The sequence below is a fragment of the Crocodylus siamensis genome, chromosome 8 (genome assembly GCF_052110815.1).
Source record: "Crocodylus siamensis isolate JL-2025a chromosome 8, ASM5211081v1, whole genome shotgun sequence".
Taxonomy (NCBI): Eukaryota; Metazoa; Chordata; order Crocodylia; family Crocodylidae; genus Crocodylus; species Crocodylus siamensis.
Genome location: NC_143402.1, coordinates 56,080,335 through 56,202,230, shown reverse-complemented (window position 1 = coordinate 56,202,230; position 121,896 = coordinate 56,080,335). Strand labels below are relative to the sequence as shown.

General features: G+C 52.2%; 3 protein-coding genes across 7 annotated transcripts; 2 read left to right on the top strand and 1 right to left on the bottom strand.

Annotated features, from left to right (window-relative positions):
- Positions 1–279: 279 nt before the first annotated feature.
- On the top strand, positions 280–33,711 carry TRIP10 (thyroid hormone receptor interactor 10). Of its 3 annotated transcripts, none has more exons than XM_090059142.1 (15): positions 280–413; positions 16,095–16,210; positions 17,098–17,154; positions 18,090–18,237; positions 19,777–19,839; positions 20,303–20,407; positions 20,653–20,781; positions 21,224–21,370; positions 21,912–22,115; positions 25,603–25,770; positions 26,951–27,060; positions 30,357–30,489; positions 31,001–31,125; positions 31,839–31,969; positions 32,423–33,711. In XM_090059142.1, the coding sequence occupies exons 1-15, from the start codon at positions 390–392 to the stop codon at positions 32,569–32,571; spliced, it is 1,809 nt and encodes a 602-aa protein (XP_089915268.1). In that variant the 5' UTR covers positions 280–389; the 3' UTR covers positions 32,572–33,711. The 3 variants fall into 3 exon arrangements, with proteins under 3 accessions (XP_089915268.1, XP_089915266.1, XP_089915267.1); XM_090059140.1 differs by lacking the exon at positions 280–413 and adding an exon at positions 8,284–8,559; XM_090059141.1 differs by lacking the exons at positions 280–413; positions 25,603–25,770 and adding an exon at positions 8,284–8,559.
- Positions 33,712–34,481: 770 nt separating this feature from the next.
- Positions 34,482–44,322, bottom strand: SH2D3A (SH2 domain containing 3A). Of its 3 annotated transcripts, none has more exons than XM_090059143.1 (10): positions 44,223–44,322; positions 42,676–42,750; positions 42,075–42,187; positions 41,460–41,557; positions 40,637–41,052; positions 40,028–40,143; positions 38,928–39,099; positions 37,806–37,917; positions 36,807–36,992; positions 34,482–35,641 (listed from the first exon to the last, which is right to left on the bottom strand). In XM_090059143.1, exons 2-10 carry the CDS (start codon positions 42,727–42,729, stop codon positions 35,469–35,471), a joined length of 1,440 nt encoding a protein of 479 aa, XP_089915269.1. In that variant the 5' UTR covers positions 42,730–42,750; positions 44,223–44,322; the 3' UTR covers positions 34,482–35,468. The 3 variants fall into 3 exon arrangements, with proteins under 3 accessions (XP_089915269.1, XP_089915270.1, XP_089915271.1); XM_090059144.1 differs by lacking the exon at positions 44,223–44,322 and adding an exon at positions 43,546–43,821; XM_090059145.1 differs by lacking the exon at positions 44,223–44,322 and adding an exon at positions 43,272–43,312.
- Positions 44,323–50,700: 6,378 nt separating this feature from the next.
- VAV1 (vav guanine nucleotide exchange factor 1) lies at positions 50,701–108,797 on the top strand. Its single transcript, XM_090060510.1, has 27 exons — positions 50,701–50,963; positions 62,475–62,591; positions 73,403–73,461; positions 74,473–74,538; positions 80,630–80,738; positions 81,784–81,879; positions 82,190–82,258; positions 84,067–84,170; positions 84,736–84,835; positions 85,725–85,820; positions 86,727–86,795; positions 87,561–87,647; positions 88,851–88,936; positions 91,035–91,167; positions 91,893–92,002; positions 93,089–93,190; positions 94,974–95,071; positions 95,919–95,941; positions 96,409–96,454; positions 97,501–97,637; positions 98,999–99,064; positions 100,909–100,940; positions 101,476–101,592; positions 103,374–103,461; positions 104,168–104,282; positions 107,142–107,293; positions 108,200–108,797. Exons 1-27 carry the CDS (start codon positions 50,760–50,762, stop codon positions 108,251–108,253), a joined length of 2,535 nt encoding a protein of 844 aa, XP_089916636.1. The 5' UTR covers positions 50,701–50,759; the 3' UTR covers positions 108,254–108,797.
- The last annotated feature ends 13,099 nt before the right edge of the window (positions 108,798–121,896 follow it).

The following is a 121,896-nucleotide window of genomic DNA, read 5'->3' as shown; positions in this document are numbered from 1 at the left end:
GGCCCACGTCTGTCCTGACAGGGCCTACATCTCCCTCTATAGGGGCAGTGTGTGGGCAGCAGTGTCCCTTTCTATAGGAACAATGTCTTCATGTCTGTAGGTGCAATGGAGGGGCATTTGTCTCCCTAAAGGGCCTATGGGCGGCTTGGGGGCGCGGGTGTCCCCCCCTATAGGGCCCACAGGGAAGCGGCCGTGCCTCCATAGGGCAGCGGGGGGAGGGGGTGTCACACTGGGGCGGGGGTCGCCCGTGCCCCTCCCCTTCGGGCCCGCAAGGGGCGCCCGTGCAGGGCCCGCGCGGCGCCCATAGGGCCCGGCTGGCCCCGCCCCGGGCGCGGGGGGCGGCGGCGGCGGCGCAGGCGGGTCGGGCCGGGCCGGGCCGGGGCCGCAGCATGGACTGGGGCGCGGAGCTGTGGGTGAGCGGCCGGGATCGGGGCCCCGGGACTCCCCCCGCCTGGGATTTGGCCCTTATTTGTGCCCCCCCCCTCCGTCCCAGCAGCCGGGAACTGCCCCCTCCTGTTCTCAGCCTCCCCTGTTCTGCCCCTCTAAGCCGAGGACCGCCCCCCCATCTGAGAATTTGCCCCCTCTTCCACTTTTGCCCCCCACCTGGATTCATCCCCCTGCCCCCTTCTTTAATACCCCACCAGCCTTGCCCTGCCTCCACCCCCCACCTGGGCTTATTGCCCTCTCCCCACCTTCCCCCCTAAGGCTGGTGGGGGGCAGATCTCGGGGTGGGGGGGACAAACAGTCGGGGTGGGGTTCGGCTGATCAGGGGAGCCGGGGGCTGGCTGCGGGGGCAGAGCTTGGTGTAGGAGGGCATCAGTTTTCACACCTCCCCCCACCCCCTGGGCAGTTTTGAGGGAGGGAATTTTCATGCAGGGAGGGGGATATCTTGTGCCTCTTTGCTGGGAAATAGAGTCCTTAAAGGTGCCTAAATCTGGCAGGTTTTGCTGCAAGTGGTTTAGGAGCCTGGTTGGGGTCAATTGCAGGGTGAGTACTGGGGATCCTAGGGGCTGTAGATCCTGGGATCTCTCACGGGCAGGGTGAAGGGAGCAGCCAGCGGGGTGGGGGGGCAGTTACAGCAGGCCGACGGGTTTCCCCTAGCCAGGATGCCCGGGTTCTCGCCCCAGCTCCCTGCGGTAGTGTGCCTGGCTGTATGTGTGGAGGTGCAGGGGGTTACTCCTAGACAGGACGCCTGGGTTTTCTTCCCAGCCGTGGGACCAAGCATATCCAGTGATTAGCGCCAGGGAGGGGGTGGGGGCGTTTCCCCCTAGCCAGGATGCCTGGCTTCTCCCCCCAGCTTCGGGAGGCAGCGAGCACCCTTGTGCAGTTTGCAGGCAGCCGGGGCTCCTGGGTTCTTCGCCCCATAGATACGCCCTGCATCCCAGCTTTTGGAGCTGGGTAGGGATGAGATCAGAGCTTCAGCTGGGACCCTCCTCTCCCCCCCAGGCTTGCAAGGCAAGAAGGCTCCATCTCTGGCAGTGGCTCTGTACAGACAGGCAGTTTTGGGGCGAGAGTATCCTGATCGTGGGGCACCCCCTGCCCTGCTTCTGCCTGAGAAACCAGCTACACTTGGCGACACTTGCTAGTAATCACAGTCTTATCAGCCAAGCTTGGACTTATCTCCCTAGGGCTGTCTGGGAGGTTAGAGAAGGCCCTGCTGCCTTTCTCCTTGCTTGTGAGTCACCCTGCTTTGGGCTGGGGGTGGAGGGAGAAAGGACAGGGACTGAATCTGGGTGGGATCTGGGATCCCGGATGAATCTGGGTGGGATTGTGAATGGATCTGGGGCTGCAAACAAATCCACAGCGGGATCTGGCATTGTGGATGAATCTGGGTGGGAGGTGGATGAATCGGGGTGGGATCTAAGGCTCTGGATGAACCTGAGTGAGATCTGGGACCATGGATGAATTGGGGTGGGATTGTGGATGAATCTTGGAGGGGGATCTGAGATTATGAATGAATCTGTTTGAGAGCATGAATGAATCCAGGTGGGATCTGGGATTGGTAACAAATCCAGAGTGGGTCTGGGGTCATGGATGAATCTGAGTGGGATCTGGGATAATGAATGAATCTGGATGGGTTCATGAAGAAATTGGGTTGGGATCTGGAATTGTGAGTGAAGCTGGGATCATGGGTGAATCCAGATGGGATCCAGTGTATCCACCATTTCCAACCCCTTATATAAGGGTCTTTCATGTCCCTGACCTCATACTTTCATCATGCCCTAAGGGCCTAAGCACAGCTGGTAATAAGGTACTTTCTCACCTTCCTCCAAAAAGTCCCCACAGCTTGCTTTTTGGGGAAGGCAGAATGAAGGGGGCAGGGGGGAGATATTTCCAGAGGTATGACTATGTAGAGCAGAGATGGAGCCTTATCTTTAGCTCATTCTCCCTCCCTTCCCTGTTGAACTGAAGCTGAAACCCTAGCTGCTGATGCAGCTTCTTCTAGGGTGGATCTAGGATTTTGAAGAGCCAAAAACAGCCTGCAGGGCTGGAGGAGAAGAGGGACTGGCTAGCAGACAGCGGCATAACCAAAGGAAAGGCTAGCTCAATTAGCAGCACATCAAGAGTCCTAAAAAGAGGGTGGATAACACCTCTGGAGTGATAAACCATGAGTCCTGAAGTCTACTCACTTCCTCAGGAGGCTCGGGTGTAGAGCTGACATCTGTGCTCTGTGGGTGGAAAATCAGTTTCCTGGTTTAAGGCACAGGGCCTAATTTGAGGGGGACTGATTTTTGTGGGGTAAAGCTGTGAGTGGTAGCCAGGTAAGTACGGTATTCCTGCTTTCCCCTGCTTTCTTTTTTGTAATGAGATCCCTGCTTGGGATCCAGCAGGCTGGATTAGAGAGGAATCCTAGTTTTCCTCCCCCTGCAATCACACAGCCAGCTTCAAGGATCCTCAGGTGACTGAAACCAGGTGGCAGATACCCCTCTGCCTGGGCTGGGAGCACATCAAGAACCAGATTGCTGGTGATGGTGGAGGTGGAGGGGGATGGCTGCATGTATGGGTCCTAGGTGTGGGGCTGTGTTTGTCCCTAGGTTACAGAGCTGAGCAGAGGAGGGAGTCTGATCCAGGCGTCTGGTGGCCACATGGAGCTGGGAAGGAATTATCCCCTCTTCCTGTTGCTGTGGTATTGGCGGGGAGGGGTATTCCACCCCACCCCGATCTTTCCCAGCAGCCCTGGCTATGCTGCCTGAGGCTTGGAGCCAACCCCATAGACTCAGCTGGATGCCATCCTGGGGATCAGGCCCCCCTGGATCAGATGAGCCCTGAATAAGGGTAGGGCTTCTGCCAGGCATGGCAGGGGGTGAGGGTGGGATTTGAACTCGCATCTTCCTGGGCAGGGCCCCTGGAACAGATCAAGGGGGTGCTGGGCCTGGGAGTGTAGATAGGAGGCATCTGTGTCCAGGCTGGGCCAGGCCTGGGCTGGATATGACCCCATCCATAAGCCTCTGGAGTGGCTTTTTTTCAATCCCAAAAGCTTCTGTGGGACAATTTCCCCTTGGATGGTTGGAAACCTCCTAGAGAGGCAGGCTGTGGCATTTTTATTGCTGCCTGCTCCTTCCTTGTTGTGGGGGAGCTTTCCTTGGCTGCAATGGGTTTCATATCCCTCTTGGGACAGTCCAGAGGATCTGGGGTAGGGCAGAGGGGAAATCCTAGGTGCTGGATTTCCCCTCTCCATGGCCTGAAGCCAGCGGGGATCCTTGAGGCTGCAATGAGATGGCTGAGCTAGGAGCTTTGAGCTGGGGGCTGTGGCACATGCAGGAACCATGGGAGGGGGCATTTCTTAGGGCAGTGGTTCTTAACCTTTTTTTGTACCGGGACTCATTAAACATCAATGGCCAGTCCTGACCCAGTGTGCCTCACTTCCAACCTGCTGACCCCTGTCCCCAGGCCCCAGCCCCCCAGTGTGTGGGGCATGGGGGCAAGCAGCCCCTTGCAGGCTGCAACTCTTCCAGCCTGCAAGGGAAAAGGAACAGTTTCCCACCTTTTTCTTCTTTAAAGGAGAATCCATTTTTAAAGTTTGTTGATCCATTTTTTTTTGCAACCCTTTCGTATGTTCTGGCAACCCACTTTGGGGTTGCAACCCATGAGTTGAGAAACACTGTCTTAGAGGACCTACAGGTCTCTGAGTGGGGGCAGATCCCTGGAGTGAAACTGAGAAGGCTTCAGAGAGAAACTCCCAGGAGTCCCAGATTCCAGGTGCTGGGTGAGACCAGGAGTCTCCCAGGAAAGGGTCCAGGAGTTTGCCCCACTTTCCCCATTCAGCAGGGCAGAACTGGGAGATGCCAGGTCACTAGTGGGGAGGGGCTGCAGGTATGGGGGGGTGGTAGAGGCCTCTGTGAAACCCCACTGCATTAAAAGTGGTAGATCCCAGGGGATGGGGTCCCTGTGTCCTGGCAGGGGGCTGGCTGTTCATCCTGCCTGGCCCTGCTGAGTGGGCTGCCAAGGGGCAGGGCTTCCAGTCCATCTGCCAAGGGCATACGTGCTTCCTGCCCCTGCTCCAACTCGCAGTCCCCACTCCCCTCCCAGAGCGGGGAGAGAGCCCCGGTGTCCAGCCCTTATACCCCCCTTATACCATTCGCTTTCCAGAGCCGAGCGGGAACCCAGGTGGCTGAGCTCCCAGGCCCCGCTGGGGAGAGAACCCAGGCATCCAGCCCCTTCCCCACGCCGGCCTCTGCCAGGGGGACCCTGGGAGCTGGGGGTTACCATGGAAACTGACTCACACTTGTTCAAGAGGGAAAGGGCGGGTTGGAATTGCTGCAGCTGGGATGGAGGGACCTGGACGGCGCCTGGGCGTGGGCGGAGGGGGGCGGGCAGGACTTTGGAGCCCCCTGGGCTTCATCATCTGGGCCAGGACTGGCTGCTCAACTGATCCTGGTGGCTGGAGGATCTGCTAGAAGCCAGTCAGCCTCTTTACTAGGACCTGAGTCAGTCAGGGGGGCATTTGAAACCAGGCTGGTAGCTGCCATGGCTTTGCCTTGTACAATAGAAATTGCAGGGTGTGGGAAACTGAGGCATAGGGTTGGCAGCCAGGAAGTGACAGGGGTGGGATTAGAACTGGCATCCCCTGGGTCACCCCCAGTGCTGGGGGGAGGAGTGGTCCTGGGACTGGGGCTCCAAAGAGGCTGCCTAGGTGTTAGCTTCATGCAGCTCCACCCCTCCGCCCCGCAGCTTGTGTTGGTGGGGTGGGGGGACCCCACGTGTTCTTGGGAGCCCGGATGCCTGGTTGTACCCCCAGCACCTGTGGGGGGGCTGGTGGCTCCAGCACAGGTGAATGACTGCCCCCCCATTCCCTCCCAGCCAGGAGTGGCTCTGTGCCCCCATCTCAGTGCATGGCAGTAGTGTGGGGCACATTGCCATGGCAGTTTACCAAAGATCTGACCTCATGGGCGCCCCCCTCTGTGATCCATTTCAAGCCCCACCCTGATCAATTTCAGGGGTCTCCCAGTGATCTGCCTCAAGGCCCCAGCAAGCCTCCCTATGGTGGATTTCAAGGTCCCCCTTGATTGGTTTCAGTGGGGGGAAATGATCCATTTCACACCCCCACCATTGCAGCTCCCTAGTGATCTCTCCTCTTCCCACAAGCCCCCTGAACCCAGGGTCCCTCTTCCAGGGGATCTCTGTCTGAACCCTGCTGCCCTTTTAGCCTCTTCCCCAGCCCTACACAACCTAGCCCTGGTGCCAGGTCAGCCTGGCAGGGCAGCACTCTGCTGCCATGTGTCGTATGGTTGTTTTTAGTTCACCCGGCTCCCTTCCTTCCCTCCGCTGCTTTCAGTTCTTCAATTCAGCTGCCCTGGATTTCCCCAGATCTTGTGGGGTGGGGGACATTGAAAACTCCTGGCTTTTCCTTAGGGGCAGGAACTGGAGGAGCAGGATTAGATGGGGGTCTTTGCTGGGCTGGTTTCCCCCGTAAATGCCCCTCCCCCACCTTCCCAGTGAGGCAGAGTCTCAACAGAGGGAAACTGAGGCATGACCCTGCCCCTCCCCAAGCCAGGCCTGAGAGACTGTGGAGGGGAGCCAGGGGCTGGATCTCATGGAAGAGAAACCGAATCTGATGCCTTACCCATGAGGCTTTGAAAGGAACCTCTTCCGACCTGGCTTGTCCCTCCCCCTCCCCCTCCCCCCCTCATGGGGCACTTCAGTGGGTAAGGGTGCTGGCTGGCACCCTCCAGGCCTTGGGAAGGGAGGTTGTATCTTATCTGGACAGCTGGGGATCTGGGATCCTTGTGGATCCCACTGTTGGCTCCCCTTGGGGCATGAGATCTGCTGGCTGCTGGATCCCAAGCTAGAAAAGCAGGGATCCACATCCAGTCAAAGGGCTTGTGGTGGGGGGGTCAGCTGGCAAGATCCTGTCCTGTCCTCTGATCAATCTCAAGACCCAGAGGCTGATGTGGGGGGGTGGGAAGGCCCCTGCTGTGTGGGAACCGCCCTGACTGAAGAGAGGGCCCCCCCCCCGTACAGCTGCCCCCAGCTGGGGTAGACTCCCCTGGGGTAGCTGGACCCCTGCTGTGCTCACTGCTATACAAAACACCCCATCAAAGATAAAAAGGTTGTGGGGAGGGGAAATGGGCATGACTAGCCCCTTGCTAGTCCATGGCACCCATAGGGCCCATGCTGCAGCCAGCCACTTAGCCCTGCTGCTGGCAGATGGATGGACTGGCAATCTGCAACTGGTTTCTAATCTGCACCAGTATGGGTAGATAAAGTGACTGGGGGGTGGTCACAGAGCCTGAAGCCCCTGCTGTTATGTCATACTTGCCCTTTTAAGCTAATAAAAGTCACTTGGATCTCCACCCCCATCTGGCTTTCTTACAGTGTTATGGGACCTACATGTCACCTCTGGGGCTTCCTGCCTCAGTTTCCCCACCTTGACCTGGTCCCTGCCTTGCTCTGCAGCTGGGATGTCTTGTATCTGGCCAATAATATTGTACTTTCTCGCATATACATGCACTCCCCTCCAAAAAGCTGCTGGGCTGCTCTCTTCATGATGGCAGTACCATATTTTCTCACATATTATAGATTCCCCCACACCAAAAGCTTCTGGGCCGTCTCTTAGTTGTCTCCAGATGTATAATAACATATTTTCTCACATATTCATGCTCTTTCCCCCCTCTCCCCCCCTCCCCACTCCTCAAAAAAAGCTGCTGGGCTGAGTTTTTCATTGTACCCCCTGGCAGATAATACCATATTTTCTTGCATATACATACATTTTCCCCCCCAAAAAACGGCTGCTAGAAATTGGAGTGTGTTTATTTATGTGAGCAATACCATAAGAGCTGTTTCTGCTGGGTAGAGGGGGCATTACAATGAGCAGGCTGGGGCTCCCTTCCTGAAGCTACCAGGAGAGATCTTTTTTCTTTGATTCAGCCTTTCACAGATGAGTTGCATGTTATATTCCAGGGGCAAATATGGTAAAGCTGTGCAGACAATGGGCCTGATTGCTGTTGTGAGGAGGGAGGGAGCAGATGAATCTGGGAACAAAGGTGTTATCTGGGCAAGATAAAGGGCAGGGAGGGATGGGCAGCCAACAGTGGGGCTGGGCTGGGTGGGGCTGTGCAGGCCTGGGTGGGGGTTGATTTTAGTCTTCAGTAGGGTTTTTTAGGTGCCAGGTGGTGCCTGCCCTAGGTTCACAGACTGCCTAGACAAAAGGCAAATAGGCACAGAGAAAAGAAGTCTGGGGTCCCAGCCCTCTGGGATCTGGTGGTTTGAGCATATTTCTCCTCCCAGTGCTGCAGAGGAAACCCAGGTGTGCAGACTCCCAGCCCTCTGTGCTCAAACCCCTAACCCCCACTTGCCCACCCTGTGCTAGGAGTAGAAACCAGATGTCTGGTTCCCTATTCTCTGCAGTTTTGTGGCTGGAGTGTATTTCTTCCAGAGCTGCAAAGAGAACCCAGGCATCCGGGCTCTCCCAGCCCTTCGTTTTCAAATCCCCTCGGCTGTACTTTCTCCCAGAGCTTGGGAGAGAACCCAGGCATCTGGGCGCCCCAGAACAGAGCCGTACTCTGCCTCCTCCTTTCTTGGCGCTGTGTAGAAGCTGCCAGCTCTGGCCAGTACCCGAGCATCTGGGCTGTGGGTTCAACCCTCCCTCTGCCTCTCCCCGGGGGTGGGGAGCTTGGATGCCTGTGTCCTACTTCCTGCTCTTGGCAAAGCCGGAATAAACACAGGCAGGAAGTGGAAATAGAGACCAGATGTGGGACCCCGGCGCTTGGAAGCCGCCCCTCTCCTGGCCTCCCAGACTCCTGGGTTCATTTCCTGCCTCAGCTGGAGTCAGCTTGAGCCTTGCCTCAGTTTCCCTCCATGCTGTACTGGGAAGGGGAAGTGTTGTGGGGACTGGCATTTGGACTTGGGGGGTGGGGGAAGTGGAGCGAAGCAAAGTCTCAGGATTCCTGGGCTCCTTGTGTCCCGGCTCAGCTGGAGTCAGGTGGAGCTGTGCCTCACTTTCCCTCTGTCCCAGGAGGCTCCCTCCCTTGCTGGGAAGGGAGATTAGGGCAGGGGGAACCTGGGTGCAGTGCAGCCTCAGGACTTCTGGGTTCCTTCCATGTGCTCAGCTGGAGTCAGGTAAGGAACCATGCCTCAGTTTCCCTCCACTGGGAAGGTAGGGGAGAGGCATTTAAGAGGGTTCAGACAGGCCTGATCCTGCCTGGAGTTATGGGGCTGGACTGGATGTGACTGTCAGCTTGCAAAGAGGATTTCAGCTGGAATGGCCTGTCTCTGGGCCGGCTGCCAAGGGCAGGTGGTTCTTCCCCAGCCTCCTGGGGGTGCTGAGTCCATCTGCCGGGTTCTTCTCTGGGGGTATGGAGGAGAAAGGCTTTGGGAGCAACTTGGGCAATGTGCCAAGGCTTGTGATCAAGAGCACAGCACCCCTGATCTCTCCTCCCCTGATTCATACTGGAGTTAGGTCTATTGTGGAAGGTGGGGATTACCATATTATCTTGCATAAAACATGCTTGGGGTGGGGACTAATTATGCCTCTCAGGTAGGGGGTTGGACTAGATGTGACCTCTGGAGGTCCCTTATAGTCCCACTTTTCTGACTATGACTTTATGACAACCAGCTGCTGCAAGTGGGACCATGCGTTAAATGTGAGAAAATACAGTAATGGCCTTGTCTTCTGCTTCGAGTGAAAGCATCCTGCCCTGAGCAGTGAGCAGCCTTGTTTGCTACACAGCTCCTGCCATGAGAAAGTACTGTCACAGGCACCTCTGTCTATGGGCGTCTCTTGAGACGGGGCAGCTCGTTACATGTGTGTGCACATCCCCCATTCCCTGATCCCAAGAGGAGAAGCTGGGAGGAGGGTGGGTTTTCTGGTGAGGCCTGGGTTTGGATTTGTCTACATGGCCTTTGGCCTGGGATACTGGTGCTGGGCTGACAGGGGCAAGTGGTCAATCAGTCAATCAACCCTAGTGGCATTTGTAGCCCTGGGACCTGAGGCTAAGGCAGGAACTGATTGGATGGCCCGGGGCAGGGGGCAGGTTTTTCCCGAGATCCTTGTCTCTCTAGCAGATGTCTGTGATGGCCGAAGAGTGTAGGGCTCTCTGGGGTGAAGTCCCTGCCTCTGGTTCTCCCATTGTCTTGGCCCCCTTGCCTTGCCTGTCTGAGCTGTAGCTTGTGGCTGTTAAGGGGCACTGACTGGTGGGCAGGTGTCTGGGTGGCACATCAGCCATGCCCAGGTTAGCCTTAGAGCCTGGACAGTGCCTGGTACAGAGGTTGGTGTGGGGGCTGATCTCTGCAGGTTTGTACAGCTTCTGGCACAGTGTGTGATCTTGGTCCCTACAGGCCTGTGCAGCACCTGGCATTGTGAGGAGAGTGCCTTAATGTCTGGAGCCTGCCCAGCGCTTGGCAGTGAGGTGGGGAGCTTGGTCTCTGTGGATCTGTCCAGCACCTGGTGCCGGGGGGATTGGGTGGGGGGGTGTCGGGGTCCTGATAGCTGTGACTCTGTACAGCACCTGGGCCATGGGTCATCTTGGTCTCTGCTGGCCTGTCCAGTGCCTGCCACTGTGAGGGGAGTGCCTTGGTGTCTGGAGCCAGTACAGCACTTGGTGTGGTGGGGAGAGTGCCTTGGTCTCTGGGGCTGTACAGCACCTGGCATGGAGGTGGGTCAGCTTGGTCTCTATGGATCTGTAAGGCACCTGGCACAGCAGTGTGTGGCCTGATCTCTATGACCTTGTGCTGAGCCTAGTGTAGTTAGGGAGTGCCCTGATCTCTGTAGGCCTGTACGGTGCCTGGTGCAGAGGTGTGGGATCCTGATCTCTGTGGACTTGTACGGTGCCTGGGTTATCTTGGTTTCCATAGGTCTGTACAGCACCTGGCGCATGGGTGGGAGAAGCAACCTGACCTCTGGGGCTTGTCTAGTGCCTGTCTCTGTAGGCTTGTCCAGCACCAGAGGGAGACTGCCCTGCTCTCTGAAGCCTGTACAGCACCTGGTGCAGAGATATGGGGTTTAGTCTCTGGGTCTGTACAGCGCCTGGCACAGGGGTCCTCTTGATCTCTGCAGGTCTGTCTAGCACCTGGTGCTATGAGGGGAGTACCTTGGTTTCTGGGGCTTGTACAGTGCCTTGTGGGTCTGTCTAGCATGTGGCATGAAGGTGGGAGGTCTGATCTCTCCAAGCTTGTACAGCTCCTGGCACAGTGGACAGATCCCCCTGGTCTCTGGGGCTCATACAGCACCTGGTCCCATGGGTCATCTTGGTCTTTGCAGGTCTGTGGAGTGCCTGGCACGGTGCAGGGAGCACCCTGCTCTCTCTCACTTGTCCAGTGCCTGGTGCATGAGCCATCTTGGTCTCTGGAGGCCAGTTCAGTGCCTGGTGCAGGCGCATGGCGTTCTGACCTCTGCAAGTCTGTCCAGCGCCTGGCACGCTGGCAGGATTCTCCTGGTTCTGGAACTCGTACCGAGCCGAGCGTGGTGGGTCACTTTGGTATCTATAGGCCTGTGCAGCACCTGGTATCACAAGGGGAGTGCCTTGATGTATGGAGTCTGGACAGCACCTGGTGCAGGGGTGGGGGGTGTGATCTCTGTGGACTTGCACCTGTCGTGGTGGTGTTGTGCTTGCAATCTCTGCAGGCTTGTACAGCACCTGGCACTGGGTCATCTTGGTCTCTATAGGTCTGTACAGCACCTGCGTGGTGGTGTGGGACCTGATCTCAGTGGGTGTGTGTAGTGCCTGGCACAGGGACCCAGGGTCCCAATCCCCCTAGGCCAAGCCAGGTGAACCCTCCTTAGCTTTGGTCTGAGCTGGTTTCCCCAAAGAGAAGATTTGGGTCTGCATTGGGAGCCCAGACCCCCGAGTTCTGTTCTGGGGGGAGTTGGGAGTAGTGGTTGGAGCTGGTGCAGGAGGGGACCCGGACTCTTGAGTTCTCTCCTGGCTCTGGGAAGGGAGTGTGGGGTCTTGTGGGAAGTGTAGAGAGACTGGGATTGCAACTGGGGGTCTTGTCTCCTCTTAGAGCTGAGAGGGGAACCCAGGAGTCTGGGCTCCCAGACCCCCTGCACCATGATCAGCAAGTAGGGGAGGGGATTTCCTAGACATCAGGGCTGGAAGGGACCTTGGAAGATCATGTTTTTCCTGTTAGCCCAAATACTGGAGTCTTTCTGTTATTCTCATTGAGTCATGAGGCCTGTTTTCATAGATTTCATAGATTTCATAGACATTAGGGCTGGAAGGGACCTCGGAACATCATTGAGTCCAGCTCTCCGCCGAAAGGGCAGGAAGTCAGCTGGGGTCATAGGATCTCAGCAAGATAAGTATCCATTGTGCTCTTGAAGGTATTCAATGTAGGTGCTTGAACCACCTCCCATGGCAGGCTGTTCCAGGTCTTGGGGGCTCGGACAGTAAAGAAATTCTTCCTTATGTCCAGCCTGAAATGGTCTTGTTGGAGTTTATAACCCAGGACCCAGGGCTGGAAAAGGAACCCAGGGCTCTTGGGAGCAGCTATTTTTAACTCCTTGGTTGCCCCTTCCTGGTGCCTCTGGCAGTCCCCTTGGATCGAACCCCTGCGCGCAGAGCTGTAGGTCGGTGCCTGTTGCTTTCCTGGGTCCATAGGGTCCCCCCACCCACCCCTTTAAGAACGTTAACCCCTTTCCTGCTAACCATTGACTGTTCATTTGCATAGGCAAATGAGCTGATTTGACTGTTCAAATGATGGGCCTGCAGTGCAGAGACAGGTCGGGTGGAGCTAGCAGGGGCAGAAGGGACCCAGGAGTCTCTGGTCGTTAACAGTGGTGTTGAGTGGGGTCTACTGGAAACCAGTGCAGAGAGACTGGGATTGCAGCTTGGGCCCAAAGTTAGGAGGGGAGCCCAGAAATCCAAGCATCCAGCATCTCCCCTCCATCAGCAGAACCATCTCAGCAAATGGAGGGGAGTCCCCATCTGCACTTACCGTATTTTCTCATGTACAATATGCACCTTCCCCCCTCCGCCTTGCAACACTTAGCTGCTGAAAATTGGTTTGCCCACCATGCAAGAAATATGGTAAGAGCTGGTTCTGTTTAAGGCTGGGAATGGAGCTAGTTGCCAACAGGATTCCTGGGTTGCTGCAAGAGCAGGAAGCCTGGGGAGTGGGTGTCCCAACCTGGCTAGGGCCTGGCATTGCCAAGTGCTCCTGGGCCCTAGCAGGGAGTTTTGTGTCCTCCCCAGGGCAGCAGGTTCTAGCCAGGCCCCTTGATCTGCCCCCTTGACCCTGCCTGTAGGGCTGGGCACCCCTATGGGGGGTAGATCTCAGCCCCATGGGGGTCAGGGCTAGCCCATAGATGTCAGGAGGTAAGAGAGGGAGGGCTGTATTATACCCACCACCCCAGGCACAGGATACATGGTGCAGATCCAGGGTGGTGCTGGTGGCATTTCAGTGAAGAGGCAGGGAGGAGCTGCAGGAATGTGGGGGAACCAGTGTGGCCTGGCTCTGTGTGTGTGGGCGTGTGAGAGAGTGAGTGAGTGTGTGTGTATGCGTTGTAGACACCTGGGTTCTTGATTGTGAGAGTGGGTGCAGGGTGTCGGACACCTGGGTTCTGCATGTGTGTGTGCATCTTGGATGCCTTGGTCCTGTGTCTGTGTGTGTGCACATGCATGTATGCAGGTGTGTGTGTCTCAGATGACTATGCTGTGCGTGTAACCCAGACACCTGGGTCCTGTGCATGTATGTATGTGGGATACCTGGGTCCTATGTGTGTGCATGCATGCATATGGATGTGTGTGTCCCGGACACCTGGGTTGTGTTTGCATGTGCATTCGTGTGTGTCCCATCTGCTCTGCAGGAGGTTGGAGGTACAAAGTCTGCTGCTGGAGCAGATCACCCAGCCCCTGCTCCCCATGCCCCAGAGAGGGGTGAAAGGGGCCTAGTCCTTTGACCCCCCTCCCCAGCCATGCCCAGGGTGGTACTGTTATGCCCAAGGTGATTGATACAGTGGAAGGGGCATGACCTGATATTGAAATAATGGGGGGCATAGCCTGGCATTCATGTGGTAGAAGAGGCGTGGCCTGCTATTCATAGGATGGAGGTGTAGCCGGACACTGATGTGATGGCTGGGGCATGTCCTGATATTCATATAATCATAGAAAATGAGGGTTGGACGGGACCTCAGGAGGTCATCTAGTCCAACCCGTGCTCGAAGCAGGACCAGCCCCAACTAGATCATTTCAGGCAAGGCTTTAACTAGCCAGGTCTGAACACTTTCCAAGGATGGAGCTTCTACCACCTCTCTGGGTAACCTGTTCCAGTGCTTCACTGCCCTCCTAGTGCGGTTTTTCCTAATATCCAACCTAAACCTCCCTTGCTGCAACTTGAGACTATCATCTGCCACCACTGAGAACAGCTCCATCCTCTTTTGAACCCCGTTTCAGGTAGCTGAAGGCTGCTATTAAATCCCTTTTCAGTTCTCTTCTCCAGACTAAATAAGCCCAGTTTCTTCAGCCTCTTTTCGTAAATCTTGTCCCCCAGCCCCCTCACCATTTTTGTTGCCCTCTGCTGGACTCTCTCCAACTTGTCTGTATCCTTTCTGTAGTGGGGGAGGCCAAAATTAGACACAGGACTCCAGATGTGGCCTCACCAGTGCTGAATAGAGGGGAAGAATCACTTCCTTCAATCTGCTGGCAACACTCCGACTAATGCAGCCCAGGATGCCATTAGCCTTAGCAGCAAGGGCACACTGCTGGCTCATGTTCAGCTTATTGTCTGATTTAGCCCCCAGGTCCTTTTCCGCAGAGCTGCTGCCCAGCCAGTCAGCCCTTGGCCTGTGCTGGTGCATGGGATTGCTCTGTCTTAAGTGTAGGACTTTGCACTTGTCCTTGTTGAACCTCATGAAATTCCTTTTGACCCAATCCTCCAACTTGTCTAAGTTGTTATGAATCCTAACCTCTCAACTTTGCGTCATCTGCAAACTTCTGAGGGTGTACTTTATGCCATCTTCCATGTTGTGATGAAGATATTGAACAAACTAGCCCCAGGACCAACCTGTGAGGCACTCCACTTGATACCAGCTGCCAGCTGGACATCAAGCCATTGATCCCTACCCATTGAGCCCGACAGTCCAGCCAGCTTTCTGTCCACCTTACAGTCCATCCAACCCATACTTCCTCAGCTTGCTTACAAGAATGCTGTGGGAGATGGTATCAAAAGCCATGCTAAAGTCAGGGTATATCATGTCCACTGCTTTCCCTCCATCCACAGGGTCAGTCATCTCATCATAGAATGCCATCAGTTTGGTCAGGCATGACTTGCCCATGGTGAATCCATGCTGACTGTTTCTAATCACTTCCTTCTCCAAGTGCTTAGAAATGGATTCCTTGAGCATGTACTCCATGATTTTTTCAGTGACTGAGGTGAGGCTGACTGGTCTGTAGTTCCCTGGATCCTCCTCCTTCCCTTTCTTAAAGATGGGCCCTATATTTGTGCTTTTCCAATCATCCAGGATCTCCCTTGATTTCCACAAGTTTTTAAAGATGATGGCCAATGCTGCAATCACATCAGCCAACTCCCTCAGCACCCTCAGGTGCATCCCATCCAGCCCCATGGACTTGTACACGTCTAGCTTTTCTAAGTAGTCCCTAATCTGTTCTTTCAGCACTGAGGACTGCTCACCTCCTCCCCAAACTCTGCTGCCCGGTGCACTAATCTGGGAGCTGACCTTGCCTGTGAAGATCAAGGTAAAAAAGGCATTGAGTATTTCAGCCTCTTCCTCATCCTCTGTCACCAGGTTGCCTCCCCCAGTCAGTAAAGGACACATATGTCCCCTGATCTTCCTCTTGTTGCTGACATACTTGTAGAAACCCTTCTTGTTATGCTTCATGGCCCTTGCTAGCTGCAAATCCAATTGTGCCTTGGCCTTCCTGACTTCATCCTTGCATGCCCGAGCAGTGCTCTTGTATTCCTCCCTGGTCATCTGTCCAAGCTTCCACTCCTTGCCATACTTGCTAGGTTTCCTGCACATCAGGATGGTTCGTTCCTGCGCTCTCAGTTAGGCTTCTTCAAAGTACAGCCAGCTCTCCTGGACTCCTCTCCCCTTCAGACTGGCCTCCCAGGGGATCCTGCCCATGCATTCCCCGAGGGAGTCAAACTTGGCGTTTCTGAAGTTCAGGGTCCTTGACATGATGGGGGCATGGCTTTATGTGGGTTTGATGGAGGGGGTGTGGCCTGACCATCACCTCAGGGGGTGTGTCCTAACATTGACATGATGGGGGCATGGCATCATGGGGATGTAATGGAGGGGGTGTGGCCTGATGGGACAGATCAGGGGGTGTGGTCTGATACTGACAAGATGAGGGCATGGCCTGATGGAGATGTAATGGAGGCAGTGTGGCTTGAGTGCTGTGGGGCATGGCATGATAGTCACATGATGGAGGGGCGTGGCCCACTGCTCATGGGGGGAGCATGGACTGATATTGACATGACAGGAGGTGTGGCCTGATCTGCATATGATAGAGGGCGTGTGGCCTGCCTGTGACAGATTGAGCAAGTTGCCTGATATTGATGGGGGGCATGGCTGTGGGGGGTGACACTGGGAGGGCATAGGGTGGGATTCGGGCCTGCCAGACCTCAGGGCATCGTGGGAAGGGGCTGTGTTGCCCCAGCACTGATGTAGTCCATCTGTCTGTCCATCCCCCCAGGACCAGTTCGACATCATTGAACATCACACCCAGTGGGGTCTCGACCTGGCTGAGAAGTACATCAAGTTTGTCAAGGAGCGGACAGAGATCGAGCAGGCCTACGCCAAGCAGTTGAGGTAGGGGCAGGGGTCGCAACCACTCCTGGACCAGGTTGCCTAGGCTCCTGCCGCCAGTGAGAACAGAGCTACGGGGGCTCAGGATGCCGGTTCTACACCAGCTCTGGGGATGGGTTGGAGCAGGAAAGGTGGGAGCCAGGATGCCTGGGTTCCCTGTCTTGTATTTACGATGAGAGGGGGGCCTCGGGGCCCAGAACTCCTGGGTGGGGTTGGGGTGGGGGTGTGTGTATTAAGACACTCCCCTGTGGCATGTCAGGTTGTGGCCCCATGGAGGGTGGGGGGAACCAGTTGCATCAGAACTGTGGTCCTCGGGTCCTGTTCAATGCCTTGTCACTGGCCTCAGGTATGTCTGTGCCCTAACCCCAGAGAATCCTCCCATAGTAGTATGGGGCCTCTGACACATGTTAGGGTTCTTCTCTCCACTTCCTCCCCTTGGTGGGGGGATGGAGATGGGAGCCTGGATACCTGGGTTCCATCCCAGCTTTGGAAGTGGCGTGGGGAGGTACAGCAAACCCAGACTCTTGCTTTTCTTCTTGGTGGTGTGGAAAGCAAGAGCCCGGGTTTTCTGTGCCTCCCCACCCCACTTCCAGATCTGGGCTGGAAACCAGGTATCCGAGTACCCAGCTCCATCACTGGATAATAGGTTTGAATCCCCTTGTGTTTAGTTCTAGGAGGACAGCAGGGGTCACTGTTACTGTGGGGAGGGGCGGGGAGCCAGGACACCGGGGTTCTGTCCTAGTTTGGAGTGGTGTTTGGCAGGTGAGAGCGGTGGGGGCTGGGAGCCTGGACTCCTGTGTTCTTTTTTAGGCAGGATGGTGTGGGGGAGGGGAGGGGGCTACCTGGGAGTTTCATCTAGGCTGTTTTTAGCTTTGACTTCTCGTTTCCAGGAGCCTGGTGAAAAAATATCTGCCCAAGCGCAATGTGAGAGACGATCTGGAAGCCAAGTAAGTGTCTGCATGTCTTGGGCCGGATGCAGGGACAGACAGGTGGATGGACCCGCCCCAGACTCAGCAGCATTTAAGCAGTCAGGGCCTGGGTCTATGGCAGGGGGTGCAGGGGCTTTTGATCCAGCCTGGAGACCTTGCCTGGACTCACTGAGTTCATATTGGGAGAACTGGGAGTGGGTCTCTGGACAGTGAGAGGGAGGAGGGCAGGCTAAGGGGCTTGGCAGGCCCTGGCTATCTGTGATGACCTCATCACGATGGATTTGCCTCACCCCCCTACCCCGTGATGACCTCATCACAATGGACCTCACCCCCATGGTGATCTCATCATGATGCCCCCCCTTGTCACGACCTCATCCTGATGGACCGCCCCCGTGGTAATCTTATCATGATGGACTCCCCTCTCCCCTGATGACAGCATTTTTATCCTCTGCGCCATTGACCTTATCATAGTGGACCCCCCATGTTGACCTCATCACATATGACCCCCCCATGACACACTCATGATGGATTTCCCTGCCCTGTGACTTCTTCTTGATGACTCCCCCTTGATGATCTCATCACAATAGATCCTCACAGCAAACCCTTCTTCCCACAACCTCATGACAGTGACCCCCCTCTCTTGATGACCTCATCACATTGGCCCCATAGCAAGCCCTCAGTCCTTAACTGGACTCCTGTGGCTGGAGGGTGTCCCCTACTGGCCAGCCAGGGCATTGCATCCAAGCCTCCAACCCTGGTGCAGGAGCAGGTGGGGGAGTGTTTTGGGGCGAGATCAAAGTTTTGTTGCCCCCCAAGCCTCCCCATGGGACTGCAGATCCCCATGTCATGGCTCTTGTGGAATGTGGCTGTTCCCACAAAGGTGGTGGGCTGTGGCTGGGCAACCATGGCTCCTTGAGCTGACCCTTGGCTCTTTTTGCCCCCTCTTCATCCAGGTTCTGCCAATACCAGGCTTTCCTGCAGGTGGTGAAGGAGCTGAATGACCTGGCTGGGCAGAGGGAGGTGGTGGCTGAGAACCTCATGACGTGCATCTGTGTGGAGCTCTCCAAGTACCTCCAGGAGCTCAAGCAGGAGAGGAAAACGGTTAGTGGCTCTTTGGGGCTGGGGGGACAACCCCCTCATCCTTTCCTGGGATCTTAGGGAAGATGTCAGGGGGTGGACACCAAGGGAGGTGGTGGGATTTTCATCATTGGAAGGGCTTGTGGGGAGGTTGGAGAAATGTTGGGTGGGGGGGGACCTGGGGGTAGCCAGGTGTGTGCACTGCTGTGGGTGTCTCTTGGGCTTCTGAGTTTTGGTGGTTGCTTGGATGGAGCACCCTGCCCCCCTCATTGACTTCGCTGTGATCACCCACCTGTGGACCTCATCATGATGACCCCCCAGTGACCTCACCATGATGTCCCCTTTTGCTTTTACCATGATGGACTCCTCCAGTGGCTGTGTCACCATAATGGCCTCCCCTTTAACCTCCTCATGATAGACTCACTGTTGCTTTTACCATGGTGAACCCCCACCCCTTGATGACTTCCTCATGATGATCTCCTTGTTCACCACATTGCATTGAATCCCTAATACCCTTATGATGACCTTCCTGATGACCGTATCATGATAGACACCCTGTTGCTTTTACCCTGATGGACCTGCCCCCATTGGCCTAATCATGTTGATGCCTCTGACCTTATAGTGGTGGAACCCCCTTGACCTCATCATGGTGGATCCCCTCATGATGATCTCATCATAACACAGGAATGAATTTCTCCTCCTCCTGTTGTTACAGGGAATGGGGAAGAGGGGTCTCTGCAGTGCATTGAACCCTCCTGGCATCTTCCGGACCCTTCCAGTCCTCAGCCCTTGACTTCCCCTGGGAGCTCAACACTGGCTGGGAAGTGTGGCAGCGGGGAAGCAGTGGCAATACTGCCACCTCATGCAGCCACCAAAATCCCAAACCCCATGGGGAGAGGGGGTTGGAGTTAGGGCAGGCCCTTTTCCTCTGTCCAGCCAGATCAGGGCATAGCCAGGCCTCTTCCTCCTGTGGGGCTGGTTCATTCCCCTTTCCCCCTGCAGGGCCAGGCTGGGGCTGGGCCAAGTCTTCCCCTCTCCCCTCCCACCCCCCACATGACTGGATTGGGGCCGAACTGCCCCCACTCCACGTGGCCGGATGGGGCCCTACCACGCCCATCCCAGTCGCCAGATTGGGTCAGCTGGTGGGATCAAGCCCATGGAGGGATCAGACCCTGCCCATCCAGTTGAGCTCCGTTGGTGTAGGAAGCTCTGACTGTTTTGAACTGACAACCTGTTGGGTTTCATTTGCTAGGGACCTAGTGCAAAGTGGGAGGAGGTGGGCTGTCTGCTCCTGGCTCTGCCTACATTAGGGCCGATTCTCTGCCTAGGCCCCACCCGCCCTTGGCTACAGCGCTGCCCTCTGTCTTTTGCTGGGGCGGGGTTTGGATGGGGCTGATACAGCTTGGAGCAGGGGGCTGGGCTGGATGGGACCCTGTAGGGCCCAGTGTACTCTGATCCATCTGGGATCCTTTGAGAGGCCCTATGCGAGGCTGGCATGGCTGGTAGCTATGCAGCAGGGAAAAGATGGAGACCTAACTCCCTTCCCGCCAAACCCCCCCACAGCACTTCCAGGAGGGGCGACGGGCCCAGCAGCAGCTGGAGAACTCCTTCAAGCTCTTGGATAATGTGAGTCTCCCGCAAACCCCTGGGATCAGGCCTTTGCCCTTCCCCTTCCCCTTGACCTTCCAACCTTACTCCTGGGAGCCCCTGGCCCTGGCTCAGGGGCTGGGATCCAGCTGTGCTGGGCAGGCTGGGATTTCCTGAACATCTGCTGGAGAGAGAAGGAGGGAAAGGAAAAGCAGAGCCTCGATTCAAAGGGAAGGAGGGGACTTTTTTTTGTCCTCTTCATTGAGGGTGAATCTGGGTAGGGGGCTGTGACTGACACAGGAGAGCCTCTGGGTGCATGGTGCAAGGCAGATTAGGGAGAAAACAGAAAGCAGAGCAGGCAAACGAGGGATGGGGTGTAGAGCAGGGAGTAGAAAGCAGAGTGGCTGATGGGGCAGGGAGCTGAAAGTACAGCAGTGGATGAGGCAGGGCTCAGCCATCCTGTCCCCAGCTTCCCCCACACTCCCTCCTCTTCCCTACCCAGAGCAAGCGGAAGTTTGAGCGTGACTGCCGGGAGGCAGAGAAGGCCCTGCTTACGGCTGAGCGTCTGGACCAGGACATCAATGCCACCAAGGCCGATGTGGAGAAGGTGGGAACCTGCTCTCTCTCCCCACCTGTGGCCCAGGGGGTAGTGGCTGGGGTAGGGGGCACCACAACCCCCCCCCCCCAATGCCCTCAGCAAGGTCCTAGGCATTGCATTGCCATGGGGTGAGCTCTCTGTTCTGCTGGGGGTTTGTACAGCTCCTGGCATGGCCAAGCCAAGCCGGCCAGGTGGGTTGAGGGGGGGAGCTGGGGTCTTTCCAGGCCCCCAAGCTGATTGTGTTGGTCCCACAGGCCAAGCAGCAGGCTCATGTGCGGGGCCACATGGCAGAGGAGAGCAAGAATGAGTACGCTGCCTGCCTGCAGCACTTCAACCAGGACCAGAACCGCTTCTACTTCTTGGAGATGCCCCAGATCTTCAATGTAAGGCCTTGTCCCCCTACTTCAGGCCCCGCCCCCCTTGGCTAAACCCCATCCCCGCCATCTTGATTAGAGCTCTGCCCTGCCCCTTGCTTAGGACCCCATTGATGTCCCAGTGATTAGATCCCAGGCTCACCCCCTTTGGTTAGGCCCTGCCCCCCATAGTTAGAGCACAATTTTCCCTCCCTCTTTTGCTAGGACCCCACACTTTGCTAGGACTCCACTCCCTTGATCAGAGCCCAGTCCTCACCCCTCCTCTTCCAGGTAGTGTCCCAGGCCCCTTTGGGGATAGGGCAGGGGCAGAGAGCAGAAAGCAGAGCATCTGATGGGGCAGGGAGCACAGGAGGTGCAATGAGTTTGGCATGTCTCAGCCTTGCGAGGGGAGTGGGGATGATGGGACCATGGGGGCCTTAGTGGAGCTTTTGGGGTCCCCCCTGCCCCTCAGAAGCTGCAGGAGATGGACGAGCGGCGGACGGCACGGCTGCGTGAGAGCTATGGGCTCTTCTCGGAGACGGAGCGGCAAGTGATGCCCATCGTGGGCAAGTGTCTGGAAGGCATGAAGGTGGCCGCTGAGGCTGTGGACGAGAAGAGCGTGAGTGGGGCGGGGCAGGGGGAGCCCCAGATGTTTGGGTTTGGTCCCTGGCACTGGGAGGGGACACAGGTGGGCCTGGGAGCCTGGAGGCCTGGGTTCACTCCCTGGCACTGTGCGGTGGGGGGGCGAGGCAGTGGGGGTTGGAGCAACTGGAGCTGGAAACCTGGATGCCTGGGTTTGCTCCCCAGCTCTGGGACATGAGGTTAGAGCATAGGAGATTGGAAGCCAGATCTCGTGGGTTCTCTCCTGTTTTGGGGATGGTGGGGGTGCAGGGTTGGATACAACACCTGGGAGCCTGGACCCTTGGTTCTGTCTCAGGTCTGGGAGGGGGGTAGGTCTGATGGTTAGTGAAGGGAAGCCCAGACTCCTGGGTTCTCTTCCTTGTCCTGCTGGGGTGCGGGGCGGTGCAGCCTGTTTTGGGGGCTGGGGTGGGGGGGTGCAGCCTGTTTTGGGGGCATGAAGCCTTCCCTCTAGCAGGGGCAGTTCCAGGGAGGGTGGGGTTGGACATTTCTCTGGGGAACTCTGATCCCATGACCCCTAGGACTCCCAGCTGTTGATTGAGTTGCATAAGTCTGGCTTTGAGCGCCCAGGAGACGTGGAGTTTGAGGACTTCAGCCAGCCCATGAACCGTGCTTCGTCTGACAGCAGCCTGGGCACTCCCCGCGGCCCCCCTGATGTCCGGCTGGACCCCCGCCTGCTAGGCAAGAACAAGGCCAAGCGCTGGCCTTTCAGCAAAAAGAGCAAGGTAAGAGAGGCCAGGGGCTAGGCTACACCCTGCAACCGTGTCTTCCTGGGCTTTCACTTATTCTGGGACCATCTGCTACCCTAGGCCGTGTCTGTGTTATAGCACCCCAAGTCACCAGGTGGTGCTGAAAGCTTGAGTCCTTCCTCCTTCTGCACCCCTCACCCCCCACAGGTACATGGCAGGGAGCAGGGACTTGCCTCTGGTCCCAAGGGTTCCTGGGGCAGCTGCCGATGCACAGCACTTACCCAGTGTAAACCTGCCTCGATTCACTGGGCTTGATTCAAGGCTTGGACTCCCCCTCCCAGCACTGGGGCAGAGAACCCAGGAGTCCGGGATGCCAGCCACTGCAGCACTGAGCCCCGCTCTTCTCCCAGCGCTGGAGAGAAGAACCCAGGAGCCCTGACTCCCTGATGCTGCTCTAACCACTGAGCTCTGCTCCCTTCCCCCAGAGCTGGGCAGAGAACCCAGGCATCCGGGCTCCAGTCATGTTCTAACCACTGGGCCCTGCTCCTTCCCTCTGGAGCTGTGTGGGGAACCCAGGCCTCCTGGCTCCTTGAGGCTGCTCTAACCACCAGACCCTGCTTCCCCCAGACCTGGACAGAGGACACAGGTGCCTGGGCCCCCAGCCCTGCTCTAACCACTGAATACCACACCCTCCAGAGCTGTGTGGGTAACCTAGGCTCCCTGAGGCTGCTCTAACCACTGGACCCCACTTTTCTCAGATCTGGCCTTAACCAACCTAACCCCCCTTTTCTAGGTGGGGGGAAGACCCAGCTGCCCCTCAACCCCTCTCCCCCCCAAATCGGTCTTGGCTGGAGTCATGTATGCCCTGCCCTCTATGCTGCATCGCCTGTCACTCATGGCAGACTCCACCCCCTTCCCTTGGCTGCCTCTGCTGTGCACCCCCCACCCCCTTCCAGCTCCTCATGACTCATGCCCCGGATGCCCCACCCTGTCATCGGCCAATCGGAACAGCCCGTTCCTGGCTCCAGGCTCTCTTGCCAGGTGGCTGCTTTGTATCTCCTTCTCTTGCCTCCTCCTAGAGCAGCAGTTAGGATCTGGGCTGGATTGGAGGTTGGGAAGGGCATGATTTGGGCCTCCTCTTGCCTGGGACTGGGCCAATGGCTCCTTAAGCCAAGGCTGTTCCCAGCATGATGGGCAGGGGTATAATGGGAAATCCCTGCCCCTTCCCTGTGACTTACTCCCTCCCCACACCTGCCGGCCCTGGCCTCTGCCACAATCCCCCCCCGTCTTTTCTGTGCCTCCATCCTATGTGTCTTCTACCTTTGTGTTGCCCCTAGAGATTCTCTGCCCCTACCTTGGGAAACAGCCTGGGTTGGGGCTAGAACTGGTGTTGGGCTGGGAAAGACTGGGTAGGATGGGGCAGGTGAGTGCTGTGGCTAGTTGTAGGTGCCTTGGGACTATCTGGGTTGCCCAGTAGGAAGAAGGAACTCTATGCAGGCCCATTCCCATCCTAACTACTCCAAGAGTACTGTAATTTCAAGTATACACACACCTCCTGAATAAGACCTGTCCCTTGTTTTGGGGCACTGAAAGCAGAAGGAAGGGGGTTTCCAGCCACAAAGGACAGGGGCATGGCTTGCTCCCTGTCCCCACCCCACTTCCTGCTGAGGCAACAGCTAGGATTTTTTTAACCTTTTAATTGCTGAATTAGCAGCAGCTGTGGACAGCTCAGCCAAAAGCTGAAACCCCAGCTGCCGCTTAAGCCTAGATTCCATTTCAGGGGAGGGTGGGACAAAAATTTTGTAAAGAGCTAAAAGCAACAGTGCTGTGATTTAGGGGAGAGACTGGGATTAGCTCATGGAGGACAGTGACATTGCTAGAGAGAGGCTAGCTTGATTAGTAGAACATTAAGGAAGGAGATTGGGTTGTTAGCAGCACTGGAGGAAAGAGCAATTAGCAGGACTCAGCTTTGAATGAGCCATGCAGTCCATTGACTCCCTGAACAGAAATGCCACCAGTGCTTCCTGAGTTAAGCCCCATGTCCCAGTTTTGGAAGGCAATTTTTTGGCGTGTGGTATGTGAGTATATATGGTATATATGTAAACATACATGGCAAATGCAGTCTTTATTTATACAGTCTTATACAGTAGATACAGTATTTTCTACTGGGAGCTGGGGACAATTTGGTGCCCCTTGCTCCCACTCCAGTTGCTGTGGGAGGCCCACAGGGGGCTTGGATGTACCCCCTACCCCTTTTCCCCTCTCCTACCTCAGAGGGGTCTGGCTCACATTGGCTTCCTGCTTTGCTCTGTGCATGAACTAAAACACCTCCTGCTTCCGCGAGTGAGCGTGCCCCTCCCGGCCCTGCAACCTGCTTGGGGGAGGGGTCCGGCCTGGACTGCCAGACCAAACAGAGCTGGGATTCAGGGTGGACCCCTTGTCCCTTTCCCCGTCCCCCATCAGGGCATTTGGAGGGAGGGGTAGCAGTTGCTGGGCAATTTGGGTAAGACTCCCCTGCCTACCATATTATTTTGTCTATAACATGCTCCTGGAGTATACTCCATCTTGTCCTGCTCCCTTGGGCTGCTGCAGCCTCCCTTGGTGAGTGGTGGATGCTGTTCGTACCGTATCTCCTGCATATAATGCACACACCAATTTCCAGCAGCCTTTTTTGGGAGGAAAAACTGCATGTTGCTTGCCAGAAAATATGGTATTGTGGAATAGAGTAGCGAATCCAGCTCCTTCCTCTGGTTGAGCCCCCAGACTCTTTCCCAGAGAAATGTGGGCAATATTTGGAAGAAGGAGAGATGGGAGGGAGGAGTGTAAATGTGGCATTCTCCTCACCTGTGGCCCCCCCCCCAAGCCCCAAAGAGGTGTATGGGAAGAGATTTTGCATTTCCCCCCTGTAGTTTTCTCAGCAGATGGGAGGGGGTAGGGGCCAGGCATACCATTGGGTCCTGGCCAGAGTCTGTGTAGCTCACAGCCTCATGGGACTTGTAGTCCATTGGGGTAATACTCCCTCAGACTTTTCCCATAGGCTGGAACTACTGCTCCCATGAGCCTTTGTGCTCTCCCCTCAATGCACCTCTGGGGATCATCAGGGCTACTGGGAGGGACCAGCAAGGCTCCCACTCGCACCAGGTGGCTCCAGGTGGGACTGGTCCTGTCCAGCGTCCTAGGGGCCATTACACACCCTGGTCCCATTGTCACGGCCCAGTGGTTGGCCCCTGTCGCCCTCTGCTGGCAGGTGACTCCTCTGGCCCCTGTCGTCCCCTGCTGGTGGGTGGTGGTATTGCTGCTTGTTTCCCTCCCCCTGTTTTTTTTGCCCCCTCTCCCCCATTTTTTGCCCCTCCTTCTCTGTTTTTGCCCCCTCCATCCCCAATTTTTGCCCACGCTGGGTGTGGTTTTATTTCTGTGTGCCTCTGTTTCCTGCGTCTCTGCCTTTCTTTGATTTTCTTACAGCAATTTCTTCCCTCTTGTGTGTGTCCATGTGTTTCCCCCACCAATGTCTGTCCTCCACCAGCCCCCACCCCACTCCCTGGCCAGCTCCCTCCCCCCTCCTCTGGCCCCATTGGCTCCCAACGGATCTCGCTCCCCCAAATTCGCCCGCGACCCGCTGTCTTACTGTCTGAACGAGATCAATAAGACAGTGAAGCCCTGCGTCGCCTCCTTGCGCAGCCTCAGGCGGGCGGTAAGTTGGGGAAGGAGGATTTTTGGGGCAAAAAAAGGGGGAAAAGGTGAAAAAATTCCACTTGGAAAACCCAAGTCATCAAGATTTGACACTGTTGCTGCGACGGTTCGTGGGAGGTGTCATTCCTGCTCTTCTCTAGGGGCTGTGAAAATGGTACCTCCCACAATGCCTTGCAAATGTCCAGAGTGATTTTGCCGTGGAACGGGGCAGAGTTTGAGCAGGAAGCCCAGCCCATGGAGCGTGGGGTGGGAGTGGGTGTTGCATGGCTTTCCAGCTCCCATAATGCACTGCTTCCTCCTCCCCCAGTGATAAGTGCCCAGTGTCACAGAGACTGGGACTGGGACATTGTGGGATTGGAGTTGGGCCAGGGAGACCAGCCCTGGGAAGAGAACAGAGCCTTGAGCAAACTAGCTGTCATATCCCCACCGGAGAGGCAGTTGTTTTCGTGTTTATACTCAGCCGCTGACACACTCCACCCCAGAGCTGGCTGAATCCATTATATCTAGCACCGCCCCCAGAGTTGGCCACATCTCTGTTATACCCTGTCTCTGATACACCACCCCAGAGGCAGCTGTATCTCTGTCTGTTGATGCACCGCACCCCAGAAGCAGTCTCATCTCTGTTGCACTCAGCAGCTGATGTTTCCCACCACAGAGCTGGCCATGTCTGTTAGATCCAACCCCTGACACCCCCTGCTTCAGAGGCGGCCACATCTCTTGTTACATCTGGCCTTGACACCCCCCCCCCCACCCCAGAGGCATCTGCATCTGTTATATAGCTGTTAACAAGCTTCACCCCAGGGTTGGCTGCATCTGTTATATCTGGCCCCTGACACTGCACTCCAGGGGCAGCTGTATCTCATACCTGGCCTGACACACTCTACCCCAGAGGCGGCCGGATCTTGTTACAGTTGGCCCCTACACCCCCCACACAAGAAATGGTGCCAGTTCCAACTTGTTCCCTCTCCGTCTGCAGTGGCAGGTCCCATTCCCATGGGTTGGGAGAGGGCAAGGGGTCTGCCCTCAGTGAGATGATCCATCATGTTCTCTCTTGTGCAGGGGGGATTTGTGCTGGGGTAAAACCAGTGCTCCCCACAAAAGCCAGCTACAATCCCGAGCATCCCAGTAGCCTCTAGCCAGTTCCAGGCAGCTGCTCTAACCATTTCCTTATGTCCTGCCAGCCTGTGATCACTGAGGACTTCAGCCACCTGCCCCCAGAGCAGCGGAGGAAGAAGCTGCAGCAGAAGATTGAGGAGAGGAACCGGGAGCTGCAGAAGGAGATTGACCAGAGGTACCTGACCCCCCTCCCCACCCCACAGCCCTGCCATGGACTAGGCTTTATTTCCCAGCATGCACTTCCCTAGGGTGCAGAGCAGGCTGCATGGGGGCAACCAAGGGAGGGGGAATGACTTGCACGCAGCATTTGGTGGGAGGGGACATATATTTTTGCATATAATGTGCCATGGAATAGAAGACGCTCCTCACTTGGGAAAGGCCGGACAAAGGGGGACACAACGGTGGGAATCTACTACAGACCTCCCACTCAAAGTCCTGAGCTTGACCAGGAGTTCGCCCGGGACCTGACTGAGGCCGCTTGCTGCAGGACCTTGGTTGTCATGGGTGACTTCAATTACCTGGACATCTTGTGGGAAGATCACTCAGCAAAATCCGAGCGGTTGCAAAGCTTTCTCTCGTGCGTGGATGACCTCTACCTGACTCAAGAAGTCTATGGGCCAGAGAGGCAAGCGCTGCTCGACCTGGTACTGGCTATGGGGGACAACCTAATTGGCGACCTAGTGATCAATGGGAAGCTGGGTGACAGCGAACATGAGCTGATCACCTTCACCATCCGCCGTAAAGCTGGCAAGTCAGTCAGCAACACAGAAGTCCTTGACTTCAGAAAAGCTGACTTTGACAAGCTCAAGAGGCTTGTCGGTCAGGCCCTCAGGGACCATGACCCCAGGGAGCTGGGAGTTCAAGAAGAGTGGTTGCTTCTCAAGGAAGCGATCCTCAATGCACAAGTTAAATCTATTCCAACACGGAGGAAAGGCAGCAAGAAGGCACAGCAGCCCCCCTGGCTCTCCAGGGACCTAGCGGACCTCCTACGGCTAAAAAGAAAAACCTACAAAGGATGGAGGACGGGATTCACCTCCAAGGAGGATTACTCTGCGCTGGTCCGGTCCTGCAGGGACCAAACCAGGAAAGCCAAGGCTGCAACTGAACTCCAACTAGCTTCAGGCATCAAGGACAACAAAAAGTCCTTTTTCAGATACGTGGGGAGCCGGAGGAAAAGCAAGGGCAATGTTGGACCCCTGCTAAACCAGATGGGGCAACTGACAACTGACGCCCAGGAAAAAGCCAACCTATTAAATAGGTACTTTGCATCAGTCTTTCATCAGTCCCATGGGACGCCCATGCCTGCTGTGGGACAGGGAGATCTGGGCGCTGGGGATCCCCTACCCTCCATCAATGCTGACCTCGTGAAGGGACACCTTGAGAAGCTGGATGCCTTTAAGTCAGCTAGCCCTGACAATCTACACCCCAGGGTACTCAAGGAGCTGGTGAGCGTCATAGCCCAGCCCCTGGCACGGATCTTTGAAAACTCCTGGCGCTCTGGTGTAGTGCCTGAAGACTGGAAGAAGGCCAATGTAGTGCTGATCTTCAAGAAAGGGAGGAGAGTGGATCCAGCTAACTACAGGCCCATCAGCCTGACTTCTATCCTGGGGAAGATCTTAGAAAAGTTTGTTAAGGAGGCTATCCTTGATGGACTGGCCCAGGCTAACATCCTAAGGGATCGCCAGCATGGGTTTGTGGCGGGTAGGTCTTGTTTGACCAATCTCATTTTCTTCTATGACCAGGTGACCGATCACCTGGACGAGGGAGAAGAGATTGATGTCATATATCTTGACTTCAGAAAAGCTTTTGATCTGGTATCCCATGATCACCTCTTGGCCAAACTGGCCAGTTGTGGCCTTGGCTCCACCACGATCCGCTGGCTGGGCAACTGGCTCCGTGGTCGGACCCAGAGGGTTGTAATTGATGGCAGTCACTCATCGTGGTGCCCTGTGACCAGTGGGGTCCCTCAAGGCTCTGTTCTGGGACCCATACTGTTCAACGTCTTTATTAACGATGTGGACATTGGAGTCAGGAGTGGACTGGCCAAGTTTGCCGATGACACCAAACTTTGGGGCAAAGCATCCACGCCAGAAGATAGGCGGGTGATCTAGGCTGACCTGGACAAGCTCAGCAAATGGGCGGACGAGAACCTGATGGTGTTTAACACCGAAAAATGCAAGGTTCACCACCTTGGGAGGAAAAACCTGCAGCACCCTTATAGGCTTGGCAGTGCTACGTTGGATAGCACTATAGAAGAAAGAGACTTGGGGGTCATCATTGACCACAAGATGAACGTGAGCCTGCAATGCGATGCTGTGGCTAGTAAAGCGACCAAAACGCTGGCTTGCATCCATAGATGCTTCTCGAGCAAATCCCGGGACGTCATTCTCCCCCTGTACTCAGCTTTGGTGAGGCCGCAGCTGGAGTACTGCGTCCAGTTTTGGGCTTCACAATTCAAAAAGGATGTGGAGAAGCTTGAGAGAGTCCAGAGGAGAGCCACGCGCATGATCAGAGGTCAGGAAAACAGATCTTATGATGGTAGGCTGAGAGCCATGGGACTCTTTAGCCTGGAAAAGCGCAGGCTCAGGGGTGATCTGATGGCCACCTATAAGTTTATCGGGGTGACCACCAGGATCTGGGGGAACGTCTGTTCACCAGAGCGACCCAAGGGATGACGAGGTCGAACGGTCACAAACTCCTGCAAGACCGTTTCAGGCTGGACATAAGGAAGAATTTCTTTACTGTCCGAGCCCCCAGGGTCTGGAACAGTCTGCCAGTGGAGGTGGTTCAAGCACCTACATTGAACACCTTCAAGAGTAAATTGGATGCTTATCTTGCTGGGATCCTATGACCCCAGCTGACTTCCTGCCCTTTGGGCAGGGGGCTGGACTCGATGATCTCCCGAGGTCCCTTCCAACCCTGATGTCTATGAAATCTATGTCTTTAGAAACTGAGTAGCAGCTGCTGGGGAGCAGAATCTGTCCCTGGTTTTGCTGGGAAACAGCTGCACCTGTTCTTACCGAATCTCTTACATATAATGCATGCTCCCAGGTGCCAACTGCTGTTTTTCTGGGGGGAGAGAGCATGTTGTATAGTAGATAGGCAAATATGGTAGATGGGCAGTTTTCCCCCCCCCCCATGGATCTTGTGCTGGCAGTGCCCTCTAGTGGGAGTGCAGGGTGTGAGCAGATTAAGATCCACTCTTGGGCTAGCTCTGTGTATACCCAGCGGTTTTCTTGCTGGCATCAGCTATAGGGATGGGTCATTCCCCTCTCCCCCACCAATGTTCCTAACCTGGGTATCAAAGTTTAGTAGTGTGGACAATTCTGTGCTGTCAGGTGTGGATTGGATCAGTTCTGTTCTCCCTCCCAGTCACCTTTTCAGTCCCAGATCCTTCAGGGGGGAAATGTGTGTGTTCTGTATAATGCAATATGGTATTTAAATTTCTCCCCCCCACCCTCCCTAATACAGGGATGCCTTGAACAAGATGAAGGACGTGTACCAGAAGACACCGCAGATGGGTGACCCTGCCAGCTTGGAGCCCAAGATTGCCGAGACCCTCAGCACCATTGAGAAGCTGCGGCTGGAGATCCAGAAATATGAGGTGGGGGGAGGGGCTGGAAAGGCGCATTGAGAACTGGTACCTTGTAACTGGCTTTGGGGGTCTCTGGGGCATTCCAGGGATCACAATGAGGAAACTGAGGTACAAGGAAGTGTGCGTATGTGTGTGGTGGGGTGTTGACTTGCTAGAGGTCAGGGATCAGGATGGGGAAATGGAGGCACAGGGTGTGTATGGGAGTGGGTGGTGGTCTAGTGGTTTGCGGGGGGTGGTTCTGGGAAGCTCAGACTCCTGGGTTTTGCTCTCAGGCTTGGGGGCTGGACAGAGGCTGGTTCAAACCCTGTGAATGGTTGTGGGGAAGCTGAGGCACTGGGCTCTCTCCAGCTGCTCTGCCCCTCCTCCTGGCTGGGCGGGGCATGGGTAGGTTGGGTGGATCCAGACCCCTCTCACACATACTTTGTCTGAAGTACCACCCTCAGCCACCCACCAGGGAGCAACTGTGGGGGGTGGAAGGCAGCCTGAGTCCTGACCCCCCCTTTCTCCCTTCCCACCCCAGTCGTGGCTGGCAGACGCTGAGGGCCGAGCTCTGAGCAACCGCCCAGACAATGCGCCCCGTGGTGGGCACCAGCTGGACCCCTCCAGTGCCATCAACAACAATGTCAGCTCCCATGACAAAGACAGGTGAGGGTTTTGGGGGGGGCAGGCTTGTGGGAAAGCCTGAGAGACATGCAGCTCCATGTACCAGGGTGGGACAAGCCAGGGGTCCTCGATACCTGGCATCACATGATGTCAGGGGTGCCAGGGAAACTATGTCCACTCGGGCTGTCATGGTGCTATTGTGTGTGTGTGTGTGGGGGGGGTCCTCTTCCTGGTAGCTGGAGGCAGGGGGGATGGTCATTGGCCACTAATGAGCTCCTGGCTCTTAATTAATAGGAATCTGTATAGTTCTTGTGATCCCTGAGATGTGCCCCCTCCTTTTCCAACCAGACCAGGGCTGGGGCAGGCAGTGGTGGGGAGCTGTTGGTGTCATCAGGGTAGGGTTTTGCCTTAGGTCAGAATTGAACCCAGAAGTCCTGAGCTCATCAGTCCTGACCTTGCTCCCCACCCAGAGGTCCCAGGCATCTGGGCTCCCAACACCCCCTGGTCTAACCCCTCAGCCCTACTCCCTTCCCAGTGCAAGGATATAACCCAGGTGTCTGGGCTTCCAGCTGCGCCCCCCTTAGTCTGCCATATCCTTCCTCAGCCCCACTTTCCTCTGAGGGGGAGAGGATTCAGGCTTCCAGGTCCCATCCTCTTCAAGCTGTGCGGTCCTGTTCCCGAGCTGGGGATAGAACCCAGGCATCTGGGCCCACCATAGCGCTGCTCTAACTACTAAGCACTCATTCCCTCCTCAGCCCTGATGCACCCCACTCTGAGGACGGGACAGACACCCTGAACCAGCCCATCTACACTGAGTTCGATGATGACTTCGAAGAGGAGCTGGTGTCACCCATTGGCTCCTGTGTAGCCATGTACCGCTTCGAAGGTATTGCGGGAGGGTGGGAAGGGCAAAGCATCATGGGAGGGCCAGGCCTGAGTGCACTGTGTCTGTGTGAGTGTGTGTGGGTGTCTGTGTGTTCCAGATGCCTGGGTTCTGTGTGTGTCTTTGTGTGCATATCCTGGATGCCTGGGTTCTGTATATGTCTACATGTGTGTGTCCTGGATGCGTTTGGGTTTTGTGTGTATATGCTTGTCCTGAACCCTGAATGCCTGGGTTTTGTGGATGTATGTCTGTACATGTGTGTGCACATGTCCCAGGCTCCTAGGACTTATGCGTGTGTGCATGTATGTCCTGGATGCCTGCGTTCTGTATGCGAATGTCTCAAACTCCTGGGTTCTGTTTGTGTGTGTGTGCATGTCTCAGATGCCCGTGTTGTGCGTGTGTGTGGGGGGGGGAGAGGAGATGTGGATTCATCTAACCCTTCCCCTCCTCCCTCAGGCTCCAGTGAGGGCACCATCTCCATGGCAGAGGGTGAGGAGCTGAGCCTGGTGGAGGAGGACAAGGGCGATGGCTGGACCCGGGTGCGACGTGGCCCTGGTGACGAGGGCTATGTGCCCACCTCCTACCTGCGCCTCAGCCTGCACTGAGCACCAGCTGGCTGGGGGGTGGAGGGGGCAACCAGCAGGAAGTGCTGCCCCCCAGGCCCTGGGGTGGGGGCATACTGGGGTCATCAGCCTGAGATCAGGGCTGGGGGCTTTGCCCATCAGATCTTCCATGGGGGAGGGGAGAATCCTGCCCTCTCCAAGTCAAGACTCCGGTGGGGGGGGGTTCATCTGCTCCCCTCTTTGCTGTGAGCCTCATGGGGGGGTGCAGTGTTCCTGGTGCCCACAAGTGGGCAGGCTTCCTTCTCCTTTCTACAATGGGGGCTACTATCCCCTACCCCACTCCTATTTCCCCATCTGGGGGGTAACAGGCCCCTTTTTTTGCCTTCCCTCCCTCCAAGGGCAAGTGGGGAGCAGGAGGGCACAGGGAGGCAGAAGACAGCTCCCCTCACATAACAAACCATCGGTATCTGCTGGTCCCTCTAATATTTGAACCTGGGGTCTTGGGGATTTGAATGCCCGTCACCACCCAGGACAAATAGCATCAGCTGTTCTCTGGGAGTAGCTCTAAGGCCTTGCTGGTGGGGGGGTGGGTTGGGGACATTTTGCCCCCAAATGCTCCCCCCTTCTGCTTTCATTAACCCCTGATGTAGCAGGGGGCAGAAAGAGGCCAGGCCCCATCCTCTCATTAATGACAGGCTCAATGGGAATAAGGGCTGGGCTTTAGGACCCCCACCCCCTTTGGGGTCACAGTCCCACCCCCTCTGAGGACATTATCCCTGCACCCTGTGGGGTTATGACTCCACTCCCTTGGGGTCACCCCCTACTTCCTTGGAATCATGCCCCCACCCTCTTTGGGGTCTCAGTTCCCAGTCCTTTGGGATTACAATCCATCCCCTTTTGGGGTCCAGCCCTCAAGTGTTTGGGGTCATAATCCAATCCCCTTTAGGGTCACAATCCCATCCCCTTGGAGTCTTGTCTCCACCTACTTTTGGGGTCATGGGATCCCAGGCCTTCCCCCTATCTTCCCAGCCCCCCACCCCCTTACCAGGACCCAGTGCCCCCTAGAGGTGCTGCCCACCTAAAGCAGCCAGCTCCTGCTCCTGCCCCCCATGATATGCACTTTATCCCCTTCCCAGCTCGCTCGGCCAGATGCAAACCTAATAATAAATCAACTCAACCAAGTGCCTGCTGCGGAGGTCCCCTGGATCTGGGGGGTTGGGGGGTGGGATCTTGCTGTGGGAACCCAGGCGTCCGGCTCCCTCTCCCCTCGCTTCCCCCCTCCCACACACTGATTTATTGTTTTTTTTAGAGGACTCTAATATATGATAGCCTTTTATACTGGGACCCCTTCCCACTGTGTTTTAGCCTCACCCCCCCAGCCCCACTCTGATGGCCTGTTAATGGACCTCTGGGAATCCCTGTGGCTCCCAGTTAAGTGGGGGGTGGTCTCTCGGTTCTGACAGGTGGTTTCTAGGCTGCTGTATCTGAGCCCCTCTTGCTAGCGCCGTCGAATGTACTCGAGCTCAGCCCGCGGTGCCTTGCTTACACTTTATGTACAGAGATTTTTTTTGGGGGGGTGGTGATTTTTGCAGGGGCAGGGGGGTGGGGTGGGGAGAGTCATTGTTATTCCCTCTCCTGTGCCAGGTTTTAAAGGAAAGTTTATAAAAACAAGATGAGATGCAGTTTGGAGGTGGCTGTGGCTTTATTTGTGGGCGTTGTTTGGGAGGGGGGTGTGTGTAATAACCCTTATCTCAGCAAGCAAAGGGATTGAAAGGGCATGTGGACACACAGCACACTTTATCCTGGAATAATTTACCCCAGATGTTATTTTGGGGGGTGTGTGTGTGTAAAATAAATAACCCTTTTGTGCTGTTAAAATAACACTTACCTTACCCAGGGGTGGGGATTCGGGTTTGAAAGATGTGCGGACACACAACACACTCAATCCTGAGTAATTTACCTTGGATCTTATTCTGGGATTGGAGGGGTGGGGGTGCGTGTGTGTACATAACGAGCAACTTTCAGGAATCATATCCCTACCACCTTTGGGATATGTTAACCTTTGGGAGCTGGTTAAAATAATCCTTGTTTTAGCAAGCAAAGGGATTTTAAGGGTGTCTGGACACGGTATGTTTAAACTGGAATAATTTCCCCTGGATCTTATCCTATGATGGTTGTGCAGGTGCAGATGTGTTCATATGTAACAAATAGCCTTTTTTGCTGTTAAAATAACTATTAACAAGCAGGGAGGAAAATGTGATTTAAAAGGTGAGGACATACAACATACTTAATATGGAGTCCTGTGCCCTGGATCTTATTTGCGGGGGGGATGCGCACAACAAATAGCCTTTTTGTGCTCGTTTAAATAGCCCTTGTCTTTAGTAGGCAAAGGAATGGTAGTAAGGGTGTGTGGACACACAATACACTGATTCCTGAGTAACTTTACCCTGAATTCTGTGATCAATCTACCCTCTACCTCCCTCATAGTCCCCACCACGACCCTCTCCTCCAACCACCCCTTGGGCTAGTTGCATGTAAGTTGCTGGCACATGTCTTTCCCCACTGCCTGGTGTCAGGGCAGTGGTCCTGCTGTACCTCTCTGCCACTGGATTGTGAGAGGCAGAACGGCCCACAGGGGTCCTGGGACAGTGATGGGCACACAGTATCTTTTGCAGCCAAAGTTTTCACCCCCCTGCCCTGCCTCGGCCAGGGGGAAAGAGAATCAGAAGATCCTCCAGGTTCTTTTAATTTAAGGGTACAAAAGAATCAAGGTGCTGTTCTTGCTCATTCCCCACCCCCTCCATCCCAACACTGCCTATTCCCCCTCCACCTGTCTTTTTTTTCATTCCACCAGCTCTGGGGGCTATCCCAATGCAGAGATTCTTCCCCCACCTCTCCCTCCCCCCTTGTCCCCCTTGGGGGCCAGATCTAGCTAGATCCTAAGTTTCTGTCTTCCTGGCTGGCTCCAGCTTCTGGGACAGGACGGTAAGGATCCGGTCAAATTTCTCATAGCGTTCTGCTTGGCTGGCCTCTGCTCCCTTGCTGCCCCAGAAGAGGCGGAGGGCAAATTCCGTCTGGAAGGCTTCCAGGAGCTCAGGGGTGGGCTGGAAGCCTGAAGAGAGACAGCTCGGATAGGTGAGATCAGAGCACTGGCTGGGCGACTTATACCTGCCAGGCTGTTATAAGGTGCATTATGGCTGGAGATCTCTTTGGTAGCCCAGGCCCATGGACCACCCGACAGAGAAAATCAGGGGTCAGGGAAAGCATTGAGTTCCCTGCCAAGCTGAGGAACACCTCCTGGATGCAACATCTGTGGGAGGGTCATTACCGTATTTTCTTGCATACCACACAGACATTTTCCCTTTGCAATCATGAGACATGTCTTATGTGAGGAAGCTGATTTCTGTGCCAGAATGGAAGCATAAAAATGCTGTGATGTCTGCCATGGCCAGGAGGGACACAGCATCTTGGGCATCAAAGGTAGTTTTAACCCTTTCGTTGCTGCTGATGAATTGACAACAGCTTTTAGCTGAGTAGAACTCACGCTATAGGAATTTGGGAGGGGTTGGGGATGAGGGCTGAGGCTGCTGTAGGGACTGGACTATGGTTAGACTACTTCTTCCAGCATGCGCTGCATAGGGAGCAGCAGCAGTATTCCAGGCCAGATGAACTGTGGGAAATAGAAGTCCAGGGGGGAAGAGATTGCAGACCACAGAGACTGAGGGGTGAGGCAAGAATAGGCCTGGGCTGTGCAGCTGGATTACGTTTCCCAGCATACGCTGAACAGGGGTATCATGGAGTTTCCAGGCAAGAGGCATTATGGAAAATTCCAGACCATTAAAAATGGGCAGCGGATGTCCCTCCTAGCTTAAGACTTGAGCTGTGTGGTTGGACTCAATTTCCTAGCATGCACTGCCGAGGGAATGCCGTCATAACATGTCACTTGGCAGGGGGCATTACGGGAAATGGAGTCTGCTGGGAGGGGCTCAGACCATAGAGGTTGGTGGGTGTAGGGGTGGCTAGAGCAAGGCGGGGGCTATTCAGCTGGACTACATTTCCCAGCATGCACTACAAAGGAAAAACAATGGTATCTTAAGAGTCCCGGTCAGAGGCATTTCAGGAGCCCAGCAGGAGTTCAGCCCAAGGGGGTGGGGCGGGGCTTGGTGATTAGACCTCATTTCCCAGCATGCACTGCACAGGGAGTACCATGGTATGGTGCCTTGCAGCCAGGGGCATGATGGGAAATAGATTCCAGGCCAGAGGCAGAGCTGCCTTACCTTGGAGTGTGGCCTCTGCTTGGGCCTGGTAGCATCTGGCATGGGCAGCCATGTCCCGGGCAGCACCCAGTGTCCGCAGCAGCGCCTCGCAGCTGTCCTCATGGTCATCCCACAGCCGTTCTCCCTCCAGGAGCCCCAGCAGGGGCACCACAAAGGGCACTGCTACAGCCCCTGGGATGTTGGTCTCTGTGGGGGAGCACGGGACAAAGTTGGTGGGAGGTCTGAAGGTATCTCCCTAACTTGCAGACTCCCCATCAGGGGACCTCAGGGTGAGGGGAAGGAGCTCCCCTTGGCTGGCAGCAGTAGTAGGACATTTATCTTTGCTGCGCCAGCCACTAGCAGCCTTCAGAAGACCCAGTGCATGTGCCCTGTAGGAGCTTAATTTTGGGGAGTGCAGGGGTGCAAAAAGAGGTGGATCCCTGGGGCTAGGGGACCCCATTTGAGATGGAAAGTGTCCTTTCCCCATCAGTGGCACTTCCCAGCTCATGGCTTTACATGCAAGAAAGTCCAATTTCTCTCCCTTGAGGGGGCAAAGAACCAAATGCAGGACCTCCCAAGGGCTTTAGGTGCCTATGCCAGTGGGATTTAGGCACCTCAAGGCCTTTTTTGTGTGTGCATATGTGTGTGTCTGGGGGGAGGGGGGATAGAAATCTGCATTAAAGTGATATGAGCAGGTGCCAACACCAGGCACAGAGAAGCCTGGGATGGGGGACAGCTGGGGTTGGGGAAACTGAAGCACAGAGAAGCTGGGGGATCTGAGGCATGGGAGAGCCTGTTTTGTGAACCCAGGTATCCTGGCCCCTTTCTGGGGGGCACTGAATTCGAGTTCAAGTGACATGGTTAGGGTCACACAGGCAGTTGGTGCCTGAAAGGAGGCAGCTGGAAGCTGGGGAAGGGGGGCAGACCTACCTGCTTGCACCTCCACTCTGCCCCAGTAGATATGACCCCCTACAGCCTGGTACAGTCCCTTTCACCCCCCCCCCCCCCCCATAGCCTCACCTTCCCCCTGGCTCAGGCGCCTGATGAAAGGCTTGAGGTCCTTCTCAAAGGCCACGGCGCTCTCAGTGTGATTCTGCCGCAGGCATCTCCACGTCTCCTGCAGCCGTGCGATCTGGGGGGAAGGGGTGGTGGGAACTGAGATGTGGGGGGAGCCTGAGGGCACAGGGGTGAGGAGGTGCAAAGAGAGGCAGGTCCCTGGGGCTGGGGAGAAGGGACTCCATCTGCTGCAACACCTAGCTCAGTTTTATACACAGGAAAGTTCATTTTTTTCCCCTCAAGAGGGCAAAGAACCAAACCCAGGTCCTTCCAAGGACTTCAGGTGCCTACGCCAGTAGGATTTAGGCACCTCAGACAGACCCTTTTGTGATTGGGCACTGCCCTCCCTCCACCCAATGGACAGGGGAGGGCAACTGCTTTGGTGATGAGGCCCGTAGAGATGGAGACAAGCCTGAAAGGGCCCTAAGAGGGGGGTCCTCCTGCATCTCCCGTGTCCCCAAATCAGAGTCCCTCAAGAGTCCTAAGACCCCAGTGAGGATCTAGCCCCCATCCCGTCCCAGTCTCAAGCCCCTGGCGCCAGGTACTGTACAAGCTCCTTTGACCAGGATCAGGTCCGTCCCCCAGCTGTGCCCCCACCAAACTAGTGAAGTGCCTGGGCTGAAGAGCAACCAGCCTAATAAGAGCAAGGGCGGGGAGTGGGGCACAGAGGAGCTAGACAAGGAGGGGAAACTGAGGCACAGAGAAGCTGGTGGGATAGGAAAACAGGAGCTGCAGGGGTAGGGGAGCTGTCAGGTGGGAAAACTTAACTGAGGTGCAGAAGAAATGGGGACATTGAGGCACACAGAAGCTGGTGGGTTTGGAGAAGTCATGGAGAAGGTGGGGATTGGGGAAACTGAGGCACAGAGAGGCTGGGGATAGGGACACTGAAGCATGGAGAAACTGGGGGGGTGGGGACACTGAGGGACAGAGAGGCATGGAGGAGCTGTGGCGGGGGGGAACCTGAGGAATCAAACTGAGGCATGAAGAACCAAGGGAAGCCAAGGCATGGAGGAGCTGGGCAAACCAAGACGTGGGGGACCTGTTCTCCAAACCCAGGCATCCTAGCCCCAGCCCCAGCTTCCTCACCTGGGGCAGCTGCAGGGCGCTCATGACGGCTGAGAGGGCAAAGAGGTCACCGGCCACATCCCGCAGGGCGCTTGCCAGCTGGATGATGTGGTGCAGTGTGGCTGCCCGTTCTGCCACAGTGCCTGTGCAGCCCAGCAGGTCCACAGCAATGCCCAGTGCCAGCACCCGGTGCCTGGGGGGCAGGAAGCAGCTAGCATGGGGCTACCAGACTTGGCTGCCCTGCCACAGTGGCACCTCCAGGTAAGCCAGCAGCATGTGGGGCAAGTTAAGCAGGGTTTGGCCTGGCCTGGCCCAGCTGGATGGGAGACTAGCCAGACAACCTACCCCCACCCACCCCTTTGGTGTCAGGAGGGGCTTTGGCCTCCTCCAGAGGAGGCAGCTGGTGCCTCTAGCCAGGCCCAGTCTAACTCCTAGCTGGTTCTTTGCTGCACCCCACAGACAGCTGCATTTCAAGCAGCCCCCTAGGGAAGGGGGAAGCCATTCAGTGCTACTCATGGGAGCGATCCAGGCCTCCACCCTAGAAATTGCTGCACCTTGAGGCCATTTATGTGAGCTATCCTTTGGTGGCTATGTTCCACCCCAGAAACAGCTGCACCTTGTTGTTTGAGCTGGCTGCATCTCAGCTACCCAGCTGCTCCACTACCTCAGCTCATGGCTGGGTGCCTTAGACAGACAACTGAGGCTGTGAGGACTGCGTTCCACCCCAGAACTGGCTGCATCTTGGCCTGGGGGTGGGAGCTATTCCCTGGCTCCTGTCTCAGCTTGTGGGTGGGAGCTTGGGGATAGGACTCAGGCATCCAGATCATGCTTCCAGTAACCCATCAGATCCCACTGCCCTCCCTCCCTGAGCTGGGGATAGAACCCAGGCATCCGGGATCCCAGCCTCCCCACTGCTTTAACCCCCCAGACGCCCCCTCCCTTCCCAGAGCTGGGGATAGAACTCAGGTGCCCGGGCTCTTGCTCCCAGCCCCAGCTGTGGTGTTCCACCCCAGAACTGGCTGCATCTCAGCCACCCGGTGGCTCTGCTGCGCCAAGGACCTTCCCCCGTGGCCATGACAGCTGTGTCCCACCCCAGATGTGGGCATATGCCTGGCCCCCACCTCTCCAGCAGCTCTCTGCGCAGCTGGTGCCCGTGGGGCAGCGTGATGAGCTCCAGGCCTGAGCTCACCCCCATTGCCCGCTGCTGCTCCTGTGTGACCCCTGTGATCCTGGTGGCCTGGAAGGAGCAGAGAGATGAGGCTTGGAGCCCTGTCCCTCTCACTGAGGGGAGAGAGGGGGTAAGTGTCCCCTGGGAGGGGCTGTTACTGTGGCAATGAAGCTACCTTCTGCCCCTTGGGAGAAGCAGCTATGCTAGAGCTGGGGAGAGACCCCAGGCATCCAGGCTGTAACCACAGGACCCCACTAGAACTGGGGAGAGAGCCTGGGTGTCTGGGTCATGTCTGCTGTAACCCACCAGCCCCGCTCCCTTCCAAAGCTGGGAGAGAACCCCGGCATCCTGGCTTCTAGCATCCCCCATCACCCCAGTCTCCAGGAGCTGGGGACAGAGCCCAGGCAACCGAGCTCCCAGCCCCACCAACTCCAACCCCGACCTCCCTCTCCTTCCACAACAGGGTAAAACCCATGTGTCCTGGCTCCCACCAACCCCCACTGCCCCCCCCACCCCTTCATCACCACACAGCCTCTTTCCTCCCAGACCCCCCACTCCTTACCAGGCAGTCCATGTACAGCATATGCAGTGCTGTGCACTGGGCATCATGCTGGGCAAAGAGCTCCTTGAGCCTGCGCAGCACGCTGGGCTCCAGGGGCTTGTTGTCAGGGGGCAGCAGGAGGGAGGGGATGACAGGGAGCTGAGGGGCTGGCTCCAGCAACAGGTGCTGGAAGCCCCCCGCCTCCCCACCCACATCCAGGAGTCCCAAGTCAGCCTCGGTGGCCCGTGCTCGGCGGCGCCGGATCTCCTGGGCCCGCAGCCGCCCCACATGGCTGCGGAGGGCAAGGGGTGGGCTTAAATGCCCCTCAGAGTTGCTGCGGGCACCAGGGCCTGAGCTATGGTTGGGCACCAGCCCGGGGTCGCTGCCTGCCCGGGACACGGGTGACAGGGGTGGAAGCCGGGTCCGTTCAGGGCTGCCTGGGCAGGGGAGAAGGGGGGGTAATCAGGGGATGGGGGGCAGGAGGGGCTTGGCCCTGTCCCCATGCCTTACTTCACACCCCACCCCTTGGCCCCTTCTCCTGCCCCCTGGTCCTACCCCCTTATGCCACATCCTTACCCCCCAGCCCAGCCCACTCCCTTACCTGTTGCCCTGCCCCTTTCCCTGCCTGCCCCCTTACCCCTGGCCCTGCTGCCTTTACACTCCCCCTGGCTCCTTGCCCTGCCCCCTGGCCCAATGGCTCTGCTGTCTTCCCCCCAGCCTCCTCCCCATACCACCTCACCTCCTTATCCAGGCTCCGTTCCCTTATTCTATGGCTCTCCCCCTTATTTCTACTCCCACCCCTTGCCTCTAGCCCCACCCCTTTCCCCTGATTCTGCCCCCTCACCGGCCCTCTGGTCAGGATGGGTGGGGGGCCCCAGCCTTTGGGGGCTCCGGCCCAGCCGCTCCAGCCCCGCAGGTTGGCTCCCGCTGTGCTCAGCTGCCCTGTGGGGAGGAAGGGCCTGGCTCAGAGCTCTGCGGGTGCCAGGGGATTAATGGTCCTGCTCAGCCCAGCTGTCAGGGCCCGAGCTGCCCTGTGAGTCCCTGCCCTGGCTGGAGAACCCAGGCCCCTGGGCTCCCCACAACCCACTAGCCCCCAGCCCCTTTCCCCCTCCCCCTGCTCTGAGCTGTGGCAGAACCCAGGTATCCGGGCTCCCGGTAGCCACCTGCCCCCCCAGCTCGAAGGAGCAGAGAACCAGGTGGCCGGGCTCAGGACCACAGCAGCAGTCTCCTAAGCCTGTTTTGCAGCCTGCTAACGCAGCTGGACCCTGGGAGTCTGGGCTCCCGGGCTTTGGCTCCCCACCTCCCTGACCCACCTGGCCAGAGAGCGTAGGAGTCCTGGTTCCCAATCCGTTTGCTCCCCCCACTCCCCTCCCAGTGCTAGAACTATAACCTAGGCGTCCAGCCCCCTTTCCTCCCCCCAGTCCACAATAGACCCCAGTGTCTGGCCCCCAGAGCCTACCTCAGCTGCCCCCGCCAGGTGGCTCCAGTATCTCTGCCTAGTGGCTCCAGCTGGCAGCGGCTCCGTGCAGGGTGCTGTACATCAGGAGGCTCCTGTGGCTCCCCCTCGGCCTCCTGGGAGTACGGGACAGTGGTTAGAGCAAGCCCAGATGCCTGAGTTGGTCTGGTAGGTTGGAACCCAGATGCCAGGGTTTCCTCCTGGATATGGGGGCAGGGGGCAGACCCCAGACACCTGGGTTCCCTCCCAGGCCTGGGGAGGAGAGGAGGTTGGTGGGTTATACCAGAAGCAGGACTGGGATCCTGGATTCCCTCCTGGGCTTTGGTAGGGGTAGGGCTGGGTGGCAGTGGGGGAGCCTGGATGCCTGTGTTCTCTTTCCCAGCAGTGTGTGTGTGTGTGTGTGTGGGGTGGGGGGGTACTGGGAGCCCAGGTCCCTGAGTCCCACCTCCCTGCATGCTGTGAGGGTAGTCTATGTCCCTCTGCTCCCCATGCCTTAGTTTCTCCCTCCTGTGCATAGCTTCCCCCCCACCTCCCTGCCACAGCCTCTGTGTGTGGGGGGAATGTGGGTGCTAACATATTTTCCTGAGTACAAGGACAGCAGTACCTGGCGGCGCAGGGCAGCAGGTCTCAGCTGCAGCTTCTCCAGGTCTCCGGCCATGCTTGGCCGTGATGGCACCTCCTGGGGGCAGAGGGCAAAGGTTAGGCAAGGTCCCTGCCCCCCTGACTCAATCAGGACCTCCCAGTACTCCCTGCTCCTCTACCACAGCTAGTAAATAACCCAGGTGTCTGCACCCCACCTGCAACTCAATGGATCCCACTCCCTTCGCAGAGCGGGGGAAGAACCCAGGCGTCTGGCCTCCCATGTCTCCCTGCTCTGACTCACCAGACCTCACTCCTCTCCCAGAGCTAGTAAAGAACATGGGTATCTGGGCTCCCCCACCCATAGTCCACCAGGCCTCACTCCTCCCAGAGCTGGCGGAGAACCCAGGTGCCCAGGCTCCCGGCCTATGCTCTAGTCCAGAGGTGGGCAAAATGTGGCCCGGGGGCCATTTTATCTGGCCAGCAGGCCCCCTAAAAAGTTTAGAAAATTAATATTAATCTGCCTTGTGCTGCCTGTCATGCAGCCCTCAATGGCTTGCCGAAACTCAGCGGCCCTCTGCCCAAAATAATTGCCTGCCCCTGCTCTAGTCTAACCCCTACCTCAGACACTCAGGGGTCTTCTGAGGGAGACGTGAGGAGAGCTCCACAGCCCTGAGGAGCCCAGGCATCCGGGCTCCCAGACCCCCTCCCCACAACTCCCTTGTTCCAACCCAGTGGACCCGGACCCCCTCCTAGGGTGGGGAGGATCCCGGTGCCTGGACTCCTGCCCCACTTCCCCCAGTTCTAACCGCCCAGACCCCCGTCCTCACCCAGCCCCCCCCGTAGAGAACCCAGGCATCCGGGCCCCCCCCGGTGGCTCTGCTCTAGCCCCTACCTCTGCCAGGCTCCGTCCCCACAGCCCTGCCGCGTATCAGTCTGGTCCCTCTCCCTGTACTAGGAGCTGTACGAACTCCCAGCCAGGATCAGGCCCTTGTGCCAGGAGCTATATGAACCTCCCAGGCTGGAGCAAGCTGGGAGGGGAGGAGGCACCGGGTGCCACTTCCCTCACCACTGCCCCCAGGCTCCGACTCCCCTGCACTGTGGGGGTCCAGCCCCCCAGCCCTGTCTCCTTGGACCAAGCTCCCTGTTGTGGAGGTGGGGATCCGCCTTGCCTGGGGCCCTCACGCACCTGAACTGCCTGGGCCCTGAGTCAGTGGCTGGGAGCTGGCCAGGCCCTGCCCTCACGGGGGAAGGAACTGGGTGTGGCAGACACTGGAGTAAGGGGCCCAGGAGTCCGGGCTGCCCACCCCCTCTCAGCCGTGGCAATCGGAGCTGTCCAGCTTCAGACCCCCTGCCCAGCTTGAGCCCACCTAGAAGAACCAGGTGTCCGGGCTCCCAGCCCCTCCAACTTTCCCAGGAGCCCAGGTGTCCAGCTCCCCTGGTCTAACCCCCCAGACAGCACCCTCCTTCCGGGAACCCAGGTGTCCGGGTTCTTGGTCCCGCCCTGCTCTGACTCACTCCCCTCTCCCAGGATCCCAGGTGTCGGGGCTCCCAGTCTCTCTGTGCTCTCACCTCCCAGGATCCCAGGTGTCCAGGCTCCCAGTCTTCCCTGTCCTAACCCACCAGACCCCACCTACCTCCCAGGAACCCAGGAGTCTGGGCTCCCAGTCCCGCCCTGTTCTAACCTATCAGACCTCACTTCCAGCCTCCCCCCTTGTCATTTTAACCCCCTGGTTTCCATTCTCTTCTCATATCCGTGGATAGAACCCAGGAGTCCTGGGTTCCCTTCCCCTGGGTCTAACCCACTGATCGCCACTGCCCTCCCAGACCCAAGCCATCCCGGCTCCCAGCCCTCCCCTGGTCTAATGCCGCAGACCACTGCATTCCCCCCCCAGAACCCCAACCTTGCGGGAACCCCTCCCCCCAGTTCTAACGCATGTATCCCCCCACTCTTTTCCCAGATCCAGGCATGGACCCCACACTGTGGGCCAAGGCACTGCATGGGGGAAGCTCGCAGCCCATTAACCCTTCACGAGCCTGGCATGTGGCTTTCAGGTTCCTGTCAACCTGACTGTTGGAGTAAGAGAAGGCAGGAGGGAGGAGAGACATGCACCCTCACCCCTCCACCAGGAGCTGTACAAAGCCCCTTAGCCAGGATCAGGCCTGGCTCCTGCACAATCCTTCCAGCCAGGATGAGGTCCCCTGTGTCAGAAGCTTTACAAGCCCTGCAGCCAGGAAAAGACTTCAGCCAGGATCAGATCCTCCCATGCCAGGAGCTGTATGCAGTGTTGCCAACTCTCATGATTTTGGTGGTGTTCTTCAAATCTACACTTTGGGAATGTGAAAAATGTAGCACTTTCTTTTATATATATTTATTCTATATGTGTGTATATATATATATATGAAAGAAAACCCTATATTTTTCACATTCCCAAAGTGTAGACCTTAAAAACAATGCCAAAAATCATTAGAGTTGGCAATATTGGGTATGAGCCCACAAGCCAGAATCAGACCTCAGCCAGGATCAGGTCTCTCTGCGCTGGGATCATGTTCCCTCCTGCGCTTGGAGCTGTACAGACTCCCTGAGGCACGCCTCTGCACTAGCCAGGATCCGATTCCCCTGTGCCAGGAGCTGTACAACTTTCCCCCAGACAGCCCCTACCCCAGACCCCCATCCCTAGGGCTGAGCGGGGCCCGGAGACCTGCTTTGCACGGGGGCAGGGGGGGCATGTAGAGCAGGACACAGCCCCTCCAGCCGGAAGCCTGGCCTGGCCCACCCAGCCCAGTGGTGGGAACTGTGGCACAAAAGCGCAGATTTGGACAATGCAGAGGAAATCCTGCCCCCACCCAGTGCCCAGGAGCCAAGCTCTGTGCAGGAGTAAAGCAGCAACAGGCACAGCTTTAATTTACCCCTCATTGGCAGGTTCTACCTGGGTGTAAAACCAGAGGCAGCTTGGAGGGGGAAGGATCACTATGGGGGCTCAGTTACCCTCCTGGTTCGTACAGGGCTCAGTGCCTCCTGATCCTGGCCTGGGGGGTCTGTACAGTGCCTGGTACCCCCATCCCAGTCCTGGCCTGGGGGTTCTGGGCATCCCCCTCCCTGCTGCATCTCCAGGGGTCCCCAGGGCCCCTTGATTTACCCCCACCCCCTGTGCTGGGGTACTTGGGGGGGTTGTATTAGGGAGTATTAAGTGGTTGGTACTAGTGGGTACTGGGAGCCAGGAAGTGTGTACGAGGTGGGGGTGGGGATACTGGGAACTGATGGGTTTTCCTGGGGGCCAGGAGGTGTATTCTGGAAAGTACTGGGAGTTTGGGTGGGTGTGTGGGGGTGGGGCACTGGGAGCCAGGGAATGTGTACAGGGGCACACTGGGGTCTGGGAGGTATATATGGGGAGGTATTGGGAGCTGGAGGCTGGGCACTGGGGGGCTCCTGGGAGCTGGTGGGTTGCAGTGAGGGCCAGGGGGTATGTACTGGGAGGTAATGGGAACAGGGGGGTGTACACTGGGGGGTATTGGGAGCTGGTGGGTTGTCCTGGGAGAGGGAGATACTGGGAGCTATTGGGAGCTGGGGGGTTCTCCTGCCCTTGCCTGCCACAGCCTCTACCCCTGGGGAACCTTCTGCCCTGGCTCTTACCTGGCCTGAGCCATGAGATCATCACATCCCAGGCCCTTATCACCACTCAGGGAAGGGGAAACTGAGGCATAGACACCAACAACTTACCACAGGTCACCCTGTGAGGAGGATGGGGATGGGATAGGCTGCCTTGCCCCCTGCCCCTTACTCCCCCCCGACTCTTTCTGGCTAGAGGATAATCACATGAACAGAAGAGGGGATGGAAGGCCCCAGGCTGGGACACCTGGATTCTCTCCCTGGGTGCCTGCCTTGTGTAGGGCTGTCATGGCGTATACCCAGAACCCAGGTGTCCAGAATGCATGCCCGCTCCAACACGCATGTGTGCACACCCCTTTATATGTGACCCTCGGTTGTTCTTGGTCACTTGAGGACACTGAGGCATGGAGTTGGGGAGGGGAGAATGCATGAGGTTGGGGAACTTCCAGAGGTGCCTAAGCCTCCTTGGAGGTCACCTGGGTCCCCCATAGGCCTGGGCTCTAGGTTCTTCTCCGATGCAGAGGAACCCAGGTGCCCTGGCTCCCAGTCCCCCCGATGCAACACCCCCACCCCTCCCCCCTGAGCTCAGGATGGAACTTGTCAAAGGGGGAGGGAAGCCCCAACACTGATTTATTTTGCACCCTGCACCAGCAAGACAGGGGTTAGCTGAGCCATGGCGGATTCTGGTCTGGGATGGCAATCAGAGGTCTGGGCCCTGTTGTACAAGATGCTGTACAGATTCCCAGGCTGAGATGGGGGCTATGCCTGGCACTGTACAAACGCCCAGACCAAGATCAGGGGGTGCCGGGCACTGTACAGACCCCCAGGCCAGGACTGGGGGGCTCCAGGTTCTGTATAGTCCTCCCAGGCTGGGATCAAGGGGTGTTGGGTGTTGTAGACCCCTCCTCCAGGCTGAGACTGTGGGCTCTGAGTGCTGTAGAGACCTCCAGGCTGGGCTTGGGACCACGCCAGGCACTGTACAGACTCCTCTTGCTCCTTTGAACTCTGGGAATGGCTCACAGGGTTTGCTTATGGGTGGATTCCTGGCCTATGATGGGGCCAGGAAATGAGTTGAGATCAAGATTGGCTTGAGTATCTGGCCAGACACGCAAAGAAATCCTTTTGTTGGTAGAAAATAACCTGTGCCAAGGAAGATCCTGGGGCTGGAAGCTCTTGCCTGGGATAGCGGCCCTTTAGAGCAAGGCCCATTAATTTTTTTATTAGCCATTAAAATGAAAAGGGTGGAGATTTCCCCTCTGTAGGTAGCTCCAGGTCTAACCTGGAAGACCATTAATTAATGTTTTTCATCTGCATGGATTGTTTTCAGTGGGAAAAAAAAATCTCTTCCATCCAAATCCCTTTAAAAATGGTAATTAATGGCCAAATTTTGGCCAATTAAAGGCCAATACTGGCATTTTCATCACGATTTTCATCACCAAATTGTTTTTTTTCAGCAGAAAAACTCTGCTTTTCATCAAATTTACCCTATAAAAATTCCAATATTGCCACTAAAAAGAAAAATGGTAATTTTTAGCTGTATTGCCTTGGGAATTGCCTTTTTTCCCAGCAGAAAAATTCTACTTTTCTTTAAATTTACTCTCAACAATTCCGTTTTTCCCCACTAAATAATGGTGTTTTTTTATCCACATTGACTTGAAAATAGTATGTTTTTTAAGTATAAAAACCCTGCTTTTCATTAAAATTTTCTGAAAATTGTATTTCTTTCAGAGAAAAACAGACCTTTTATTAACATTGCCCAGCATTTTTTTTTTCAACCAAAGAACTAGCCTTTCCACCAAAACCTCCAAATTCTTTTAAACCAAAACTTGTTTTTTTTCATTAAAATTGCCCTGAGAAATGTTTTTGCTGGTAGAAAAACTAAATTTTTATTAAAATTGCCCTTGAAATTTTTTACTGTCAGCCAAAAAGCCTCTCCTTTTCCTCATAATTCCCTGAAAATAGCATTTTTTTCCCCATGAAAAGACCTTTATATTAAAATTGCACAGGAAATTTTTGGTGTTTTTTCACCCCAAAAACTTTTTACATCAAAAATCTCCCCAGCAACTGCATTTTTGAGGCCAAAAATCTGACTTTTTAGTCAAAATTGTTCAGAGAATTGTGATTTTCCAGTGAAAAACCGGCCTTTTTGTTAATATTGTTAATGTTAATATCTAGCTCTTCACCCAGGACCCCTCAACTCTTGTTTCCCCACACCAGCCTGCCCAGGCCCCAGACCAGATGTGGGGGTCTGGGCTAGGGAGCACGGGATGGATTCATCAAGGGCAAGACATGCCTGACAAATCTGATTCCCTTCTACGACAAGGTGACTGGCTCTGTGGATGCGGGGAGACTCGTGGGTGTGATGTACTTTAATTTTAACAAAACTTTTGATACAGTTTCCCATAGCATTCTCGCAGGCAAGCTAAGGAAGTGCGGGCTGGATGAATGGGCTGTAAGGTGGAGAAAAAATTGGCTGGAGCATTGGGCTCAGAAGTAGTAATCAATAGCGTGATGTGTAGTTGGCAGCTGGTATCAAGCGAAGTGCCCCAGGGAGCAGTCCTGGGGCCAGTTTTGTTCAATGTCTTCATCAGTGACCTGGAAGGTAGCACAGAGAGCACCCTCAGCAAATTTTCAGATGATGCCAAGCTTGGGGGGTGGGGGTAGTAGATAGGCTGGAGGGTAGGGCTAGGATTCAGACAGACCTCGACAAATTGGACGATTGGGCCAAAAGGAATCTCATGAGGTTCAAGAAGGACAAGGTCAAAGTCCTGCACTTAGGCTAGAGCAATCCCATGCACCAGCACAGGCCAAGGGCTGACTGGCTGGGCAGCAGCTCTGCAGAAAAAGACCTGGGGGTTACAGTGGGCAAGAAGCTGAATATGAGCCAGCGGTGTGCCCTTGCTGCCAAGAAGGCTAGCAGCTTCTTGGGCTTCATTGGTACAAGCATGGCTGGTAGATCAAGGGAAGTGATTATTCCCCTCTTGTCAGCACTGCTGAGGCTACATCTAGAGCACTGTGTTCAGTTTTGGGTCCCCTGCTACAGATAGGATGTCGCCAAATTGGATTAAGTCCAGTGGAGAGCAACAAAAATTATGTGGGTGGGGGGTTGGGGGTCATGACTTACGAGGATAGGCTGAGGGAACTGAGTTTATTTAGTCTAGAGAAGATAAGACTGAGGATGGATTTAATAGTGGCCTTCAACTCCCTGAAGTGGGGTTTGAAAGAGGATGGAGCTGGACTGTTGTTAGTGGTGGCAGATGACAGAACAAGAAGCAATGGTTTCAAGCTGCAGCAAGGGAAGTTTAGGTTAGGTATTAGGAAGAATTTTCATACTAGGAGGGTTGTCAAACACTGGGACAGGCTACTGAGAGGGTATCTCTATCCTTGGCAGAATCTCCATCCTTGGAGGTTTTTAAGACCTGGCTAGATGAAGCTGTGACCGGGATGATATAGCTGGGGATGGCCCTGCACTGAGTAGGGGTTTGGGCTAGCAGTGACCTCCCGGGGGTGCTTCCAACCCTGATATCCTGTGATTCTAACTGGATAGTCCCGGCTGCCCCGCAAGACATGGAGACGTGTGACCCCTAGTGGGCATTTCAGGTAAGACAGCCCCAAGGTAGAAAGGGTGGGGGGTGGGATGGGGCAAGGGGAACAGGACTGTTAGGAGCTAGTAGTGGATTCGCTAGTTCAGGGGTCAGCAACGTTTTTGGGCTGAGTGCCAAAAACACTCACAACCGTAAGATGTTTGTGTGCCAGGGTCAGATGACAGGGCAAGTGCAAGTATCCCTATCCTTGTTGTGGCAGCACAGCCCTGGCCCCCTCCCCCAGTGCCATTGGTGCCATACTCTGGCACATGCTGGGGTTTGCCTACACCTGCACTAGGTGCTGGATGCTGTTGGTCACAGTATGTGAGCGGTGCCCCCCAACCCCAGCCTGGGGGGTGGCAGTTCCTGGCACTCCCAAATCTCAGTCTGGGAGGTCTGTACAGTGCTTGGTGTCCCCTGGTCTTTACATCAGGCAGATGGATGTCTGTCCCTGCTACGTGTGTGCATGTGATCTCTGCTTTACTCTGAGCATTGTGGGGCGCTTTCCCCAGGTACATATATAGTCAGGCATGCTATCCCTATGCAGAGTGGAGGTGTCTGTCCCAAGTACACACATGTACATGTATGATCTCTGGTTTTACCCAAAGCAGTGGTGGGGAGGTCTGTAGGTACACACCTCTGCATGTTTATGATCCTACATTCCTCTGCCTTGGCAGGGTGTGGGGGGTGGGATCTCTTCCTTGGGGTCATGATCTGATTTCCTTCAGCCCTCCCTGGGGGGGGACAGATCCATTTTGTGCCCTTCCCCCGCCACACTCCTCCCTCCCCCAGCCCTGTGGTTTAGTGTCAGTTGCAAAAGAGGAAGCTGTCACCCAGTTCCCAGCCGGAGGCGCCTGGGGCCAGAGGCAGCAGCATCAGCCTCGAGCAGTGCTGAGACCCCCCCAGGCCGGGGTCATGGAGCTGTGGAAGCAGTGTGCCCGCTGGCTCATCCAGTGCCGTGTCCTGCCCCCCAACCACCGGGTCACCTGGGATGGGGCTCAGGTCTGCGACCTAGCCCAGGCCCTGCGGGATGGTGTCCTCCTTTGCCAGCTCCTCAACAACCTGCTGCCCCATGCTGTCAACCTGCGGGAGATCAACCTGCGGCCGCAGATGTCCCAGGTGAGTGCCTGCCTGTGGCTCAGGGGTTTGGGGCTGCATGGCTGGGGGGAGGGAGGAAAGGTCCCTGCTGGCAGCTAAGGGGTTAACCATGGGAGTCTCCCACCAGCACCTAAGGGGTTAACTTTGGGAGAGGGGGTGTTGTCAGCTAAGGGGTTAATGGCTGTGGGGATTGGGGGAGAGAGGCTGGGAGAGGCCTTGATAGCAGCTAAGGGGTTAACATGGGGGTGCTGGTAGCTAATGGGTTAGTGGATGAGGTGGGGAGGAAGCCTGGAAGGACCCCTCCCAGCAGCTAAGGGGTTAATGGACAAGGTGTAGGGGTAGGAAGGCCAAGTTGGGCCTTGTCAGCAGCTAAGGAGTTAACGCTGGGAGGAGGAGGGGGTGATGGGACTCAGCTGGTGACTCAGGGGTTAACAGCCTCTGGGGGCAAGTCTTTGGGCCCTGCCTGGTAGCTAAAGGGTTAAGCATGGGGTCGGGGGTTGGCAGGCAGCACTGGCACCTAATAGGTTAGGTGGGAGAAGTTTGGTAGGCAGTAGCTGGCAGTTGAAGGGTCAAGTATAGTGTAAGGGGGTTAGTAGGTGGTGGCTGGCAGTGAAGGGGTGAAGTATGAGGGGTTTAGGATGCCATGGCTGGCAGTTAAAGGGTTAAGTATAGGTGGGGGTGGTAGGTGGTTGAGTGGCAACAAAGGTGCCATGTATAGGGATTTTGGTAGGCAGCACTGGCAGTGAAGGGGTTAACAGGTCTGTGAGAGCCACTTGGGAGTGCAGGGGTTAATGCGGGGGCTACTTCCCCACTCAGCAGCTGCAGGGTTAACAGGAAGGCGGGGGGGGGGGGGGAGCAGGCAGGGCTTGCTTGCACTTGGGAGGGGGGCAGGTACTAGCCATGGCCCCTGGCAACTCAGGGGTTAACAGCTGGCACAGGTGAGGGGGAGGGGCAGCTGGGCAGAGTTCACTGGAACCAGGTATCCAGTTCCTCCTTCTTACTGGAGTCCTCACAGCCCCCCCAGAGCTGGGCTCCCAGTCCTTGTGGCCTAACCCACTGGGCCCTGTTCCCCTCCCAGGGCTGGAAGAGAACCCAGGTGTCCTGGCTCCCAGGCCCACCTCCCACCTACCAGACCCCCTCCCCATCCCCCCCCAGCTGCAGAGTAGAATCCAGGGGTTAAAAAAAAAAGAATAGGGCCCTGTCTCTTTAATGGCTTGTGAACCCTCTGAGGGTGCTCCTGTGTTCTGGTGAGCAGTGGCACTGGGCAGGTGGCAATGGGAACAGTGATTGGTAGGAACAGCCTGGAGAGTGCCCCTGGGCAACTGCAGACTCTGGGGCCTGCTGCTGCCCTGGTGTAGATGAGTCTTCCACTTCAGTGCCTCAGTTTCCCCTGTTCACACAATGGGCCTGGTGCTCTCAGCCTTGGCCTGCAGAGCTCTGGGTTTCAGGTGCAGGGTAACCCCAGGCTGAAGACCTTGACTTGTTTCCTTTGCAACAGCCTATATATACCCCCATCCAAGAGCTGCCTAAGCAAAGCTGGCTCCAAATCCAGTGTTTGAGCCCTGGATGGCAGATGGGGAGGGTGATGTCTTGGTTGACAGCTGGATTGGAAGCAGGGAGCATGGTGCTGGTCTGGCTTTGTATAGTGCAGTGCTCTCTGGGAAAACAAGCACAAAGCGAGGGCTACGCAGGGCTAGGCTTGGTTGGGCCTTGGATAGGAGACCAGCGGGTAGCCATCTATAATCGGATTGGAAGCATTTTGGGGGCAGGGAGTGCAGTGCTGGCCTGGCTTTGTACAGTGCTGTGCATGATGGGGTCTAGAACTCCAAATACAAGAAGATAAGCAGGGCCAGCCTTGGCCAGCCCTCGGATGGGAGACTTGCCCAATCTCATGTTGTTTTATAATGGAATTGGGAGGACTTGGGACAGTGAGTGTCATGTTGATTTGGCTTTTTGTACAGCACTGAGTGCCATGGGGTCTGGTGATACAGGTGCAAAGAGCCAGCTAAGTGGGGCCAGGCTTGGTTGGCCCTTGGATAGGAGACTAGCAAGCTTCTGTCTGTAATAGGATTGGGGGCAGGGAATATTATTTTGGCCTGGGTTTGTTCAGCACCTGCACAGTGAGGTCAAGAAATACAAATAGCTCCCAGGACACCAGAGCGAGTGGGCGTGGAGCTTCTGGAGAAAGCCCCCAGTGATCAGCACCCCCCCTCCCCCCATCATGGTAGTTTCTCTGCTGAAGCCTGGCTGGTAAATCAGAAGAGCCCCTGCCTCAGTTTCCCCTCTGGTGCAGGTCCTTTGTTCCACACTGCTCGACTCAAGATCCAGTGCTTTGCACCATCTGCTCCTTCTTGGATGTAGAGTAGCAATGGGGGCTGCTTCTATATTTCACAGCTGCTGGGGACGTCATCAGAAAAGAGCAGAGGATGTGAATGCGGCTGTCTCGGTTCTGCTAATCCAGTCTTGCTCCCCAACACCTCCTTTACCTGCTGTCTGACTGTGGCTTTGTAGCTGTTTAAGAGCCCCTGCGTTCCATTCCCTCCACCACCAGCAGTTGCATTTCAGCACCAGCTGATTGCTGTGTAGCTAATGAGCATGGTATATCCCACACCAGAAGTGGCCACATTTCAGCACTATATGAGCAATTCTTTGTGTGGTCTAGCCATGTGCTATTGAGCCAACAGCCCCAGAAAAGGCTGCATTCCAGCCCTGGGTGATTTCTGTCCAGCCAATGAGGCTAGTGTTATATCCCTCCCCAGAAGTGGCTGCATTTCAGCACCATGTGAGCCATCCATTGTGATACCATGTTCCACCCCAGAAACAGCTGCGTTTCAGTTATGGCTCAGCCTGACCTGTTCAGTGTGGCTGTGCTCTGTTGAGCAGCCATTCTGCTACACCCCAGAAGCTGCTGCATTTTAGAGAAAGATTAAAGTATTGTTCTGTAGCCCATCACACGCTCAGGACTTGGCCTCAGAAAGGCAGACTAGGCCCCAGACCTGACATCCACAGGGTGTTAGATTCAACCCAGAGCATCAGACTCAGTGGGGACTGACTGTGATGTTGTCTCAGAGCCTTTTTGCCCACACACTCTTGGAGGGGGGATGGGGACAGGCAGGGGCTTTCCCAAGTGATACGGAACATGCCAGCAGCCTCCCTGCACACGTGTGTCTAGCGGGGAGCCGCGCTCGGGCTGTGTTCCTGCTGCAGTAGCATTTGAGTTTCTTCCTCAATTCTCCTTCCGGCAGCTGCTCTCATTCTGCCTCTCCCAGACAGCAAGGGCTGGAAGTGACCCTGGATGTTATAATGAGCAGTGCCAAAGTCTTTTTCTCTGCAGAGAACACAGGGGCTGAAATACAGCTGCTTCTGGGGCGGGAGGTAACCACACTTATTAGCTGCACCGCAATGGCCTAGCGCTGAAATGCAACCGCTTCTGGAGTGGAATGCACATGGCTGAGGTTGTTAGGGCTTCCCAAGTGAGTTAGGAGTCAAAAGGTCAAAATGGCTGTTTAATGGGACTCTTGAACTCTAAGCAGCCCTATTCTATTTGGCTTCAGTGCCCCATCATTGGGTAACTGTTAAGCACCACCTGGATCCCACCCCAGAGATGGCTATGTTCTCTCAGTTGCTGTCTGCCCTTCCTGAGCCACATCCATGATTTCACTGCAGTGGGGTGTGATGCTGCCTGGGTGTCACTTCTGGGCCTGATGCTTTGCACTGTATCTAACACCCTGTGAATATTGAGTCCCGGGCCTAGTTTACTCCTTAGAGCCCTGTAGTAGTCCCAAGCGCTTGATGAACTACAGAACAATGTTTAATCTCCCCTTAAAATGCAACCACTTCTTGGGTGGAACAGGGTGGCTGTTCAGCAGAGCACAGTGACACTGAATAGGTCAGGCCAAGCCAATGCTGAAATGCAGCCACTTCTGGGATGGACCACAGCAGCTGTTCAGTAGCGCCCAGTAATACCCACGGTGGATCCTTCACAAAGTGGCCATTTCCAGGGTAGGATGTAACACCATGCACAGAGGCTGGACAGCAGTCAGCTGGGGCTGAAAGCAGCTATTTCTGGGGTAGAGCACGATAGCTGTTCAGTACAGTAGTGGATAGCTGTACCACATGGGGGTTTGCTCACACGGTGCCAAAATGCGGTGACTTTTGGGGAGGGATATAACATGTTGCTCATTAGCTGCACAGCAATCACCCAGGGCTGAAATGTGACCACACTAAGGTAGAACACGACAGCTGTTCAATAGAACAAAGCAATACCACACGAGGGATAACTCAGGGTACTGAAAAGTGGCCACTTCTGGGGTAAGATATAACCCTGTGCTCACTGGCTGGTCAGCGACTGGTGACTACCCAAGGCATGCATATCCCATGATGCTTTGCACTGCTGAACAGCTTCTTCCAGGGAATTATATATGTTGGGGAGGGGACGGGTGGAACGGAACTTGTCTGCTTTATCAGGGTGCAGGGCAGGGGATGGTGGGAAGGTGTTGGAGGACTTGTCACCAATGGGCCTATCCTGGATTAGACTGAATCCTGTTTGGAGAACAGGCTAGAGCGGGGTGGTGTGTGTGCACAGGGTGGCTGAGATCAGTGGGAACGGGGCTGCAGTGCTGTGTAGCAGCGGGGAAGGAGCAGTGTTGTTCACAGCCATGAACAGCTGCTAGGCTGCACTCCAGAGGTGGCTGCATTTCACCCTGTGGTGTTTGCTCCCTGCTGATTTCCTCCCAAGTTGTGGGTAGGGGGGAGGGGAGGGGAGAGCATTGGGGCTGGGGGGGTGGTGGGAAAGGAAGAAACCGCTACTCTCATTGCTCTGCATGGCTTCCTGTTTCCGGCCCAGCTCTCCCAGGGTGCAGAACGCGGGGGCTGGTGGAGGGGAGCTGGGCAGGCATGCTGGGGGCATTAATCCTAGGCTCTTCTGTCAGTGGGTCCTGTGATTCCCATGCATCAGCTCCCATCCCAATATGACAGTTTCCCCAGTCCCAGTATGGATGGCATTGGCAGTTTCTCAGTCCTGGTATAGCATCACCAGCTTTCTTGTCCTGGGATGACATTTGTCAGTCCACAACCCCAGGATGAAATCGCCAGCCCCCAGTCACAATATGGCATCACCAGTCTCAGTACGGCATTGCCAATCCCAGTCTACCACCTCTGGTCCCAGTATGGCTGTACCAGTACCCACATGCAGTCTACAGTCCTGAATCCAAGTATGGCTCCACCAGCCCCAGTGTAGCCTCCCAAAACCCGAATCTTCCCCCCACCCCCACAAATCCTCCCCTACCTAAAGTCCTGAGAGTGGGGTAGAAATCATGAGGTGTGTTTCTTTAAGAAAAGAAGCCATGAAGTTTGTGGGGGAGGGGGAGTTTCCTTCATTTGCCTGCTACTGTTTGAACCCTTTCAGGTGCTTGTTTCCACGCCTCTAATTATATCCACTCTGTGGTAGGAACTGCCTCTGCAGTGTCTTTATTTGTACAGAGCCTGACATAACTCTGACTGCTTCCTTGGTTTCTCCTTGCCTGTGAAGTAGAGAAGAGCTCTTATCTTGCCTGTTCAAGATAAGGAAACCAAGACCTGGGAGACTGCTATATAGTGGCAGAGCTGGGATTTGAACTTATGGCTCTTTGGGAGTTTCTTAACCTCCAGTTGAGCCTGCCTGAGATTCTACTAGCAGCAATCAATTGCATGCCTCAGTATGGGTTACTAGTAATACCATATTTACTAAGTGACCAAAACCTGCTGTCAATTTGGCAGTGGCCATGAGAGGGTTAAAACTGTCCAGTCAGCATTGGGCCATGAGTCTGGGGAAATCTTTTTTCTTCTGAAACAAGAGGCGTGGTTTATTCAGAGGCACATGATGTGTGATAAATTATGGTAATGACCGAGGAAGTGAGAAACCAGCATTGCCAGCATTAGCAAATGCTGGTGATTTCTTTGAAGGCCCTATTTCATGCACTGATGTAAGAATTTTATTTAAAAAAAAAAAACTCAAGTTCCTTAACATGCCAGACAGAAGTCTAAAAAAATGCAAATCCAGGCTCCCAATCTGAAAAAGCCAATGAAAAAAAGGCTTTGTTTCTATTATGCCGTATTTATTCACATACCAGTTCCCTGAAAATCAGCCATTGAAAATTGGGGTGTCTCCTGAACAAGGAAATGATTGATTCTGAATTGTGTAGTTAAAAGGAAATATCTTTTCCTTCTGCCTTCCTTAAACAAGGTGTGTGTCTTATTTGGAACTGTGTGGTATGTGGGGAAATATGGTAATTCATTTCTTTGCATCCAACATGTGCTGTTTCCCTGGTAACTGGCAACTGAAACTTGGGGGTGGAGGTTTTAAAGACGACCCATTCAGCACAGTTTGCCTGAAAGGAAAAATCTTAGTTGGTGGCATGTTATATGTGAGGAAATAACAGTGTTTTGATAAGAATCATGCAATTTTGAAGGCGATCAGGAGATCCTTGTGCTGGCTCTTGATTCCCACCTGGCTTGGGGCTGGAGGGATCATATAATTTGGGCAGCCAATGGGATGGCATTCAGGGAAGAGGAGGTGGCGTGGCTGGGGTGACAGCGTTGGCTTTGGTGAGGACATGAGTTTGGCTTGGCAGTTAGGTCCTCTTTGACAGGGCTTGACTCCCAATTCCCAGTATAGGAAGCAGCCTGGGGGGTATACTGTGTTCTTATCCCAGTATCTTGTTTCTCCAGGCCCATAACAGCTAGATCAGGGCCATTGCCTGGTCCATGGTGCCTGATTCCTCTTGCTGGCCCCCTGCCGAGGGCTCAGATCCAGGTCCGCTCAGCTGCAGCAGTTCCTGTTGGTGGGTCAGAAAATGCATCAGAGCAGTCTTGGGGTTAAGGGCTGCCGTAAAGAAAAGGGAAAGCACCTTTTCTCTCTTGCTTCAGTGAGGAAGACTCAAAACCATGGCTTGAAGCTGCAGCAAAGTAGGTTTAAATTGGAGAGTAGGAGAAACTTCCTCACCATCAGATCAGTGAGGCTGTGGAATAGATGCCTGGGGGAGCTGTGGACTCTCCATCACTGGATGGGTTCAAGGAGAGGTTGGGCAGCCACTGGTCAGGGATGATGGAGATGTAGCGATTCCTGTGTTCTGCTATAGGGATTTCCCAGGCTTCTGGGCTTTGCTGGTTGCCCCCACCCCCCTTTTGCTACTTGCGTCTGGGGGTTTTAGCCTCCCCCAGAGGCACCAGGTGTTGGCTTCAGCTCAGGCTAGGGATGGCAACTGGACTGTGCCAATGCACCTGCTGGGACCCAAACCTAGAGGATCCTGGCTAAAGTGCCTTGTCCCTCTGCTCAGGCTCAGACCCACACCAGATTTGGGGTTAGAAAGGAATTTTCTTCCCTGGTCAGATTGGTACAGACTGGGAAGGGTTTGCCGTCCTCTGCAGCGGTGGGATGGCCTCTGCCTTGAGTGAATATTAACAACCTTTTTCTAATAGGATCTTGGTAGCCGTGGTCCCCCCCTGCTTTTTCTGGTGTGATATCTGATGCTGTGTCAGGGCTGATGGTAGTTTTAGGAAGAGATTATACTATGGATTTGGCTGGAATGGTTTGGATAGAGCTGATGTGACCCCCAGAGGTCCCTTCCAGCCCAACTTCTCTATGACCTTGCTGTCCCTAAAAAATGTGCGCAGCACCTTGTGCAGTCCAAAGGACTCTTTACATTGTCCTAAACCCCACTCCCATCACCATCTTCAAGCAGGATGCCAGAGCTAATCTCCCAAGACTCCAGCCTCCCTCACTCTTGCTCCTTTTCTGCTGCCTTCTCATTTGAACTCGCTGCCCTCAAGACTTCTCAGGCAGCCAAAAGCAAAACCCTGGCCCTGGGATGGGCGTCTGCTGCCAGGTTGAGCTAGTTCTAGGGCTAAAGGCCTCAGCCTGAGGGAGCCTGAGGCCCTGGGGGCTGGAGGGGGCTGGCACAGTGTCTCCATGCTTCCATTCCAGTGCAGAAAAATCAGCCTCCTCACTTGACACGTGTGCCCTGGGTTCTCTCCACAGCTGTGAGGTGGGTGGAGTTGCATTGGAGATGAGGGATGATTTTGGAGGGATGATTTTTTTCAGAGCTGAACCTGAGGCCCTGGGGATTTGGAGGGGGGGGGGGAGGGGAGCTGCTACAAGTTGGGCCTAAGATGGTGGGGGAAGGGGTGGAGAAGAAGAGAGGCGGAGGGAGGTAGAGATAGACGAAGGAGAGAAGGGGGCAGGAAAAGGAAGTGGAGGGGGCGGAGGGGAGAACACAGAGATTTTCAAAAGCAGGAGAGACTTGGCCTCTGCCTCCTCCCCCCTGCGGCCTGTGAGTCAGCCCCAGCCGCAGCAACAGCCCCAAGTGTGAGGTCTGGAGGCCTGGGAGCCAGAGGTGATTCAGACACCATGTCACAGACCCCCCTCCCCCCAGTCTAAGCACCTCAGGGGCAGGTGTTAGCATGGGAATTCCCTGACACTTGATTTGACCTGGCCAAAATAGTGCCATTAACGCTATCATTACCCCCTTAAAAATCCTTGTCTCTCCATACCCATTCTTTAGGATGATGTTACTGTATTTCCTGACATACCACGTGGCCCCACTTCATTTTGAGATGGCAAAATGAAGGGAAACATTATTTTTTTTGTCATGGCTGTAGCTGGAGCAGAGGGGCAGCATCCTTTCCCCCATAACATCCACTAAATTTACAGTGACACCCCCTCACTGCTGCTGCCACATTGGCAGCAGCTTTTGGCTTCTTTCCCCAAAACTGCTGCTAATTTGGCAGCAGATGGAAAAGGACTTAACTTGTATAACTCCATCCCTCACCAGCCAGCTCTACCCTCCCCTCTTGAGGGCAGCATGGCAGCTAGGACAACATCTCCATGCTTTCCTTCCAGCACAGAAAGAGTTCTGGGGTGGGGTGTGGAAAGATTCATGTGGTATACAAATATTTATGGTGCCATTGCTAGCCAGCGCTCCCAGCTTGCTTCCCAGCACAAGGCTTGCTTCTTTCCTTTGGACAGTGCATCACACCCCCAGCTGATTTGTTATGCAAAGCTCTGGGCATGAACCGGTTGCATAATCAGCTGGATGGGTCATGTATGAGGCCTGGAAACTGCAAAGACCAGACCAGAACAAAGCACTGAGGGGTTTCCCATTGGCCACCCTCACCTCTATGCAAATCCTCCAGCCCTACAAAAACTTAACAGCCTGGAGCAATGTGCTTGGAAAAGGAGATCTGCTATCCAAGTATGTGTCATAAGCCCTGTATTGCAACAGCCAGTGTGAGTCCCCTCTCTCCCTCATTTCCAGGGAAGAATGAAGGGGCAAAAGAGATGGTTGGCTTTGAGGGTCTGGTCCTCCTTTTTCCCCACCATGTTTCCTGAATACCTAGAAGCCCATAAGAGCTTGGTCTTCCCCTGCCACAGCTTGCCCCAATTGGTCTCTGGAGGCTTCTTCAAATATAGAACCTAATGAGTACCTTTAGAGGCCATGCAGCACTTAAAGGGATATGCCCTGATTTCCTAGGGTTTCTGATGATGCCTGATGCTAGGAAAGGGAGAAAAGAGGTCTGGGGACATGAGGAGCTCCAAGCTTTGTTGGGTTGTACAGTGTTGGGTGCAGTGGGATCTTGGTCTTAGCTATGGCCCCTAGAGCAGATGAATTACAGCTCCATCATCATGGCTGAGCTCCTAAGAGATGAGACAGAGCAGAATCTTATTCTTCCCTTCGGGCTTGGCCAGACCTGGACCCCTCACCGCCATTTCTGCTGGGAAAGCTGAAAAAGTCCTCTTCCTTACACTGGGGAGAGAACCCGAGTGTCCTGGTCTTCCCCTGCCCCCCACCCTCCCTTCTCCCCTCATCTCCTCCGCCAGTCTCCCCTTCCTCCCCTGCTCTAGGTCTTTTCTAGCTCTGCTGGAGGTGAAGAGACCAAACCCATACATTGTTGTCATGGTGTGGGCGGGCTGGGGATTAATATATGGCCCCCCCCACCCCCCATTGGTCCCAGACCTGACTCAGAGCTCAGCTGATCATGTGGGTCTTGTGGGTTTTACAGGCACGGCTCACTCAGGCCCTGGGGGGAGGGTTTGTGGGGACACAATCATGGGGGGCTGGGGTTGTAAACCAGCTAGGAGAGCTGGAAATGCTCCATATCAGCCTTGCCTTTGGCTGAAACTTGCTGCCCTACAGGTATTCAGGGGCATGTGGTTGGTATATCAATATGGTAGCCTGGCTTGCTGGCAGAGCCTTGCCTCTCTGGGCTGAAATGAGACCCAGCTCGTGGGCTGTCAAGGGAGAAAACAGGAAAATGTCAAGAAAACCAAGGAAAAGTCAGGGGGGAAAAAAAGCAGGAAAAGTTCATGAAAAGTTGGGAAAAAAACCCAGGAGAAAGTTAGAAAAAACAGGAAAAGTTCAGGCAAACAAGATGGGAAGTCATTGGGGGGGAAGGAAAGAGTCAGAGAAAAAAATAGAAAAAGGGCAGGAATAAAAAATAGGAAAAAAAAGGAGGGGGAGAGGGTAGAAAAGGGCAGAAGAAAATCCCAGGAAAAAGTCAGGATGAAAAGCAGGTAAAAGGTGCAGGGGAGGAGGGATGGAGGGAACCCACAGGAAAAAGTTCAGGGAAAAAAAAACAAAAAACAAAAAAAAAACAGAAAAAAAAAAAGTCAGAGAAAAAAAAAAATCAGGAGAAGGGGGGAAAAAAAACCCAAACAGTAAAAATGAAAAGAATCAGAAAAAATAAACAGATGACAGAAAAATAACCTAGAAAAAAAATCAGGGAAAAAAAACAACCAAGAATAAATGGAACAATAACAACAACCAGAAAAAGACCAGAAAAAAAGTCAGGAAAAATCAGAAGAAAATAGAAACAATCAGAAAAAGCAGCCCAAAACTCAAACCCCTACAGGTGTTCCCAGCTCATCAAGGGAGCAGAAGTGAGTTCAAGCAGGCCTGAAGTTCAGGCCTGTTCCAGCCAATCATAACACACACCAGCCATTTCAATGCCTCTGTGCCTTCATTCCAACCAATCATAGCCCCCGGCAGCTATTCCAGTAACGCAACTAACCAATTGTAGCCCTTGATAGGCATTCTAATGCTCCTCTGCCTCCACTCCAGCCAATCACAACCCTCAACGGTCATTCCAGTGCCTCCGTGCTTACATTCCAGCCAACTCCATCCTTCAACAGCCAGTCTAGAGTCCCTGTGCCTCTGTTCCAGCCAATTGCAGCCTCTGGAAGCCATTCTAATCCTCCCACACCTCCATTCCAGCCAATCACAGCCCTTGACAGCTGTTCCAATATGTCCACAGCCAATCCCAATCCCTGCAGCCATTTCAGTGCTCCATGCCTCCATTCCAACCACTTTCCTCACATAAGTCACTCTCCCAGTGCTGGAGGCTGGGGAAAGGGGCATGTGGTAGGTGAGAAATTACGGTATCACATCTCATGCAGGCAGTTCCTCAGGTCTCCAGCGGGGATGGGGGCCCTGAGCAGCTGCCTGTCTCCCCGGGAGCCATCCCCGGCCTGACACCTGTCCCCGCTTGCCTCCGCAGTTCCTGTGTCTCAAGAACATCCGGACCTTCCTGTCCACCTGCGGCGAGAAGTTTGGGCTGCGCAAGAGTGAGCTGTTTGAGGCTTTTGACCTCTTCGACGTCCAGGACTTTGCCAAGGTTTGTTCCGTGCCACCACAGCACCCAGAGCCAGGGGGGAGGTGGGGGAAGAAACTGAGGCAGGTGATGTGGTGCTCCCCAGGTATGGACAGGGGGTTGAGCAGGGCAGGGAGTGGGGTGGAAGGCTGGGTCTCTGCCCCGAGTGGAGCCAGACTGTGAGAACCCAGGGGCCCCGAGTCCCCCAGTACTGCTCTAACTTGACTCCGTTCCTATCCCATTGCTGGGAGAGGACCCCGGAGTCCTGGCTCTGCAGCCCATGCCCCACTCTACCCCGCTAAGCTCCTCTCCCAGCATTGACTCCCCTCTCCCTCCTCACCCCCAACTGGACTCCACTTCCCTCCTACAGCTAGAGAACCAAGGAGTCCTGGCCTGTCCCTCAGTTCTTACCTCGCTAGACTCCCCTCCCCTTACTGGGGAGAGAACCCAGGTATCCTGCTCCCCAGCAGGACTTACCTGGCAGGGGAAATACCATGACCACGATGGTGGCAGGAAAAATATAATGACCGAGGTAATGCAGTTAAAAGGGTACTGTGTAGTGGAGGGTTGCACCCTTGTCTATTTCTGGACAGGACTTCTTATGAAAGCCTCCATAGTTAGCTTCCCACTGGCCAGCTTCACGTGGGAGGATCTTGGCTACTTGCTGACTTTATGGAAAAGGGAGACTTCTCCCTAGCTTGCTCCTGTGGCTATCTGTCTGAAGGCAACCCAAACTTGGGGGCATGCAAAGCCCAAGCTTTCAGACTTGGGCCTGCACATAGGATGCCTGTCAAATGATTTGGAAGCATCTGAAGCCCCAGGTGGGCGTGGATGATGTTTGCTGGTAGTAGGGCCACATTTGATTTTTGACTGACTCATGGGTTTGGAATTGATTTGGCTAATTTGACTTGGAATATGAAAAAAAAAAAAAAGGAAAGTCCTGCTCCCCAGCATCCCTGTTCTGGCCACTAAACCACGCTCTTCTGCTGAGCTGGTGATGGAACCCAGGTGTCTGGACCATCTCTTGACCCCTACTTGAACCTGCTGCTTTGAAAGCCCCATGCAGCCTTGCCCTGGGAGGGCTGGGGGTCAGGAGTGAGGGGGGGCACCAGCAAGGCTGGCGGGGAAGATGGAAGCACCCTACCCAAATGAACAGGCCCCCTTGGCAGGGCTTCCAGCCTCCTCCTTGCCCTCCTACCCACATCAGACCAGCAGAACCTCGATCTTAGCTTCCTGTTAACACCCGAGGTTTCAAACCCTTGGTCTGTGCCCCAACCATGCCCCCATCTCTCCCTCAGGACTTACCCTCAACCTCAGTGAGTCACAGCTACCCTGAGCAGATGCCATCATAAGCCTTGAGTGAAGTTATTTGATCACACCTGGTGCCTTGAGTCTCTGGGCCTCAAGTCATCACCCATTCATGCATTTTCACTTGGTACCAATTGAAACGGCACCCAGCTCTTTTCCCCCACTGTCCCTCATGCAAATTGGTGTGAATTCTCATGGGAGAAGGCAACAAGATCAGCAATTTCTGGGGTAGGTGTTGGAGGGAGGCACTTTTCTGGGCAGAAGAATGGGGTTTTATGGGGAAAACTTGTGAATGAGTGAGAGGGTCATCAGATGGCAGTGCCACTTGTGAAAAGGGAAAGGGTTTCATGAGCCAGTGGTGGGGGTGGAGGGGGCAGGAATCGCAATGATTATCATGAGAGCGGTGGGATTCACCAAGAGAAAGATCATGAAAAGGAATGAGTGAGAAAGAAAAAAATTGCAAGGCTATTTCCAGTTATCTGTGTGACCTGGTGAGGCAGAAGGGGGCTTGTGAATAAAATGTGTGGGTGGAAAAATGATGGTGAAATATTTGGAGTTTGGTGAACTTGGGGATTTTTATGGGAAGGTTTTGCAGTTTTTGAGGTTTTGAGCCAACAACTTTGGGCAAAAATCATGATTTTTAAAATTTTGTGGGGGAAGGAAAAATCTTGCTGTTTTTGTTGAAAAACCATTGACAGGAGAGCAGGTTAGAGGGGATTTTTCTTGATAAGATCTTGGTGAAAAAATAGTGACTTTTGGGAGCAAAATCCTTACAATTTTCAATGAAACAGCTGTGTGAAAAGAGAACAATATGGGAGGGGAAATTTCCCTGCTAAAATCTCAGTGAAAAATACTGATTTTTGGAAGGAAATTCTGCAAATTTCAGTTATAAAATCATTGTGAAAGGAGAATGAGATTAGTGGGGAAATTTTCCCTGCTAAAACCTTTGGAGAAAATAGTGACTTTTTGGAGGAAAATCCTTGCAATTTTCAATGAAAGACTGTGAGAAAGGATAACAGTATTGGAAGGGAAGTTTCCCTGCTAAAAATCTTAGTGAATAATATTGATTTTTGGAGGGAAATCCTTGCATTTTTCAGCGAAAAACATTCTGAAAGGGCAGTGAGCTTGGAGGGGAAAGTTCCCTTCTAAAATCGTCCTGTTTCCAGTGAAAATTGTTGAGAAAGGAGAGTAAGATTGGAGGAGAAATATTTCCTGCTAAGACCTTTGTGAGGAGGAATGATTTTCAAGGGAACTTCTTGCAATTTTCAGTGAAAGATTTTTGTGAAAGGAGATTTCTCCTTTGTGAGTGGAGGGGAATTATTTCCTGCTAGAACCTTTGGGAAAAATAATGATTCTAGCAGGGAAATTTTTGCTTTTTTTGGTGAAACATCTGTATGAAAGGATAATGAGATTGGAGGAAATTTTTTCCTGTTAAAACCTTTGTGAAAAATAGTGATATTTTTTGAGGGAAATCCTTGCAATTTTAAATGAAAGATCTTTGTGAAAGGATAGAGAGATGGGATGGATTTTTTTCCCTGATGAAAATTTTGGGGAAATGGTAATTTTGGAGGAAAATTCTTGCAATTTTCTGTGAAAATGATTGTGGAAGGAGAGTGAGATTGGAAGGGAATTATTTCCTGCTAATATATTTGGGGAAAACAGGAATTTTAAAGGATAATTCTCACAGTTTTTGGTGAATATGCTTTGTGAAGGGACAGAAAGATTGGAGAGGACGTTTCCCTGCTAAAATCTTTGTGAAAAACAATGATTTTTGACTGAAAATTCTTGTTTTGATAAAAAAACAATAGTGACTTTTAAATGGAAATATTCATCATTGTAGATGAAAACCTTTGTGCAACAGCAGCGAACTGTTCAGTTGTTGGTGAAAGTCTTTGTGATCCAGTAGAGATTTTTGGAGGGAAACAGTCCTGCCTCTCTGGGGTGAGGAATCTCCGTCAGACTCTGCGATGTGGCCAACTCTGTGCTCACCAGCCCATGAGATCTTATCTCACAATGAGATCAAGACTACCAACCCCTGTAATTTTTATCTCTTGATATGAAGCGATTTTTTTTTCTTTCTCCTTAATCTCTGTTTCCTGGAATCCAGCAGTGACACACAGCAACTACCATATTGCCTTGTTTTAGCATGAGATTCAGGCCTTTCCTTCACATCATGGTGGGGCGGGGGAGAGGGCACGGGATGATGTGAGAATTTCAGCTATCGTTAAGAAAAAACAGTGTGTTTCTTTCTATGGGGCTTTTGGTGGGATTCACTGGAAACTCTGATAACCCAGATCCCAGACTGGGAGGAAAACAGCACAATATTTATTCTTACATTAAAATAATTCCTGATTTTTTTAAGACAATCTTTGTGGGTGGCTGAGTGAACTGAAGATATAGCTCTGTCCCTGCCCAGAACTAAAAAAACCCCCAAAACTCTTTTTCTGCATTTTCCCCATGTATCTGGGAGATACAATGGTGCAGTTACCTCCTCCCACTTTGATTTCTGCTCCATGCAAACTTTAGAGCCTGCTACCCAGGAGAAGCGCTGTTCAATTTCTTTATCAGCGATTTGGATAACAGGTGAAAAGCAACCTGTTTAAATTGGCTGATGATACCAAAATTTGGGGTGAGGTGAGCACGCTAGTAGGGAGGGAAAGACTGCAGCAAGACCTGGATAGGTTACAGGGGTGGGCTAACAAAAACAGGATGTGTTTTAACACTGACAAGTGCAGGGTGCTGCACGTGGGCAGTAGTAACCAGCAGCACACTTATAAGATGGGAAACTCCCTTCTTGAGAGCACAGAGGCAGAAAGGGATCTTGGAGTCATTATTGACTCCAAGATGAACATGGGCCGACAATGCGAGGTCATGGTTGGCAGGGCTAACCACACCTTGTCGTGCATCCACAGATACATCTCTAGCAGGGACAAGGAGGTGATCCTCCGCCTCTATGCGGCACTGGTCAGGCTGCAGCTGGAGTACTGCATCTAGTTCTGTGCGCTGCACTTCAGGAGGGATGTGGACAACATGGAGAGGGTCCAGAGGAGGGCTACTCACATGATCCGGGGACAACAGGGCAGACCCTCCAGTGAGAGACTGCGGGACCTGAACCTGTTCAGCCTTCACAAGAGAAGGCTGAGGGGGACGTGGTGACCATCTATAAACTCACTAGGGGGACCAGAAGGGTTTGGGAGAGACCTTGTTTCCCCTAGCGCCCCCCGGCATAACAAGGAATAACGGCCACAAGTTGTTGGAGAGGAGGTTTAGATTAGACATCCGCAAGAACTACTTCACGGTCAGGGCGGCTAGGATCTGGAACCACTTCCTAGGGAAGTGGTGCTGGCTCCTACCCTGGGGGTCTTTAAGAAGAGGCTTGATGCCTACCTGGCTGGAGTCATTTAAGCCCAGTTTTTCTCCTGCCCAGGAAGGGGGTCAGACTTGAAGATCTACAAGGTCCCTTCCAACCCAACTTCTATGATTCTGTGAAGCAGTGGCATTTCTATTCAGGCAGCACTGATCAAACCATCTGACTTCACAGCTCATTAGGACTTAACTGATTTCTGCTAATCTCTTCATTGCACAGGTGTTAACAACCTTTTCTCCTTTTTAATGGTTGTGATGTTCCACCATTCAAATGATCCTTGTTTCTGCAATGTCACTATCTGACAGCCATTCTTGAAAATGTCTCTCTTCAATTTCACAGCTCCACAGACTGTTTTTAGCTCTAGCAAAAACCATAGCTTGGGTGTGGTCAGATTAACTCAGGTGTAGAAATGACTGACAGAGAAGTATGGGAGGCACTGCCAAGATGTGCAAGAAGGCTAGACTTTGTTTTCCAAATCTGAATGAGAGACATGCATTGAAGTTTAATCAAACACTATTTTTGCACTATTTTTGCCTAGTTTCTTGTGTTTTTTAAACTTAATATAGAAGCTAGCAAATTAGCATACGTTCAAAAATAGTTATATTTGTTTTGGCTTTGAATCATAGAATCCTAGAGAAGTTAGGCTGGAAGGGACCTCCGGAAGTCACATTTAGTCCAATCCCCTACCTGAAGCAGGATCATCCCTATCCACACCATCCTACACAAATCCACCATCTGACCTCTTCATAAAACTATGATCAACCCTGACTCACCACCAAACATCACACCTGAATCTGCCACAGGGAAATCAGAGAACCACAGTGCCCAACGTCCTGCTTCTATAAAAGGTCCTTAATATATTCTTGAGATCCCAAGGAGAGGCCATGGCCCCTGCTACAGAGGAAGGCAAAACCCCTCCAGCCCATACCAATCTGACCATGGTGTAAAATTGCTTCCTGACCCTAAATATGGTGTCAGACCCTGGGGGTGGGGGTAGGGAGGGCAAGACCCTCTGGCCAAGACTGTCTGGGTTTGAGTCCCTGCAGAAGCATTGGCACAGCCCAGTCATATGCAATAATGTATCACTCCATCTGCAACCCCCTTTTCCAAGCAAAGTGCCTTCCCCAAAACAAAGTGCAGCTTGTATTTGGTGGTGTGTGGTATGAAGGACAATACAGTATATGGAAGGTAGAAATAGATTTTTCTCCATGAGGAATGGGACAAGGAGCAGTTGGATGGAGATGATGACTTTCTCTTTATGAAGGGGGTTTAACCTGGACCCAGGCACCTGGAGAGGGGGAAAATCTCTATCCAAGGATGTTTTCAAGAGGCTGTTTCACAGACACTTAATGGAGATAGTTTTGTCAGGTCCTGGAGAAGGAGGTTGGTGTAGATGTTGCCTCTCCCTACTTTTCCATGAATCTGATTGGGTCCTGATAGCCAAGTCTATCTTTTGATGCTGTATTTTCCCATATACCACAAGCATCTTTCACCCCAAATCCAAGGGCATGTATTAAGTGGAGATACTGTTTTTTGGACTGAGATAAAAGCCCTCTGATTTGATCCCTGCCCCATAGTGCAGCAGCTCTGGTATTCCTCTTTAGGCAGGCAAGAGGGTCAATGGCCCATGAATGGGTGAAATGTGTTCTGTGCCAGGGTGGCCACGATGCCCCTGGAGCCCTCTCAGCCCTTGCCAAACTGGTTGGGCAATCTCCCCTTCCCTTGTCTGCCATGCCTTGATGTTGTTATTTTTTAACAAAAGGGAGGCTGCCTCAGGGCTTCCCAAGCCTGATTCTGGGCTCCTGAGCTCAGATGTCTCCATGCTTGGCATGTGGAGCTAATTACGTGGCTCCAACCGCCCCTTACACCACACCTGTGCCTGGGGTGTCACTGAACCATCGTTCTCTTTGTTGGGGCCTTGGCCTTCTCAGCCTCCACTCCTTTTCTCTAGCTGGGCCTTCTAGCATGGGCCCACTGTACTGGACCTGGCTTTTAGGTACCAGCTCTGTCAGTCCAGGCTCTTGGATTCCCTGCCTGTTGCCCCTCACTCTAGGTCCCTGGCCCCAGAGTTTGCCCCTCATGGGCTATGGATTCTTGACTCTCACTTCACTTCTTACAGGCATCTCTGTCAACACAGTCTCTTGGAGGCTCCACCCCTCTCACTCAGGGTCTCTGGCCTGCAGAGATCACCCCTTATAGGCTACAGGTCCCTGACCCTTGCCTCTCCCTTAAGAAGTGTCTCTGTCCCTCACAAGCTTTGGGACCCTGGCCCTATTCTTATCCCTCCAAAGCAATGCTGGGCTTCCTGGCCCCTGCCTTCATCTTGCAAGGGCTCTGGGCCCTCAAGCCCAATCAGTGCCTTGAGCCTGACCCTTGGCCAGTCTCAAAGCAATCATGTGCCTTTTGGGCACAAATGGGACCTCCAAGACCACCCCTCACAGTCCCACCCAAACCACCAGTTGTAAACTGTAACAATGGGAATGAGTACACTGGTTGTAACATAAACTTAACATGCTCTAGGTGTAGCAAATGATACCAGTAGCTCAGTGTCTGCAGCAAGGCTTCCCCTTACTTGAGGCTGTGTTCCTCTGTAAGACACCAGTATCCAGCTGGTGGTCCTTTGAGCAGCAATAAAGTCAGCCTGGCATCCCCTTGCAGTCTCCCTGGCCTGGAGCTCTTCATCCAGTGACTTGCAAGGCTGGACTGCCTGGCCAGCTCAGACCCTTGGTTTATATGCTCCAAACCTGACCCCGCTTCTGATCAGGTAGCTCCCTAACCATCCGCAGGTGTTTCCTCTTCAGTGCCTAATGAATGATTGCAATGGTGACTTGGAACTGCTGCCCTAGCAGCCTCCTTGAATTGCTTATTGTGGGCTGCTAGGCCTATGGTAAACAATGGCAGTCACTAGTCTCAGCTGCCTGTTCCCTTAGGCAGAGATCTCCTGACTAGCAGCAGGTGCAACCCTTTAACCAGATGGGCCTCTCCCCTGTCTTGGCAGCAGGCCTTTCATAGATTTCATAGACATTAGGGCTGGAAGGGACTGATTGTTTTTCCTGTTAGCCCAAACACTGGAGTCTTTCTGTTATTCTCATTGAGTCATGAGGCCTATTTTCATAGATTTCATAGATTTCATAGATATTTGGGCTGGAAGGGACCCCGGAGGATCATTGAGTCCAGCCTTCTGCCCCAGGGGCAGGAAGTCAGCTGGGGTCATAGGATCCCAGCAAGATAAGCATCCAAATTTCTCTTGAAGACGGTCAATGTAGGTGTTTGAACTTCCTCCGATGGCAGGCTATTCCAGACATTGGGGGCTTGGACAGTAAAGATATTCTTCCTTATGTCCAGCCTGAAATGGTCTTGCTGGAGTTTATAACCTTTTGATCTTGTCATCCGTGAGGGGCTCTGGTGAACAGTCATTCCCCCAGATCCTGGGAGAACACCCCTGATAAACTTATTGGTGGCCATCAGATCACCCCTGAGCCTGCGCTTTTCCAGGCTAAAGAGCCCCGTGGCTCTCAGCCTGCCGTCATAAGGTCTGTTTTCTTGATCTCTGATCATGCGTGTGGCTCTTTTCTGGACTCTCTCAAGCTTCTCCACATCCTTTTTGAATTGTGGAGCCCAAAACAGAATGCAATACTCCAGCTGTGGCCTCACTAAGGCCGAGTACAAGGGGAGAATGATGTCCCTTTGCCCTTGTCTGGCCTCTCAGGCTGCAGTCTTTCTTCTTAAACTAACAGGAGCCTCCAGCATATAAAAAATAAGCATAATCATTGAGTTCATGGCCCATTGTTCTTCACTCCACAGGTGTTAAATACCATCTCTCCCTTTTAATGGTCTTGATGCACCACAAATGAAGCGAAGGGTGTTGGCTGTAGCCATGTTGGTCTAAGGACATAGACAGACAAATTTCTGGGGGTAAATCTGATATTCTTTATTAGACCAACTAAAACAGTTGGAAAAATTTTTCTTTGCAAGTTTTTGGGTACAAACATCCTTCTTCAGGCAGACGAAGCGAATGTGGCTAACCTTACTATGGGGAATGTTTCCCTCTGTTATGGCCTCTGGTCTCTTTTCCTGTTTCACAGCTCTTTAGTTCTTTTCAAGATCAGAGATCCACCAATGGGAACAAGACTTCATCAGCAGCTAGGGTTTAAGTTAAGCAGGAAAGGGAGGGTGAGTCAGTTGAAGATAAGGCTCTGTCTCTTCTTTCTTCAGCTATCACTCTGGGGAGGCAAACTAATTTTCTTCATAATGCCTTTTAAAAACAAGGTGCATATTATATTTGAGGATGTGTTATATTCAAGAAGGTATTGTATTACCCATCTCTCTCACACGCATACATCCCTTCCAGTCATAGAACAGGGCAAAGAAGAGAGATTTTTCCAGGTCTCTGATTCTTTCCGCCCCCAATTAATATGCGGCATCATGCCTGCTTCCAGTATATCAGTCCCTCCATCTCCTCTTGCGTGTCTCTGTTTGAGTCTCCCCATTGCTTCCGGGAACTGCCTGTCATTACGTCACTTTGTGGAGGAAGGGGAAGAGGTTTCGCCCACGTGTTCTCGGCTGGGGCTGAGTGAGATCAGGAGGAAGTGGGAGAGTTCTGCGCTTCCTGCCTGAAAGAGCCTCAGAAGCGCTGGGCCCTGATGCCCAGATAGAGCCCTGAAGAAATTGTCTTTTGTCCCTTTTTGCCTCTCCCCATGCCCCAGATCTCGAGAGAGGTAGTTGGAAAACAAAAAGGCCAGATGCTGTTAGCCCCAGTCAGAACTGGCAGGTGCAATGGCCCTGAGGCAGCCATCTTGGCCTGCCATCTTGTGTGCCTACAAAGCTCATTGGAATAGATCATGGTGTGACAACCAACCTCACCAATTAAATTCACTCCCTTCCCTTGGTCCTCAAACAGCTCTGGGAGGGGAGCCCTGCCTGGGAGCTGAAAGGCTGTCATGGTATTTCATTGGTTTGGGGGGATTCCCGTGATCATGGGTGACTGGTGCCTCCTGAGTCTGGGTGTGCACCTGCAGGTACCACCACTGGCATCAGTGGTGGGGCTGGAGCTGGTGAGGTCTCACAGGTGTCTGTGGTGGGAGCAGAGCTGGTGAGCTCCTGAAGGCGCCAGAGTCGGTGGTGGGGCCAGCACTGGCGAGCTCCCTCAGGCGCCGGTGCTGGTGTTGGTGGCAGAGGTAGAGATGGTGATCTCCCACAGGTGCCACTGTTGGCATTGGTGGGAGCCCTGTCAGAGGGCACACATGTGTCGCCTATGCCCATGATTGTTTCATGGTGTCTGTGGGATTTCATTTTTATGTTGTAGGACAGGGACATTGCATTGGATCTGAAGACTCTTTCAGGTCCCTCTGACTTCCCAGGAATAATGAGGGCGCAATTATCATCACCATCAGCATCATCAATCACCACCACCATCATCATAATCAGTCACCATCATTAGTAGTTGTATTATATAATCATCATCACTATCATTAGCATAATCAATCACAATAAACATTATTATTGTTATTATAGTGACTGTCATTGTCATTATTAAATATTAAATTATCATTATAATATTATGATATAATCCTCACTATAATCACAATCAATCACTATAATATTACTGTTATCATTGTCATCATCCACTATTATTATAATCTTCATCAGTCATCACCATGTTGATGATGATGGTTATTTATCATCTTTTCTTAAATGCAACACACACCTTTTTCCCAAGGAACCAGCTATTGGAACCGCAAATGTGCATTATATGTGAGAAACACAGTAAGAGCAGTTTCTACCACTTACTGGCCAAAAGCAAGAGTAAAACCTGTGGCACTCCCTAGGAAGAACAGTAAGCGGGCTGGACTCCCTTACTGCTGCTACTCAGTTATTTGCTACTGGATCTCTTTTTTTTTTCATTCAACCTTGAAAAAACAAAGTGTGCTGAATATTTTGGGGTGTGTTGTATGCAAAGAAATATAGTACTAACACTACCAGATATTAAATAATAATAATTATTGCTTTCAGGTGTTCTGCAGGACAGAGCTTCTTTTCTTCATCTGTTTTTTTGTTTCACTCTCTGAAATGTCCAGAAATAGGCCAGAACTTTACCTCTGTGAATAGGCAAATAATGTCCCTCCTGTGATGTGTTCTACCCCAACCTCTCCTTTCACAGGTCATTGGGACACTGTCAACTCTGTCATGGACACAGATTGCCCAGAGCAAAGGGATCATGTGAGTATGTGGGGAAATGTTGGGTCTTGACGACTCTATAGCAGGGAACCTGAGGGGCTAAGAAGGGGGACAATATTGTGGCTATGAGTGTCATTCCCTTCTCTCATAGAGGTGGTTGGTGGATAATACCTGCTTCTTGACAGGGCTTTGCCTCTCTGAGACCTCACAATCTATCAAAGAGCAGGCTAGAACCCTTGAACCTAAAACTCAGAGCTCTGTATTACTCTGACTTTGGGTTACCATATTTATACTTACTATGCACATATTTTCCCCTGAAAATCAGCACTCCAAAATCGGGGTGTATGTTTTAAGTGAGGAAGCTGAATTCTTCATGAGGAAGCTGCTTTTCTCACTGCAATAAAAGTGCAGAGGGATAGAAGCAGGGAGACATTGCACTGTAATGGCCTCTGCTTCCCTTTGGACTAGCAACTAGCAGGGACCAAAAGCTGCTGCCAATTTGGCAGTGGCTATGAAAGGGTTAACTCTGTAGGTTTTTGCCCTGAAGCAGCATGTGAACTAGCTGAGGGTGAGGAACAAAATAATCTTTCTTCCTCTCTATGTTTTGCATTCCAAAACCAAGGGGCAGGTCTTATTTGGGAGGCATGTTGTATATGAGAAAGTATGGTGGTCATTCCTAGACTCAAGCTCTCCCTCATCCCTTCCATTAGAGACAATTGTGCCATGGGGCCTTTGTGGTCACAGGATGCATTGGTGGCTGCCGTAGCTGGTCATGGCAGCCATCTTGGTTGCTCACAACCATGGTTGGCCATGGTGGCAATCTTGGTTGGCCATCCAAGATTTTCTTTACCTTCATTAGCAGCCTCTTCTGGTTGATTGGCCCTAGGGGGCCAAAGGTGGGTGTGCAGGCAGACTGACTTTGGTGCGATGTGGGGGAAAGGCCAGAGAAATGAAGCTGTCCTGAAAAGAGATAAGCAAAGGGCAGGTGCAGCCATGTTGGCTGCCACCTTGTCTTGCCATGGTTATAACCTCTTTATCTCCATCTCCCCTCAGGCCTTTCCCCACCGAAGACAGCGTCACGGATGACGATGTGTACAGTGGCCTGTCAGATCAGATCGAGTAAGTGCCTGCCTTCTGTGCTCCAATCTCAGGAGTCCTGTGGTCTGCTCTCAGCTCTGCTGAGCATCCCCTCTGCCTCACTGTGACTCAGTTAACCCCCGGAGTCAATGTCAATTGTCCAGTTGAGGAGTGTTCACCCTCAAATGGATTCTAAGAATCAAGAAAGGTTCAAAGAGCCTGTTTTGTTGGCTGAAAAGGACCGACTCTCGGGATCATCATAAATTCTAGTTTATTGGACAGGATGTGAAGTTACCAATGAAGTCCTAAATGCAAACTTTGAGTTATGAGTGGTACTGGACACCTTATCGCGCACACACACACATGCACTCACTCATTCAAACCCATGTCATTTAAACCCATGTAGTATAGTGTATCGTAGCTGCTGTAGTGATTGTGAGAGCACTGGTGTCAGTATATCTACCCATCCGAGGCCCTGGAATCTGCTGTCGACAGTCAGCTTCCTTCAAGGCGATGTCTTCTTCAGAAGGGGGTTGCCTGCTTGCCCTTCAGTCTCTGTAGGTCAGGTGCTGGATGAGAGGGTGCCACTGAGGGTCACACTTAACTGCCTTTTATCCCTTTCTGGCATACTTGTGTGATCTCCCAGCAACATTTTGGCTGCCTAATCTGGAGGTCGCTGTCCCACATAGGTCTTGAGTAGTGCATGACAGCTGTTAGTCACAGTCACTGGAGGTTTTGCTCAATGGTGTAGTTTTGGGAGTTAGTTTGTGATTTTGATTAATTAACAATGGTATTGTTAAGGGTTGCAGGAATAGTCAATAGGGTGGGTGCTCAGTCCCAGGAATCAGTTCCTTAGCTTGATTAGCCTAAAATGGTGGAGTAGAGTTTTGTAATGGTAAGTTCCTTTGGCTAGGTTATTGTCATTTAATTACCCACTGATCACCAGGCAGACAAGGTTCTTTGGGTGAATCATCTTTTATTAGACCAACTTAAATAGTTGGAAACAATTTTTTTTTCTGTCGATATATGACAAGCTTTTGGGTTTAAAAACCCTTCATCAGGCTGAGGAAGCCTCTGCAGTTGGTGTGTGCTGTTTCTGGATGGAATGAATAGTAAAGAAGCCAGAGGCTGGTCTGGTCTGCATACAAGACAGACGGTCAGTGAAGATGTAAATTGAGGAGTCAATGGGTGAGAGACAGGCTGAGGTGGCGGGGGAGAGAAAAGGGGGATGAATGTAGTAGTTAAATAGTGGAGAGGTACCTGGGGAGTCAGCTGTCAGGCAGGTTGTAATGTGTCATAAATCCAATGTCTGTATTTAGTCCATAATTTTTTGTATCTAGGAGCTTGATTAAATGGAGTTCATAGGCTCGTCTTGAGAAGTGTTTTGTAAGTTCCCTTTGAGGATCAGGACTGAGAGATTGGAGAAAGAGTGGTTTTCTTGTGAGAAATGTGCCCCCACAGGTAATTGGGTATTCTTGTCTTGGATAGATTTTCAGTGTGCATTCATTCTGGTGCGCAGTTGTTGTTTGGCTTCTCCTACGTATTTTCCATCAGGGCATTTGGTGCATTGGATGAGATGTATGACATTTCTGGAGGTGCAGCTGTAAGATGAGGAATGCTGATGATTCTGTTGTGGGTTGTCGTAATTGTGGGGGTGGTGGAGATGTGTTGGCAAGTTTTGCATTTCTTGTCATGGCATGGTCTGGATCCATTCGGTGAAGGGGCTTCTGTTATATCAATGTCCAGAAGGGAAATGTATAAAGGGGGCTTTCTGCTACAGTCCCACCGAAAAAGGAAATACTCCCAACATAAGAATAACTAAATCTTCCTGGGAAAGTTGTGGACTCTCCATCACTGGAGATGTTCAAGAAGACATTGGGCAGTCACTGATTTATGTGTAGCAATACCTGTGTTCTGTTACAGGGATTTCTCAGCCTTCTGAGTTTTGCTGTTTGCCACATGGGGTTGGGAGGGAATTCCACCCTCACACTTTCTGCTACAGGTGCCAAGGTGTTTCTAGCTTTCTAAAGAGGCATTGGGTGTTGGCTGCAGCAAAGGCTGGGCATGGTGATTGGGTTGTGACAATACTCCTGCTGAGACTCAAGTCTGGAGGCTCCTGGTTAGAGGGTCTGGCCCCTCCACTCAGGGTCAGATTGGCCACCACATTTGAGGTCAGGAAGGAATATCACCCCATGGTCAGACTGGTATGGACAGTGGGGGTAGGGGTGGGGGGCAGGAACGTGTTGCCTTCCTCCACAGTAGGGGACATGGCTTCTATATGGGATGTCTCGAGCATATCTTAACACCATTTTACAGCAAAAGGATGTTGGCTGCTGTGGTCCCACTGCTTTCCTGTAGCAGGGTTGGGTGTGGTGTCTTGTGTTGTTAAGGCCGATGGTCATTTTACAAATGATGGATTCATCTGGGGTGGTTTGGATAGAGCTGATCCTGTCTCAGGCAGGGGGTTGGACCTGATACGACCTCTGGAGTGCCTTTCCAGCCCCACTTCTCTAGGATTCTATGAATATCATTTGATATTTTTTCTTTGTTTGTTGCAGTTTCATAGTTTCATAGTTGGTTGGGTCGGAAGGGACCTGAGCAGATCATCAAGTCCTACCCCCTGCCATGGCAGGAAAGAGTGCTGGGGTCAAATGACCCCAGCAAGGTGATTGTCTAGCCTTGTCTTAAAGACCCCCAGGGTAGGAGCCTGCACCACTTCTCTTGGAAGTTCATTCCAGATCCTAGCCGCTCTGACAGTGAAGTAGCGCCTCTTGAAGTCTAGCCTGAATCTACCCTCTGTCAGCTTGTGACCGTTATTTCTGGTCACTCCTGGCGGTGCTCGGGGGAACAGGGACTCCCCCAGTGCCTGCTGGTGCCCCCTGGCTAGTTTGTAACAGGCCACTAGATCCCCCCTCAGCCTTCTCTTCTGGAGGCTGAACAGGTTCAGGTCCTGTAGCCTCCTCGTAGGGTCTGCCCTGCTGCCCCCTGATCATGCGGGTGGCCCTCCTCTGGACCCTCTCCATGTTGTCCACATCCCTCCTGAAGTGCGGTGCCCAGAACTGGATGCAGTACTCCAGCTGCGACCTGACCAGTGTCACACAGAGGGGGATTATCACCTCCCTGGACCTGCTCGAGATGCATCTGTGGATGCATGACAAGGTGCGGTTTGCCTTCCTGACTGCATCCCCACACTGCCGGCCCATGTTCATTTTGGCATCAATGATGACTCCAAGATCCTTTTCTGCCTCTGCACTGACGAGAATTCCCCAGCCTGTAGGTACGGTGCTGGTTCTTCCTCCCCAGGTGCAGCACCTTGCACTTGTCAGTGTTGAAACCCATCCTGTTCTTGTCTGCCCACCCCGTAACCTGTCTAGGTCTGATTGTAGCCTATTCCTCCCTACTAGCATGCCCACATCCCCCCACATCTTAGTGTCATCTGTGAATTTGAACAAGGTGCTTTTAACCCCCTCGTCCAAGTCACCGATGAAGATGTTGAACAGTGCGGGCCCGAGGACCAAGCCCTGTGGAACCCCACTGCCCACATCCCTCCAAGTCGAATATGACCCGTCCACCACCACTCTCTGGGTGTGGTCCTCCAGCCAGTTAGTGACCCAATTGACTGTGTGGGTGTCGATGCCACAGTCCCCTAGTTTTTAAATGAGAACGGGGTGAGAGACCGTGTTAAAGGCCTTTCTAAAGTCCAGAAAGACTCTGTTCACTGCTACCCCTGCATCTAAGGATTTGGTGACCTGGTCATAGAAGGCCATCAGGTTGGTCTGACAGGACCTGTATTCGTTGACCCTAAGCATAATCTCCCCTGCTGGCCCCTCGTGGACATGTGCCAGGATGATTCTCTCAAAAAACTTACCCAGGATCAAGATAAGACCAACTGGCTTATAGTTCCCCGGGTCCTCCTTCCTCCCTTTTTTGAAGATGGGAACCACGTTGGCCCTCTTCCAGTCCTCTGGCCCCACACCAGAGCACCACGAGTGCTCGTAGAGCTGTGCCAGGGGTCCCACAATGACCTCAGCTGATTCCCTCAGCACTCTGGGGTGGAGATCGTCCGGACCAGCTGATTTGAATACATCCAGTCCCTCCAGAAATTCTCTGATTAGATTCTCACTGACCCTTAGCCTAGGTGCACCTCCTCTGAGTCCTATGGGGGTCCCGGTGGGGGGAGTGACCCAGTCCCTGCTCAGAAAAATGGAGGCAAAGAAGTTGTAGGTTAGCTTTGTCATCTGGTGTGACGACCAGATTTCCTAGTGTGTCTTGTAGGGGCCCCACGTTACCCGGTACCTTCTTTTTGCCCCCTGTATATTTAAGAAAGGACTTCTTGTTGTCCTTGATCCGGGAAGCTAGTCCCAGTCTCATCTCCACCTTGGCCTCCCTGACTGCCCCCCTGCATCCCTGAGCAACTGCAGTACAGTCCTCCCTGGTGATGGCCCCTCCCTGCCATTGGGTGTACGCCTCCCTTTTAGCTAGGAGACATTCCCAGATGCTTTTGGTGAGCCAGGGGGGCTTTTGCGCCCTCTTGCTCCCTTTGATCCGTGTTGGGATTACCTCCCTTTGGGCTTGGAGGATCATCTCCTTAATGAGCGACCACTCTTCTTGGACACCTGGCTCCCCTCCCCTCCGGGACCTCAGTACTTCCCCAACTATTCTCCTTAGCTCATTGAAGTCTGCCCTCCTGAAGTCCAGGGCTGCTGCCTTGCTGCGGGCATTTGCCACCTTGCGCTGGATGGTGAATCCCAGCAGGCGATGATCGCTGTCACCCAGGTGGTTGAGCACCTGCAACCCCCTCACCAGGTCGTCGCCCATGGCCAGCACCAGATCCAACAAGGCATCTCCCCTGGTGGGGCTGTGCACCTCCTGGGTTAGATGAAGGTCCTGTATTTCAGCTAGAAACCTACATGAGCTTTGTTAAACTTTACCTAGAATTTAGCTAATCAGCATATGCTCCAATAGATATATTTGTTTTTACTTTGCTCTTGAACTGAATAATGCAGCACCAGCCCCTATTATATCAGTAAAGTGGCTAGTTTCTTTTTCCCTGGAGAAAAATATGTTGTGTGTTCAGGGGTAGATCCAGTGGGGCACACTTGTACCTGGTCCATCCAAATTTTAAAGCTAATTGCCTAGCAATGATAGCATCACTTCTATTGGGGCAGCAGCAAGGGAGTCAATTGACTTCATGGCTCACTAGAATTTGCTTGATTGATTTTAAATTCTTCATTCCAAAGGTGTTAATACCTCTCTTTCCTTTGAAGTGGTCTTTAAATGCTTCCAGTTCTCTAGGTATCCTTCCTTCTCCAATGCTGTGGTCTGTTTGCTGCTTCTGGTCATGTCAGTTCGATTTGACAGCCCTTCAGACTGCTTTTTATCTCTAGCTAGAAGCATGAACCCAGGTGTGAAAATATTAACTCAGGGGAACATTAGCTCAAGGGTGGAAATCCATTTGCATGAGATACTGGAGGTGCTGTGCAAATACTCAGGAAGACTTGATTTTCTTTTATGAATCTGAAAAAGAGCTGTACGTTTAACTGTAATGATGCTAGGAAGAATGAGACAACATTTTGGGATTATGTTTGTCTAAATTGTTGTATATAGTAGATGATATAGCAGAATATCTAATATAGCAGATTCCAGTAAAGCTGGTGGGTTTTTTTGCTTCAGTCTTAAATTTAATGCTATAGCTCTAGGCCCTGACTTATTAATGAAGCTTTTAGTTCCTTTTTTACTGGAAGAAAATGTGTGTTGGGCTCTATGAGATGATGCACCACACCATCTGCACCCCCTTTTTCAAAACCCTAGATCCACCCATCTTAGAATTCTCTTAAATGGTTCACCTTCACCTTTTTGTGACATTTTCTCTTCTATGTATTTCCTTCTCCTGTTCTTCTCTTGGCCAACCATTGTCAAGCAACTATCAGTAACTCTTTACTTTCCTGTTGTTACAGTAGCATAAGGTCTACTGTAGTCTATAGGAGGAACACAGACACTTCTGTGCAGTGACCGTTACTTGGCACTGGAGTTCCCCAATCTCTGTTGGGGCCCTTACATCACCCAGCACAATGGGGTCCTGATGTCAGCCTGGGTCCGTGTAGTTCCTGATGTCCTATTGTCCTCCCTCCAGTGACACAGTGGAGGATGATGAGGACCTATATGACTGTGTGGAGAATGAAGAGGCTGAAGGTGATGAGATCTATGAAGATCTGATGAGATCAGAGCCATCCCCAGTGCCTGTGAGTTCACCCTCATTGCTTGAAGATGTTCTAGCCCATGGGAGCTGGAAGTCAGGACTCCCTAAGGTTTCAGTCTCAAGGAGAGGAGCATGAATGGTCAGAGCCAAGGGGCTGGGAGTCAGGACACCTGCACTCTTTTTCCAGCTTGGTAATGGGGAAGAGGTCTGGTGGTCAGGACAGAGCACCTGGAAGTCCAGACTCCTGTGTTCTGCCCCTAGCATGTATGATGGGACCAAGTGACTAGAGAGGTGGAGATTGGAATTCAGAACTCCTGGGATGTCTGTCCCCAGCACTGTGGGGGACTGGTTACTAGAGAAGAGGGACTGGGGACTCTGAACTCCTGGGTTCTGTTTCCATGCAGCTGGGGGGGTGGCTCCTGGTTAGTAGTTTGGGAGGCCTGGATTTGGGGAGGGTGTTTGAGTCTCCAGTTAGAATAGGAGCCAGGGCAGGTAGGGTTATGGGTAGGGTTAAGGTTAGGAGAATAGGTAATTTTAGGGTTAGAGTATGGTTAGGGTTAGGGTGAGTAGTATGGAAAGGATTATGGATATGGGATGGGTAAGGATAGTGGTAGGGTTAGGGAAATGGATAGGGGTAAGGCTAGAGGTAAGAGCAGGGTTAGAGGTAGGGCTGAGTGTCATGGGTAAGGTCAATGTTTGGGTTATGGGTATGTTTAGGGGTAGAGGTATAGGTAGATTTATGGCAAGGGAGAGAACTATGATTAGTGTTGGGAGTCTGGGTCATGGTAAAGGGAGGGGTGGGATTAGAGGTATGAGTATCATTAGGGTTACGGTTTATGGGTAGGGTTAGAAATATGGGTATGAATAGAGTTAGCATTAGGGTAGGGGCATGGGTAGGGTTAGGTTAGAGGTATGGGTTTGGGTAGGGTTAGGGTTAGGGGCAATGGGTAGGGTTAGAGGTACGAGTATGGGTACGATTGGGATTGGGGGCATGGATTGGGTTAGTATTCAGGTTAGGAGCCTGGGTAGAGTTGGGGGTGGGGTTCAGATTACTGTGTATCAGTAACTGGCTCTGGATCCTCCCACAGCAAAAGATGACTGAGCTGGACAAAAGGAACTGCTGCCTGCAGGAAATCCGGCAGACAGAGGAGAAGTACACGGACACACTAGAATCCATCTACCAGGTGTGACAAGTAGCCCTTATGATCCTGGCCTCTTGTGCCGTGAGGCAGAGATAGCAGCTGGGGCTTTGGGCTACAAAGGGTTAGTTTCAGAGGGGGTAAGGGGCGAAGAATTGGGAGCATCGTTTATGACCTCTTTTTCCCTTGTTGAAAGCTGGCCCCTTTAAATCCTTGTTCCTACCATCCAGTGAATGTCCATCCAGCAGGGGTTAGGGTTAGGCTGAGGCTAGAACCGAATGGTTTGACTCTGGCTATAACCCCATCTGTGTGTCTATCTGTGTGTGTCCATCTGTACGTCCATCCATGTGTCCAGCACTTTAAGAAGCCCCTGCAGCGGTTTCTGAAGCCGCAGGACATTGAGAACATCTTCATTAACATCGAGGTACAATGCTGTCCCCCTCTTTCCCTTCCCTTCCTGGCTTGCCATGAGCTCAGCCTGGAGACATCCAGGCAAAAGATCATCCTCTGACCTGTGTCAGTGCTGATGTAAGGGATGGAGACCCTGTGACATGCATGCCACATGTGCCCTGGGCAGCTGGCATGTTTGGCAGGGTAGCCCCAGATGGCCAGGGCAGGGGGTTCAAACTGGGAGCAGAGGAGGGGTCAGATGTCACTGGCAAGGCTAAGTCTCCCTGTCTCCTTTCCAGTGGTTCAGAGATGCCTTTGGGGAGGGTATAGGGATGAATTTGAACTCATGGGTTCAATTCCATGCTTCTTGGAAGGTAGAAGTTAGAGCAGGAGGCTGAGAATTGGGACACCTGGGTTGCATTTCTGGCTCTGAAAGGAAGCAGGACTTAGGAGTTAGAACAAGGAAGGCTGTGTCGCCTAACTTCTGGCTCTTATTTCTGGCTGTGTTGTGGTTAGCAAAATGGGGTTAAGAGGCAGGATGCCTGGATTCCTCCGTCTTTTGTTTGCCATCTGCCTGAGCACGTCACTTCTCCCTACGACTTGATTTCCTTGTTACTGGAGGAACCCATGTGATAATCTAGTGCCAGATCAAGGTGTGGGTATGGCACATAGCATTAAGATCTCAGTTGGTCATGCCCCACTGGGGTGGAGGATGGAACTAGAAACATCCAGCCACATGTAATACGTCCTATGCTGCTCACAGTGAGCCAGGAATACTTCTCTGGCTCACGTGAGGGGGTCCTGTCCTCTGCAGCAGAAGGATATGAGCTGTGGAGCCTCAAGCCAGAAACAAGAAGGCCCCAATGGGCAGAGAACTTCATGTTAATGGTGCCAGAGAAAGCTGTAGTAGATTTCAGACCTCACCGAGCATCTAGTCCATTTCCCCAAAGGACCTCTCCCCATCAGGGGAATGGGCCTTGGGGCTTTGGGTGGGAAGATCCATCAGAGAAGAATGGGATGGAGAGATGTTTTGGCTTGGAGCCTGGCCCACTGGGCTGCAGGGCTCATGAGTACTAGATCAATACTGCATTTTCACATATACAGCATGCCACAGAATATAATATGCATGTTGTTTCTGAGACAGAACGAAGGAAAAAAAGATTTTTCTAGAGGTGTGGCTGCATAGAGCAGGGACAGAGCCTCATCTTTAGTTCATCACCCTATTTCCCGCTTAACTAAAGCTGAAACCCTAGCTGCTGCTGAAGCCTGGTCTCCATGGGAAGAGCTAGGATTTGGAAAAGAGCCAAAAAGGAGGCTGTGAAATAGGAGGAGAGAGAACAGGAGCAGTGAGTAAACATTTCCCTAAGAAAGGTTAGGTTCATTAGGACCATCAAGACCATCAGAAAGGAGAGATGTTTGTTAATAACTCTGGAGTGAAAAACAATGAGCCATGAAACTAATTGACTCCTTCAGCTTCTTGAAGAGTAGTACCACAACAGAAATCAAAGTGGACAGCTTCTAGTCCAGGCAGAAAATCATTCTTCCCCCACTTAAAGAACACACTCCAATTTTGAGGGGTTGATTTTGTGGGGGAAACGTGTGTCATGTACACTAGAAAATACAGTAATTAGGAGGCAGCTGATGAGATGAGATGCTGAAAATCCATATATGCATCAGCCTTGTGGTCTAGGCTTAAGTTTAACCCTTGTGTGATTCCAGTGGATGGTTGAGGCCTGTGGGTGATGACCGTCTATGGCTCGGGTGCTGCTGGTGTTGGGGCCTAAGGTAGTTGTGGCCCAGGAGGCACCACTGACCCCACCCCTACCTTTCCCCTCCTCTTAGGAGCTCCTGCATGTGCATCAGTACTTCCTGGCCGATCTACGAAGTGCCTTGTCCTTCAATAATGGCCAGAACCTCTACCAGGTCTTCATCAAGTACAAGGAAAGGTGAGGCTTTGCACACTAGGTGGACAGGTACCAGGTCTGGGGTGGAAGAGATGGAGGGGTGGACACAGAAAACCCTGATTCCCTGGATAACTCACCCAGGGAAGAGCAGGAGATGCCTCCAGCTCTCAATCACCTTTCCCCACTTCTGTGTGATCAGGCAGAGGGGCCTGCTGAAACTCCCAGCCCACCCCAGGGCTTCTTCTATGTCAACCAACGGGTGTCCCCCAGCCTTGGGCCTCTGTGCATCAGGGAGGATGTCATCATCCTGGCCTGGAGTGTCCTGAACTCAGCACTTGGCAGGGCTTTAATTGGCTACCTCAGCCTTCTCCTTTCCTCAGCCTTCCACCGTGTTATTTTCTTTCCCGTCCCTCCTTCTGTTTCCCCTCCTTTCTTTTTACATTCCCCATCTAGTGCTCTAGCTGTGTGTACCTAGGGCTCCAAGGGAAAGTCTCCTGTGGAGGACACCAAGGTTGGGGGGGCCCCTGTGACGGTGACATCATTGAGGATGACCCAGCTGGGGGTCCTCTCTAGCCTCCTGCTCACAGCAGCCCCTTCTTGCCCCCAGGTTCCTTCTGTATGGCAGATACTGCAGCCAGGTGGAGGCAGCCAGCCGGTGGCTGGATGCAGTTGCCAATGCCAGCGTGGACGTGAGGATGAAGTTGGAGGTCTGACCCATGTTGCCCTGCCATTGTAGCCCCATCCTGGCAAAGCTGCTGACTCCTGCCTCCACCTCCTACGGCCCTGTTCCCCCCCCAGCTTCGGCTGGGGGACATAGTGCTGTGAGAGTCCCCCACACTGTCCCCTATGCCCCATTTGCAGGGTATGGAGCCTCATGGGGCCTCTTAAGTGGGCTGAGGTCAACAGAAAGCATGATGGGCGGCATTGGCGATGCTTAGGGTTGAGATTGGCCATGTACCCCCTGGAAGTGCCAGCCGCACCCCCTGGAAGTGTACTTCCGGTTTCACTGCTGGTGCTTCTGCACTTGGTGATTGGCCACTGCTCCCCTCTCCCCACCGGTCGGTGATTGGCCACAGGGGACCCACCCCCAGCGGTGATCTGGTGCCCCCCCCAGACTCAGGAGGCACCAGTTATCCATGGTGGGAGGGGCCATGAGGTCATCAGAACATGGTGTGAGGGGCTATGAAGTCATGAGGATCATCACACAGAGGGAAAGGTGGGTGAGGCCATGGGGGTCACCAGAGGTCATTGTAGGAGGGGCTATGAGGTCATGTGGATGAGGTCGCCAGAGGATGTGGTGGGGATGGGCCACGAGGGCACCAGAGAATGGTGGATGGGGCCACAAGCTCATGTGGATGGGATCATCAGAGGTCATGGTGCAAGGGGCCACAGGGGCACCAAAGTTCATGGTGGAAGGGGCCCTCAGAGGAGGGGTCTTGGAGTGTCAGGAGTGGGAATATGTTCCAGCATGTAGGTCTGGCCCCTGCAGGACCCTATAACTAGACCTCAAGTCACTGGTCTCCTCAGCAATGCCACTTCCTCTCTCCCTGGCAATGCCACTTCCTGTCCCAGGCAACACCACTTCCTATCTTGCAGGAGTGTTCCCAGCGAGCCAACAACGGGCGGTTCACTCTGCGTGACCTGCTTATGGTGCCCATGCAGCGGGTACTCAAGTACCACCTCCTCCTGCAGGTATAGGGGAAGCGAGGAGCAGGATGCCTGGGTTTTCTCCCCAGCTCTGGGAAGGGAGTGAATGGAACAGGGTGTGCTGGGAACCAGGACTCCTGGGTTCTAGCCTAGACCTTGAAAGAGAAGTGATACCAAGTGGTTTGAGCAACCACTAGGAACTAGGACACCCAGGTCCTCTCCCCAACTCTGGGAGACAAAAGGTTAAAACAAGGGGGGGCGGGCGGAAGCCAGGACCCCTTGGTTCTATACCCAGCTCTGGCATGGGAGTAGCGTCTTGTGGTTGGAGGAGGGGGGATGGAGCCTGGAAGCCTGGGGTCTGCCCCTAATTCTGGGTAGGGAATGGTTGAAGCAAGTAGGAGCTGAGAACCTGGACACCTGAGTTTTATTCCCACCTCTGACACGGGATAGTGGTGTCTACTGGTTGGAGGAGTGGGCTGGGAGGACACCTGGTTGTATCCCCAACTTTGGGAGCTGAGTGAGGTCCAGTGGCCAGAGCAGGGGGTCTGGGTTCCATCCCTGGTTTTACCACCTTCTTGTTGGATAATCTTGGGCAGGTACCTTCTCTCTGTGCCTCAGTTTCCCTGTAGAGAACCATGGTCATCCTCAAACATCTCGTCAACTTTGGCAGTGGCATGATCGACTGCCAATGCCCTGCTCAGCTGTATTCAGATCACCTTTTCCGTTGAACCTTGGGGGTGTTCTCCAGTGAGATGCATCAGCACACTGGGGTGTAGATCGTTGAGTTCTCTGCTTTATATAGCACCTGACACTTCCAGGGCCCAGTTCAGGACTCCCTAGTCAAATCCAGTTTTGGGCAGAGAGGGAGGCAGGGAGGAGAACCCACAGAGATGTGGCTGGATGGAAATGTTTTGTAGCCAGTTGAATTTCTTTTGTCCTTCCTCTCTGTAGGAGCTTGTGAAACATACCACAGAGCCAATGGAGAAGGAAAATCTGAGGCTAGCATTGGATGCCACACGGGTGAGCCGGGCTTTGTGTCTCCAGAAACCCTCATGATTTTCACCTGTAATCTCATGATTTTTCTTTATGACACTCACATCCAAAGATGGTTAAGTAGGGGTGAGCCCAAGATGGACTTCCACTTGAGCTGAGGGACCGGCGAGGCTTTCTACTAGAGCTAGTGGGAAGAAGAAGTCTCCAGCCCCTTGGGAAAAGCCAATACCATATTTCCCTGCATACCACATGCCTCTCACATAAGACATTTATTTATATAATTTGTATCTGAGGCCAAATTAGCCAAAATTAATTCCAGATCCAAGAGTTCGGAACCATAAGTGGCCCTACTACCAGCAAACATCCTCCACCTACACCTGGGGCTTCAGGTATTTCCAAAACCTTTGGTGGGCATCCTACTTGCAGGCCCAAGCCCGGAGGCTTGGGGTTTGTATGCCCCCCAGTTTTGCTTGCCCTTAACCTTAAGGCCCTGGAGCAAGCTAGGGAGGAGACTCCCATTTTCATAAACTGGGTTTAAAGCCACTGCACCTTGGCAGGTACTGAACCATGCCAGAAGAGCAGTTCTCACATAAGACACGCACCCTGGTTTTAGAAAGTAGAAAACTGTAGTGCTTGGACCCAAAGAGGTCAGCAGTGGAATCTGTGCTTCTGGAGTGTGTTGGGCTTGGTCATATATAAGATAGCCAGAAATTACCTTGAGAAACCCCAGGGCAGAAATATTCTCTTCTCCAGTCCTAGCTAACACTGACCATAGGTTCTTTGCCTCATTAGGACCTGGCACAGTGTGTTAATGAGATCAAACGAGACAACGAGACGCTCAAACAGATCACCAACTTTCAGCTCTCCATTGAGAAACTGGTGGGTTCCTTCCAGGGCTGTCACCTAGACTCACCCACTTCCCAACTCATTTTCTTCCATCCGTTCCTTTTTGTCCAGCCTGTCCCTTTCATTCCCTCCTCTGGCGCCATGATTCCATCACTTGTTCATCCTTTCTCTGCTTCCTTTGGATCCATCAGTTTATTCCTTCATTCCTTTCTTTTCTTTCTTTTCTAGTTTACTTCTTTTGAATTTCTTCATTCCCTCTATTTCATTCCTCATTTTGCAGAGGAGTTTCATTGTCATTGTGGCTCTTCCCATTTTTTATTGGCTCTTTCTCTTTAAGGAACTAATAATATAAAATAAACCCCTAAAATGTACTTTTCCCCCATCTAAATCATATTACTTGCTCTCACATTTTTACATACAGGTGTCTGTATGTATGTGTGACTTCCCCTATTGGAAAATAGTAGTACTACATCTTCTATATATCGGGCCTCTGGAATGTTACATTTAAAGTGTGATGAACAAGTTCTCACTCCTTAAATAGCAGCCCAGCCACACCTGAAACTCAATTTAAGGTGGAAGAATTCTATAAATGAGCCATAAAGTTATTGCCCACATAACATGGATTAACTTTTGTGCCTTGTATTGCACCTTAAATGGAACCTGTGGCCAGGACATCCATCAGGGGCCTAGGGATTCCCTTTCCCAGCTGGGTGGTGTAAATCAGATGTGGCTGCTCTGTGGTATAGCCAGTGGCTGTGGGTAGCACTCATTAAAGGGGTCAGCCAGGATGAGGTAGGGGAGCTTGAACTTGTAGCCTCCCGGAGGAGAGAGGAAGGGAGCAGGTGAGCTGGCTCAGCCCTTCCATTGCCAAATTTAGGGCTTGAATCCTTACTCCCATGGGAGCCATAGGGATGGGCAGCAGGTGGGCAGGGGGGCCATGTGGCCAGAGGTTTGAGTCCCACTGCTTCTGCTCCCAGGTATGCCTCTAGGAGGAAGAGTCAGAGCAGGGATGGGGCAGGGCTTGATTGGTGGCCCCCACTACTGCAGATACACTGAGGTATGTCAGGATGATTAGCAGGGTTCAAAGTCCTAGCACTGTACCCCTGGCATTGTCACTCACCCATTGACTGGTAGTAGCATATGTTGTTATCCTTAGCCCAGTGGAGGAGTACATGGTGTTATGGCTTGTTTCCAGGCTGAACTCATAAAAGAACTGCTGCTCTTTCCCCCCCCCAGTCAGAGTCCCTTGCTGAGTTTGGGCGGCCGAAGATGGACGGGGAGTTGAAGGTGACCAGCTCAGAGAAGCGCTCTAAGACTGACAGGTGAGGGCCTCTGTGCCTTAGTGTCCCGTCGTAGAACAAAGACAGTGACCCCAAGCTTTTCCAAATGGGCTTTGGGGTGCAAAATACAGTACAAGATCTACCTGGTGCTTAGCTCTGCCCCCACAGATCACTATAGGTGGAGAGGCAGAGGTGGATCTTTACCAAAACCTTTCAGGAGGAACTCAGAATTATCATCATCTTCATCTGCACCATCATGGCTGTATTATCTAATTTATAATGTGCCCCAGAATAAAATGTGCACCTTGCTTTAGAAAGGCAGAATGAATAACATGAGATCTTTCCTTGATAGCCTCTGCCAGGGAGGAAACAGAGAACGTCCAGAGCCTGTATCCAGGGCCATGGACAGCTTCACTTTTGTTCTCTTGTCAGGGACTCAAGCAGCAGAAACTTCTGTTACCATATTTCTGTAATTATAATGCACCCAGTTTCTAGCAGCCAGGTTTTGGGGGAAGGCATGTGTTACATGTGAGAAAACACCATTTGTTGTTGTTGTTATTAATGTTATTATTGCTGCTGTTTTGCTGTTGTTGTGATTGCTGTTATTATTATTAGTGGTGGTGGTGGTGTTTTGTTGTTTTGCTTTTCCTGTTGTCATTGTTGTCATTTGTGAATAATAATGATAATAGTAATAATAATGATGCTGCTAATAATGTTTATTGGTGGTGTTACAATTTTTATTATTTTTGTTGTTTTGCTGGGTTTTTTTGCTATTGTTGATGTTAGTAGTATTAGTATTATTATTGGTGCTGTGGGACAGAGCTGTACTGCTACCCAGTGTGTGCACAGGTGGTGGACAGTGGAATGACCTTCAGGGAAGATTAGCTGTGAGGAATAAGCAGTTGCAGACCAAGCAGCGGCAGCACCATGAGGATGTGGTGAGGACAGCAGATGGCAATGGTTTCCCTCCTGAAAAGTCCCACACATCCTTTGACATGGCAAGTACAACTTGCCTCTGTAATAAGCCTGCCCGCCCCACCAGTCATGGGTCTACAAGTCCCCAGTGACAGAGCAGATGGAAGGAGATGTCAGAACCTCAACAGCTGTGATGGCGGATGAAGGCTGCAGTGGAACGAGATCCCCAGTTGTCTCGGTCTCCTTGCCATTGGATCAAGGTCTCGTCCTGTCAAGAGCTGTGTGGAAGCTGATGTGCAGTAGCTTCTCCATGATAAAAGAAGTCACACACAGGCATCTTCCATGAAAACAGGTGGAAGACAATCATCCTCGACTGCAAAGGACTGCTGAAGAAGAAGATTATTGGTGGCAGTGATGGTGTTGTTTTCCTGCTGTTATTATTATTACTATTGGTGATGGTGGTGGTATTGTTGCTGTTGTTGTTATATGTAATGTTATAACAAAATCTTATAAGTGTAATAACAGTAACACTTGGTCCCCTTCTGCACTGAGGCTGTGGATTTTAAACCCATTTCAAAATGAGTGTGTATATGGGGAAAACTTGCTGCTCATTATCTGATCTGGTCTGTTATATCTATCTGTGCCTATACTAGAATAAGCAAGGGAAACCTGAACAGCTCAGATTTAAAGAAGAGTGGACAGATACAAGAGGTATCTTGAAATATCTTATACCAGCACAATTTACTTTATTTCTTTGCATGCAACACACCCTGGAATATAATACAGAATGCTACTCAGTTACTTACTATGGGAAAAAAGCTTTCCCTGTAGTAAGGAACTGAGTAGCAGCAGCAAGGAAGCTCATTGTTCTGCTCTTTTTGGGTTAGGCATAGACTTTACTTTTGCTTGTGGCTGTTAAGCAATAGAAACTGCTCTTACCATATTTCCTCATGTGTGATGCTCACTCCAATTTCCAGTTGCTTTTTTTGGTGTGCAAAAGTACATGTTATATGCAAGAGTGTACAATAACAATACTCTAACTGTTACATCTATTCACACCTTCTTATAAGGAGTCTTTATTGGCAATGTGAATGCAAGTATTCCCCACAGAGTGAAGCTAACCCTAGTTACTTCTGGTATAAACTTGGATTTACCAGTATAACTGCATCTGGCAGGGGTCTGTTGTGTGGATGTAGCTTGAGCCTCTCTGCCTCTTCCCTGGCAGGTATGCATTTCTGCTGGACAAAGCCATGATCATTTGTAAAAGGAAGGGGGACTCATATGAGATGAAGGAGTTCATCAACCTCCACAATTATCAGGTCCGGGATGACTCGCTGGGGGACAGGGAAAATAAGAAGGTGAGTCTGGGGGGTGGAGGCATGAGGAGGGGGAGCGGGGGGTGTCCCCACCTTGCTAACACAGCACAGGCCTGCATGCACACATGGAGGTGTGCCATTCCATCCAGTAGGGGGGCAGTAAGGACATAACCCGCCCCCTCCAACACCTCCCTGGTTGGGCTTCACAGGACTCACCTGGTTTGGATGCCAGAGGGAGTTGGCAGAGAGCCCAGGAGTCTGGACCTGGCTCTCTCTAACCACAGAGCACTTGTCCGCCAGAGAACCCTGGGGTCCTGCACGCCAGCCCTGGCCTGCTCTACTCACTAGGTAACACCCCCACCCCAGCAAAGAGTAGAACTCAGGTATCCAGGCTCCTGTTGTAACCACAAGGCTCTGTGCACCTCCCCCACGTCGGCAAATGGAACCCAGGTGTCCTTGCTCCCCAGTCCCTGTCTTACCCAGGTCTTTTGCTCTGCTTTCTACTCCTTGCCCTGTGCTACTTGCCTGTCTGCTTTTCTGCTCTCCACTCCTCACCCTTTGCTGCTGGTCCCATAAAACTGCTATGCTTCTTACTCCCTGCCCCATTGGCTAGTCTGCTTTTTCCTCCCTGCCCCATCTGCTGCCCTGCTTCCTGTGCCCTGCCCTCTGCTCCTTGCTGCCAGCTGGGTGCAGCAGGACATGTCAGGTATCCACATTCCTGACCAGTCCAAGAGTCTCTAACTCTGTACATGGCTTCTCTTTTCCAGTGGACCCACATGTTCTTTCTGATCGACAGCTATGGGGCACAGGGTTACGAGCTGTACTTCAAAACCCGGGAGCTGAAGAAGAAGTGGATGGAGCAGTTTGAAATGGCTATGTACGACCTCCTCTCTTTTCCCATCTTCAGTACCCTTGCCCCCTACCCCTCTGCCCCACGGGCTCCCAGCCCCAGAGGGGTCCCTGCACTTCCCCACCATCCTATTGCTCAAGATGGGGTTTCCAGCCTCTGCCTCCCATGGTGTCAGTCACTGTACAGACTCACAGTGAGACCTAGCCCCTGCTCCAGCTGGGATCAGGCATATGTGTCAGGCACTGTACAGACATGCAGAAACAGCCATTGTCCGAGCTGGGATCAGGCCTCTGTTGTATCAGGCACCACACACACACACGCACACACTACAAACAGGCGTTACATGTATCCAGGGGGGAAACCACTTTATCCTGGGACAAAGTGAGATTGTTCAGATGTCCACGTCCATTGTCCTGGGGTAAATCCTAAAAAAGATACAGAGTATTAACACTTTATTCCAGGTGGCTGCAAATTGTGTCTGCACAGTGTTTCCATGTTTCTACTGCAGGAAAGAAAAAACACTGAATGGATTATTGAAAAGCAACAGGGCATTCAGCCCCTGATTAGAAGGACAATGTGTAAACATGTCAATCCCAGATCTCTGTTCTGGGAGAGAGACACAACTTGTCCAGGGGAGAATGCAACGTCTGTTCCCAGCCACACACGCTTGCACGGAGTCACAGCCTTGGCTGAAATCAGAGCACTGTGGGTCCATAGCTCTGTACACATCCTGTGACATACAGCACAGCTGGGATCAGGGCCTCATGTGTCAAGTGCTGTATGTATACCATGAAAGACAGCCCAGCTGGGATCCTGGCCTTGTATGTCAGGTGCTCTACACACACTGTGACATCTCAGCTGGGATCAGGGCCCCATTTGTCAGGCACTCTAAAAGTCACAATTATTGGGCTCAGCACTGGCAAAATCCTCCAGCATAGATTATCTGGGAGAGCCATCAAAAGGAATTTCTTGGGTCCTTCTGCCCGTGAATTGAGGTGACTGACTGATGTCAGCATTAGGGGGCAGGAGCTCCGTGAATGTTCTGGTTCCTGCTCCAAGTTCTTCTGTGTTGATCATGAATGTCCCTCCTATCTGTCGTGTCCCTCTCTGCAGTTCCAACATCTATCCCGAGAATGCCACGGCCAACAGTCACGACTTCCAGATGTACTCCTTTGAGGAGACAGCATCCTGCAAGGCCTGCCAGATGCTGCTCAGGTAGGAACCCCTTGGATCCCAGAGCACATACCCTATTTTCCCACGTGTGTGTGAGCATGCATGTGTATAACGTGTGTATATGTCTGTGTATAATATATAGGGGTGGATGGGTGTAATGTTTATATGTGCATGTATATATATGTGTATGTGTATAATATTTGTGTGTGTGCACGTGTGTGTATATATGTGTGTATATGCATGTGCTTGTGCATAATATATATATATATGTGAGTAAATATAATATGCATAGGCTTCAATTTTTATTTTGTAATAATTTTGATGGATATTATCAGTTTATTTTTAAGCACTTTTTTCCATTTTTATCCATTTAAATTTTCAAGAATGTGCAAAATTAGGGTTTGGGGGCAGACAATTCATTAATGACAAACACAACTACTGTAGGACTACTGCCAGCTGAGCAACAGAGCTGCCATCAGTCCCAGCTCCACTCCATTCCCCTGTAGCTTCCTTTGTCATTTCCTTTGCCTTTGCCTAGTCCCCTGGGGTTTCTGGGAGTTGCAGGTCCAAACTACTGCTCTCCCTGTAACCACACTTCATCAGCCAACATTTTTCTTAGTCCCTTTTCTATGAATTTCAGTCATTAATGATGTAAAAAGATAATCAGTTCGTGAATGTGTGGCTGAATTGACATATATCAATGTTTATTGATAAAAATCAAATCCTGCTAAGCCTAAATATGCGTGTGTATATAATCTGTATATGTGTGTGCGTATGTGTGCCTATATATATTTGTGTGTGTGTATGTATGTATATATAAATGTATGTGTGTATATATACACACACACATATAAATTACACACACACGCGTGCGCGCGCACACACACATACATACATGCATATGTATAATATACACATGCATATAATACACCACTGGGTTCCCAGGTCAGCAGGAAATTTGCACCCCCCCACACCTATATACATAAACACACACACACATATGTATATAGGTTGGGAGGGGGTGTGCAAATTTCCTGCTGACGTGGGAGCCCAGTGGTCTGGAAGGGATGCCTGGGCTGGGTTGCAATACCTGGATTTGTTAATACAGCTTGTCTCTGATGAAGTCCTTGCTGTACTCTGTTGCTGCTGAGCAACACCAGTGGTTTGCAGGTGGTAGTGTAGGCCTTGCTAGAGCATCAATTAGCATATACTGTATTTTCTCACATACAAGGTGCCCCAAAATATAATGCGCACCTTGTTTTTGAAAGATGGACTGAAACGAGAAGGATCTTTCCTTGTAGCAAGTAACTTGAGTAGCAGCAGCTGGGGCCTGGAGCCTACTTGTTCTGTGAGTTGCATGAAGATTTGACTTTGCCTTTGCCCATAGCTAACAGCTACTGCTCATACTGTACTTCTCACATATAACGGTAGCATTACAGTGACACTGTAGCCTTGGTGGTCCAGGAATCATGTGAGAGGCAAAGATTTCTTAGGGTGAGGTCTTTTATTGGACCAAATGCATAAGTGGGATGGAGTTAGACAAGCTTTTGAGTACAAGATGATGTGCACTGTGGCTTCCAGCAACGATTTTGTATATGCCACAAAATATAGTAACAGCCCTGCTATTGCTGCTGGCTGATCAGTGAGGGGGATGGTGAGAACCTGGTTGACCTTTGATCCCTCCATGGGGTGCTGGCTTGCATAGGGTGTCAGGGTGTGAGCCCTGTGGGTGAAGGCGGGGTGGCAGACTAGGAGAGCAGGGTGAGAAGGGGGCTTCCCAGTCTGTTTTAACCCTGTCTGTGTCATCTCTTGGCCTTGCCAACAGGGGCATCTTTTACCAGGGCTATCGCTGTAGCCGCTGCCGGGCACCGGCTCACAAAGAGTGTCTCGGGCGAGTGCCGCCATGTGGGAAGGCACTTGCAGGTATGTGGCCATCTCTGAATGGGACCCGGGGACATGTGACTCCCAGCCTCTGGCCTGTTGTGGCCTGGGAGCAAGCGGCACTGATAGGTTGGTTCTCCTGAGGGCTCTCAGGAGGGCTGGGAGCAAGAGATTCTGGGAAGCCTTTGAGGCAAAGTGCTGCAAAGCATTCTGGGATATGGCTAGGGGTGAGGGGTGAAGTTGTGTGACATGTTCTTGGATATAACAGGGGCAAAGTGGTGCAAAGGATTCTGGGATACTTTTGGGGGTGGGGAGCAGTGTCAGATGTGGGGCGGCAGTCGTAGTGCAAAGCATTCTGGGATGCCATTAAGAGATTGATGTGAAGAGTTCTGGGATACAGCAAGGGCAAAGTGGCACAAAGCATTCTGGGATGCTGCTGGGGGTGGGGAGTCTTATGAAGGATTCTGGGATAGATGTCCTGTGGTGCAAAGCATTCTGGGTTACCACTGGACTGGGGAGTGTTATGAAGGGTTTTGGGATCCAGCGGGGCTCAGGGGCACAAAGCATTATGGGATCCTGTGGGGGCAGGGGCAGGAAGTAATGTGAAGGAGACTCGGGTGGCCTCTGGGGCAGAGTGCCGCAAAGCATTCTGGGATGGCTGTTAGGGTGGATCCCAGATGCAAGGGGTTGAATGTAAGCCCAGGGGAAGGAAGGGCCAAGCAGAAAGCCTCTGGGTTAACCCTTTCACTGCCTCTGTGTCCCTGGAAGCGGTTTATCAGTCCCAGCCCACCTGGTCTTTACCAGGGACCTGCAAAGGGGAAATCAATAAAACCTACTTGTCTTTTGCATTATCTTTCAAGTAATTCTCCTTTTTTTCCCTCTGCTCCAGATTCAGGGTCTGTGTTAAAAAAGGTAAAGAAAAAAAGCCTTTAGATTTTCAATGGGGATGGGGTTTCTCATTTGGGAGGTGGATTTATTAGTTTCATTATGGTAGGCGGACTCAGCAGAGAGGCCTTCATTATGCTAGATTCAGGGGGTACAATGAAGCCAAGTCAACCCCAAAGAATCTATGTGAATGCAGGGCAGGTGGGGAAACACACACCGAGCAAGGTGGGGAACAGAACTTGGGCCTGTGTGGTCCAGCGCTCTACCTGTTAGCCAACACTGCTGCCATGAGAGGGAGACAATGCTGGCTGGAATGGGGGCATGGTGAGCTGGCCCCCAAGTAAGACCCTGAATTCTTCCCTCCTGAAACCTGACCCCTTCTCTCCAGTTTTGCCCCCCAAAATCACCTCCCCCACCTTATTTATAGAAGGATGTGTGACCTTTGAACTGCAGCCTGGTACCACCTGCTGATCCTTGTTTTTTCCCTTCTGCAGAACAAATCCAATCGACACACCCAGGAGAAAAGGAAGAATGACCTCGGTAAGCTGCATTCTGTGCACCCACCTTCATACTTTGTGGCAAGTGGAGATCACCAGCTCAGGGGTCCTTGAATTGAGCAGAAGGGGGAACCCTACTGGTGACCCCGGGGAGTACAGGCTGTGGGGGCAAGGGGGTGTCTAGGAGAACCGCACATACTTTCATTCCCACAAAGGATCTCCAGGATAGTAGATCATTAGTTCTGTTGTGGTATTGGGACTTGGGACTGTTCAGCCTGGAGAAGAGAAGACTCAGAGGGGACATGGTGGCAGCCTATAAATATATCAGGTGTGTATATCAGGGCCTGGGGAAGCATCTATTCACCAAGGCCCTGCAGGGGAGGACAAGAAATAATGGGCACAAGCTGATGGAGGATCGCTTCAGGCTAGACATAAGGAAAAACTTCTTTACAAGTTGAGAACTGAGGGTTTGGAACAGGCTCCCCCCAGGGGTGGTACAGTCATCCACCCTGGCAATCTTCAGAAAGTGTCTTAATGCCCACCTTGCTGGGGTAATCTGACCCCAGCAGTCTTTCCTGCCCAAGTGCAGGGGCTGGACCCCATGACCTGTAAGGTCCCTTCCAGCTCCTAACAACTATGAAACTGTGAGGGACTGTTGCCCCTCATCTCTGGAGCCCTGGTGCATCCTGGGATATATTAAGCATGGGGCTGGACCAGATGACCTCATGAGGTCCCTCCAGCCCTACCTTCCTATGATCCTATACAGTGTCCAACCCTTACCAAACAGGTCCACAAGGATACCAGGTTACTGGTCCTATCAATCACATAAGGAAGACTGATGTTAGGGTAGATGGGCCCCTGAACCTTGTTGGGTGGTTCTCAATGACTCATGAGAGATCTGGGTTGAAGCAGGTTCAAGGGGCATGGTGAGCCCAAAGGAAGATCTGCCATAGCCCAAGAATGGAGATGGGTCACTCCATAGTCATCTCCGTGGAAGGTTGGGTCCAGGCCTTCTGTGTGGCATGTGGTGGCTGTGGGGAGACAACTGGGGGTGGTATGGTGGGGTCTTCCATCTCCTCTGTTCCCTAGGTTTGCCTAAGATGGAGGTCTGCCAGGACTATTATGGGCTGCCGCCACCACCTGTAGCTTTCGGCCTGCCCTTGCGTCTCAGCCAGGGCGACATCGTAGAGCTGACAAAAGCCGAGGCAGAACAGATCTGGTGGGAGGTAGGTCCACCCGACGGGGTAGCCACAGGTAGTGGAGAAGACCTAACCACATGGCGGCTTGCCTGGGGATTTAGGGGAGGAGGGATTTGAACCCTGATCCACAGCTTTGGCTTCTACCAGCGCTCCCTTGATCCTTGTACCTGACTACCAGAATCAGGGAGCCCGGGGGTGAAACCAAGCAGTGCAGGCTAGCACCCCAGAGAGAACCTTAGTGACCTTGTCTGCATGGCAGGTCTACAAAGGTATTTAGACACCTATTCATTGAAACCAATAGAATTTAGGCACTAAGACAGTTAAATACCTCTGTGGCTCAGGCCCCAGCCTGGGTTTGCAGTGTTTGCTTTAGAGAGCCACGTCATGGGGGGTCATTGCCCATTGCCATCAGCCAGTTGTCCCCAGACCTGGTTCCCCAAGGGGGCTAGGAGCTCCTAAGCCATGCAAAAGTCAATGGGAGCTGTTTCCAAAACCACCATAGTCAATGAAAAGATGCCCATTGGTTTCACTGAGGTTGTCTGTCATCAGGTGTCCAGCTTGAAGGGAGCTGGGAAATGTTCCTTTTTCCTGTGAAAAGGAACCAAAAAAAGTCCTTTGGGAAGCACTGCAAGCGCTCATGGGTGGTGTTGTTCAAGTGCTTCTTGTCCTCCAGGCTCCTTGCCCAGACTGCCTGTCTCACAATGCGTTATGGTTTCCTGTCAAGATGAAGGGGAGGTGGTTGCCTCTGCTCCAGGCCTGGGACTTTCTGGGAAACGTGGTCCAGTGAGGGAAGCCAGATTTGTAGAAGAGAATAGGGGCAGGAGGGAATCAGACTATGGCTTCCATGGTGGAGTTTTGGGCTGAATATCGGGCCCAGCAAAGGCCCCTTGGCCCATCACCATGGCTCTGATGTGCACTGGCTTTTGCCACTGTCAGGTTTGATCCAGGCATAGACAGCAGGCCTCAGTAAGTTGTGCTAGGTCAGGGGGTGACTGGAGTGGAAGCTCAGGTCCAAGCTAGACGTTAGCCTAGTCCCTGATAATAAGCTGTAGGGACAGATGAGATCCTGGTCAGGGCAAGCAGTTGATCCAGGTTGGGAGGTCTGAGACAGAAGCAGGAGTAACTAGGAATAGGCAGGAGGGTCTAAGCCAGTGGGGTCAGGGCACAGAGTCTGTTTTTTACCATATTCCCTTGCATACAACAAGTAGGCCAGAATCACAGCATGGAGGTTTTGCCCAGACAGCCGCTGTTGTCCTCTGTGAGCTTATATGGCCCAGCCTGGATGGACGACTCTTCCTAAGGGACGACTCTGCCTGATACCTTCTGGCTGGGGTCTGGGGATGGATCTGCCCCAGCTGGGTCTCGGCTCATACTGCTGTCGCTTTCAGGGAAGAAACACATCCACGAATGAGGTCGGTTGGTTCCCCTGTAGGAAGGTGAAGCCGTATGTGTATGTAAGTAACACTTCCTTCTGGGTTTGGTGTGCATCAGAGCGTAACCTCTGGGGGGTTTTGTCTGTGCATTTGGCTGCCCGGTATGGGGCAGGGGGATCGGAAAGATGTCAGTCCTAGCTCCATCCCATTTAGCAGAAGGATTTTATGGTCAAAGCACTGGACTGGGATTCAGGAGACCTGCCCTGCCACTGATAACTCATGCAGCCTTGGGCACATCCCTCCATCTTGTTCCTTCATTAGTTGGTCTTCAAACCAGAAGTGGTTCTTCCTACATTTCCCCTTCCTGTTGTAAGGTCTTTGCCTCTCAGCAGATCTCAGGGCAGGACCTGGCATCATGCTGCCCTGACCAGCTCTGCATTGTTCCTGGTCTATGGGGCCCTTGATCCTGGCTGAGATTCATTCACGTCACATAACAGACTCCTGCTGTCAATGGGGGTCTGGGCAATTCCTGTAGGAGATCCCTCCCAATCTCAGGCAGGGTCTGTGCAGTGCCTGGCACAAGTGTGGGGGAAGGAGGGGTCTGTACATTGTCTGGTGCTATGTGGGGGCTCCCTCGATCTCCTGCACAAAAGGCAGACATTTTTTTTGGCGGCATCAATAGACGTATTAGGTGCAAGACACAGGAGGTGACAGTGCCTCTCTACTCTACACTAGTTAAACCTCATCTAAAGCATTGTGTGCATTTTGGACTCTACATTTTAAAAAGGGCATGGCAAAGTTAGAGAGGGTCCAGAGGCAGGTGACAAAGATGATCAAGGGCTTGGAAAGCAAGTCATATAAGGAGAGGCTGAAGGAGCTAGACATGTTCAGCTTGTGGAAAAGTCACTTAAGAGGGGACTTGATAGTAGTTTTCAAATACTTGAAGGGCTGCCATAAAGAAGGAAAGCTTTTTTGTCTTGCTGCAGAGAGTAGGACATGGACCAGCATCTTGAACTTGCAGCCAAATAGGTTTAGATTGGAGAACAGGAAAAACTTCTTCACTGTTAGAGCAGTTAGGCAGTGAAATAGATTCCTGGGGAGTTGTAGACTCTCCATCACTGGAGAGGTTCAAGGAGAGGCTGGACAGCCACTAGTCGGGCATGAGCTAGGTATAGCAATGCCTATGTGTTACTGTGAGGATTACCCAGGCTGCTGGGCTTTGCTGCTTGCCCCCTCACCCCTTTCTGCTACATTTGTCAGGGTGTTTTTAAGCCTTCCTCAGAGGCATTGCTTCTGCTCAGGCTGGGGATGGCAACTGGAATGCTTCTGCTGGGACTTAAAGATGGGGACTTCTCGCTAGAGGGTTTTGCCCCTTTGCTCAGGTTCAGACCAATGCCAGATTTGGAGTTAGGAAGGAATTTAATCGCATGGTCAGATTGGTACGGACTGGGGTGGGGTGTGGTTCTCAGTGTAGTGGGGCTACAGCCTCCACCTGGGATCTCTTGTGTGCATGTTACCAACCTTTTACAGCAGCAGGACCTGGGCTGCCACTATCCCCATGCTCTCTCTGTGGAAGGTCTGGGTGTGATGTCTTGTGTTGTGTCAGGGTTGACAATAGTTTTAGGAAAAGGTTAGACTACGGATTTACCCTGGATGGTTTGGATAGGGGTGATCTTGCCTCAGACAAGGGCTTGGCCTAGATGTGACCTCTGGAAGTACCTTCTTGCCCAACTTCTCTGTGATTCTATGATTCCTCTGGGGTCTGCACAGTTCCCAGTGAAGCAGGGCCTTGTGTTTAAACCCATGAACATCAGAATGTTGTTGTCAAGGCTCTTTTAAACTCTGGTCTCCTGAGCAAGATTACACTCTTTTTTCACCTGTTGTGATTACAGCTAAGGAACTAAGACCTTTCTTTTCCCCTCCAGACGCCTCCCCCAGATCTCTCCATTTACTCTTGGTAAGTAAAAATGACACAATTCCAGCATTTCTGAGCTTGCTTCATGATGTGGTTAATTGCTCGTTAGTCTGGGGTGTTGTGAAAGCACATATGCTAGAGGGTCAATCTTGCCTGGCCCTGTGGGGTAGGGCGAGTTCTGAGGGCTGGATCAGGCCCACGGACCATCTCCCACCACGCCAGATCCAGTACATGCAAGACCCAGAACCCAATGAGAAGAGTCGGGCATCCCAAATGCTTTCTTGTGGCCACGGGAACAAGCTGCAGTACAAGGATTTTACCTCCAGTGCTGCAGCTTTCACTTGGGTGCTGCAGGAAGGTTCCTCATCAAGGCTATTAGGCTGGATGACCTAGCTCCAGCCCATGGGCTGTATGTTTGACACCCCTCCTACATACATCAATTCATAGGTTTCCACACAGCTCACCTTCCAGCTTGGTCTTCTTCATTGACCATGCTGCCTCAGCCTGCCTGGAATCCATGTCCGTGGCAGCATGGCCAAACAGCAGACTGCAAGATAACCACATTCCTTGCCCACAGGTATGCTGGCCCCATGGAGCGAGCAGAGGCAGAACAAGTCCTCAGCAGCCGCTCTGATGGAACCTTCCTGGTGCGGCAACGGGTCAAGGATGCAGCTGAGTTTGCCATCAGCATCAAGTAATTCTACCTTTGTGGTCCATCCCACAGCAGGACCAGTTCATGGGACAAACTGGGGCTCCTCCTGAGGCATAAGGGGCACTAGACAAAAAGTTACCATGTTATCTCCTGTACTATGCACCACCCCCAAAATAAGGTTTTTGGAAAGGAGGGTGTAGGAAGCAAGATTTTTGCCAGAATCGTGGCCAACTGTGGGGCATTTAGTAAGTCCTCTCAGGAACACAGAGTTGCCAGGAGGCGTAGCATCCCAGAAGACAATCTGGATGAGGCAGCTGGAACCTCCTGGCATGGCAGGACAGACCCAGCCATGGGTGGATCTAGGATTTTGAAAAGGGGGGTGCTGATGGTGTGATGCACCTTCCCATAGAACACTTGGCATTTTTCTCCGGTTAAAGAGAAACTAGAAGCTTTAGTGACATGCAAGGGGCTAGCCCAATACTTATTTTAGGATCAAAAGAAGAGCAAATGTAACTATTGGAATATGCACTCATTTACTATAAATTTTATTTTTATCTATCTGTATAGCAAAGGAGGCAAAAACAGTCAAAAGATAATGCGTCATTAATCCTCTAGTCGTTATAGTTAAATATGCATCTCTTATTCAGATTCTTAAAACAAAATCTAGTGTTCTTAAGCATCTTGACATTGCCTCCAATACTTTGCTGTCAGTCATGTCTACACCTGAGTTAATGGTCACCTGAGTTAAGGTTTTTAGCTAGAGCTTCAAAACGGTCTATGGGGCTAGGAAATACAAGAAAGACCTTCCCAGGACTGGCTAACAGACATGACATTTCAGAAGAAAAGTTAGTTTCAACAGAGGAACATAAAGACCATTGAAAAGGAGAGAGAGTTGTTAACACCTATGGCATGGAGAGATTAGCAGGAATCAGATAGGTGATAATGAGCCCTGAAGTCAATTGACTACCTCAGTGCTACATGAATAGAAATGCCACTGCCTCTCCCAGGGAGTTTGGGTGGAGCAGGAATCAAAGACGGGACATGGGGGGAGGAGGAACTGCCCACTGCACCCCCCACAATCTGCCCCTTGCAAAAGTAGTAGCAAGACTGTGACATCTTGCCTTCTTCATAGGAGTTCTCTCAGACTGGTCAGGGCTTCTTCGGCCAAAGCTACTGCCTTACTAGCAGTGGTGAGAGGATTAACACTAGACTCCAGCCCTGCTGTTTGCAGAGAAGTAGCAGCCATTTTAGCACAGCATCACACTGCTTCTATTCCAGGGAAGAAAAATCACCTTCCCTGTGTATAAGACAGCTCAATTCTGGAGGGCTGCTTTGGGAGCTGGGGTGGGGGGTGGGAGGGAGAAGGTGTGCATGTTATGCCAGGAAATATGGTAGTGTCCAACATAAAAGGCCAAGATCTTTTGAATGCCAGGCATGTGGCACTGGTGAGGGGTACAGTAAGAAGAGAATGCCAAGCCGTAGGTGTCTGAAGGTTCCCCATTCCAGATCAGTTCCCCATTCCAGGATCAGTCCTGTCCTAGTATAGAGAGCCCGGGATCAATTCACCAGCTGTTGTATACTGGGCTTGTTGTGCTGGAGCCTACTGGGTCAAATTTCCAGTTGGGGTAAACTGGGAGCTCCCTTGGACTCAGCTCTCCAGTTGAGGGTGGAATCAAGAAATCCAGCTCCCAGGATGCGGCCAACCAGCTCTGGCTCCTTGGGATCCATGGGGCTGAATCCCCAGCAGGTGTAAAATCAGCATGGTTGGCCTCATCTTGGCTGTCTGGTTGAGCACCACTGAGCACTGGTATCTGTGCCCCCAGGTTCAATGTGGAAGTGAAGCACATCAAGATCCTAACATCAGAGGGGCTGTATCGCATCACAGAGAAGAAGGCCTTCAAAGGGCTCATTGTAAGACCTCCAGTTTGGAGATAGCAGTGGGGTCCCTTGGTTGGAGCAGGGGAGGTTGGGAGCCAGGATGCCTTGGCTCTCTCCTTGGCTTGGGAAGATGGGTGGGGAAATAGCAGTTGAAGCAGGGACGATCGGGAGACAGGACCCCTGGGTTCTGTCCCCAGGTCAGGGAGGGGAGTGATGTTTAGTGGTTGAAGGGGGGGAGGGGGTGGGGCAGGGCTGGGAGTGAGGGCATCTGTGTTCTGTCCCCAGCTTGGGAAGAGAAGTAGGGGGAAATATTTGGAGGTAGCCAAAGCTGGGAGTGGGGGTGCTTAGATTCCATCTCCGGGTGATTAGAGAAGGGCAGGTTTGGAGCCCAGATGCCTGGGTTTTGTTGGGCTCAGGGAAGGGGGAGTGAGTGAAGTCTTTTGGTAAAAGCAGAGAGCTTGAGAGTCCAGATGCCTGGGTTCTATCCCTGCCTCTGGGGAGAGAATAAGGTATAGGGTATAGAGAAGGGGAGTCTGGGAGCCAAACGCCTGGGTTCAATTGTTCCTTCTGAGAAGGAAATGGGGTGTCATGGTTAGAGAAGGAGAGGCTGGGAGCAGAGCCCAGATGCTTGGCTTCTCTCCCTAGCTCAGGAAGGACAATGTGCTTTCCACTCTGTGGGGTGACCAGCCTCTCCTCAGGGACCCAGCTGACTCCCCCCCCCCAATCTCTGCCCCTGCAGGAGCTGGTGGAGTTCTACCAGCAGAACTCCCTCAAGGACTGCTTCAAGACCCTTGACACCACCCTGCAGTTTCCCTTCAAGGATCCTGAGCGACGGAGCACCCCACGGCCTCCTGGTATGGCCCCCATATGTACTCAGCCCCCAGCCCCCATGTCTCGGGGGAACCATGCCTGTGTCCAAGCCCTGGGTCTGGGCAGAAGGCCCTCTCCCCTCCTGATGCAACTTCCATCCCCTGCAAAGTCATTTTGGGGTCAAACGTCTCTGCTTGTGTGGGGGGAAAATAACCTTTTTTGGCAACAAAAAACCTGAAGCTTTTGTCCCCAAACAGGAGGGAAATGCAATGTTGTCATTTTTTCAGGGCAATACACCCATGTCCAGGCTTCTCTTGGATCAAGGGGGTGATGGGGCAAGGGGTTTTCTCAGTGTCCTCTGGCCATAAGGAGAAAGTACCATATCTTCTTGCATATACTGCAGCCCAGAATATAATAAGCATCTTTATTTGAAAGGCAGAAGGACTTGGGGGTGGGGGACTTGGGGGTGGGGGCGGGGAGGAAGATCTTACAGTTAGTCACTGGAGCCTCTGCCACGCATTACATATATTTCACAATGAACTGGTTTGATTGTGCAGTAAATTTAGACTGGCCACACCTGCAGTATCATTGTCACACCATAAAAGTGTCCATCCAGCTATAAAAAGAGTTACCCAGCTGCTAAATAAGTGCTTGAAAATGTGTAACAACTTTATACATCATTTCTATCTAGCTTTAATTTGTATGTGTGATGGGGCCCTGAGTATCAGCAGCTAGAGCAAAGCCTGTTCCTAGTTCTGCTCCCTATGAATTATGGGCTCATTTTATTTTCAATTGGCCCAGACAGAAATGGCTTTTACAGTATTTCTTGAATATACCAAGCATTACAATTTCCAGCAGCTGGTTTTGGTGTGAGGAAGTACATGTTGTATGTTGGAAAATATGGTAGGGGGATTGGCAAGGGCCCTTAGAAACTGCGTGGAGCTGTGAGCTCCCAGCTGATCTACCCCAGCCCCATAGAATCATAGAGAAGTGGGGCTGGAAGGGATCTCCAGAGGCCACATCTAGTCCAACCCCCAGCCTGAGGCAGGATCAGCCCTGTCCAAACTATCTCAGACAAATCCATCATCTATTCTAACCTCCTAGCAAAACTACTGTTAGCTCAGAAAAGACCAGACATCATACCCCGAACCCACCACAGGTAAAGCAGGAGGACCATGTCCTGTGCCTTTAAAAGTTTGTTAATATATGTTGGAGAGATCCCAGGCAGAGGACATGCTCCTGCTACAGTAGAGAGCAACCCTCACTTCCCCCCAAACCATATCAATCTGACCAGGGGGCAAAATTCCTTCCTGTCCTCAAATATGGTGTCAGTCTCATTCTGAGCAGAGGGGCAAGACCCTCTAGCTAGGACCCTCTGGGGTTGAGTCCTAGCAGGAGCATTGGCACAGCATAGTCACCATCCCCAGCCCGGGCTGCAGCCAACACCCAATGCCTCTAGGGAAGGTGTAACAGGCTGCCATCCCCAGCGACATTTGAAAATGCTTGGAGGCACTCCAGAGTCCCTTTTTCATATTGTAATTGGTTCTGGGAACAGACTCCGCTTTACTTGCCTGTCACGACTTGTTACTTTGGGTTTTAAAAGGGAGGCTGCCCCAGGGCTTCTCAGATCTGTTCTTGGTTCTCGAACACCAAGAGGTGATGAACTCCTGTCTTAAGGGCTATTTGCATGACTTCGACCTTCCCTTATTGTGTCCCATGCCTCACAGGTGTTGTCTGCATCTTCTTCTCATTTTGTTGGGGTCTCAACTAACGCAGCTTCTGCCCGTTTTATGTAGCTAAGCCTTCCAGCTCAGACCCACTATTCTGGGCCAAGCTTTGAGGCACTAGCTTCAATCAATCTGCTCTAGGCCTCTGGCCCTGTATAGCTGCACTCCTGTGGTGCTAGCTCTGTGGTCCCGTGTAGTTGCGCCCCTGTGGGCGCTAATGAGTTCTCCACCTCCCTTACAGCTGCATCCACAAACCACTGGATTAAACTACAACGTAAACAGTAAGCCCCTGAGCTATAACAAACAAAGGTAATGGAGGCAGTTAGCCTGCTTACCCATGGACTGTACTTCGTTGAGTCCCCACTGCCGGTTGCTCTCACTTGTAGAGCTGCTACAGCTTCGCTTGGAGCCTTCAGGAGTCCACTCTCTGTCCCAGCCTGGGCTTCTCTGGCTAGCTCAGACCAGGGCTTATATAGCTCTGGCCTGGGCCCTCTCCCAGTTACCTGACAGCCCCAGTCAGATGACCAGCCTGCAGGGCTTAGCCTTTAACCCCTGCTCTGCTGGCAGGTTGCGCTCTGAAGACTCTGGTCAACAGGGCCGTTCTGCTTCCTAGTAACAGGGATAGGGTTCCTTGTTACAGAATAAAAAACCCCTTGACATGTAGCAGCAAGGGCAGGAGGTTAATAGAATTCCCTCCCAGCCCCTGGAGCAACCAGGGAAGCCCAGAGGTTTGAGAAAACCCCTTATTAAAACACAGGTATTACTATGCCTAGTTCACCCCTCACCAGTGGCTCTCCAACCTCTTCTTGGACCCATCCAGTGATGGAGACTCCAGCTTCCCTGGGCATCTATTCCACTGCCTCCCTGCTCTGAGAGGGAAGAAGTTTGTCCGGATAGCCAATTGAAACCTACTTGGCTGCAACTTCAAGCCACTGGTCCACCAGGACTGGGGCATTAATCCCACTGACAACATCCCAAGTCATATGGCCCCATGGCAGGTCTGTAGATTCCAGCCTGGTGGCCTCTAGAAAGGGATGCTGTCATGATGTGGGAGCAGATGGAGTCCATGTTGCAAGGGAAGGGTCTGGGAGCTAATTGTCTTGCAAGCTGCCTTGAGGGGTGGAGCTTGGTAGCCGTGGCAGCTGTCTCTGTGGTGACGGTGTTTCCCCACTGCAGGAGGAGGGCTGCGGTATTTTGGGTCGGCCAAAGCCCGATACGACTTCTGCGCGCGGGACCGGACGGAGCTGACGCTGCAGGAAGGCGATGTCATCCGCATTCTGTCCAAGAAGGGAAACCCGGGCTGGTGGAAGGGCGAGATCTATGGGCGGGTAAGTGCAGGGCTGGGGGGCAGAGGGATGCACACACCTCTCCTACATGCAGATGCCATCTTCATACATGCTCATACCACACATGCCATTTACACATGCATACCATGTACATGCATACTACATCTGCACACACCTGCTATCTGCACACACATGCAAGCACATGTCATCTATATGCACATGCCCTCTACATACATACGCACACACTCTTACATGTGCATGCCATTTACATGCACACACAATCTCCTACAGGTACATACCACCTACATGCATATGCCACCTACACACATGCCATCTACATGCACACACCATATCCTATACATGCATGTACATGCACACACTTACCGTATCCTACAGACAAGCACACACATGCCATTTTCTACACATACACTTGTATGCATGCATATGTGCCATCTTCTACATATGCACATGTGAAACATCTCCCATACATGCCCACATGTGCACATATACATGCAGATTGTTTCTTCACACACACACACAGACTCATGCCCAGATAAGTTCTTTTTGCATGCACATACCACTCTTTATGTACATATACACATACACACACATAGATTTTCTGCACTGCATACAGCAGGGGGCAGAGTTCTGCACATGCACACACACTCACACACACATTCTGCATGTTCCTATGCAACTCTTTATATACATATGGACACACACACAGCTCCAACATATTCTGTCTAGCACGGGCCCCAATAATCATATAACTTCCAGGAGAATTCCCCTTCGCTATTAGCATTATGGGGTAGGCTCATGACACAGAGGCTGGCTGTGCTCATTCCCCCAGAAGGGGCCAGCCAGTTGGATGAGGAGTGCCCATTCCCCAGATGCTTCCCAATGATTGTGGTATCTCATTATGCTTCTGTCTTCTCCCCACCCTCCCAGGTCGGCTGGTTCCCTGCAAATTATGTGGAAGAAGATTACTCTGAATACTGCTGAGATCGGACCACCTGCGGGTCAGGCCCCACTTTGACGTTCCCCTGAGATCATGACCCCAAGCAGCCTCTTCCTGGAGCTGTAGCTGTGGCTGTAACCACTTTGGTCTCCTGATGGGTCCCTGTAGCAAGAAGCCCTATTGTGTGCTGCGGCCAGCAGAAGGCATGGCCATGGATCAACCCTCCCCTCCCCCCCCCGCCTGTTGATTAATTTATGAACCTTTGAGATCCTCCTTCTCTTGCCTCTGACATGTTTTAAGGAAGTTACCTGTCAAATAAATCAAATTGAAGGCCAGCAAATGTGGTTTCCATTGCCCCTTCCTGCAGAGATGCCTCTTATCTCCAGCTGTGCCATGAATTCTTGATCAGGGACCTGAATGCCCATCTACTGTATTTTCAAGCCTACAACAGACACCCCAGAATATAATATGCAACTAGTTTTTGAAAGCAGAAATGAAGGAAAAAAAAGGATTTTTCTAGAGTTACAGTGACATAGAGCATGGACAAAACCTCACCTTCAGCTCACTTAACTTCCCTTTCTTGCTTAATGAAAGCTGAAATCCTATCTGCTGTGGAGACTGCTCTCCATGGGTAGATGTATGATTTTGGAAAGTGTCTCCAAGTATGTGAAGTTGGAGGAGAGAGATCAAGAGCAGGTTGCAGGTATTACTTTTGCCCTAAAAAGGGATTAACTTGACTACAAAAACATCAAGGCCATTAGAAAGGAGGCTTCACTGGAGAGTGGAGAATAATGAGCCCTTAAATTAATTGACTTCCTCAGTTGCTTGAATAGTAATGCCAGAGCTGCTGCTGGGTGGAGCAAGACTCAAAGTTTCCACTCTGGGAAGAAAATCTATTTAGCTTGACTAGTGTAATATGGAACATCAAGACCACTGAAAAAGGAAAGAGGGTTGTTAAGAGCCGCTGACTCCCCTTCCCGCCCAACCAGCCAGGAGCCACGATCTCTTATTCAGGAGGATACAGAGGGTTTAGCAGGGGAAACAGAACTAAAACAGAGGAGGTTTGCAGGGAATGGCCTTATCTCAGTTGCATTCAAAAGGGAACATTGTAGGTCAGTGCGGGAGTTGTGGGAAGGATGAGTTTGAGGGTGACACCTGACCCTGCCCAGCTCTTAGCGTAAGTTAGAGCAGCCCCCAGCAAAGAACAAGGTTTGTCATCTGTAGAGGCATGATGCACAGAGGAGGAGGGTCTCACAAGCAAGCTCTATGTGCTTGAGCTGTGGGAATACAGTACACCTTGTGGTACCTCTCCTGTAGCTCAGACACAGAAGAGGACCCATAATATGCACTCACCAGCACAATAAATGTCACACGCAATGCTCGGAGCAGAGTCCAGGGTTCTGAAACCAAATGTCTTTGATATAGCTGCTTTCAGCACAGCCTTCTGGGTAATATTTCACCTTCATTAATCACCAGTGAATTTCATAGTGGGGGAGGGGGTGTGATTCCTCATCACAGATAGTAATCCTTTCAAATTGTTATGGTATGTAGAAAACTGATAAGCAGGGCTCCTGGTTTTCTCTGATAAAAAAAAAATCCCCAATTTTTGGATCTTAAAAAGTAACCCAAAATCCACATTTTTACATAATCAAAATGAAATACCATTGTATAAATCTAGCTGCCTATTAGTGGCGTTTCATTTTAATCATGGAAAACTGGATTTTGGGTTACCTTTTTTAATCTGAAAATTGAAGATTTTTTAATCAGAGAAGATCAGGATTCCTGCTGATAAGGGAGGCTAAAGGATCTGGAATAAAGCCATAGCTGGAAGGGCTAAAATAATAAGAAAATAAATTTTACACATCTAAAGAATCAAAGTAATCTTAGCTGTGGCAAAGTCAATTATTAAATGTTATCTATATGAATATTAATAATAATGCAGAAAAAACAGTGTTCAATATTTCTGTATCATACTTATAAAGAAACATGATTATGAACTTGTATCACAGAAAGCATGAAGTATTTTTCAAGCCAATGCTAACTGAAGAGGCTGTTAGATAATTTCTACTATAGCTAAATATTTTAAACTCAGCAGATGGAAAAAAACCACACCCAAGAGTTATAAAAGAGTTAGCTGAGGAGATCTCTGGCTTGGGAATTTAGGGGTGTTCCAAGTTTAAGTTGGAAAAAGTATTAGAGTCATGTGAATAGTCAGAAGTCTGGCTAGTAACAGGCACCGCATCCCTGGTATAGATATGTGTTCTGTGGTTGGCAGCTCAAGAGAACTCACTGTTTCTATAAGGAGAAGGGCAGTCCAGAGTGGTTTGAGAACATTAGGCAGACGTTTTAGGTGAGAAATCCTTGCTGTTGGCAAAGAAGAAATGCCTGGTTGCCCTAGGATTCATTTGCATGGCAGTTTGGGTGCAATTTGGGATATTCTGGTCAAAGTACAGTAATTTTTCCTGTATGGAGTTGTAAAATGTTGCCAGTCCTGCTAGGTAAGAACATAAGAAGAGAACTGCACTGAAATAGCTTGGAGTGAAGGGTAGTGTGACCAGTATCAGAGTGCATGACATTGGGTAAGGAGAAAGGATGCAGAAAAAAAGAATCATCATCATCTGCTGAAGGGGTCTTCAAGGAAGTAAGATCAAGCATGCAGGTACCTTTAGGGTGATGGCCAGTGCTGTACAGGCTGATGGAGCTATCATGGCATGGCTTGGTGGTGGACTGGTTGGAGAGCAGTGTTAGGTCTTCATGCCCAGTGTGGGCTGGAACTATCATGGGGTGGAGGTGGTTTGGTGGTGGGTGGGTTGGAGAACAGTGGTGGGTCTTCATACCAAGTATGGGCTTCCTTACACAGATCCAGGTCTTTTGATATAGTGTGGAGGGTGGGGGTCTACCAGGGTCTCCTAAATTTAAGAACTGGGGCTATAGCCTCAACCTAGCAGGTTGCGGCACAATGATCTTTTTATATGTGCCCTGTTCCTCATACTCTTCCTCCAAACATATGTTACCAACCACTGTTGGACCCTGGACCTGGGCTGGAGGGACTTTGGTTTGACATGGGAGAGAGGTTCTGAAGTCTTTTTGAGGTGAGAAATGGACCTGCCTGAGTTCTGTATTCCACCCGCCTTGGAGAATAAAGGAGGGGAGGGAAGACATGGAAGAGCTAATGCTACAAGGCACTAGTCTCCTGGCACTTCCGAGAGGTTCACACATTGCCCAGGCATCCTGGGTGCCTGCCATCATACATGGTGTCTGGTCTTCTTCCTAGGTCTAGTGAGCATATGTGAACCCAGGGTTGCCTCACTTGTAGCCTGCATGTACCTTGTGAGGGTTTAACAGGCTCCAGCTGCTCTCTTCACCTCTGCTGTCTGCACCCATGGGGGCTGGAGAGCCCTTGTGGGGAGCTAGTGTGACCACAGCCCATGCAGCATGTGGCTCCTGGTCATCCAGAAGTCAGACATCCCTGTGTTAACTCTTACTCCCCTGGCATTTCTGCCTCAGGGTATTGGCAGCTCCCTTGTCTCCCCTGCTTCTTCTCAAGGCCACAGGGTATTTCCAGGATTTCAGGTTCTTCCTCATAGTTGTGGGGGATTGTGGGAAATTTGGGCTAGAAGGGACCTCAGGAGGTCACATCTAGTCCAACCCCAGGCTCAAGGCACAATCAGCCCTGACTAATCAACCTAGTCCATTGTCCATCTGTTGCCGGCACAAGGTGCCCGAGGGAGGCAACAGTTGGGTTCGTTGCCCGGTGTGCGTCGTGCCAAATAAACACACTGGGGGAGAAGCAGACAGAGTTTATCTGAGCTCAAGTAAAAGGCACAGGGAGACTGTATTGTCTCAAATCCTGCACCCCTAACCCTGCAACAGCGGGATCTTTATACCCCGGTCAGTTTCACTGTCAGTGATTTTCCAGCAGCTGGCCCCCCTCTTTCTCCCCTTTCCCTCCTCCCTTCTCTCTCCGAGCGGTGCCCTTGCATTCCACAGATAACAGTTTTAGCTCACCTGCTTTCCAGAAGGACAGGAGATTGCAGGCGCCAAAGGAAGGGTTACAAAGGTTGGGCAAGGGGGGTTTTTGGCTCTTCTGAGCCTGGAGCAGAAGGACTTCCTCGACACTCGTGGTCTTCCATCCCTCTGAGTTACCCAGGGTTATGCCCAGTGACACCAACACATCGAACCTGGTCTTGGACATTGCCAGGAATGAAATCTCCACCACAGCTTTGGACAGCCTCTTCCAGTGCTTGACCACCCTCATGGGAAGTTCTCCTCATCTCCAACCTCAGTTTCACCTGTTGCAGCTTGAGGCCATTGCTCCAAGTCCTATACCTTGTGGCCACAGAAAAAAAGCCCATGTCCATCCTCTCTGTCATTGCCTTTCAGGGATTTGAAGACTATGATCAAATCTTCTTCAGCTTTCTCTTCTGCAGACTAAGTCACCCAAACTCTATCAATTTGTCCTTAACATTTCTACTTCCCAGGCCCCTAATTATTTTTTATTTTTCTCCTCTGGGCTCTTTCCAATCTTTCGATCTCTTTCTGAAAGTGCAGGGCCCAGAACTGGACACAGGACTCCAGAAGAGGCCTCACCAGTGGAGGATTGGCTGTGGGGATTTAGGGGGAATCCTTGGATGAATGATTGCCTACAGATTCAGGGGATTAGGTTACATGGGCCGGAAGGCCCCTTCCTAGCCCTGTGCTCCTACCCTCTGCCTTATCCTAGTGAGACCATTGGTTTTCTCCCTTGGAGATGTTTTCCTGTTTCAAATGCCTGGACTCAATGTTATGAAGGATGCTAGAGGACATTGTTACCTTTTCTCGGGTTGCTGTTGTACCAGCATTGCTTATACCACCAGAAGGAAGCCTTCACTAGGGATCCTGTGCCTGATGACAGCCTTGGGTTGATGGTTCCAAGTCCCACACCTCCCTCTTCTTTCTGGCCCCTTTCAGTTCCTGGAAAGCTGGTTACTGCCTGTGACCACACCCCGTATTTCACAAGATCTGCGGAGGACAAGGTGGCATCTCTCCACTCTTCAGCAGAGGCTTCCAGACAGTCTTGAGCAGGGGGTGGGGTGAGGCAAGGACTCTACTCTGTCAGAGAAGCAGCTCTATGATAACACATCAGTGATAAAGCTGGGGGAAGGTGAGTTACTCAGCAAACTTCCTCCGAGACACAGCTGGGGCCAGTGCTTCAGATGCCATGATGAAGGGGACACTGGTTACCTTCCTTTTTGGTAAGCTGGACAGACACAGTTGAGACAGGGCTGATGGTTGGGATGGTTGAGACAGGGGTGATCCTGCCTGGAGCAGGGGGCTAGACGAGACATGATGTCATGAGGTCCCTTCCAGCTTGACTTTCCTATGATCCTATTTTTTTCTAATTGGGTTTTCCGTCTCAGTGCATATTTTGAGTTCCTATTTGGCCATATTTGGTCTCTGCTTGGGCAGTAGTGACCCAAAGGGGTCTCTGGTTTGTGACTGGGGCTCTTAGAATTAATAATATTAATAATAAGAAGAAGAAGAATGAGGGTGGAGTGTTGTTGTAGTTGTGATAGTCTATGGAACGTACAAGAGGCAAGGATTTTTTGTGGTATCTTTTATCAGATCCACTATAGAGTTGGGAAGCTGTTGGCCAAGCCTTCAGACCTCAAGTACCCTTCCTCGGGTACCCATAATAATGCCTTATTTATTCACTTACCACATTTAACCTTTTTCCCCAAAAATGAGCAGTCCAAAACTGAGCTTCAACTTTAAACAAGGAAATAGATTCTGAACTATTTGGTTACAAGAGAAACTTTTTTTCCCCCTTCATCCTGCCTTTCCCCACTAAAGCATATATCTTACTTTTGGGGCACGTGGTATGCAAATAAATATAGTTAACATACTGTTAACAGCCTTCAGAGGTTTTGGCGGGGGTTCAGGAAGGAGACTTCAGCTCAGATTTATGACCTGAAAATAAATGCTTGTTCGGTCAGCGGGGTTGGAATGTAGCTGTAGCTAGTCCTGGAAATATCCAAGGGGGAAGGATTTGTATTTCTTAGTGATATTTTGTAATGGAGCAGGTTGGGAGGAAAACATCCAAATGGAAACATAGGTGCAGGTTGGGGTAATTGAATGCAGGGCAACGGTTGGTCTCTAAGACCAGGCAATCTGGGTCACTGGTACAGGTGAGCTCAGTCAAACAAGATGCGTTTCCCAGAAACCTCATGTAGAGTCAGACCCCAAAACCTGGGTCATGCTGATGGGATGAGGAGCTTGTCTTGGAAAGCAGCAACTCAGTCAAGGGCTGGGAGGGTCCTGGGAAAAAAATCAGCTGCCCAGGTGAGGTTGTGGGTGAAAGGGGTAGAACATAGTGCTTCTCAAAGAGGAGGAGAACTAGGCAAGGTCCAAGGAAGGGCAACAAGTATGATTAGTGGTATGGAGGGCTTTTCATACGAGGAGAGACTGACAAGGCCAAGCCTATTTAGTTTAGAATAGAGATGCTCAAGAGGGGACATGAGAAGAGTTTACAAAATACTAAGCGGTGAAGAGAAAGTCACTAGGGGTTTATTATTGGCTAACTCTCACCAGACAAGGAGGCCGTTGGTTTAAAGTTAACAGAAGGCAGCACTTTTTCATCCAGTGTGGAATTCAAGTGTGGAGCTCATTGCCCCCGGATGTGGTGGAGGCTGAGAGTTTAGTCAGGTTCACAAAGGGATTGGATGCATTCTTGGTGAAATGGGGCATCAGTAGCTAGTGAGCATGGGAATGAGAGGCACAGCCTCTGAATCAGAGCTTCCTAGACTTTAAATGCTGGAGGCTGCAAGGGACTTTATAGAGCACAATTTTTTGTGAACCCAAAATCACTTCGTTCGGGTCCCTTAAGGTCTGTGATGAGGCTAGCAGGGGGTTCAGTAAGTGCCAATGGCTGGAAGTTCGAGCTGGACGAATGCAAAGGACAATTATGTGACTGGCAAAGGGAATTTATCCATTGGAACATTTTATCAAGGCTGGTGGGGAGATTCTCCATCTCTGGGAACTCTTAAATCTATACTGGGTGGGTTTTATCCCCCGTGAAAGATCAGCGGTCAAGATAGTAAAGAGGCCAGCTTCAGGTTCTATGTTACCAAGAAATACCATGGAAGCAAGGGGCAGGGAAGTGGTTTCTGAGTCAGAGGCGGAGGTGATTTGATAATGGGGCAGCTGAGGGAGATTGACCAAGTGGCAGAAGCAAGTTTGAATAAACTTCTCTCTCATACAGCGAGCGACACAGAATGATTCAGCCCCTATGCAGAATTTGCCGAGATAACTCCCCACCTGGTTGGGTTTTGAGGTGAGGACACCAGGACACCATGGATCATTGCAACTCTGTGCAAGTCAATGAAGCTGCACTAATAACATCACGGGCAGCTCTGATCTTGAGGAAAGACCCATCCTGACCATAAAACTGGTGAAATTGCTGCTTGGGCTACAGCACTGCAGAGAAGAACTTGAACCATACACTGAATAGGAGCCAAGGAGTGCTCTTGTTGCAAAAAAAGAAAAAAAGAAAAAAAATCTAACAGCCTCTTGGGTTATATTAACAGCCAGTGGTGGCTTCTACATGTGCTTTACTGTAAGAGTTGACTAATTAGCTCCTCACTAAAGTATCACCATCTACCTGTGTCCCCCTAGTAAGCCAGAATAAATTAATTAACTCTGCCATAGGATAGTACTACCCAACAAAAGTATTATCCTATGGTGGACTTTAGAGGTGCACTGATACACTGGTCCCGTATTGGATAGGCACTGATACAATGAAAATTGACAGTATCGGCAATCGACTTTTTTGGTCTGATGTGGCTGATAATATTACCAATAAATGCCTCATGCATGCATGCAGCCGCTGTGCAGCATGAAGGCGGCCAGGAGCACAGCCCAGCATCATGGAGAGCAGCATCGATCTGATAAGTCTGTTGTTCGGGAAGGGGTGAGGGGAGGGAAAGGGGTGGGGAGGGGGACAGGCCAAGGCCCCTGCAATGAGGGAAGAAGGGAGGGAGGGAGTGGGGCTGGCGTTGGGGTAGGGGCAGGTGTTGGCCAGCTGGAGCGGGGCAGGACACGGGACAGAGCCATGAGCAGTTCATCCAGAGGGGTGTACACTAGGAGGGCATGAGGGGTGGGGGGGCATGTGCTCCCGGATCTGCGTGTGGGGTGAGGGTGGGCTGCCACTATGGGCTGGGGCTGGGGTGGTGGCGAGCTCTTCCCAGCAGGGGCTGTACTCGGGGCAGGCAGCAGTGGCACTGGGAAGGGGGTTGAGGGAACTACAGTGAATTTTGGAGTGGATGCAGCCCCCCCTCCCTGCAGCCCCACTCCCCATAGCCCCCTCCCAGTGCCACTGCCACGTGCCTCGAGTGCAGCCCAGCTCAGCCCCCTCTCTGGGAAGGGCTCAGTGCCACCACAGCCCTAGCCCACAATGGCAGCCTGCTTTCTCCCCACACACAGATCCAGGGGCACACGCCCCCCCCATGGCTCCCCTGGGGGTAAGTGCAGCAGTGGGAACCACCTCCCACCCCTGTGCCCCCAGATGAGCTGCAGCTCTGTTCCATGTCCTGCCCCAGCTGGGCAGCGCCCGCCTCTGCTCCAGCCCCACTCCCTCCCTCACCATGTGGTCCTCGATCTGCCCCCCACTCCTTCTCCCCTTCCCCCACAACAGACTTACCAGCCTGACACTGCTCTCCAAGCTCCCTAGCTGCATATCTGCAATCAGATCAGTATCAGCTGATATAGCTTGTTAAAATTTGGCCACCTGTATTGGCCCAAAATATCTCTATTGGTGCACCCCTATTTATTCTGCTGCAAAATGTGTAGACAGTGACTGGGGCTGGCTGGGGCATGAGGATGCTTCAGTACAGGCGCTGCCTGCTGGCTAGTCCTGCACTATAGCATCTTCATGTCCCACCAGCCCCTCCACTGCATGTTAAGCTAGGGTGAAACAACTCTGGGTGGGCAGGCTGGCCCCCTGGGCCCCCTGCCAGCTGGGTCTGTGCCGCTGTGGCTTAATGTGCTGTGGTCCCAGATGCACATGTAAATACTGAGCCTGGGAGCAATAAACTCTGGTGTGAACTGCACTGGAGTTTATTCAGGAACCCTAAGTGTGCATGTAGATTTACCCTGCATCACTTGCAAATCAAAGGCAGTGATTTTTCCACTCTATTCAGCACTGGTGAGGCCTCTTCCAGAGTCTTATGTCCAGTTTTGGCCCCTGCACTTCAGGGAGGTGGACAGATTGGAAAGAATCCAGCACAGAGTGACATGAATGATTAGGGTCTTGGGAAGCAGGACTGATAAGGAAAGCTGAAAGAACTAGGAGTATTGAGTCTGGAGAAGACTGAGGGGAACTGAATCACAGTTTTTAAATCCTGGAAGGCTGACGACAGAGGGGAGAGAGATGGGCTTTTTTCTGTGGCCGCAGGGGACAAGACTGGGAGCAATGGCCTCAAGCTGCAGAAGGGGAAACTGATGCTGAAGATGAGGAACTTTCTGTCTCTGAGGTTAGTTGAGCATTGGAACATCTCTAAACCACTCTCTTTTCTCTGAACCACTCTCAGTTTCTATCCCTGGCAATGTCCAAGAGCAGGCTGGACATATACTTAACTGGGATGATTTAGTCAGGGATGATCCTGTCTTGATGGATTAGATGTGACCTCCTGAAGTCCCTTCCAGCCCAACTTTCCTATGATCAGTGCTGGGCTATTTTTCACTAGGTCTTGAGCTCAAGGTCCCGTTGTGCCAAAGAACCCAGAAAGCAAATAAGGGGAGAAGCAACATGCCCAAGGGCACCCAACTGCCCTGTGTCAGAGCCCTGAATGGTGCCCACCTCTTCCACATCCCAGCTCTGTGTCTATTCCACCAGGTCCTGCCACCTCTTACGCTGTCACAGGGATAAAAAGCCAGTGTGATCAAGGCTTTTAACATTTCTTTTTCCCTTCCTCTTACAGCCCATTGCTGCTTTGGCTGCCTTGGGGGGCTTCTACAACATCCCAGATTCTGTAAATTGAAACAATGAAGTTATGGTGTCAGCTCATGGGATCCTAGTACAGCTGGGCTGGCCAGCCCCCTCCGGAGGTCACCTGTAGTCAGCCCCCAGCTTCAGGCAGCACCGTTCTCATCCAAGTCCTCCCAGACCCATCCTGGTCTGAGCTATCCCACAATAATCCTGTGGTTCAACAACTGGTCCTGTTGCTCTCCAGTTACCCAGAGCCCATTATTTTGTTCCATGGGAAGTCAGGGGCTGAGGGCTGGCAGGCATGGCCATTGCCAGGGGGGTTCAATGCACTGGAGAGATTCCAGATGCAGGCTATGGCCCTGTTGCAGAGGAAGGCAAACTTCCCCCTTCCTCCCCCTGAGTCCATGGCAATCTGACCGGGGGGGAGCATTGTGGAAGTCCTTCCTGATCCCAATACAGCATCAGTCTGAACCTCAGCAGTGGAGCAAGACCCTCTAGCCAGGACCCTCCAGGTATGAGTCACAGCAGGAGCACTGGCAACAGCCCAGTCTTCACCCCCAGTCTGGGTCTATACCCAATGCTGCTGAGGAAAGCCAACCCCCCCCACGCCCAACGGCCCCCTCTCCCCCACCCCGAAACCTGTGCCTCGGGTAACTGGCACCTTTACCTTACCGGCACCACCTATTTTTCAGTTCAAATCCCTTGTAACTGGCATGAGTGCGGAACAGGCCATTCCCCATTCATGCCAGCTAACAAGGACTTGAATCGAAAAATGTGTGTAAATCAGTAAAAACTGAATGACTACAAAAAACATCTGGGAATGTATTGGTGACAACGGGAGCATGGAGCGGTGCATGAAGGCCAGCGGGGGCTGTGTTCTTGTGTCTAGACGTGGCCGAGCGCTCTCAGGACCCCGCCCGCTGTGGCCCAAACACGGTCTGTGTCAGTGCTCCAGGCGATTATTCCTGCAAGTGTTCTCTGGGTTATTCTACTCCCAATGGCACCACGGCAAGCCTCACTTCTTGAATTGCACAGGTACTTAGTCAGTACAGGCTTCCTTGGGCAGCCCATCGAATGCATGGGCAGTTTGACACCAGCATCGTGTAGGAATAGAGGCAGTATCCCTGGGACCCTGGCATCGCTTCTTCCCAGCCCGCTCCCACTTGGATTGGGTCCCTGGGGCCCAGTGCAACCTCCTCCTGCTCCCTATGAGCCAGGATAGGGTCCCTGGGGCCTGGCACTACCCTGTCCTACTCCCCATACCCCTGGATTGGGTCCCGGGGGGCCAGCATCATTCCCCGCCTGCCCCCTGCATGCCAGAATTGGGCCTGGAAGCCCTGCACATTGTCCTCCTGCCTCCCATGCTCTGGGTTTGGGTCTTGGGAGCCTGGCACCACCCTCTTCCACCCACCATGTACTGGGATTGAGTCCTGGGGGCCCAGCACCATTTCATCCTGCCCCTGCCATGCCAAGATTGGGTCCTGGGGATCTGGTGCTGCCCTCTCCTGGCTGTCCTGGCCACACCAGGACTGGCCCATGCCTAACTCTGCAGTGCAGGGCCTGGTGCTCCCCACGTGTCCAGAGATTTAATAGTATGGGAATGGTAGCACAGCTTCCCTGCCACCAAATTCTTGGACCCGTGGGGAGGCAGGCCCTCAGGCTGGATCTGGCCCATGGGCCGGTGCTGGAATACCCCTACTCTAGAACAGCAGTTCTCAACCTTTTGCACTTTACATCCCACCAACCATTTTGTTAAAAAACCCTGGTCCCACCATGATAAAAACAAAACCCCACTTTTCCAAGAAGTGTATTTTTACATTTACATGCATTTTAGTATTATATTAATCTTTAATGGAAATTTTTAAGGACATTAAAAATTGCAATAATTTTGTTGAGAATAAGTCTTATTGCTATAATTGTAAAAAACAAACAAAAATCTACTAGCAGAAATAAGATAATTTAGTTATTAGTGAGAAGCCTGTGGTTGCATTTCATTGGCAACCATATCAGTTCTTGGGGTAAAGTTTGAAATAGTGACTCGAAGAGCTGTTTCGAGTTGAAGATGGTTTCTTTCCTTCATTTTTGTAGTTGCCATGGCAGAGAAGGCTTGCTCACAAAGATATGTGGAAGAAAAGGGTACTAGTTTCTTAATAGGCTTTTTGCTAAGTCGTGCATATTCTGTCTTCACTTTAAGCCATAAAGTATCCAAAGGCAGACTCTTGAATACTTTCAATGTCAGATCATTTGCTAATTCAATGAGACTATCCTCCTCTGAGACTGAAAGTGACAGCTTATTTGTTTCACTGCCAGAATGAGTGAACAGATCCATTACCCACAAAAATCCAAACCGAGGATCATCTTCAGATGGAAAATATTCATTAAATTTGGCCTTGGGCTTACCTAGAAGTCCCACCTACACGACCTTTGCATCCCACCAGTGGGATGTGTCCCACTGGTTGAGAAACACTGCTCTAGAACGTGGCCAGTTTCTTGGTTCCACCAATCAGTCCCTTCAGTGGCATCCTACCCCAAGCTATTGGCTAGAGTTTGCTCTTGACCTGGTATCATGTCTCTGCCCAAGAGCATCCATCATGTCCCATTTTCATCCTTTATAAGAAAGGCCCCCCTGTTCCCTGCTTCCTTCCCCAGAATTGGTTTTCACCTGTGAAGCAGAGGCTCTCCAGGTAGTTCAGAACCAGTGCAACAACACAACTAAGCCCAAACGTGACAGATTAGTCTGGATTTGTTTTCTGGGTGTGAACAGAAGAGACAGAGAGAGAATGGGTATGGGGAGTGAATGTGGCTGGATTGGTTTGCTTGTCTGTCTCAGTTGCATATGGTAGATCAAGGGGTGTCAAAGATATAGCCAGATCCAGCCTATGGAGCCCTATCATCTGGCTGGTGGTGCTCAGATAGAGCCACACACCATGGTATATATCCAGCACCCCGTGTGGTTGGTGGGGATAGATCTGACATGTATGTGTATGTAAGGCCAGGGCTGGGGTCAGCATGTGCAAGTGTGGTACTCTGGATCTGGCAAGGGTGGGCTGTCTGTAGGCCTGATTCAGCTCATGGACTGGCCCCACACCACTCTTTCAGCCTGCAGCCCAGCCCCAGGCCATTTGTTCAGCCCATAGGCCCTGACAAGTTAGACACCCCTGCTATAGCTGGATAGAGCTGGAGAGGATGGATGGGGGTGATAGGGAGGTACAATAGGAAGGGATGGACTGAAAGGAGTGGTTGGGTTGGTTGTATGGGTTTAGATGAAACAATCACCAGAGCTACACGGAGAAGATGGCTAGAATGACACCATAACCAAGGGGATAGTACAGCTGAGGGCAGATACAGGCTCAGTAGACTACAGAGTTAACTCTTTTAATTTCTACCCTTGGGTTCCCAGGAAAGCTCCAACAGCAGCATGCTTTGTGGTTTCCTGAATTTGGCTTCTAGGGTTCAGGAGCAGACATGTGGAAACAGAAGCAAGGCAACCTCCCTGAAGGTCAGAGTTTCTGCCCCAGCATTTGCTAATCCCTGCCCCCCCAGACAAGTTTCCTTCCTCTTTCTTCCCAGTTGCTCTTATTCTGCTCCATATTACCAAATGCATAGATGAACTGTTGGTGGGGGAGGTCTTTGAAGGCATCTGGGAACAAGCCTAGCTGCTTCTGCTAGGACCTGCTGCTGTAGAAAATGAGAAGAGACTGGAACTTCACCCGCCAGCCAATA

Bases quoted from the DNA above. Each gene is read 5' to 3' on its own strand.
- TRIP10 (XM_090059140.1), top strand. From the start codon at position 8,299: ATGCTGTACTGGGAAGGGGAAGTGTTGTGGGGACTGGCATTTGGACTT. The intron at 20,782-21,223 runs GTAAGGCCTTGT...CCTGCCCCTCAG, and splicing joins AGATGCCCCAGATCTTCAAT to AAGCTGCAGGAGATGGACGA. The intron at 25,771-26,950 runs GTAAGTTGGGGA...ATGTCCTGCCAG, and splicing joins TGCGCAGCCTCAGGCGGGCG to CCTGTGATCACTGAGGACTT.
- SH2D3A (XM_090059143.1), bottom strand. From the start codon at position 42,729: ATGGCCGGAGACCTGGAGAAGCTGCAGCTGAGACCTGCTGCCCTGCGC. The intron at 36,993-37,805 runs GTGAGGCTATGG...GCTCCCCCACAG, and splicing joins GCGCCTGAGCCAGGGGGAAG to AGACCAACATCCCAGGGGCT. The intron at 35,642-36,806 runs GTAAGGCAGCTC...GTCTCTCTTCAG, and splicing joins AGCAGAGGCCACACTCCAAG to GCTTCCAGCCCACCCCTGAG.
- VAV1 (XM_090060510.1), top strand. From the start codon at position 50,760: ATGGAGCTGTGGAAGCAGTGTGCCCGCTGGCTCATCCAGTGCCGTGTC. The intron at 85,821-86,726 runs GTATAGGGGAAG...TCCTCTCTGTAG, and splicing joins AGTACCACCTCCTCCTGCAG to GAGCTTGTGAAACATACCAC. The intron at 87,648-88,850 runs GTGGGTTCCTTC...TCCCCCCCCCAG, and splicing joins AGCTCTCCATTGAGAAACTG to TCAGAGTCCCTTGCTGAGTT.